This window comes from Neolamprologus brichardi, chromosome 22 (genome assembly GCF_056152115.1).
Source record: "Neolamprologus brichardi isolate AB-2024 chromosome 22, ASM5615211v1, whole genome shotgun sequence".
NCBI lineage: Eukaryota > Metazoa > Chordata > Actinopteri > Cichliformes > Cichlidae > Neolamprologus > Neolamprologus brichardi.
Window position 1 is genome coordinate 20,049,972 of NC_142124.1, and position 116,508 is coordinate 20,166,479.

At 40.7% G+C, this 116,508-nt stretch overlaps 5 protein-coding genes and 1 long non-coding RNA gene across 9 annotated transcripts; all 6 read right to left on the bottom strand.

Moving 5' to 3' along the window:
• Positions 1–24,235: 24,235 nt before the first annotated feature.
• Positions 24,236–25,051, bottom strand: LOC148096759 (progranulin-like). Of its 2 annotated transcripts, none has more exons than XM_087835010.1 (3): positions 24,974–25,051; positions 24,519–24,821; positions 24,236–24,403 (listed from the first exon to the last, which is right to left on the bottom strand). In XM_087835010.1, the coding sequence occupies exons 1-3, from the start codon at positions 25,049–25,051 to the stop codon at positions 24,236–24,238; spliced, it is 549 nt and encodes a 182-aa protein (XP_087691136.1). The 2 variants fall into 2 exon arrangements, with proteins under 2 accessions (XP_087691136.1, XP_087691135.1); XM_087835009.1 differs by having other exon boundaries at positions 24,902–25,051.
• A 7,314-nt stretch (positions 25,052–32,365) lies between these two features.
• Positions 32,366–34,384, bottom strand: LOC148096760 (progranulin-like). Its single transcript, XM_087835013.1, has 5 exons — positions 34,351–34,384; positions 34,071–34,214; positions 33,683–33,985; positions 33,376–33,549; positions 32,366–32,790 (listed from the first exon to the last, which is right to left on the bottom strand). The coding sequence occupies exons 2-4, from the start codon at positions 34,212–34,214 to the stop codon at positions 33,382–33,384; spliced, it is 615 nt and encodes a 204-aa protein (XP_087691139.1). The 5' UTR covers positions 34,351–34,384; the 3' UTR covers positions 32,366–32,790; positions 33,376–33,381.
• Positions 34,385–40,305: 5,921 nt separating this feature from the next.
• LOC102783006 (progranulin-like) lies at positions 40,306–43,520 on the bottom strand. The gene is made up of 5 exons (XM_006787683.3): positions 43,467–43,520; positions 43,076–43,225; positions 42,722–42,943; positions 41,678–41,815; positions 40,306–41,582 (listed from the first exon to the last, which is right to left on the bottom strand). Exons 2-5 carry the CDS (start codon positions 43,223–43,225, stop codon positions 41,493–41,495), a joined length of 600 nt encoding a protein of 199 aa, XP_006787746.3. The 5' UTR covers positions 43,467–43,520; the 3' UTR covers positions 40,306–41,492.
• Positions 43,521–44,941: 1,421 nt separating this feature from the next.
• On the bottom strand, positions 44,942–51,996 carry fam133b (family with sequence similarity 133 member B). 2 transcript variants are annotated; one of them, XM_006787682.3, is made up of 11 exons: positions 51,863–51,996; positions 51,017–51,114; positions 50,619–50,697; positions 49,946–50,032; positions 49,808–49,840; positions 49,558–49,629; positions 47,907–48,005; positions 47,765–47,803; positions 47,547–47,639; positions 46,056–46,106; positions 44,942–45,925 (listed from the first exon to the last, which is right to left on the bottom strand). In XM_006787682.3, exons 1-11 carry the CDS (start codon positions 51,884–51,886, stop codon positions 45,830–45,832), a joined length of 771 nt encoding a protein of 256 aa, XP_006787745.3. In that variant the 5' UTR covers positions 51,887–51,996; the 3' UTR covers positions 44,942–45,829. The 2 variants fall into 2 exon arrangements, with proteins under 2 accessions (XP_006787745.3, XP_006787744.2); XM_006787681.3 differs by having other exon boundaries at positions 47,765–47,806.
• Positions 51,997–53,478: 1,482 nt separating this feature from the next.
• cdk6 (cyclin dependent kinase 6) lies at positions 53,479–95,248 on the bottom strand. 2 transcript variants are annotated; one of them, XM_006787680.3, is made up of 8 exons: positions 94,661–95,248; positions 93,468–93,818; positions 87,895–88,030; positions 82,835–83,002; positions 64,663–64,772; positions 57,590–57,640; positions 57,225–57,360; positions 53,479–56,704 (listed from the first exon to the last, which is right to left on the bottom strand). In XM_006787680.3, exons 2-8 carry the CDS (start codon positions 93,689–93,691, stop codon positions 56,552–56,554), a joined length of 978 nt encoding a protein of 325 aa, XP_006787743.1. In that variant the 5' UTR covers positions 93,692–93,818; positions 94,661–95,248; the 3' UTR covers positions 53,479–56,551. The 2 variants fall into 2 exon arrangements, with proteins under 2 accessions (XP_006787743.1, XP_087691029.1); XM_087834903.1 differs by lacking the exon at positions 94,661–95,248 and having other exon boundaries at positions 93,468–93,935.
• Positions 95,249–104,157: 8,909 nt separating this feature from the next.
• LOC148096761 (uncharacterized) lies at positions 104,158–104,926 on the bottom strand. Its single transcript, XR_015717126.1, has 3 exons — positions 104,858–104,926; positions 104,641–104,736; positions 104,158–104,188 (listed from the first exon to the last, which is right to left on the bottom strand). It is a non-coding gene; the product is annotated as an uncharacterized LOC148096761 (long non-coding RNA).
• Between the last annotated feature and the right edge of the window lie 11,582 nt (positions 104,927–116,508).

Consider the following 116,508-nt stretch of genomic DNA (forward strand, 5'->3'; position numbering starts at 1 on the left):
GTTTATCTCCGACTCTCCATAATGTTTTCATTTAAATATAAAAATACCTCACTGGAGCCGCCCAGAGTGAAATGAGCAGTGTAGGAAATAATGTCACACTGGTGTGTGTTTTGTTGCGACATTAGCAGTTCCCATTGTTTTAGCTCCACACTTGGGGAAAAAAAGTCATAAAATTAAAAATAAATGTATCTCTACTTTCAGCAAAATATTATTGTATATAAAGGCGTTACTAGAATTATGAGGCACTACGACAAATTTTTTTTAGTTACATCAAAATTGGAGCTCATCCAGCTCACATATTACTAAATCACGAAATGTAGGTGAAGAGCTGTTAGGTGACAGGCAGCAGATGCTTTATTGCTTAATTTTGTTACTGCAGAGAAAAGAGCAGAAAACTACAGGTCTTGTGAGTATTGTTTTTTTTTTCCTTTTGTTCTATGCTTACAGGTTTACAGACGCTTGTGTTTACAACTATCACTAGATGTTTTAAAAAAAAACCCTGTTGGTTACTGACAGTTATTTAACATCAGAATGTTTGGCATGCATATATGTGGGTATGTGTGTGTGTACCAAATACTGTATCGTACTTACTTTCAGTTTCTTGTGTTTCTTAAACAAAATATATATTATGTGAATGCTGCTATCTTTAATGGTCTTGAAGATACAATGAAGATAATTATTGACTGGAGCCAAGTTCTTCTTGTCTTCTTCTGGTCGTTGGTAGCTAAACCTGCAGCACTGGTCTTGGCCCCATAAAGACTGAAAACCACAGCACACATCCACAACAATCAAAGTTTACACATAAAAACAAACTGAAATAATCATTCAAATTGGTTATTTATTAATATAAATGATGTTAAAAAAAATCTATCCCTCGGAAGGGCTAGAAAAATATTCTGCATTTTAGCAATTAATTTGACTTTCAATTAATGTACAAGATCGCTAAATTGTGGACTTCAGTCCTATGTTCAGAACTGCAACTTGGTGACTAATAATGTATAAAAAGGACAGAAAGATATGTACTGGTAGTTGCTGGTGCCCAACTTTTGTGGCACTAGCAAGAGATGGTGCCTTGCAAAGAAAATTATAAAATATTCTGCATTTTAGCAATTGATTTGACTTTCAATTAATATACAAGATCGCTTTATCCAAGAAAACTGCTTTTTGAACTGTAACTTGAAATGGGAAATTATAAGGAACATTTCACAGTGAATTTCTTCTTTTTCTCACTGCTTCACTTTTTGTTCTTGGTTTGAGGAAAGAGCACGTCTCTGAAAACCATTTCACAATAATGGAATTTCTATAATCAGCTGCAACAGCAACCAGCAGTCACAAGGTCAAAAATGTACTAAACTGGCTTTAAACATTGCCAAAATTAAATGTATTGTACTGGCCAACGGGAATGTTCTGGCTAACACTGCGGCACAGAACCCATGTATCCATAGTTTCCACGTTACGCTAAAGCTCCTGGGACACGCCGATGTGTCTCGAGTCTATGAACATCTTCAAGTTTAACTTAGCCAAAATGCCAGATAGTTGCTGTGCTATCCGATGCACAAATCAACATTTATTTACACCTGCCGGAATGGTGCAGAGTATGTCAACAAAATGTGAACACACCTCTCCTAACCCTGCCTTACAGTCCAAATCACACCAATCTGACAATTTAATGCTACGAGAACTTTTCTGGCCCTAAGTCGACAAAACATAAGATTATGTTTATTATTTACCCATAAAGACTGAAAATACATGTTGCTGTCTGTACTTTGAAAGCTTTCAAAGCAGCAGTGTAAGGTGAGGGACTTTCAGGGATTTTTTTAAAGCTGCAGACGCAGAATATGGAACACGAGTCCCTCAAATTCATATCTTTGTTTTTCCTCCATGGAAGGATGATCTAAGCAGTCTTGGCTCAAGACAAGTGAAAAAAACAACAACACTCAACTATTGGTCATGACACTGGAGTAATGTTTTGCCCGTCAGGGTGGTGAGTCAGTCACATGACTGAAAACTCTGCCTGGTTGGGATCTCAGTTAAGGAGATCTATAAAATTAAATTACTGTGTTTTAACTTAAATAATTCTTTATTTTAGTCTGATCATGTTGAGCATATTGTTTCCAAGATGGCAAAGGGCATTGCTCTCTTAAGGAAATTCTCTACATATCTTCCCATCTCTGTCCTGAATTGTCCAATAATTTGGTCATGCTAAAAAACATATATAAAAGTTACAGCTTGGGGCAGCTGGAACAGTTCAGCAATTTAAAGGCGCATGTTTAGTTACTCGTGCAATCAGCTATTGTGAAATCTGTGTCATTCTTTTATTTTGCAATTAACTTGTAAGGTGTGGTTTTAGTCGTGATCATATGACACAGCAAGTGACCTCTTGTCCACCAGATTTACCCTGTCCTCAGCTGATTTTAAGAAAGGAGCTGCCAATACATAATTTACAATACAAAAACTAAACCTAATGAATAAACAAGCTTTAAATAAACAAAATTTAACAAATTCTACACAAAAGCTGTTGTCAATAAATCTGACATGACTGCCCTGCACTTCACACAAGGATGCTGACGAACACCCACTTAGCCTAAAAAAAAAAAAAACATTTTAACAAACAACCTGTGTTTACAGTGATTTACTCAATGTCACACTGCAGGATATTACATTTTTATTTTGCCTGTAGTAGTGATGCTGTGCTGGGGGCTACACAACTGTGGATGTTTCTTGGCACATGATAATAAAAAAAGTGCCCAGGGGACAAAAAGGCTGTGGTTTGAAACTGTATTACTCATGCCATGAAAATGAGGAGCAAGGAACTTAGCTAACCTTTCTTTTTTTTAAAGTACTGTTACATCAAGTGGTGCTGGTTAGTTTAGTGTAGCGTTGTGTGCAACATTTCAAGAGATTTGGAGTGCTCTCTTTGAGAAGCCCTTATTCTTTGTTACGGTTCTGGGTCAGTGTTGACCCAGCATTTTGAGTTTCTTATATTTTGGTTTATTTTTGCATGGATTGTTTCCTGATGTTCTGGTGCTTTGTTTATTGTTATTATCATTATAGATCTGTTTCTGTTCTTGGTGAAGGATCAGTTCTTTGGTTTTGGGTTCTCATGTGTATTGCAGTTTCTGTTCAGTGTCTGGTCTGTCTCTCAGTGTCGTGTCTGCATCTTTATTTAGTGGTTTCTGGTTTCCTGTTTTATTGTGAAAGTCTTTGTCTTATGTTAGTGTGTGCAGCTTAGCTCCCCCTGTCTCGTTAGCCCTGATCTCCCCCAGCTGTGTCTCCCTCCTGTTACCCATTCCCTGATTACCACCCTGTGTATATTAGCCCTGTGTCGTCCTCAACCCAGTGTCGCGTCGTACCCTCAGATCCTGCCTGTGTGTTCCAGTTAGTGTTTTCATGTTTGGTTTCTGTTTTGTTGGTGCCAGCAATAAAGCTGTGGTTTTCAGTTATATTTCCGACTCAGAGTCCTGCACTTGGATCCACATCTCCACCTTCCCGCACACAGAGCCCTGACATTCTTATTCTTTGTGTTGAACATAACACCGGCATGCTTTGGTAAAAATGACTTTTAATCAGATAAAGAAAGAAAGACAGACTCGGCCTACAGTGTGAGAGACAGGGCAACTTAAACATCTGGTCAAATACATTTCTTTTTGGTAAAATGAAACTGAGAATTTGGCTTCTGTGGTTTAAAGTGCTACAGCTGTGAATGCCCTCTATATTCTCCGTTGAGGTACAGGAACAAAGAGCATGGGTATAATGTCTTTTCTTCAAATGTGTATTACTGGCTCATGTTCTTTTGAGGCAGCAGGGACAGTTCCCATTGTTCCTTTGGTCACATACTCAAATAGTTATCCAGTTCACAGTGTGTCACAATTCACAGGTTGTCACCTGTGAAATGACAAATATGACACTGCTGTTGATCACAGTTTGGGTGAAGACACATTAGGTCAGCGGTCCCCAACCCCCGGGCCACAGCCCAGTACCGGTCCATGAGTCATTTGGTACTGGGCCACGAGAGTTGATGCTCGGGTGTGAAATTTATGGTTTCCAGGGTTTTCTTTTTGAGGGCCCCGAAAAGCGCCATATAAATGCAATCCATTATTATTAATGGTCCTGGTTTTATTTTGTTGTATTTATCCGCAACACCTTAAAGGCCGGTCCGTGAAAATACTGTCGGACATAAACCCATCTGGACCGCTGCATTAGGTGATCAATGTGTTGAACTCTGCTTAAATTCTCATCTACACTGTAAAAAAAAAACCTGTAGATTTTACGGTAAAACGCTGGCAGCTGTGGTTGCCAGAAATCTACCGTAAAATTACGGGTGAAACATCTTCTTCTTTAACGGTAAGAAGGTATTGTTATTGTTGATTTTACGGTTAAAAATAGTGCTAGAGTCAATATTTTACTGTAGAAGAAAATGTTTTAACTTGAAGAAAAAAATAATGTTTTTCCCTAGAATTAACATGAAAATAACATATAAAATAAAGTTTGTGCCAGAAAACACAACATTTTTTCCCTGTAAAATTAACTATCAAAAAATAATAAAATACAATTTTATTCTGTAACCGTTTTTAGACTAGAGTGCTTTTAAGTGTTCTACTCTGTAAGCTTAATACACAAACCATGATTTTATTCAAATTACTAAATGTAACACAAAAATGTCCACCTTAAATTTCCAAAAAAGTATTTTATTTAACATCTTTTATGTTTTGAACATCAAACATTTACATTTTTACTCAACAAATCACAAATAGCTACTAGTTATCTCCATGACAGTAACAGTGAGGAATCACAGAATTCTTAAAAGTTCTGTTCAAACTGTGCAAAACCAGTGCTGTAAGTTAAGCACACATTATACTTCACATTACCTTTAGCAGACAATTCAGACACCTTTAAGTGTTTTGGTGCTGTTCTCACTACATAAATGTCAGTACACAAAGAATCTTGACTTTTCAAATTATCCAAATACAAATATAGAGAATTAAACATTTTTTCTATAATTGAAAGAAAATCTGAATTGAAGAAATTACAGGAACAAGTTTACACCCACATATTTTGCACACAGAACTGAGCAGTAAAGCTGAAAATGTACATCTTAAAACTGCATCAGGTAACAAACAAAAACTTTACACTTGTTTTGAGAAGTTCAACTGCAAATTTTTGGATAACTACAAAATGCCAGCAATGTACATGCAGCATACTTTTACACTATTGGAATACAAATATCTTTAAAACTGGGAAAATTAAAATCCAAGAAACAAAATCGCAGGTTTACCACATTTTTACCAGATACATTTTTCAGATATAAAACAGTGAATCAAAAGTAGAGCATGTACTTTTACAAATTGTGTCTAGTAAAACTACACATTGTTAAAAACTTCCCCACTCACAATCAGAAATGTAATAATTGTTTTAAAAACAGAACATCTGTAGAGTATGTAACATAGTATACCTTTATCACTTCGTCTCAAACAAGAGGGGTAGGACTAGATCCACTCATGGTCAGCAATGTCTGAGATGAGAGTGAGGACTCTGGGATTGACTGAGAACACTTTTTTCTTCTTGGATTCAACCTTGGTGCCTCTCTCAGGATTTATGGAAAAGAAACACCTTCATGAAAAAAGGGCGAGAGAGATTGAGGAAATTAACAACCTGAGGTGGGATATCAAATGGCCAAGTTTGAAAAGCACAAAAATAAATCCATAATAAAATAAATTTTACCGTTGAAGGAACTCCAGTGTTGATCGTAGTTCTACAGGGTAGTGTACGTTAAAGCAGTAGTAACTGCCAAACATTAGGCAGATAGCAGAGGTGAAGGTTGTGATGCGGTCGTTGACAATCTTCTTGTCAATGCTCAACATGAATGTCTCAGCAGGAGGAACCTGAGAATTAAAACAACAACAACAAATTAAAAACTTTAATAACAAGAGCTTTAATGTCAGTCATATATACAAATACAGAGATACTTGTTACATGGCTCATAGGATGAGTTATGTTACTAGTTGAACTTATATGGTTGTGTTATCCAGTGTATTAGTGTGGAAGCAACAGAACATGAAACTAAACAAGCCAAGAGTACAAAAACGTGGCAGTTACAACAGAAAAAAAAAAGTTGAATTTTGCTCTTTCGGCTTACCGCAAACAATGATGAAGGTTCTTAGTGGGATGTTGAGTAGAGAGAAGTACACAGCCAAAACCTTGTGCTTCTTTTTGGCAGAACCAAGTGGGTTCACTACTTCAAATGCATCCTGGTATAGAACCAGCTTGAGGCAATGTGGATTTTCCTGAAAAAATTTGTTTGACACAAACACGTTACCATCACAACAGTCCCTGAGAACATCTGGTCTTGAAACATTATTAGGATCCACTGATATGAGACCTTGCCAAAAACTTGATTCCAGCATACCCTTCAAAATATTTAGCAGAGGAACATAATAGGCAAATCTCTCCATCCTGTTCTCGTCCCTGCCCAAAAACACTTTTCTGGGTTCAACATACTTGAACACATCTTTAAAGCACTGAACTCTTGAATAAGCAGTTCTCAGGGGCCCCGTGTGACAAGCTGAGAACAAGTCAGATTGTTTTACTGTGTCACAGATTTTTATAATGTCTTCATCTGAAACTGACGTATCTTTTAGAAGTGACCTTAGTCTATTCAATGTATCTGTCCCAATTCATGTACATTTTTTATTTCTTCAACAATGGTTTGAATGGTAGATGCTGGCAGAAGATGCTGTCCCTGTAGTTTAATGTAAAACATACATACATTTCTGAGATACAGGTCACTTAAATTAGACCCATCCATACCAGGGTATTCTATATCTGATACAGTCAAAGGAGCTTGCAAAGAAAAGCGTCTGGACTTCTTTAAGTTACTTGAAGACGTTTCACCTCTCATCCGAGAGGCTTCTTCAGTTCTAAGGTCAAATGGTGGAGAGTCCCAGATATAACCCTAGTGGGAGTGTCCCCCCACAGAGGGACAAAAGGACCCCCTGATGATCCTCTAATCGCATGAGCCAAGGTGTGGAACTGGGTGTGGGTCCCAATCAGCCACTCACTGAACCTGAAAAGAGAGTATTAGCCAAAGGTCTCAATTTTGCCATTTCTCCACAACAGTTGCCCATAGTGGACCTCATCACAGCCACAGAATCTGCCATTCGGATTAATAAATTATCACAGACAGAAGCAGAGCAAATCAGGATGAAAGTCTCAGCCACCCTCTCCAGTGCCAAAGTCCCTCCTTCCAACCTCACAATACAGGAAAAGAAGGCCGTCGCTTCCCTGAGCAAAGACCACAACATCACTGTTTTACCAGCGGATAAGGGAAGATGCACCGTGGTCCTAAACACTACAGATTACCATACAAAGATCACTACTCTCCTCAGTGACAACAATACCTACGAAGCCTTAAAGCGAGACCCCACAAGCAGCTACAAAAAGAAAGTTATAGCTTGCCTTCAAGACTTGGAAAAGGACAAAATCATTGACCGCCTTACTTATCACCGCCTTTACCCAGGGGATGCCATACCCTGCATTTACGGACTTCCAAAAATCCACAAGGAAGCTGTCCCACTCAGACCCATAGTCAGTAGCATAAACTCAGCCACTTATAACATTGCAAAACACCTTGCTACCATCCTTGCTCCTCTCGTGGGGAACACCCCACACCACATCAAGAACTCCACCGATTTCACTGACAAGGTCCAGAAACTTACCCTGGATCCAGATGAAACCATAGTGTCCTTTGATGTAGTCTCTCTCTTCACTTGCATACCCACCACGGAGGCAGTGGAGACTGTCAGAAAACGACTACAAGAAGACATCTCCTTGGAGGACAGGACCAACTTCACACCCGATCAGATTTGCACACTGTTAGACCTCTGCCTCACCACCACATATTTCAAATACAACGAAGGCTATTACAGACAAAAACATGGCTGTGCCATGGGCTCCCCCGTGTCACCTATTGTAGCCAACCTTTACATGGAGGAAGTGGAAAGCAAGGCTCTTGGCTCTTTCAAAGGAAGAGTACCCAGCCACTGGTACAGATATGTAGACGACACCTGGGTCAAAATCAAGACACAAGAAGTGGAATCCTTCACTGCGCACATCAACGCTGTGGATAAAAACATCAAGTTCACCAGGGAAGACACGAAGGACGACTGTTTGCCTTTCCTGGACTGCGCTGTGCACATTGAAGAGAATGGCAACCTCAACATCGAAGTTTACCGGAAGCCCACACACACGGACCAGTACCTCCTGTTTGACTCCCATCACCCTCTGGAACACAAACTTGGAGTAATTAGGACCCTACACCACCGGGCAGAACATGTTCCCTCTAAGCCTGAAGGGAAAAAGAAGGAACACACACATGTAAAGGAAGCACTCAAAACGTGCGGCTATCCTAAATGGGCGTTTTTAAAGTCAGCAAAGAGGCACAGAAAAGAAAATCAGACACCAGCGAGGGAGGATAAGAAGGACAGGCGCAACAACATTGTCATCCCCTATGTAGCCGGTGTATCAGAGAAACTCAGGAGGGTTTTCTCCAAGCATGACATCCCGGTGTACTTCAGACCCAGCAACACACTCAGACAAAAACTGGTTCACCCGAAAGACAAAACGCCAAAACACAGACTTAACAATGTGGTGTATGCCGTACAGTGCAGCGAGGAATGCCCAGACCTCTACATTGGAGAGACCAAACAGCCACTTCACAAGCGCATGGCACAACACAGAAGAGCGACCTCCACAGGACAAGATTCAGCTGTCCATCTGCATCTTAAGGATAAAGGACACTCTTTCGAGGATGCCAATGTTCACATTTTGGACAGAGAGGACAGATGGTTTGAAAGAGGAGTGAAAGAAGCCATCTACAGTGGGGCAAAAAAGTATTTAGTCAGCCACCGATTGTGCAAGTTCCCCCACTTAAAATGATGACAGAGGTCAGTAATTTGCACCAGAGGTACACTTCAACTGTGAGAGACGGAATGTGAAAAAAAAATCCATGAATTCACATGGTAGGATTTGTAAAGAATTTATTCGTAAATCAGGGTGGAAAATAAGTATTTGGTCAATAACAAAAATACAACTCAATACTTTGTAACATAACCTTTGTTGGCAATAACAGAGGTCAAACGTTTACTATAGGTCTTTACCAGGTTTGCACACACAGTAGCTGGTATTTTGGCCCATTCCTCCATGCAGATCTTCTCAAGAGCAGTGATGTTTTGGGGCTGTCGCCGAGCAACACGGACTTTCAACTCCCGCCACAGATTTTCTATGGGGTTGAGGTCTGGAGACTGGCTAGGCCACTCCAGGACTTTCAAATGCTTCTTACGGAGCCACTCCTTTGTTGCCCGGGCGGTGTGTTTTGGATCATTGTCATGTTGGAAGACCCAGCCTCGTTTCATCTTCAAAGTTCTCACTGATGGAAGGAGGTTTTGGCTCAAAATCTCACGATACTTGGCCCCATTCATTCTGTCCTTAACACGGATCAGTCATCCTGTCCCCTTGGCAGAAAAACAGCCCCATAGCATGATGTTTCCACCCCCATGCTTCACAGTAGGTATGGTGTTCTTGGGATGCAACTCAGTACTCTTCTTCCTCCAAACACGACGAGTTGAGTTTATACCAAAAAGTTCTACTTTGGTTTCATCTGACCACATGACATTCTCCCAATCCTCTGCTGTATCATCCATGTGCTCTCTGGCAAACTTCAGACGGGCCTGGACATGCACTGGCTTCAGCAGCGGAACACGTCTGGCACTGCGGGATTTGATTCCCTGTCGTTGTAGTGTGTTACTGATGGTGACCTTTGTTACTTTGGTCCGAGCTCTCTGCAGGTCATTCACCAGGTCCCCCCGTGTGGTTCTGGGATCTTTGCTCACCGTTCTCATGATCATTTTGACCCCACGGGATGAGATCTTGCGTGGAGCCCCAGATCGAGGGAGATTATCAGTGGTCTTGTATGTCTTCCATTTTCTGATGATTGCTCCCACAGTTGATTTTTTCACACCAAGCTGCTTGCCTATTGTAGATTCACTCTTCCCAGTCTGGTGCAGGTCTACAATTCTTTTCCTGGTGTCCTTCGAAAGCTCTTTGGTCTTGGCCATGGCGGAGTTTGGAGTCTGACTGGTTGAGGCTGTGGACAGGTGTCTTTTATACAGATGATGAGGTCAAACAGGTGCCATTCATACAGGTAACGAGTGGGGGACAGAAAAGCTTCTTACAGAAGACGTTACAGGTCTGTGAGAGCCAGGGATTTTCCTTGTTTGAGGTGACCAAATACTTATTTTCCACCCTGATTTACGAATAAATTCTTTACAAATCCTACCATGTGAATTCATGGATTTTTTTTTCACATTCTGTCTCTCACAGTTGAAGTGTACCTCTGGTGCAAATTACTGACCTCTGTCATCATTTTAAGTGGGGGAACTTGCACAATCGGTGGCTGACTAAATACTTTTTTGCCCCACTGTATGTCCACTGTGAGCGACCATCTTTGAACAGAGGCGGTGGTTTACGACACCAACTCTCTGCCATCTATAATCCAGTTTTGAGATCCCTTCCCAGACGCCTTAACGCCCACTCACACCCTGGGCCATCTGACCTCAGGAATTCGCATGATAAGGTGGGGCCAGGTTTCACAATGAACCCACCCGAAACTCTGGCTGATTGGGACCCACACCCAGTTCCACACCTTGGCTCATGCGATTAGAGGATCATCAGGGGGTCCTTTTGTCCCTCTGTGGGGGGACACTCCCACTAGGGTTATATCTGGGACTCTCCACCATTTGACCTTAGAACTGAAGAAGCCTCTCGGATGAGAGGTGAAACGTCTTCAAGTAACTTAAAGAAGTCCAGACGCTTTTCTTTGCAAGCTCCTTTGACTACGATGACCTGGATGACTGAGAACCTTCACAGACATATATCTGATACACTGGCACCTTCCTGTATGGTGGCACTTGTAGATGGACTCTCTGACTGAGTATCTTTGTTTAAACCACAAATCACATTTTCCAAACGTTTGTGTTTTCTAGACACATGGGAGGTAAATGTAGATTTTACAGAGAACACACTGAACCGATTCTCCACATATGCTGCAAAAATACATAGTCGATATGACACAGCTGCGAGGCTAGCTAACTTAAAGCTTCAGCCGGATGTCAAACAAGGCGGGAAAATCCAGGCCGCATTTAGACAAAGCATTCAAATATTGCTATACTAATTAGACAGTTTCCATTAATACACCCGTCTCCAAAACACGTCTCAAAACGCGCACTGCTGGTTTTGCAAGCCTCTTTTCAGCCTAATGTAGCTAACGCTAATGCTAGAAACGAGCTAAAGCTAACGTAAATGTATCATTTGCGCCTTCACTGCCTGCAACACAATGCTGTCGATAAATAAACGAAGTTGGATTATTTTCTTACCGTAGTAACTGAAGACGAGCTGTGGCAGACGTTAAATTAAAAAAAATGAGAAACAAGTCCACGAAAATGAAGATAGCCTGCTGTCATAGTCCAAAGCAAAACTTGTGTGGAGCTGTACAGACGTTATCTGCGGTGGAGCCTGATGCAGTGCGCTGATTGGCCCATTTGAAATCAGGCGCCTTGATGTGAAACGGCGCTCTAAACGTCAGGGAAAAATGCCTAGTTTTGGGAGGAGGTGCTTTTCAAATCTTTTTTCTTCATATGATAATTAACTATGAATAAATAGAACAGACAGATTATTATTTTAACACTTTTGGGATTATATGAATTCACTCAATAATATAGTATGTCTATCATTAGCTGTAGGTCTCTCAAGTTGTTGTTAGCTTTTACATTTTAAACTCATGGTTTATTGAGTTCAACAGAATGTAGATTTAACAGCTACATCCCATATTCTTTACAAAAACTACATCCAAAAATTGCCCTAATACATTTCTAGTATAAAGATCTTGGGACATATGTACCTGTTATATTACAATTTGAGGAAGAATATGCTGTATTAAATGTGCTATGAATCAAGAATGGATTTAATGTAAAGTGCTTTGGGCTTCTTGAAAACCGCTATCTAATCCATTATTATTATTATTATTATTATGTGAAATTAATGCAAAAATCACAAAGTCATATTACAGCATGTATCCTTTACCAGCACAACCATGCTTACAATCAGCAATTAAAACCTGTATTTTTTTCAATAACTAAATGTAAAAAAAATTGTGTTTGCCTGTTCTAAACTTTATTGGAATCTTCTGTTAAAAAAACTATGCAAGAGTGATTTACAGTAGATTTATGTATTTTTTTCAGAGAAAAAATGTACATATTACGGTTTTTCCACATTTCTTTATTTACGGCAATTTCACATCAAATCAACAGTTTTAAACTGTTTTATAGTTAACAGGTTTTTCCTGTCGTATTTTTACTATCTTTCACTGTTAAATATACAGATCTTTTTTACAGTGTACACTGTAGGAAGAGTAGCAATTGAATGTGTGTTTTCCATTGATCTGAGCTAAAAATGAGTCAAATGTTCATCATGGGTGGAAAAATAATATAGTAAGTAATAAGTAGTAATTAAAGTAATAGTAGTATGAGTAGAAAAAAACAGGTTAAAACTAAAAATCCTTTAAATTGATCGCAGATAAGAAAATAGAATGTAATAGCTTTATTGTCAGACCAAACAATAAAACATTAGGAGTGCAACTCTAAAGTGGGGTTTAAAATAAAACATCAAACATAAAAATGCTGAATAACAAATACTATAACTGAGTTATTATACTTAAAAGGAGAGAGTAGCAGCACAAGTTAGTTATCAGTACAGACATTCATTGATGCATTTAAGTATTCGAGACAGAAATGGCCCTTAAAAAGAAGAAGTCTATGAATCTACAGGTGTGTGTTTTGGCTGATCTGTATCTCCCAGAAGGTAACAGTTCAAACAGATGGTGGACAGGCTGAGGGCAGTCCCTAAAACCGTTTATGCTCTTTTGAGGTAGTGAGAGTTGGTGTTTTCCTCCATGGATGGCAGCTGGCAGCCAGTGATTTTTTTTCCGGTGTTCTCACCACTCCTTGCAAAAACCTGTTTTGTCTTCTACAGAACAGCCTGTATACCACACTGGTAAGCAGTATGTTAGACTCAACTGCAGCATGGTAGACAGATATAGGCAGTCTTGAAGCATGAAGTCCAGGTGCTGGTTTTCCAGTGTGTGCGTCTGATGCCCCAAAGCTGACTCAGAACTGTAACACCATCAATGGCTGCAGTATGGAACAGATGTGGGTGTGTCCTCATCTCCCAGAGGAGTCATCAAACAGACATACAGACACAAAAACATGTGAAAATATAAATATAAACAACCAGACTATCTGCAGTGATTTAACTACTTTAAGACCTCTGTGAAAATCATTTACAGTATATATCACAGAATTTAAGGCCTTTAAAAATCACAGAACATACAGAGAAAAGTACTAAACTGAATCAATTTCAGCTTTCATTTTTCATGATGTATATTATATTAATAATTAAATTTAATTATCTGTATCTTTACCACACATTTGCCACACAGGTGTAGATAGTGTAGGTTCAGTGAATGCTTAAATTGCACTGATTAGAATATACTGGACAGTCAAAGCTAAGATTCAGCGCACTGTGTTAGAGGCTGGGATTTGATGAATTCATCATATATACAACCTTTGATCATCATTTATGTCCAGTTGAGAATGAATCTGTGCACTCACATATTAAATGAACTGAAATCAGTAGTGTGATCTCCAGTCTTGATATAAGGAATGAGAGAACTGACAGTTGTTATTTTAATCAGCCTGTCTCAGTTGTGTTAACTCTAAGTATCACAAAGTAATGTGGTAACATCTGGACTGACGAGTTTACTGTCAGCATTTTAATTGCTAGTTTACAGGCTGTAGGCTGCAGCCGTTGCTCTAACACTGTATAAATGTAACGGGCCTCAGTGCTGGTTCTAACAGACTAAGCTGCTTCCAGCTTTATTTGTGAAGAGCACAGCAGCTTACAAAACACGTAGCTAGCTCGTACAGCTGCGACGTAAATTTTTCATATGCTAAGATGCAGTAGCGGTTTTAGATACGGGCGACACGGGCGGTTGCCCGGGGCGGCATCGTGGTGGGGGGTGGCATCACGGGCATCGGCAAAGAAAAATGTAAAAAAAAAAATGCTCGTACTCATGCTGCCCCGACGTCATGCCAGTGCATACTGGGAATGGCATAGGCACCGATCGGTTTTTTATCGCCCATTTGCTGGGAGTAAGTGCGCCCTCCGTTTGCGAGGTGCGCCTGCTGCTTGCGGCACTAGGTGGAGAGGGCGGGGCTGCGGGCTATTCTCTGGCTGGCTGGAGCAGCATCTTATAACCAACTCGCCAAATAAAACAAAATAAAAACAAACCAACAAACAGAAAAACATCAGACATCATGATACAGACTTATAATTTGCGCCGATGTTTTTTCGAAATTCTTAACACGAAAAGTGAGCGCGAGAGCCCTCAGTGCGCCTGCTCGCTGCTGAAGTCAAAGTAAACTTTATTGTCATCTCCGCTTCATACAGTCCAGTATATAGAGAGACGAGACGACGAGGCTCCAGTTACAGCAGTGCAAGTAAACAAACAATAAAAATAAGAAGAGTAAGAAAATAAATATACACTTTAGGACTAGAGGTAAAGGGAGCAATAACAATTTAAAATTTACAGTTTGATGATTTAAAGTCTCACACACAACCTGTCGAAAGGGGGCCGGCTGCTTCCAAATAGAGCACATTTTCATTTATAATGTTGTAAATCCAATTAAAGTGCAATTGGAAAAAGGTTTTTGTATGAAGTTTATTAAATTGGAATTCAAAAATGTTTTTGAAATGAAGTTTTTAAAAAGCATTTTAAAAATCAGTTTATTAAATTGGAATTCAAAAATGAATTTACAAATGGAGAATTTATTCTACAATTCATTATTTCAGCACAGAATTCTTTATTTCGATGCACGTGGCTCTTGTGGTCCTCCATATGTTAACACATAGTGAAAATCATGGAGAAGCTTGCGACTCTGCAATGGGAAATTGATAGATCCCGGGACCAGTGATGGACATTAGATCAACTGCAGAATCGGAATGCAGTTTTTCGCCCTAAACCAAACCAAAACAACCACTATCTTCACGTGGCCTTCCCTCACCAGCTAACATTTCCCGGGCCAAAGCTGGAACAACAAATTCTCCCAGATAATAAGACGGTGTATGACTCTCTACTCTTTCCTCCTACTTCTTCAAGGTTACCTGCGTTGGCTGGTTGACTTTTGCTTAAATCTAGGTGAAAGGGCTCTCTCTCTTGAGTTGGACACAAGATACACACACATACATATGTACTCAGACAGAAATATACAATATACAATATAAATGACTACTTCCACTCGATGCCGCCAGGCGGGTCTGTGTCCAGTGCCGGAATATGGGTGCAGGACCAGATGGCTGTTGTTTCCTGTTCTCAGACTGCTCTCCTCCAGTCAATCAATCAATCAATCAATCAATCAATCAATCAATCAATCAATCAATCAATCAATAAAAAAGATGACTGAAGAAGAAACACTCAATGCATCATGGGAATCCCCCAGCAGCCTATGCCTATTGCAGCATAACTAAGGGAGGATTCAGGGTCCCCTGGTCCAGCCCTAACTATATGCTTTATAGCAAAAAGGAAAGTTTTAAGCCTAATCTTAAAGATAGAGATAGTGTCTGTCTCCCAAATCCAATTTGGAAGCTGGTTCCAAAGAAGAGGGGCCAGAAAGCTGATGGCGCTGCCTCATATTCTTTTAAATACTCTAGGAACAACAAGTAAGCCTGCAGTCCAAGAATGAAGAGCTGAATATGGTACTATAAAGTCAGTCCAGACCTTTCACCCTATCACTGAAAACATTTGGAACATCATGAAGCAGCTGTTGTAGATAAAATATGTGTTTACGAGCTTTGAAAATCATGGTAATCAAACAGTTGTATTGGCAGTTAAAGTCTGTGCAGGCCTACCTTTTACCTGATTAAGCAGCAAGAAGGTAAAAGGTAGGCCTTAATGAAGAACTAGAACTAGTATAAAAATCGGCAAATCGGTATCCATCCCTGCAGCTGGCAGAATCGACAAATGTCCCAGTATTTAGGATTTTACATTCCTATGAGCTGGTATCACATTAATCACCAGCAGTGGGATGGAAGACTAAAATACACTGAATGAATGGTTTTCATGCCAAGGCAGAAATGCACCAACCTGATATTTGGTTTAAATACAATCCTATACTAACTCAAATATCAGTATTGGTCACACCGTGGGCTGACTTATTAGATTCACTGTAATTTTGTTCAGTTATGTTTACAGCATCATGTGTCCTTAGTAGAGGGCTCATTCCTAAATGGAGCATTAGCATAGCATGGGGCAAGCAAACAGATTGGGATGAGCAATTTGGAGATTATTTAAGATGGCAAGACCAACAGGGTTCTTTGTTTGTTTGAACTTTCTGTCTTAACTGCAATCTATGGTTGACTGAATTGTCAGCAGCTGAAAAGTTTCTTGTCAGCGTATCTCTTCTTGTCTGATTAAGTTCATGGAAACACTTCCTGAAAAGATTTAACTGCATATAAGGTAACATAATGATAAGATAACATAAGGTAATTCACAAAGCTTGCTGTGTGGCAGACACAAATGAAAAATTCAGGATGCAGGTGGGGAACATAAAAAAGGATTTTAAAAAATGGATGTTAAAAAAGGTCAAAAGTAATCAAAGAGGTAAGTTCAAACCAGGGAAAACACACATCTATGAAACAGGAACTATGGAATGAGGGAACGTGGAAAAGACGAGCACACATCATTAAGAAGGGACATGACAAAGGCCAAGGGGAGACTCAAACAGTATATACAAAGAAGAATAAGGCTAGGGGAAAACAGCGAGGAAAAATCAAGGATAGCAAACTAAACTCAAAACAAGGTACACAAGACAAGAGACTTTCAAAATAAAACAAGAATTAACTTCCACCGAGGAAAAGACAAACAGACAAACATGCAACAAGGAAAGACAAACAGAGATACAGAAACACAGGGGATGCAGGAATTCCCAGGAACTTGAGAAATAAAAACTTTGAATGGAACTAGATATGTAAATATATGTAAATATATCCTTTCATGGGGCTTCTCTCTGTGTTATAAGGTGTTGAATTTCATTAAAGCCTGATTCACTTCATTTGTGTCTGTCCAGGTGCTCACAAACTACTGCTAACACATAAATGAGTGGAAAGAGACCCCGTCTCATCCAGTTACTACCACAAGGACTCTCGGTTTCATTATTTTCAGTGTTGGCTGTAAAACTGAACCTGTCTTTGTTTCACTTCCCTATTTTCTTTTTACTGTAACTTTACCTCCTCCTTCCTTATCTAAGTGTGTTGCTCCAACAGCTTCTTCATTTCTCAATAACTCTAAATGTCAAGCTGCCCGCAGAAACCCGGCTGTGGCGCCTGACTTGTTCATTTGATCAAACTCAGCATGTCAGTCTTGGACTTCTTTATGCCCAGAGCAGTCTGATCTGGCAACCAGTAACACCAATGGATGGAAACTCACATTACTATCATTTTTATTTGCAAATGTACTTATATTTTTCTTCTCCACACCAAACACTATGACTTGACTAGAGAATAGTATGACCTTTCAGTTTTTGAAAAAATCCAGCCACTGGACATTTTTAAACAGACAACATGACCCAAGTTAAAAAAAAAAAAAACAGCTCCAGGAAATTATGTTCAATTGTGATGGTAAAATCAATATATGCAATATGTGCAACATTCTTCAGCAAATCTTGACTAAACTAATATTAGCTCCAAAATAAATAAATAAATAAATAAAACTGTTACGGTCCAGTTTCAACATTCAACATCGTGTTTCAATATTGTTTGTGTGGCCCCGAGAAATCTCAAGAGTAAGAATTACTGCGCTTCAAGAAGGAAAGCAGTGCTGCCCATCTGCACAACACTGGGCCTGAAATCAGTACAATCAGTACAAGTGTTTGTGTTAGAACAGCTGCTTTTCTAAAATTGTGGTACAAAAATAATCATTTGCTGTTTTCATGCTTTAAACCTGTAAAATCTGTAAAATTTACCTCGAGATCAATGTGCTACTGTTCATAGAGCTCACTTCACATCTAAAACAATCAAAATGTTAATATTTTGAAACTTGAGTATTCAAAATAAACAAATATATTAATATATAAATAAAAAAAATGTGCATACATGTTTCATTAATAGTTGTTTCTAGATCTGGATTTTTGTGAAATTAACTGCTCACAGTTTGTTTATCTTAAGCAGGCTGAACCATATGGGAAGGTTAAGGTTGGGGTAAAGTATCACACTCAGAAACTCGTGTTTTTAAACTCATATTACACACTTTGTGTTACAGGGTTAAACAATTTATGTATAATCCTTACCAGTGGGTGGGGACAGTAGATACCTTGAAGCAAGACATCCCCCCCTGGCAGTAATGTAGAGAATCACAGTGAATGACTTGAGCCTTAGGAGAGCTGGCGCTGTCTTGTGTTAGAGCTGGCTCTGGTGTTTGCAGAAGGGGAAAGAAAGCTAACTATTAGTCTCTGTCTCTTATCCAGAATTAGCTGGAAATGTTAGCTAGAAGTACATGCCTTGCAAAGGAACTTAATACATCAGAGTAAGAATAAAGTGTGAAAAAACATTTTGTCTGCACATTAAGTATGGCAATGTTTTTTTTTCTGATGTGTTATTGCAAGAAATGTGCAGCAAGCTACAGTTTAGAATTAAGAAGTGCTTCTAAATGGTCCAACTCATCAAAATCAGCACTTTCTAAACTGTAGAACAGTTACACTGAAACTCTATGTAGACCTGTCTCTTTAGACTGCACAGAAAACTCATTAAAACATTTTACATCACTACAGCTTCCTCTTTACAGTCAAGACATCCCTGTTTTTTCCCCTCTTTAAAATAAAAAGAAAATAAAAAAGGAGAGAGTCACCAACATTTACATGGAAGCTTGAAATATGCTGAATGGTTTTTTTCAACTTTGTGAGGCACTGATGTAATATTTGGTTCAGATATCAACTCCACACCTACTCAAATATGTATGCTCTGAATGGGTGAGCAGGGGCAGATTTATTCCATTAGCACTGATGTTGTTCTGCATTTTCCACATTAGGTGTCAGCAGAGAGTTTCCAGAAGAGTGAACATAACATGGGAGAAGCTAACGGCAACAGATCTGCAGGAAGCATTTTAAGCTTGCAAGACCAACAAGGATTGTTATTGTTGTTTTGTTTTCTGTCATGATGAAGTTTTTGTCTGCAGAATATTTTCCTGTCTCTCTCTCTCTCGGATTATAGCAGTTGTAAGACTTACTAAAAAGCTTTTACTGCAACACACACTACCGGTCAAAAGTTTTAGAACAACACAGTTTTGCCAGTTATTTATTGCACTTCAATTCCAATGAATAGCTTGTAATGGTACAAAGGTAAGTGGTGAATTGCCAGAGGTTAAAACAAAGGTAAGGTTACCCAAAGCTGATGCAGAGAAAAAGGCAATTAACAATGGACGAGAGACAGACCACATAACAACAACATAACACTTGAGAATGTAGGTCTTTCCTACAGAGAAATTGCAAAGAGAGTCAAGGTGTCAGTGCGTACAGTTTCCTTCACCATCAAAAAGCATTCAGAAACTGGGACAATCTCTGACAGGAAGAGGTCTAGCAGACCCAAAGCCACAACTGAATCAGAGAAGAAGTTTCTGAGAGTTAACAGCTTGCGTGACAGTTTGCTTCAAGCACAGCTTAATAGTGGTCATAGTCAGTGTTGGGACTAACGCGTTATTAAGTAACGCGTTACAGTAACTACGTTATTATTGTGGTAACGAGCACGGTAACTAGTTATTATGCCAAAATCAGGAACGCGTTAATCGTTACTGGGATTTAGATAGGCTCGTTATTCGTTACTTTGTGTGGTGGCTATCGCGGAGCTTCCACAGATTCAGTAACATTAGCAAGTGGTGGAGGCCAGCTGGTGGATGAGGAAAAGGGGAGGCAAGAGGAGGAGAGACCCGAGGCGGCCGCCGGTCCAAATGTCAGGAGAACTGAACTTCAGGTAAGAATAACTTGCAGTCTATCTGGGTCAGATATAAACCAAGTTTAGGTGGAGTTTATTTTCGTTGTGCTGACTTTTTCGTACTGGGTACTAGCTAGCATGACGGAGTTTCTATACAGCTGGGTGGGTGCTATGATGCTGATGTTGAACTTTATTTTATTCATATGGTTAGTTAGTAGAGTTTCCAACCGTCCTGTAAAAAACGGAATCTTCTCGTATTCAGAGAAAATATTACGCGTTTTGTGTTGAGGTGAAAAGGAACACAGTTTGTCCCGGACTTCAGCTACAATGAAAAAGACACAAAGCTGGATTTATTCTGTCTTTGCTGCACAGCTGCCTCTTCTCCTCTCATTCTCTCTCTCTCCTGTTTCTACTTCAATCATGAAACTGATCAATGATCAGCTGATCGGCTTTTCTCTCTTGTTTGTTTATCGCCCACTTTGCACCAGAAAGAGGAAACCAGCGGAGGTTGCGTTACACAACAGCAGTACGTTTAAGCTTGATCAGCTGTTGTTAGAATTTATTTAATATTAATTTCTAGTATCAGTTGATGTTTGCTGGAGCCACAGCTGTAAAAGCTGCTGGTCATGATATCGGTTTGGTTATCTGGTGAGAGGGAAACATGAAGATGAAACCAGGAGATGTTCTTACTGAATCATCAGAGCTGAACAGGTGATGGAGAAACAGGTTTACCTTTTAGGTGACATGAATGAGTTAAAGGGAAGTTATCAACTGTTTCTGAGAGACAAATAACACCAGGATCCTTTTCTAAGTAGCTGACAGCTGGTAACTGTGCAGGGGCGGGTTTAGCAAAGTTTTGCCAGGGGGGCCAGGTAGGGCATTAACAGGGAAAGGGGGGCACAAAGTAAAACTTTTCTTTCTTATTCTCATTTAAAATATCTATATATGCATATATACCATCAGAACAGTGTACATCACTGTCACAACAGCGTTTGTTTTCATTCAAAGGCTTTATGATTTTTCCTATAATGGTGGGCGTCAAAATGCCCGGGCCGATTTTTTGTCCCAGTCCAGCCTTGTAAGCAGCTCATCTGCAGTCTGGTGTTACCTACATCTTCCTATTCAGAAGGCAGAGTTTCCGAGTTCTGAGTACAATCGAAAGCACCACGACTGCAGTTTTTGTGTTGGATGTAAAAAAGCGCACATGACGCTGTGACGTAGGCTAGAATCATGGCGGCGGTCAACAACGGTCCAGGCGTGGGATTTCTCTTGTGGAAATATGCACATTATTTTTTCCTTTCTATTAGTAGGTGGCACAGTGCACTTGTGGCAAGCAACCAAGCTAGAAGACTGGCAATCTTGCTGGGTATCCAGTTACGGAAGCAACACATTAACAAGAGAATTCTGAGTAAAACCAAAGTTACTTTCCCTAGTAACTAGTTACTTTGAAAGTAACAAGTAACTTGAAGTAACTGAGTTACTTTTGATAAAAGTAACTAGTAATGTAACTAAATTACTAATTTAAAGTAACTTACCCAACACTGGTCATAGTAAGCAAGTCTCAGTTTCAACTGTGAAGATAGGACTTTGAGCTGCAGGTATCAGAGGATGCGTTGCAGCAAGAAAGCCATTGCTAAGACATCAGAATAAGACAAAGAGGCTTGCCTGGGCCATGAAATGCTGCCAATGGACTACTGAAGACTGGAAGAAGCTATTATGGACTGATGAACAAAAATTTGAAATATTTGGTTCATCACGCAGGATCTTTGTATGTTGTTGAGTAGGTGAAAGGATGGTTCCACAGTGTGTGGCATCAACTATCAAATATGGGGGAGGAAGTGTAATGGTCTGGGTTTTTGGGTGGTACAGAGTGAGAGGTACCCTGAACCAAAACTGCTACAACAGCATTCTGCAGCGTAATGGAATATCCTCTGGTATGTGCCTAGTTGGTCAGGGGTTCATCCTACAGAAAGATAATGACACAAAACATAAGTGCAAGCCAGGCCAGAACTACCTCAGGAAAAAATAAAAGATGGTAAGCTTGAAAACATGGAGTGTTCAGCACAGTCTCCAGACTTAAACCCCATCGAGCTGGTTTGGGATGAACGGACAGAAGAGTGAAAACAAAGTAACCTACAAGTTCCACACATTTATGGGAACTTCTGCAACAGATATGGGAAAAACTTTCTGAAGAACATTTGATTTCTATTGTAGAAAGAATGTGACCAGTGTTTTCACCGGCTATATCTGCCAACTGTGGCTACATTGATGACACAAAAGTTTAGAATACATTTTCCTCTATAAATTGATTACATGATTTCCTTTTTAACTCCAGCATAATGTAGTTGTTTCTGGCCTGGATGTAGTTTCCACTTCACAATAGTCCTCCTTTTGTGCAATGAAAATAAAAGTAATGTCCATATCCACCGTGTAGACTGCGTCACCATTTTCCTCCTCCAGCACACAAACTAAAATGTGTCTGACCTGTACTATATAGAGCTGTGTGTAGCACCCTCAAGGATTGACGTAGGCATGATGTAGAGTTATAAAACAGGGTTTGTTCTGGTCTTGACAACCTGTGAGAACTGCTCACAGACAAAAACAATAAAATAAAAACATCACATCAAAATGCACTCTTGTACTTAGTGTCAATCAATCTATAGTCCTTAATCACAGAAAATAAAACATTTAAAATATACAAACCTCGTGAGCTGGCATCCAAGAGGGGCTAAATAGTCCTTTATGGCCTTATTATCTTTTTCTCCATCTTCTTTCTCATTTATTTCTTCTCTTTCTCTAACTTTAAACATTACTTTCTCCACGTGAGGAGCTAACCGCAAGCTGCAGCATGCAGACACCATGTGCCTTAGCAAAAGAGTGCAACTGCAACCAACTGTACCCTACACAGTTCACCACCAGAGGGTGCAAAAGAACAAAATCCAGACATAGAGCTTAACAAAACATCAAATGCAAAAGGCTTTTTCACACTGTGTGCAAGTGGAACCAATAACCTGGATCAATAGGCAAACAAACTGAAAATTCCAAGGAGTTGGACTACTGGGAACAAGAACCGGTTCTCAATTGCCATTCCAATCCACCATTATGCATGGTAACATAATTAGTGTCTGTTTGTGTATATTTCTTCATATTTTCATAGGAAAATAGGAAGTAGGTACAGCAATTCTTGTTTTAATACTGGAACGTGCAAACATACATTGATATACAGAGTTTGAAAATCAATATGTGGTTTGTTCAACTTTATTCCTCAAGTAATGCATTATGCTGGACTGGTATTGGGCAGGCTGAGGTGTTCATGGGCACTCAAACTATGAAGTGAAAAGATGATAAATAAATGACTGCATGACACAGCTGGGAAGAAGATGCTATGATTTTTTTTATTGGTGAAGCTAGACAAAAGTATACAAAGGAATGGAAAAAAATCATAAAACAAATCAAAAAATTAGGGATTAGGCATTTTCAACACATGATGACCTCAGTGAAAAGTTTGCTTAGCTGGTCTGTGGAGATGACTGGTGACTCTTTCTCCAGTGGGCCTGAAATTAGTGCAAGTATTTGTGTTAGAACAACATATTATAGTCATCTCACAAAGTTTCTCCCTAAGCCTTTCTATCTAGCCACTCTTCATTTGGCCACTAAGGGGCTGCAGAAACAAGCTGTGATTTCTGGTCCTTGGGCTGCTACATGCTTCACTATGCTTGCAGGCTAGTAGCTGAATTAGCTTGTCTGCTGTTTGTTTTGGGAAGCCAGCATACTTTGGATTTATAGGACTCTTTCAAGGCTGCAAAACTATGCAGAAATACTATGCAGAGCTGAAAGATCCAAATTTGGTAATAATGCTCTATGACCTCATCAGGACAAGAAACAGCTGGTTAGAGCAGGTTCATCATGTCACAGTAGTCTGTCAACATAAATGATCAAACCCACAACTATCAGTACATTTAGCTGTTGTTAAATCCTGGTTGGTGCTCAGGTGTGCATTGGTATCACATGACTTGATAAAACACCAGTAAACAAAAAAGGTCTGTAGCCTTTAAAATTGATCTGAACAGTGAGTCATGCAGTGAATTTATCCCAGGATGTTCTCCACATGTGAAGGTGGTTAGAGTGTGGCGTTTCCTACCTTCTTCTAATTTTCGTCTTCCTCTGAAGTTGGGAAGAGGGAGGCAGGTCCTGAAGGTAGTGCTGGCTTGCGGAGGAAAGGATATGTGAGTTTTTCCCTCACACAGTGCTGGTAGGTGTGGTCACAGTCAAATCCAATTGGACAGCAGTGGTAGCCATCCAGACAACATTTGCCCTGCAAGAAACACTTTTAGTCTCTCAAAAGAATAATTATCATAGCTGCAAACTTGCTTCATCTCAGTGGAAGATAAAGGGAATTTTATTACACAAGAATATTTAGGCTGACTCACAGGAGAGTAGGGACAACAGGTCCAGCCTCCTTGTGGGTGTCTGCAGCAAGTAGTGCCATCAGGACAGTAGGTGTAACTGTCACAGTAGACCACCGAAGTTTTTATTTGATCTGGGACGTGGCTCTCTTTAAGCTCCTGGAGTGGAGTTCCAGGTAGTTCAGGGGGGTCTGGTTTCTCTGCAGCTTCCTTCTTCACCATGGGTATGGTCAGCCACGGCTGGTCTAATTTCTGACATTTCATGGTAACCAGGTTACAGCGATATCCTGACGGGCAGCAGTGGACCCGGTCGGCACAGCACATGGCCTGCAAAGTAAGTAAGACGAGCAGAGCTTTTTAACAACCAACAATCAAGTTACTGCACTGACAGAAAGTTTCTGACTTACATTTGGATATGGGCAGCAGGCAAAGCCAATTTTAGCCTTGCAGCAGGTGGCGGTGTCTGGACAAGTACTCCCATCATGACACATTATAGAGCATGAAGCAAATCCCCACAGAAACACACCGAATGACAAACACAAAGTGATCCTCAACATCTGGAAGACAAAATCAACATGACTTTGCAAATTTTTTCTTTCTGAACTACAAAGGTCAGACTTTGTAACTTTAATGTGACACACTAACGCCCAATGTTACCTTGAAGAAATTCAGCAGCTTCCTGTGATGCCTTTCACACTTTCCCTTCTGCTGTATCACACACAGCTCTATATAGTACAAATCAGACACTCCCACTGAGTAAGAATGAAAGATTAACTTCACGTAACACCCCTCTATCTCATGACTCTCATATTAAGACAGACAGGTTTTGAAAATTTCTGGAATTGCAGAAGTTCAAATCCACTACTTAACTGCTGTAATTACTCAGCTTAATATACAGTCCCCACACGACCTCATATGACATGATTGTATATGCACAATAAAGAAGGAGTGGGTCTGTAAGCCTCACCTATCCATCAACGTGCAACAGAGCTGGCAAACGTACAGACGCTCTTCAATATGTAGGAGTACAGATTGAAGTACTGTTTGAACTAATTTACTGTAAGAAATGCAAACAAGTATATACCTGGAAATTTACTTAATGAATAAAGGGAAAAACTAATACTAATAATAATGACACGTTTTATTTAAAGACTTTCTAAACACTCAAGGACACCTCACACACAATTAAAATTGCTTGTAAAACATAAAAACATAAAGTAGCTTTTCTGCAAATTTTCTGGTGCTAACTGCGCTCTCACTTACCATTTCAATGTAATAATAAAATAATATTAAAACACAGGAATACAAGCTTTATTTCAACTTGCATTGTAATTGTAATGATATACTCAGCTTGAACATTTGCGAACACAAGCAGGGAAAACAACAGCTATATTTGTTGTTGCCTACAGCATAGATGGGTGACTTTGCATCCACAATTAAACAGAAAAATCGATATACTCCGGGGTTAAAGTGAAGTGAGGGGACATTAAGCTTGGTTCTAGTGGTGCAGTGTGAGGAAATAATCAGAATAATTTCTGTTGTGAGCTTGAGTTGATTTTGTGTTCAGGCTGCAATCAGCTGGCCTGTGCTGCTGCTTTTTGGGGATTCACACAACTGAATTCAACAAGACATTAGCTAATGTTACACAAGCTGACATGGCTGATTTATAAAGATAGAATTCAGTGAGTGAATCTAAGCATCATCAGCTTAAATGTAAATTGATGTCTTTTTTTTTCTTTCTTTTTTTTAAACCAAAACACCGCAGCTTCTCTGTGCGGGTTCAATTTTGTGCTTTACTGTAAATTTGACCACATTTATTATAGAGTCCTCAGCATTTGTCAGAAAGGCGGGGAGGTGTGGGAAGCCAGATCGGGCGCCCCCCTTCCGGCTCTCCTCTCTGCTCACTCCTGTCTTATCCCTTTTGTCTTACTTCTCTCTATCACCTTTTCTATCCCTTTGAAGAAGTGACGCTCCATACATCTTAAAAAGGTAAGTATTATTTCTCACTTGCAGTGAATAGACAGAAGAAAATAAGATGTAGAAAACTAAACAGAAGAAAGAAAAGAAATAACAATTTAACATAAACCAGTGGCACACCTGATCAACCCTGGCAGGGTCTCCTTGAATGAGGGTGTCTAGTGATACTGACCGAAACACCCGATGAATCCAAGTAGCACTACTGACGATGTGTCCCAAATCTTAATATGATAATCTAGATCAGATCTCTAATCCCTAAACCTAACCAAGGAAGAAAAAATGGCAGATTAGCTTGGGTAAAAGACCGAAAGTTGAGGCACACAATGATGTGTAAGATTTTCTGCATTTAAAGCAATACATTATCAGGGATTGTAACATCTAGTCCTTTTACTGAATCAAACAAGATCGCTAAATTGTGGACTTCAGTCCTGTGTTCAGAACTGCATCTTGGTGATTAATAATGTATAAAAAGGACAGAAAGATATGTACTGGTAGTTGCTGATTTTAGCAATTGATTTGACTTTCAATTAATATACAAGATCGCTTTATCCAAGAAAACCACTTTGTGGGCTGTAACTTGAAATGGGAAGTTATAACGAATATATCACAGTGAATTTCTTCTTTTTCTCACTGCTTCTCTTTTTGTTCTTGGTTTCAGGAAAGAGCACGTCTCTGAAAACCATTTCACAATAAAGGATTTTCTATAATCAGCTGCAACAGCAACCAGCAGTCACATCAAGTAGTGCTTATCTACGAATATCAATTGGAACATGTCAAAATTAAAGTGATCTGTCCTTTCATCTCAAACAGCTTTCTGTCATATTTACATCTTTCCTTTAAATTACTACCATATGTAGTTGGTTATCATCTCTGGAAGCAGGCTTAACTCCCCTTTACTATATCCATCCATCCATCCATCCGTCCGTCCATCCATTCACTTCTGCTTATCCTTTTCAGGGTCGCGGGGGTGCTGGAGCCTATCCCAGCTGTCATAGGGTGAGAGGCGGGGTACAGCCTGGACAGGTCCCCAGTCTGTCGCAGGGCTAACAGATAGAGACACAGACAACCATTTGCGCTCACATTCACTCACGCATTCTCACCTATGGGCAATTTGGATTAATCAATTAACCTATCCCCACAAGCTGCATGTCTTTGGATGGTGGGAGGAAGCCAGAGTACCCGGAAGGAACCCACACAAACATGGGGAGAACATGCAAACTCCACACAGAAAGACCCCAGCCTGATGGTGGAATTGAACTCAGGACCTTGCTGTGCAGAAACAGTGCTAACCACTGTGCCAGCCTCCCCCCTTTACTATATTTCCACTGAAATCTGTTGTATCTCTGGATTTGATTTCATATCCATGTCCTGACATGTAGAGATGTGGTTTTCAATAAATAAATGGACCAATGGGTCAATTGCTTAATGTGTTCATAAATTTGGTCATACTGGTGAAGCCTATAATAATAATAATAATAATAATAATGGATTGGATTTATATAGCGCTTTTCAACGCACTCAAAGCGCTTTACAATGCTACTATTTATTCACTCTCACATTCACACACTGGTGGAGGCAGCTACAGTTGTAGCCACAGCTGCCCTGGGGCAGACTGACAGACATTTTCTCTCTATTTGACATTTATTTATTGTAGTTTTGACTAAAATGTTTTTTCACCGCTAGTTTAAGCATTTAGTTCATTTCTGGTGGACTATAATAACCCTCGTCCGTGATGACAGCAAAAAACATGATAACTGGTGCTTCTGTCAGTTCTCCTTTCATGGGGCTTCTCTCTGTGTTATGAGCTGTTGCATTTCATTAAAGCCGTTTTACATTATTTTAAGTGTTGACTGTAAAATGGGACCTGTCTTTGATTCACTTCCGTATTTTCTTTTTACCGTAACTTTACCTCCTCCTTCCTTATCTAAGTGTGTTGCTCCAACAGCTTCTTCATTTCTTAATAATTCTAAATGTGCTGCTGCCCGCAGAAACCCGGCTGTGGCGCCTGACTTGTATACTTGATCAAATTCAGCATGAGTTTTATTTATTACTTGATCTGGTCAGCCCTCAGTTATATTTGTATTGGTGACACATAAAGGAGTAAAGAAAGAATAAAACAAAACAAAAAATCTTTCATCTTACAGTCTTGGACTTCTTTATGCCCTGAGCAGTCTGATCTGGCAACCAGTCACACCAATAGATGAAAACTCACATTACATCATTTTTATTTTTTTTCTATTCATTTATCCACTGACTGTCTTCTTGTGATCTGATTCTGTCTCAGATGTTGCAGTATGTGCAATATTCTTCAGCAAATCTTGACTAAACTAATATTAGCTCCAAAAACAAAGAAAACTGTTTCAACATTCAACATCGTGTCTCAATATTGTTTATGTGGCCCCAAGAAATCTCAAGGGTAAGAATTTCTGAGTTTCAAGAAGGAAAGATCACAGTTGTATCCATACTGTTGTGCTGCCTATCTGCACAACACTGGCCCTGAAATCAGTGCAAGTGTTTGAGTTGGAACAGCTGCTTTTATAGGATTGTAAAAAAAAAAAATCATTTGCTCTTTTGTTAAAAAAAGTAATATTTTGAAACTTGAGTGTTCAAATATATATATTAATATATTTGATTTTATATATATATATATATATATATATATATATATATATATATATATTAATGTATAAATAAATAAAAATGTGCACATATCTTTTTAATTAATAGTTGTTTCTAGATCTGGATTTTTTGTGTAATTAACTGCTCACAGTTTGTTTATCTTAAGCAGGCTGAAATATGGGAAGGTTAAGGTTAGGGTAAAGTATCACACTCAGAAACTCGTGTTTTTAAACTCATATTACACACTTTGTGTTACAGGGTTAAACAGTTTATGTATAATCCTTACCAGTGGGTGGGGACAGTAGATACCTTGAAGCAAGACATCCCCCCCTGGCAGTAATGTAGAGAATCACAGTGAATGACTTGAGCCTTAGGAGAGCCGGCGCTGTCTTGTGTTAGAGCTGGCTCTGGTGTTTGCAAAATGGGAAAGAAAGCTAACTATTAGTCTCTGTCTCTTATCCAGAATTAGCTGGAAATGTTAGCTAGAAGTACATGCCTTGCAAAGGAACTTAATACATCAGAGTAAGAATAAAGTGTGAAAAAACATTTTGTCTGCACATTAAGTATGGCAATGTTTTTTTTCTCTGATGTGTTATTGAAAGAAATGTGCAGCAAGCTACAGTTTAGAATTAAGAAGTGCTTCTAAATGGTCCAACTCATCAAAATCAGCACTTTCTAAACTGTAGAACAGTTACACTGAAACTCTATGTAGACCTGTCTCTTTAGACTGCACAGAAAACTCATCAAAAACATTTTACATCACTACAGCTTCCTCTTTACAGTCAAGACATCCCTGTTTTTTTTCCCCCTCTTTAAAGGAAAAAGAAAAGAAAAAAAGGAGAGAGAGAGAGAGAGAGAGAGTCACCAACATTTACATGGAAGCTTGAAATACGCTGAATGGCTTTTTTCAACTTTGTGAGGCACTGATGTAATATTTGGTTCAGATATCAACTCCACACCTACTCAAATATGTATGCTCTGAATGGGTGAGCAGGGGCAGATTTATTCCATTAGCACTGATGTTGTTCTGCATTTTCCACATTAGGTGTCAGCAGAGAGTTTCCAGAAGAGTGAACATAACATGGGAGAAGCTAACGGCAACAGATCTGCAAGAAGCATTTTAAGCTTGCAAGACCAACAAGGATTGTTATTGTTGTTTTGTTTTCTGTCATGATGAAGTTTTTGTCTGCAGAATATTTTCCTGTCTCTCTCTCTCTCTCTCGGATTATAGCAGTTGTAAGACTTACTAAAAAGCTTTTACTGCAACACACACTACCGGTCAAAAGTTTTAGAACAACACAATTTTGCCAGTTATTTATTGCACTTCAATTCCAATGAATAGCTTGTAATGGTACAAAGGTAAGTGGTGAATTGCCAGAGGTTAAAACAAAGGTAAGGTTACCCAAAGCTGATGCAGAGAAAAAGGCAATTAACAATGGACGAGAGACAGACCACATAACAACAACATAACACTTGAGAATGTAGGTCTTTCCTACAGAGAAATTGCTAATAAAGGCAAGGTGTCAGTGCGTACAGTTTCCTTCACCATCAAAAAGCACTCAGAAACTGGGACAATCTCTGACAGGAAGAGGTCTAGCAGACCCAAAGCCACAACTGAATCAGAGGAAAAGTTACTGAGAGTTAACAGCTTGTGTGATAGGTTGCTTCAAGCACAGCTTAATAGTGGTCGTAGTAAGCAAGTCTCAGTTTCAACTGTGAAGACTTTGAACTGCAATGGACTACTGAAGACTGGAAGAAGCTATTATGGACTGATGAACAAAAATTTGAAATCTTTGGTTCATCACGCAGGATCTTTGTGTGCTGTTGAGTAGGTGAAAGGATGGTTCCACAGTGTGTGGCATCAACTATCAAATATGGGGGAGGAAGTGTAATGGTCTGGGTTTTTGGGTGGTACAGAGTGAGAGAAACCCTGAACCAAAACTGCTACAACAGCATTCTGCAGCGTAATGGAATATCCTCTGGTATGCGCCTAGTTGGTCAGGGGTTCATCCTACAGAAAGATAATGACACAAAACCTAAGTGCAAGCCAGGCCAGAACTACCTGAACTACTACCAGAACTACTACTAAAGATGGTAAGCTTGAAAACATGGAGTGTTCAGCACAGTCTCCAGACTTAAACCCTATTGAGCTGGTTTGGGACGAACAGACAAAAGTGAAAACAAAGTAACCTACAAGTTCCACACATTTATGGGAACTTCTGCAACAGATATGCGAAGAACTTTCTGAAGAACATTTGATCTCTATTGTAGAAAGAATGTCTCAGGTGTTTTCAGCTGTTATATCTGCCAACTGTGGCTACATTGATGACACAAAAGTTTAGAATACATTTTCCTCTATAAATTGATTTACTGATTTACTGTGCTTTCATTTCAGAGTGCAGTGAGACATTAAACTGCATAATTTCCAATAAAAACTGGAACAATTGTGGTGTTCTGATCAGATGGGAATTTAAATTAAGAATTTAGCGACTCTGATCCCATTTAGATATCACTTATTGATTTAATTCTTTTTTTATTCTCTTATTAATTCTCAATGGCTTCTCGTTGAGTCACCACCATCACTAAACAATATATCAATAACATTTAATTTTTGCAAATTAATTGTATGCTTTGTTTGTGCATGTTTATATATGTGTAGATTTCCCCTCTTTGTTGTAATCAGTGTTGGAGCCATTACTCAAAAAACATAATGTATTACACATATTGTCAGCTTTAACATCTCTCTGGGTTCTTGGGTAGCTTAACATTAACATGGTATCTGTGCAGGTGCTTACAAAGAGACGAAGTTGTGTTAGGAGCATAATGTAGTTGTTTCTGGCCTGGATGTAGTTTCCACTTCACAATAGTCCTCCTTTTGTGCAATGAAAATAAAAGTAATGTCCATATCCACCGTGTAGACTGCGTCACCATTTTCCTCCTCCAGCACACAAACTAAAATCCACTGTGTGCAAGTGGAACCAATAACCTGGATCAATAGGCAAAGAAACTGAAAATTCCAAGGAGTTGGACTACTGGGAACAAGAACCGGTTCTCAATTGCCATTCCAATCCACCATTATGCATGGTAACATAATTTGTGTCTGCTTGTGTATATTTCTTCATATTTTCATAGGAAAAAAGGAAGTAGGTACAGCAATTCTTATTTTAATACTGGAACGTGCAAACATACATTGATATACAGAGTTTGAAAATCAATATGTGGTTTGTTCAACTTTATTCCTCAAGTAATGCATTATGCTGGACTGGTATTGGGCAGGCTGAGGTGTTCATGGGCACTCAAACTGTGACGTGAAAAGATGATAAATAAATGACTGCATGACACAGCTGGGAAGAAGATGCTATGATTTTTTTTATTGGTGAAGCTAGACAAAAGTATACAAAGGAATGGAAAAAAATCATAAAACAAATCAAAACATTTTCACCTCACCATTGTAACATCATACTTGTCTATATTCACTGACACTCAGTCACATAGGCAGTATAGGAGACTGGAATAGATGAAAAACACATTTTCATTATTTAAAAAACAATCGATAAGATGATTTGAGATTAGCTTGAAATCGTTAATGATTTCCCTATTTCTACAATAGGGATTAGGCATTTTCAACACATGATGACCTCAGTGAAAAGTTTGCTTAGCTGGTCTGTGGAGATGACTGGTGACTCTTTCTCCAGTGGGCCTGAAATTAGTGAAAGTCTTTGTGTTAGAACAACATATTATAGTCATCTCACTAAGTTTCTCCCTAAGTTTTCTATCTAGCCACTCTTCATTTGGCCACTAAGGGGCCGCAGAAACAAGCTGTGATTTCTGGTCCTTGGGCTGCTATATGCTTCACTATGCTTGCAGGCTAGTAGCTGAATTAGCTTGTCTGCTGTTTGTTTTGGGAAGCCAGCATACTTTGGATTTATAGGACTCTTTCAAGGCTGCAAAACTATGCAGAAATACTACACAGAGCTGAAAGATCCAAATTTGGTAATAATACTCTATGACCTCATCAGGACAAGAAACAGCTGGTTAGAGCAGGTTCATCATGTCACAGTAGTCTGTCAACATAAATGATCAAACCCACAACTATCAGTATATTTAGCTGTTGTTAAATCCTGGTTGGTGATCAGATGTGCACGCCATCATTTGATAACACCAGTAAACAAAGAAAGGTCTAAAATGTAGCCTTTAAAATTGATCTGAACAGTGAGTGAAATTATCCCAGGATGTTCTCCACATGTAAAGGTTATAAAAGTGGTTAGAGTGTGGCATTGCCTACCTTCTTCTAATTGTCGTCTTCCTCTGAAGATGGGATGAAGGACGCAGGTCCTGAAGGTAGTGCTGGCTTGCGGAGGAAAGGATATGTGAGTTTTTCCCTCACACAGTGCGTGTAGGTGTGGTCACAGTCAAATCCAATTGGACAGCAGTGGTAGCCATCCAGACAACATTTGCCCTGCAAGAAACACTTTTAGTCTCTCAAAAGAATAATTATCATAGCTGCAAACTTGTTTCATGACAGTGGAAGCTAAAAGGAATTTTATTAAAATCATGTGTCTTATGGCACAAGAATATTTAGCCTGACTCACAGGAGAGTAGGGACAACAGAACCAGCCTCCTTGTGGGTGTCTGCAGCAAGTAGTGCCATCAGGACAGTAGGTGTAACTGTCACAGTAGACCATTGATTTCTTTATTTGATCTGGGACGTGGCTCTCTTTAAGCTCCTGGACTGGAGTTCCAGGTAGTTCAGGGGTGTTTGGTTTCTCTGCAGCTTCCTTCTTCACCATGGGTATGGTCAGCCACGGCTGGTCTAATTTCTCACAATTCATGGTAACCATGTTACAGCGATATCCTGAAGGGCAGCAGTGGACCCGGTCGGCACAGCACATGGCCTGCAAAGTAAGTAAGACCAGCAGAACTTTTAACAACCAACAATCAAGTTACTGCACTGGTGGAAAGTTTCTGACTTTCATGTGCATGAGGACAGCAGCCAAAGCTGATTTTAGCCTTGCAGCAGGTGGCGTTGTTTGGGGAAGTACTCACATCAGGACATGCAATAGAGCATGAAGCAAATCCCCACAGAAACACACCGAATGACAAACACAGAGTAATCTTCAACATCTGGAAGACAGTAGCAAAATGACTCTGTAGATTTTGTCTCTTTGGAGTATCAAGGTCAGACTTTGTACCTTTAATGTAACACTAACACAAAAGCATAAATCACTGTAGAAGAAGTGAACTTTTTTGTAACCTTTACCTTTAGATAGTGAAGAAATTCAACAGCTTCCTGTGATGCCTTTCACTATTTCCCTTCTGTGGTATCAATCACTGCTCTTTATATTAGAGGTCAGACACTCCCACTGCACAAAAATGAAAGTTTCACTTCACGTGACACCCCTGTGTCCTGTGACTGAGACAGGTTTTCAAAACTTCTGGAACTACAATAGCTCAATTCCACTATTAAACTACTGCTCAGTTAAATATACAAACAGTCTCTATACATGTTCTTATGCCATGATTGATTATACCTATTAAAAAAGAACTGGCCTGTAAGCCTCACCTACTGATTAAAGTACAGCAAAGTTTGGAAAGATACAGAGATTCTTCAATATGTACAAGTACAGACTGACGTACTTATTCAACTTATTTACACAAGTAAAAGTGAAAAAGTATACACTTGTAAATGTACTTAAAGTATAAAAGTAAAAATAAATAATAAGAAGAACAGTTTATTTATAGACACCTCGCACTCAATTAAAATTGCTTGCAAAATAATAACAAAATAAAAGTAAGAAGTAGCCCTTCTGCAGGTTATCTTGTTCTAACTGCACTCTCACTTACAATATTAATATTATAATAGTTAATAATTAATATTATTAATACAAGGGAATACAAGCTTTATTTCAACTCACATAATATAGTTAATAATAATAATAATAATATTTTCTCTTGATCTCTAATAGATGGATTCACACAGCTGAATTCAACAATACACAATTAGTATCTGTTATAACACCTGCTGCACATTACTGCAACAGTCATTACAGCATATGGCCACAGTTGCTTTGTTTGGTAGTCACCTACAATTTTGTGCCATGTCTGAATATCATAGTAAGTATGACACCCAACATTATGTCAACAATATGTCTTCATTCAAGTGTACACTCCTGTGGCACATTTCTTCAATGCTACATTTGATCTTCCTGCAAAAACTGAATAAAAAATCATTTAAAGGCCTCATCAAACGCATTAAACTTCCTAATGTCTGTTATTATGTGTTACACTGTCCCAGTATAAACTAGAAGCCCTCTTTGTTTCAGTCCACAAATTTGAATGCAGATGTGTTGTTCTTTGTTGGTTTTGCATTGTTCCTCTTCCTTTGTCTGCAGTTAGCATCGTTATGAGTGAAGCACTTACAAAAATGTTACCATTGTTTCTGTCCTCTGCTCTCACGAGTGCGCTATGTTCTTTTTGGCCACAGTTATAGCAGGTTAGTTCAAAGTCCTCTTTGTCTCTCCTCCATACTGAGACACTCGGCTTCATCACAGTGTTGTTAGTGAACCTGGAATTGAATTGTTCTCTGCTTTTGTAACTTCTTAACTTGATTTTAAACTCTCTAAAAGTTATTATTTAGTTATCATTCTTAATTATGTGTATTGCAAACGGCTGAAATTACTGGGGCAAATCTTTCAGGATCATTGCTATCAATAGCTCATCATGTAAAGTCTCTTCAGCATTACTCAGTGCAGTCAAGCCACACAAAGGTTGGAAACAACATCAGACATTCGACAAAATCAAAGTTTAAACATAAAAAAAATGAAATAATGATCAAAATTGATGATTTTAAAGTTCCATGGGTCAAAAATACGATTATGCTCTATATCAAGCTTGCTTAGCATGGTGATAAAAGAAAAAAAAAGAATGCTTGGGCACTGCTGGCATAATGGACAGGTTTTTTGACGGGATGCCCACACAAACGCAAAGCAGAAGATGCAGCATCGCCAGATATGTTTCCAAACCAACTTCCTTCCAAGCCAACGCCTAGAAAATATGGTGAAGCATATCTTCCCTTTGGCTAAGCCCAGACCCAACAGGTTACTTTCCCCTGTGCCGTGAGCACGCGCTGGGCTCTCCAAATCACAGACAAACAGTCTTGATTTTTAGTTCACAAACACTTCTTATAATGACTAAATACTCCTGACATTTTGGAGATGTTAGCTCTTTATACAGTAAAGTTACTGTGGGATACAAATAACATCCTGCTAGGATGTGTTCCCCTGTCCAAATCACGGACAAACAGTATCCCACCACTGTTTATGTTTTTGAACCCATTTTGCACAGAGAGGCATTTTTTGATTGTATTGATAGCAATGTTGAATATTATTACACAGGAAAAAAACAACTACATGTAAAATAATTACACCGTGACGCCTCTGCCTTTGTAAATGGAGGGACAGTAACTGCGTGTGTGTAAGCGTGTAAAAACTGAGACACTAAGATTAACAGTAACAGTATTTTGTCTCTATCTGCCATTCTGCAATTCATCTCATGTAAACAATAACGTGGCGCACAGCGTGACGTGAAAAAAGGCACATACCTTTGACGTTGCGTGATGAACTCTGTAGTCCTCGTCCACACATAAACGCAAAAACTGAGTTTTAAGACATCTCCGTTTTCGGTGATTTGAAACGTCGTTTACGTGTGGACAAAAGGCCCAAACGCATAGAAACAGCTGTGTTTTCAAAAATACCCGTGTAGGTGTGGACTTATAGCGTAAAAGAGTTAGTAGTTTATTTTATTACTACCTGTAATTTATTGCTGTTTACTTGTATTTGCTTAATTGTTTACTAAATGTTTGAGGTGTGAAATAAACTGCAATGGAGTTTGAAAACAAAAATATGGGTGTGCGTGGTTGGAGGATGTGTTTGTGCGGGGGGGGGGGGGGGGGGGGGGGTGCGCGCTAACATGTTTCTTGTAAAACAAAGGGGGGCCTGGTAAAAGAAGTTTGCGAACCACTGCCCCAGGGTAAGGTGATCTCTCTCCTTTCATTTTAAACAGCTCTATGTCATAAAGGAACATGTTTACAACTTTTCTGCTGACATCTTGTAGATAGTAAAAGGCCTAATTCTCTTTTACTACACTTCCACTGAAACCTGTGGCATCTCTGGATTTGATGTAATGTCTGTGTCCTATTAACAATGGCTTGAGCTTGTCAAGGTGAGAAACCAACAACTGCATGCCTGTTGGGTCTGGGTCTCAATAAATAATTGATTTATACTATCATGCTTAATTGTTTCATGTGTTAAAAAATTTGGCCATATTAGCAAAGTGTAAGATGTTACACTCTCTCTACACACACACACATACACACACACATATATATATCTACACAAAATATAGTTTTTGTTAGCTACTTTTAGTTACTTCCAGTTCTAGCGAACTATATTAACCCTTGCTCACGACCACGACACAAAACATAGTAACTCGTGCTTCAGTTCTCCTTTCATGAGGCTTCTCTTTGTGTTATAAGTTGTTGCATTTCATTAAATCCTGATCCACAGTTTCTGTTCAGGTGCTCGCAAACTACTGCCAACACGTAACTGAGTGCACACAGACCTATAGAGAGAAACGTGCCTCGAAAGTGTTATGAGACTGGTGCGTACAATCCACAAGCGTAAACTAAGATTTACAAATGTGTACAGTGATTTGTGTGTAACTTTTGAGGACAACACACACGAACTTCAAGCTATTCGACCACACGTTAAAAAATAAAATAAAATAAAAAGGATACATTCAAACAAGAACAAATGGTTATTATTTATGCACAATTTTTCAAGTTCAGCTTCACGAATCAGATAGTTTACTCCTTGAAAAACCGTACAAATGTCTAAAACAGGTAAAATCACTCTCACTTCCTCACTTTTTTTGTTTGTTTGTTTTGCTTTCAAAAGTCAGTGCACATCTGCAGATAGAGTGATCACCGTGGTTGTGCATCACTCTCAGTCGTCCTCTGGAGTGAGTGTATGAGTGAGTGTATGCCAACTAATCATACTAGTGTTATCTAGTGTTCTGAATTTATCTAGGGGAGACCGGGGATAGTTGTAACATTTTTGACATTTCTGTCTGTAAATTGGAGCTCTTTTAAGGTAGTGGATTCAAAATGTAATGCAAAGTATTTACATGTCTCTGCTATTAAATAGTGCAGCTATTTTCTCTGCAGCACAATTACCCATTGCATGGTATGGTCTCCAACACAAAGAGTGAAATGTTACAATTAACCCGATAGTCTGGGTTAGTTGTAACATATCCTGGGGTAAAATGTAACACAATGAAATAAGGGTACTAACAAAACATTAACATGTAATCTTTGTTTATTCAACACATGAATGCACTTAGAGCCATTTATGTAGCTATGTGTGTGTGTGTGTGTGTGTGTGACAGAATGCAGAAATCTAGCTTTTGAACATATTCCAACCCCCCAAAAAAGACAAATTATGGAATTTTCTGCAACTGAATATTTCATTAATTTTGGTTGGTCTTCCTTGAGTTTGGCCTCATTGGCTCAGTGGGCATTATAACCTACAACTCTTGCACCAATTTTGAACATAACAATGAAGCTGAAAAAATTTAGTTGTTCACCAGCATCGCAATTCCATTACTTTTTATCATGGCTTACCTTGGTGTGGTTTGCAAAGTGCTTCAGAAAGATGAGGAAATCTGTTTCTTGCACCCATCCTGATTTATTTCCACTACCAGTACTTCCTACTGGTCCATCTCTGACACAGTGGTCTGCATAATGTATGTGTGGGAACACAAACAGTGGAGGAATTGTGTTGCCAATGGCATTAACCGCATATACAAAAGCGACCAGTGAACCTCTCTCTGCTGATGTCGTTGCCCCAACTTGTTTAATATAAGTTAAAGTAATAGTGTGGTAAGTTGTAACATCTGCATTATTGTTACAACTAACCCAGACTCCTATAGCCATGAACTAGCTAACATTACAGCCAACGGCTAAAACATTAGCACTAAAGACCTACGCAGAATATATCCCCATAGACATACAAATAACATAATTTAAATTTGAGTTTAACTGCAAAGCAGATAATGCTATTAGAAATTGAAATAAAGTAGAAAAACTTACTTTTTGGCATACAAATTACATTTTTTCATGTTAAATTGTCTGTGTTTGAAAAAATGTGCTGATTTTTCACATGTGATAGCAGAACTGAATTGGGCATGTACAGGATGAGTCACATCATTTGAAACTTAGCCCTGATTGGAGAAATTGGAAGTGTTACAACTGACCCACGTTACAACTATCCCCGGTCTCCCCTACTGTTTTTTTTAATCGATTTTAAATCATGCTTTTTATTGTTTTTGTTTTTTAATGTCTCTGTAAAGCACTTGGAATCACCTTGTTGTTGAATTGTGCTATATAAATAAACTTGACTTGCCTAATCTCTGTATATTTTAAATATAGATATAATCCATGTAATGTGGAATAAGACGTTAATGCTAATCTTACCATTCTCTGGTAATAGCAGGCTAACACTAATGTTAGCTAATGAGTAATCCTGAATAATAAGTCGTAGCAGTTTATTTAAACCGTATATCCCCTTAGTAGGCTACTGTGTAATGCCTTTAGTTGTTAAATCTATGTTTTCTGTTGGAGAGGTGTCATTCTGTTTTTTAAGATAAACGAAATGCCTACTTTAAAAAAAAAACACATTAAAAGGAGGAGGAAGCTCAGATGTCCCAGTTTTACACTGGGACATGAAGGCAGCCTACGTTTGTGGATCTGTGCAAAGCTGGCAGTCTGAAATTCTGAAAACCAGATGTGGCGATCCATGCGCACATATTTAAGGTTTTGTAAGGCAGCCAGATGAATGTGAGACATTTACACGTACAGAAAGTTTTTGGAAGAGAAAATCCTCAGATTTCTGAAGCTAAACTCTAATTGCTTTGTAAACGTGTGTGCACTGGATTTGGACCATCTATTTTTTGTGCAATTTTATACAAATCATATGGTTGGATTTTCATGCCTGGCTTCAATCAAGTGGGATTCAAATTACCTCATTTACCTTAAATATAATATTGTTTGGTGTGTTTCTGAAGGAAAAGAAAGCCAATTATGGTGTTAATGTTTTATTAATCTTGTGTAAGCAATATATACACAAATGTCATTATTTTAAGACCAAACCAACCCTACTTCACTTAACTTAACTAAGTTTAACTTATATTAAAACTGTGTCTACAGCTAAGCACTGTTTTAATGTCTTCATATTTTAATCCAAGCTCATAATAAAAATCTATGACTCTCTCACAAAAAAAAAATGCACACAAATCACTGCACACTGGAAATCTTAGTTTACACTTTGTAAGACCTTTCTCTCCACATAGACCCAGTCTTTACTGGTTATTGCCACACTTCTTCCTTTTGACATGTTTTTGAGTGTTGGCTGTAAAATGGAGCCTGTCTTTGTTTCACTTCCCTTTTTTTTTTTTTACCATAACTTTACCATTCCTCCTCCGACACTATTGTGTTACTGTCTTTCCTCATCTAACGGTGTTGCACCATCAGCTTCTTCTTGATTTCTCCATAATTCTAAATCTGCTGCCACCTGCAGAAACCCAGCTGTGGTGCTTGATTTGCAGCAAACTCAGCATGTCTCCTGCTATATCCAGTTGGTCAGCAAGTTATATTTGTATTGGAGACAAACAAAGTAAAAAAAAGAATAAAACACACAAAAATAAATACTTTTTTTTTTTTTTTTTAAAAAAGCTTTCACCTTCCAGTCGTTAACTTCTTTATGTGGCAGTGTGACCTTGCAACCAGTCACAACAACACACCAACATTTTGCGGCATGAAAACTCACATTTCTATCATTTTTATTTGGAAATGTTCTCATGTTTTAAACTTTCAATACAAAAATGCCACAATTTGACTTGAAAACAGCAGAAAAGCCTTTTCAGCTTATTAAAAAGAATCCAGACATTAGACATTTTCAACATGACCGCAGTGGAAATAAATGGTTGCAGGAAATCTTGTGAAGCTAATTTGTGAAGTTAAATGGTGAGAAAAAAAAACAGAAGTTAAATCGTGACTGTCCAGTGACGCAGAAGTATCAATTTAAACACAAAACAGCCAACAGATACTTAAAGTAATCTTACGTGGATATAACATCAATTACCCACTCGCGGTCTTCTTGTGAAGGTGATCGGCTTCTATCTCAGATGAGGTGTGTCTAATAATTTTCAGCAAAATCTTGACAAATCTTGAAGTAAAATAGTTTACAAATTAAAATATATATATATATATATAAATCTAAACTGTTACGGTGCAGTTTCAACATTCAGCATCGTGTTTCAACATTATTTGTGCAGCCCCGAGAAATCTCAAGAGTAAGAATTTCTGCATTTCAAGGAGGAGGCCTCACAGGTGTATCCATACTCACAGCAGTGCAGACCATCTGCACAACACTGGCCCTGAAATCAGTCAAAAGTGTTTGTGTTAGAACAAAACACCAACCTTGTTCCAGCAAGAGGTGATGGCATTTCTGGGATTTATGCACAATCCTTACCAGTGGGTAGGGACAGCAGTTCCACTGGCCTGAGGATGCCTGGCAGCAAGACATCCCCCCCTGGCAGTAATGTAGGGAATCACAACGAATGACTTGAGCCTCAGGGGAGCCGACGTGTGTTAGAGCTGGTTCTGGTATCTGCAAAACGGGAAGGACAAGCTAACTATTAGCCTGTTCCTCTTATCCAAAAATTAGTCCATTCATCAATTCTCTTAAATGAGGGATAAAGTCTATCTGAGTTGTCACTCAAAGTACACTTTGTATGTAGGGATGGGAATTGATACAAATTTATTATATATCGTAGCATATCAAAGACATTACATTTGCGAAAACTGACTGCATGCTGTGGGTCAAATATTTGCAGGTGCTTGCAAAGTTGCTTCAGCAGCACGATGCAGTTGTTTCTGTCCTGTATGCACTTTGCACCTTACCATTGCAATCTTGTCATTTTAAGCAATAAAAATAAAAGTAATATCCACGTCCAAGACTGTGCCACTGTTTTCCTCCTCTGACAAGAGGAACCGATAAACAGAGTGTGCAAGCAGACTAACAACTCCAAGGAACTGAACTTTTTCTATGTGTGTATGTGAGCGTGTGTGTGATTTTATCTAAAAGTCCTAAAAAAAACTGGTTTCTTTTTGTATTTAATTAATCAAGTTAAACCAGGATTTTTTTTTTTACTTTACTTGGCCATCTAAGGAGCAGCAGTATTTCTGAAACCCACGAGGAAAACTACACAGAGTTAAAGGATGCAAAGTTAGAAAAAAAATCAGCAACTGTCCAGGTATGCTCTCATCGTGGTGAGAAACAGCTGATGCATGTGCACTTCTTTTCTTGTCACATATAAAATGATTACAGCAGTCTTGCAATATAAGTGAGCAAACCCACAGCTGTCATCACATTCATGTGACTGGTGAACTCATGTGATCCGGTGTTATTGCTTTATTTATTAACTCCTTGATTCTTTGTGTAACATCGCTTCTTTTCAAGAAAGTGAGGAGTTAAAGCGACAGGCAGCCTTTAAATGTTGTAAGTGTGTCCTACCTCATTCATGCTCTGTTTGTCCTCTGACATAGGGATGACAAAGGCAGGTACTGAAGGCAGCGCTGGCTTATAGAGGAAAGGATATGTAAGTTTCTGTGCAGCGTCCTTCTTCACCATGGGAATGGTCAGCCACGGCTGGTCCAGTTTCTCACACAGCTGTGTCACCAGGTTACAGCGATACCCTGACGGACAGCAGTGGGCCATGTCTGCGCAGCACACCGCCTGCAGAGTGAATAAGACTTATTTCCAATCTGACTTCCAAAACCAACAACAAGGAAAACAATAATTAAAAATAAAAAAACAAAGCAACAACACTCATGGAAAGTTATATTTGTGTGAATATAGCTGACTTACTTTTGGATACTGACAGCAGCCATATCCATACTCAGTCTTGCAGCAGGTAGAGATGTCTGAGCAAGTACTCCCATCAGGACACGTGATAGAGCAAGAAGCAAATCCCCAAACAAACACCCCGACTGACAACCACAGAGTGAGCCTCGACATCTGGAGGGAAGAGCATCACAGTGACTTTTTCCTTTAATTCTTTTCAACTGACATCAAGGTGATATTAAAAAGTAGATAAAGTGCATATTTCTTCGCAGCTTACAAGTCAGACTTTTTGATCATATGTACTCCTGCACTTCTTCGAAAACTTCTTGCTCTCAAATTAAACTTACAAAAACAGGATATTAAACCAATAAATTGCCCATAAAAGATTTTAAAATCAAATCTTTGAGTCACATACCTTCAGATAGGGAAGAGATTCAACAGTTTCCTGTCATATATTTCGCACTTCCCCTATCACTGAAACTTGCATGGCTTTTTATAGTGCAGGTAAGACCCGCCCACTGAGGAGCAGCTGAGAGCTTGACTTCACATCACAGCACTTCTGTCCTGTGACAGTCATATAACAGTTTTTAAGGTTAAAGCTTCTATTTTTAAAGGGAAGTGCATTGTTTACTGGGAAACATAAAGATTAAACAAGGCTTTATGAACACACATTAACCTTTCATACTTCGCACTGTTTTGATCACAAGACCTGCCTGTGAAGTCTCACTGAGACACAGTCCTGCCACTGTGATGAGTGGGTAAATGTTCTCAAACTTTTATTTGGCCTTTACACTCACAGTTGGTGAAAGCTTTATATTTTTTTTATTATTGAAATCCCCTAAACCACAAAATGCCAGCACATCTTTGCTCAAAGGAAACGAATCCCCCCCCCCCCACATTAATTCTCAGTTCCCACTTTTATACTTTATGGAAATTACTGCATGCCAATCCAGTGCTAAACGTGTTCTACTCTGCATTTTTCCATCCAGGTATGCTTTTACTGCACTGGCAGCACATTTGGGATCATTGTCATGATAAAAAAAAAAATGAAGCTGTTGCCAATCAGATGATTTCCAGATGGTATTGCATGGTGGTCCAAACTCTGAAAGAACTTTGTTTTCATAATGCCATCAATTTTGACAATATATTTCAGCCACTTGCTAAAATGGCCCCAACCATGACAGAGCCTCCAGCGATCACTGAGACTCATTGTGGTAAATCTCTCCTGTATTTATAGATGGCAATTTGAAGCTAAATTTTCAAAGTTTGTAAGACCTGTTGCTACTGATTTTCTGTCCTGTTCTTGTGTAACTTGACATTCCCCAGCCTTTTCTCCTTGTTTCCTTTCCTTAGGAATGGCCTTTTACCAGCCACCGTCCCTCTGAGACCATTTCTGGTGATCTACCTGCTGTTCACTGAAGCTGAAGGGCCTGATGCACCTCCTAGGTCTTTTTCCCTCTTTCTTAAAGATATGACTTTCAGATGCTGTTCATCTGCCGTGGAACCACTTTGTTGGCATAAAAAATAATTTTATCTGTTAGAGTTATCTTTGCCATTTTTCATAGACTGAAGCCTAGATACAATTTAAAACTGGTTCTGTGTAGACACAAATAGGTTCATCCCTCAGGTTGTAAGGTGCTGTTTTTCATGCTTGAATCATTCACAGGTCAGTTAAGTGGCTTAACAAACAAAAAAAATTGCTTTTAAAAGTGTCAGGTAGAAGCACTGGGCTGAAAGTGTGTGAAAGACTTTCAGAAAGCCTGCAGAACTGTTGCTTGAGACCACTTGAAAAAATACGAGTCTGGCTCCTTAGAGACAAAATATGGAAAAATGAAGGGCAGCTCATAACACTTTCCACAATGGTGTCACACTTTCGGCTCCTGTGGTTTCATCAGTTCATTTTCATCATTCATTTCGCGGCATGACAGATTCAAACACAAAGTCAGACTCATGGTTCAGTAACAGGCATTTAAAGTCTTAGTGAGGCTTACATATTTGTGTTTCTTTTTCCGGTTTCAGAAACAGAATGGAGAAGAACAGGGTCTGAAGAGGCCGAAGCTCCAGCAACCTGGAGACCTGCAACCAACAGCTTTATTACTTAACCAACACTTTCTGGCCTCAGTGTTGTAACTACATAACAGCAGCAAAGGTTAAAACAATACTTTATTATTGAACTCCATTGTTTGTACAATTACACTGCAGTGTAACAACTCATCTAACGAAAACAATTATCCCTTGTATTACTGTATGACTGTGCAGCTCATTTCTTACAACAATGGCCAACTTCAATATGAAGCTGGCGAGACATCTGGTCATCACGTCTACATGCATCACGCAGGCACTAGCATCAACAGCCTCGTGTAGCAATGAAAGATGTCAGGTATGAAGCACAGAGGCTAACTCCTAGAGGGCTAGCATTCTGAAGGTGGTGGGGAGTGCCAGGCACACTCAGATCTCCAGAAAGAGATTGGGGGGGGAGAGAGAAGTGTGGGGAGTACAGTTCAGTCTTTGAGTGAACTTCAGACCAATAATGCAGAAAAATAATGGTGGTAAAACAAACAAACAAACAAAAAAAAAAGATATGCACTATTTGTTTCCACTTGGAGGGACCAGCACTTTCTTCCTAATTTTCACTTCACACATAGAAGCCGAGTATTTAGGCCTGCTGCTTCCCCTGTTTAAGTGGAAATCCCCAAAAATTGGATGCGAGTAGTTTTTGGTAGTCAAAGGCAAAGATGACTCTACTTTTGAGCTGTCAGAAAAATGGAAGACATGTTTTCAGTCGAGGTCCGAGTCCGACTGAGACGCCGTCTTCTTTTTCTTTTTTCTGCCATGTTTTTTGTGCTTCCTTTTCCTCTTCTTCTTGGATTTATCCTGGGAAAAAAAAGTTCTGCATTTTAGCAACTGATTCGTCTTTTGAAAGATGTACAAAGATCTACTGCTCCGCCCACAAAATCTTGTTTGCGGACTGTCTTGAAATAGGAAATGAAGTAAAATGTCTCACTGTGAATTTCTCCTTTTCCTCGCTGCTTCTCTTTTTCTTCTTGGCTTCAACCTGCAGGAGTAGAAAGTTGAAAGGTGACGAAGAATTTAAAAAAGAAAAGAAAATAATTCCCCTAATATTTCACAATAGTGGAAATTTTGCAACAGCTGTAACAGCTGTGTGGTCAATCCAGGATTAAAGATGTTGTCAAACATAAGTCTTCATGACTCCTTTATCTCTCTTCTGAATTATTAAATACAATACATGCAGTACAGATCACTGGTTAGTTAAAGATGGGCTTGTGACCCAGTTTGAGATTATGATTTATTTATTTATTTTATTTATTGCATCTTGTGTTTTGTAATTTGAATATATTTATTTACTTATTTAAATTCTTAAGGCTGTTTTACTCCTATGTTCAGCAGTTGCTATTTTTAAAAGTGCTTTATAAATGAAGCTGGCTTGGCTAAGAACACCATTTAATCGGTTAAAGAAACTTGACACAAAGATGACTTCCCCCTACAGTAAAGAGACACGAGAGCTTGAACATCTGGTTGCATAAACATTTTAGGAAAAATGAAACTGATTTGACTTTTGTTCTGTATCACTACTGTATCCAAGTACGGGGTTTAAAGAGGGACACCAGCGAACGCCCTCTATTTGACAGGGCTGAAATGTAAAAGGCTCCATTGAATAACATGAAAAATGGTTCAGTTTGACTGCTTGAATGATTAAAGTAACTAAGGCTTTGTCCAGATAACTATCAGAATGAAAAGGTAACAATTCAAGACATAAATCCAAGTGGTTCGTATTTCCATCCGATGTCTACATGTGCATCTCAGGGTGAATGCTCAAATAAATAAATAAATAAATAGTGCTCAAAAAGCCAGCAGACAGAAACAAACACGTGATTTATTCAAGTATTTTGGTTGGAGGCTTCTTTTATGTGCAAAACAGGAGGATCACTAATGAGTAACCGACCCCTTTGTGATTACAACAGAAGCCCTCTGAGACACTCAGGTGACATCTGGACCAGAGCCATTACAGGTTTGTATTTGCCAATTAGCTTTTTATTTTCACAAGATTATTTGTGTTAGTTTCAATTTTTCCCCTAAGACATCTAGTTTTCTTATTTTATTTTACCAAAATATTTTTTCAGATCTAATTTTAAGTTCAGTTTTAGTCAGCTATAAAAAGCCTTGGTCTGCACAAACAATCTGTCCGTGTGCAAACAGCAGTGAAGACAGTCTGCCATAAATATCTGACCTGAGAATAAGATCGACTCAGCTCTGACCAAAAAAAATAAAAAATGATCAGGGGAGCAATTACAGTGAGGAGCTATTACATTTAAAAGCCGAGAGGACCAAAGAAGCAAAAGAGGAACAAAGGATGAACAGAGAGTAACGCTCAACTACTTCAAGTCTATTTATTAAGTGAGGCGATGGATACATTAGCAATAAAAAAAAATTAATGACTGCAGAAATGTGTGATAGAGACAGAAATAATACTTACTGCCTCATCATCATCGGAGTCAGCAGACGACTCTGATGATGAGCCTTTATAACTTCTCTCAGCCTTCTTCTTTCTTCTACGGCTCTTTTCATCCTGATGGACACAAGATTTATTTATTTAAGTTGTTTCGGGAGGAAAAAAGCCAGAGGAATGCATTTTAAATCAAGCGTCGCCATCAAAATGACAGATAAGTGAATAACGGAATAAAAGCAAATCACCTTATCTCTGTCACCTTCTTCCTTTATTCTTTTCCTTTTCTTCTTGGAAAAAGAAAAAAGGACAAAAAATTACCACCACAGTCCATTTCTATAAAACTGCAATGAATCGACTACAACTACATGCAGCATTAGAAAGAAAAACCTTGCTTTCAGCATCTGACTCATCCTCTGAGCTGTCCGATGCTCTTCTGGATGACGACTTCTTTCTCTTCCGCTTCTTCTTTACAGTCTTCTTTTCATCCTGCACGTGCAAACAAAAACTACAATCAGGGTTTTGCTGTATGTGAAGGAAAGCAGGAATCCTAAGATCCATTAAAGTCTTTATAAATCTGATCTCTGTATAATGTACAGTTTACTTTTTTTGTTTTTAACTTTTGGGGGCTTTTTAGACAGGACAGTTTAAAACTGGACAAGAAAGGTGAGAGAAGGCAGGGAAAAGACATACAGCATATGAAGTCAACAGCCTTGTGGCACACGGGTTGACTGCTCAAGCCAAAAAACTTGCATCACGTTAGTTTTGATAGTAAACTGTCATCCAGCAGACTCCAGAAATGTCCAAACCCGTTTAATGCTACATGCCGTGCAGCTGTATTGTGTTACACTAGATTAGGTTCAAATGAAGCACATGAGATTAGGGCTGCACAATTAATCGTTAGAAAATCGCGATCTCAATTCATACTTATGTGCGATCTCATTTCCAAATGACAACGATTAAAAAAAAAAAAAGAAGAAGAAGAAGAAAAAAAGAAGACGACGATTGTACTGCATTTTAATCCGGGACATAATGGTAAATGGCCTGCATTTGTATAGCGCTTTACTCAGTCCCTAAGGACCCCAAAGCGCTTTACACTACATCCAGTCATCCACACATTCACACACACATTCACACACTGGCAATGGCAAGCTACATTGTAGCCACAGCTGCCCTGGGGCGCACTGACAGAGGCGAGGCTGCCGGACACTGGCGCCACCGGGCCCTCTGACCACCACCAGTAGGCAAACACGGGGTTAGTATCTTGCCCAAGGATATTTGGCATGCAGCCAGGAGGCAGCCTGGGATCGAACCACCGACCTTCTGATTAGTGGCTGCTCTGCCGCCTGAGCTACAGCCACCCATAATCTGCATGAAAACAAGCGCTCACTCTTCCTGCTCAACAAATGACAAGGGCGGAGCCTTATACCACGTGATACAGAAGCGAGCTGGCAGGGAAAAAACAACGGAGAGCATGTGAGAGATGATGAAGCTGTAAAGGCCAAGAAAGTGACAGGAGAAAATCCATCCCGGTCAACCACCCAAACATCAATAACGGGAACTTTATACAGCGCTTCCCTATACACGTCGAACTCCCGCAGGGACAAAGAAATTACGGAGGCTATCACTTATCACCTGGCTAAATATATGGCTCCCATCAACACTGAGCAAAACAAGGGATTTAGGAAAATGATGAACACCCTAGACAAATGCTACACAGTGCCGTCCCGCAACTATTTTTCAAATGTTGCACTACCTGCTCTATACACGCAGTGTCGAGCAACGGTGGAGGCGGAATTACAAGCAGTACAACATTTTGCGGCAACAACAAAATGTGAGACATTTATTGTTTTTATGTTCAGTCTCAACTGTTACGAAGTTGATGTGCAGTTAATAAGCGCAATAAATATTTATATTGGAAAAGAAAATCATGAGAGAATTGTGATCTCAATTCTAAGCAAAAAAAATCGTGATTCTCATTTTATGCAAAATCGTGCAGCCCTACATGAGATGTAAAATCAATCGTAAAAAAGGACCTTACCTCGTCATCTGACTCTGAGGAAGAGCTGCTGGAGGAATCATAACTCGATGAGGAGGAGGAAGATGAAGAATGCTTGACCAAAACACAGTGGAAGCAGGGTTCATTAGATATGAGGTTATTCGATTGTTTGAAAAAACAAACTGCATTTACAGGCTTGAATAAGAGACGAGTTTAGAAAACATGCACTCTGTGTGTATGTATCAGTAACATGGCACAGCTGTCAATCAAAATACTGGAGGTCTCTCCTCACCCTGCTGGATTTCTTCTTCTCCTTCTTCTTTTTCTAAACACAAATGCCAAGCAAATGAAGCACAGAGAAACAAAAAGTGAGTAAAGGTGAGAAATAAAAATAATACTTCATGACTCTGATACAGGATTCATATCATACCTCTTTTTTGTCTTTCTTCTCCTCCTTGTCCTTTTCACTTCCGCCTAACATTTTCTCTCTGTTTTTGGCAAGTTCTTTCCTCCATCTCTTAAAAAACAAGAAACAATGTTACCAAAATAGTATGTGGTGTTTATCCGGTAACTGTTTCAATAAGGTGCAATATTTTCATCTAATATGAATTACAATGTGGCTACAGTGAGAAACGGTGATGACGCTTCAGATGCTCTACACACAAAAATAAATTTAAAAAGCTCTCAAGCTCTCACAGTACGGGCATGCTTCCATTGCAAACACAGATTTCCCCTAAGAAGGTAAAAGATGCGGTACACCTGCACCCAAGCTCCGAGTCCATTGTATCAAACATTCTCACACTTGTACATAAACAGCCAATTAATAATAACCAACTAACCAAACAAACACATCTTTGGACTGTGGGAGGAAGCCAGAGTACCAGGAGGCACAGAAAGGCTCCAGCTGACCAGGATGTTTGAACAAGTGCACCCCTGTGCCACCCAAAAATTAAATAACTTTAAGATTTCATTTGTCTTTTTAACTTATAGACAAGTAAGGCCGCCATGGAGTATTAAAAGTAAGCTAACTCCAGAGGAAAACTGCGTTGATTAACAGCCCAGCTCATGCCTGTTCAAATACTCTGTATATAATGCAAACGTACCTCATTCATTTTGTCCTCAAAGTCAGCCAGGGCTCGAGAGCCCTTTTTCTTCTTCTCCAGCTGTTCCTTTAGCTCCTCCCTGATAAACACAATAAATAATTTTTTAAAAACGGATTTAATTCCAAAACTGTCACCTTTTGGGAAAGACTGGATTCTTCTAGTTAAAGGTGAGGTTAGTATTCTTATTTAGGAATCACTAATAGCTTTATTTACTTAATACTGTTCATACGCTTTGGAGTTTTGAATTTATTAAAACCCCTTAACAAAGATTGTGCTGCCAGATATGTGCACCTTGACTCCTTTGGCTCTTTAATAGTACACCAAAAATGTTCTTGTGGTGATGATAAAGTGAGGACACCACTTTACACCACTAAGCTGCAGATCTGCCCTTTACTTACCATGTTGGTCGAGGTCTGCTTAAATAATCCTGAATGGTTGGCCCAGAGCCCTGTACCGGCCCCCTGGCTCGTGCAGCAGCAATGGGGTTAATGTAAGCCTGAAACACAGACAAAAGCATTAATTTCCATCCTTCTAATAGAGGGACACTTAAAATATGGCATAATGCATTGCAATTCACCAGTACTACATGCTGGATCGCTAAAATAGCTGTGAAACAGGGCAAACAGAGCCTGGGCATGGGGTTTACAGCAGGACTCTGCTACTGTGTAAGATTTGTGTGTACCTGGAGCCTCCCGAGGCTATTGAGAGAGCAATATCCTTGGCTAACATTAAAGGGGGAGACACTTGGAAAACGCTCAAAAGTAACACCAATATTAACATTAGCAGGCACAGCGCATTTAAACATTTAAACAACATTTAAAACAGGGACTGGAGTACACAAATTACAGTAGTAATCAGTAATAAAGTAGTTGCTGTATTTGCTGCCAATCAACGACGGTCAAGGCAGTGCGCCTAAGAACCTGAACTACTCCCAAATTTAGGATTACCTTCTGATGCACTAAGATAACGTTAGCTTTGCGTCAATCAAGCCTGGATCAAGCTGTTTGAAAGCCTAAAGATTAAAGAAACCAATCTACACTGTTGCATTTCCAAGCTAAGTGTGTATATGCGCGGCTAAACTAACCACCGTACACAGCAGGCCTAGCATCACAAAACCTAGTGGACACGTACGTAAGCTAACCAATGCTAACTGCAGCGCTAGCCCGTTTATTTTTATCTTGTTTACTAAATGTCACGCGGTACATATGCAAATAATTTTAATCAAATTATGCGGCACCACTCACCACTCGATTGTCTCTCTTGCCCATGTCGAGTCAGCAATGGGAAACAATATCCAAGAGAAAGAACAACCATTTGTGTCACCTTGCTAACATTTACGTAGCCACTTCGAGTTGATAAAAGCTCGACTGATTCTTCTTCTTCGGCTGCACAATAGGCGGCTGCCGTCGCAAATACTACACTACTGCCCCCTTCTGGAAAAGAGCAGGATTTTGTGTCAGAATCCAAGTAGTGTGCGACATTGCGAAATAAGCCAGAAATTAATGCTATTACTAATACTTTTATTTTACTTCTTCTTCTGGCCGCTCCGTTTAGAGGTCACCATAGCTGATCCTCTTTCCCCCATCTCACCCTATCGCAAGCATCCTCCTCTGTCACACCAACTCTCTGCATGTCTTCCTTTTTTCTTCTTGCCTTGCAGCTCCATCTTCAACATCCTTTGTCCACTATATCCACTATGCCTCTACTGTACAGGTCCAAACCATCTCAGCCTCGCCTCTCTAACTCTAACTCCTGAACCTGAGCTGTCCGTCTGATATACTAATTTTTAATCATGTCCATTCTGCTCACTACCAGGTTGACATCTTCACCTCCACCTCCCGTCTTTTTGTCACTCATACATCATAGCAGGTTTCATTATCATCTTGTAAACCTTCTCTTTACTCTTGAGGTTATTCTTCTGTCACAAATGATCCCTATGACATTCTCCTCCCTGCCTAACCCCCTTTTTCGCCTCTCTTGTGCACTGCCTGTTGCTTCGCATGGTTGACCCCAGGCATTTAAACTCATCTACCCTCACTATCTCTGCTCTTTGCTGTTTCACTGTTACACCTGTTTCCCTCTCATTCATACACATTGTGAGAAAGTATTAAAGCAGGTGGCATGTTTCAGTTCCCCTATGATATGCAGAGATAAGGAGTAGGTTGTAAAGAATAGAAAAGCAGGAAACTATAAAGGAACAGTTGGGGAGTGTACCTTACTATGTGAACGTTAGGGGGTGTGGCCTTGAATGTCCTTGATAAGGAAACAACATATTCTTTGTATGACTCGGTTTGCTGACTGTAGTGGGCGTAGGGTGGGCTCACCTGTAGCCCCCATGTCTAATCATGTGATTTAAAGGTTGCAAAATGCTTGTGGGACTACTAGATAAATATAGGGCAAGTCCCTTAAGGGAGCGCACAGAGCCTTTATAATGAACAGATTGAGGAATTACTCCTCAGATCCACTTGGTGCTTGCTGTGGCTGCATGTAGTGTGATCTCCCAACGCGCATTGGTAATGAAGCTTTGATGAACGAAAACGTCAGCTTCATCTGACTCTTCTTCTCCAGCTGGGATATCAAACGGATCGGTGAGGTCGAGAAGTGAACCTGAACAACATGTATTCTGTTATGTTTCAGTACTTTCTCTAGTCCCACAAAGACAGTGCATTTCCTGACCTTCTCCATCAGCACTGAAAGCAAACATAAGATTCATAGCGCTCTTTCTCAGCATGCAGCCATACTCCTGCTCACCAATCGCCTCTTTCCCATTTCTTCATGTACGCCTCATGAGCATTATCCCTCTGTATTTACTCCAACCCTGACGAATAAGTCCAAACAACATTAATAAAAAGCTGCTTTTTATTCAGCTGGTGCAACATAATAATAAGACACCGATGCATTCATACACAAGTACAATGCCAATCTGAGTGATGGATGAAGCGACGTTCAAAAATAGTGACACTGCTTAGAGTTCAGCAGTGGATTTCAGTTGTTATGAGACTGAAGAGCATTACAGATCGGTTAAATCATAAGAAAGCACACAGTGACTGTATTAACTGTAATGAGATTAAAGCAGTCAATATTTTAAATGTAAACCTCCGTGTCTAACGCATTTGTAGCTTTCATTGCATTGTAGATGCCACTTACACCAGAAATGAGTCGTTATCAAATAGAAAAAAAAAAGAAAAAATTTAAATCACACAGTGTTAAGCAGACATGTATTTCTGTCATGTTTGCCACCTGGCCATTAGTTTGTGGCAAGAACAGTTTATACAGGCAGTTATCTTCAGACAGTAAGAACTACAGTAACATATATTCGATAAATAGTAAAGACAGTAGATTGTGATCAATGATACGATCCTTAGACAGCTTGACAGAGAACCTGAAGAAGTTGTATTGTAGTCATTCAGTAACCCAGAGATGTGCAAACTGTGCCCGAAAGGTTTCGGACGTCCGTGGAGAGAACCTGAGAAAGTCAGAGATTGAGTCTGTGTGTGTCTGTGTCTGTGTGCTAAAAGCACTACCTGTTACGAAACCCAAAAACAAAAACCAGTGTTACAAAGTTACTGTTCTGCAAGAACTACTAAATACAAAAATACAACTCTGGAAAAACTTGCTTTTACCTCGCGGGTCAAAACTTAGCTTGGATAGAACGGCACGCCAAGGTAAAATAAAGCAGAAACTGTACACAAAATATTGTGCATCACAACGTCATCAAAACTACTGGAAAATCCGTAGTAGTTCTCAACACATGGTAAAAGAAATCCATCGGAACAACCCACCCCACGCAAATAAATCAGAAAACAAAGAAACCCCTCTTGCCATGCGACATTCTGCAGACCCTCGCTACTCTACGTCTATCCGTTTTAACGACATGTCTATGTGCTGACAAATGCACATATCAAAAGGTTTCTATTGTTACAGCTTGTACTTTAGAACTAGCACAATTTACTGTACAGTACCAATGCTTTTCCTTTATACATTCCTTACAACGTCAAACTATTCTTACACGGACTCTACAATCCTTTAATGAGTTGGCATCACTGGTGTAAGAACACTGTATACCCCAGCATTAAAAAAATTAAAAAAAAAAAAAATCAAGTTACAAGTATATAAGACTCGTCAATAAAATTAAAATTAAATACAGAATATTAGTGACACAAAAGTGTGCCAAAATTCTACCATGTTGAATGAATAGTGCTTGTGGGTCTCTCTTTGACACTTCCTGCAGGTCTGTCTGTGCATTACGGTATGATTTGGAAAGAAATAATTGGATTTCACAATAATTATAAAACAAAGAGTTCACGATGGTACAGCTAAAAGTCATTAAAAAGTCAAAGTCTATGTAAGTGGTAAGAACAACTCCAAGATGTCTCATTGTCTCAGCACGGATATCAGCCCCGTTATGAGTTCCTCGATGTGTGCAGAAACCATTAGAATCCTGCTACTGGTCTGCAGTTACTCTAGACTTCCACAAGGTGGCACCATTATTATAGGTAAAACTGGAATGATAATGGACATGGCAGTGGGTGGCTGGTTTGTGATGCCTAACAATGTCTGAGTGAGTACATGGGTACATGAGCGTGCTTATGTCAGCGGCAGTGGGGACAATAAATGTGCGTGTGAAACGTTCGTCTTCTCACTGCACACACCAGCAGTAAGCAAGCTATTTATAAAAACAAACAAACAAACAAGACAACAGAACAACAAAAATAAAGAGGCAGGTGAGATCCATCCAGGCTCTGGTCTGGTCCTCTCTCTCTCTCTCCCCTGCAGTCCAGAGTCTTTTTTTTTTCCATTGATAAGGATAAACACTGGGCATAAGGAGGTTTCCGCTCTTCGGACTCTACAGTCCCAACTCCAAATCCATATGAGAATTGGGTCACTTTGCATTGTTACACAACATTTCACATCCTGAAAGCAGCATTTACAATCCATCAGTTCGTGGAAGGATGACAGCTTGTGTGTGCAGGGTTCTGGGGGGCATTTGGTGCCATCCCTTTGACGCCATCTTCACCCGCTCCCTGCTCCCCAGAGCGTTTTATACGCCCCAGGGGGGAAAGTATTTGCCCACTGTAGTCTGTTTTAGGCTTCGTTTTATAAGCAACTTAAACCAACATTAATGATGCTTTTTTTGACACTGATTATCAGAAAAAAGTCATAAAGACAAAACATTTAACGAAGTTACCGCTCTAAACTGTGTCACACTTTGCATCAGCTGATACAACTCATTGCTTATCAGGTTTCTGGTATCAAGGGTCTCTACCTTTCAAAATAAAGCATCTCCAGGTGACTGCTGTTGTGATTTGGCCTTTATCTTTCTGGAATAAATAAAACTGAATTGAACTAATGTGGCTGAGCGCTGCTGATGGAGACCCAGATGTGCTGTTGTTTAGTTAAGATCACGCCTGCAGGGCCCAACAGCTGGAAAATCTCATTACTTGTCAGCCTGTATTTGGCACGTAGGACAAACATTAAAACACAGCTCGGCAATCGCCCCTCAATTAAAGCTTTCTGACCAATAACTAAGTGCTATAGGTTGGTGGTGACGCGTCTTTGCAGGAGGCCACTGAGGACTTGAGGAGAGAGATCAATAAAGCAAAGAATAGATTTTGAAATTCACAATGTAAACCTCATCACAGAATGGCGTCATCATGATGGAGAAAAGCTGCAGTACTCAAACACTGATGCCTTTTCTGGACTTAAATATTTTCTTGAGATGGTGAACTCTCCTGTAACCAGCTGTTTTGTTTTTACTTGATTTGAGTGTTTGAGATTTTTCTTGTAATCAGTGCCAAAAAAAACTTCATTAATGTACTTTGATTTAACGCTGAAATAAAACATGACAAACTTTTTAGGAACGGTACGGTAAGTACTACTTATAGCCAGGGGAACGTGGGGGGGGCGGTTAAAGGGGAAAAAAAAGAGGACTTTCAGGCACTCCTCTCCTCCATCGTGGACTTGTTGCTGGGTATGGGCTGGGCTGCGTACACACTTCTGCTGTGGCTGTCCACGCTTTGAAAGTAGGGGTGACTCAACGCAGTGAAGGCCGATATTCTCCTGGACGGGTTGAAGGTGAAGAATTGCTGCGGGGAGGGAGAGGAAAAGAAGATAAAGAGAGACCACCAAGTATAGATGCTTGTTTACATTTTTAGGTTGAATAAAATATTGCGTGCAGCTCGGTTCCCACGCTGTTTTTAAAATCAAAATCGATGCTCCAAAATGCAATAATCCTGATGAATGATCGATTATATTTCTGCTTTTATAAACAAGCCGAACTACAAGTTGGGTATAAATCTGATCGACGGTGAAGTAAGCGCTTTGCTTTATGCATTTATTTTCCACACATGAGGATTTCAGGCTCCATGTTCAGAAAAAACAAGGAGTTAGAAGATATAAAATGTATAAAAAAAAAACCCCAATAAAATGGTACAAGGTCGTCAAGGTTACTGACAGAAGTTGTTTTGTTAGCTTAGCTCCTTTAGCGCTTTGGCCCATAAATAAATGTGCACGATGCCATAAAGGTGACAGTGATGAGCAAGTGAAAGCTTTAAAAACATTTTCCATGCAATCTTTTGGGACACACATGAGAGTTACACTACAAACCATTAACAAGGCCCGTCCCTGCTCGTCCATGTCTGGAACTAGGTCTTCTATTGGTTTCGGGGGCCGGGGTGTGAAGGCACTCTGTGGCAGGGCTACTTCCTGGGGCCAGTCTTCTGCCGAGGGTACCCCGACAACACTGTGGAATCATACAGATCATCAGTGTCTTCATCATCGGCAATGGGAAGCATTCACCACTTTTTTCATTGGGTTGGGTTTTCATTAATTAGAAAAACAGTAGATGAGTGCATGTTCTGTCCTTAATGTTTAGGCAAAGGTTTGACTGAATCTTCCAAAATTCCACTGAGTTGAAAGAAAATATAACCGAGCCTGAGGAGAAATGGAAAACAAGAGTAGTCATTACTTACTCAAAAATCTTTCCAAGCTGATCAACATCCGAGTTTCCTCTAAACAGCGGCCTAGAAAACAGAAATTATAAAAAAGGTTAGTTTAGTTTCTACATATTATGTTGCAAAAACAAAACAAAACCCAAAAATGCAGAAAAAGTAAAATGTAAAGATTCAGTTCTCTCTTTTGTAACCTGCTTTAGATAGGAGTCATTTTCCCATGGTACGCTGTAAGACCAACAGCCCTAACATATAAGCTTTTGGCTTGGGGAATGTGGGACTCCGATGTGAACGTTTTGAAGTAGCCACACGCTCGCAGCTCCATCCCAGAGAACAGGGATTGTGGAGCAGTGTTGGTGGTGCTGCTGAGGATGGGGAGGGAAGGAAACGGGGGATGAAAGGAGGGAGGAGAGCGGCAGCAGGGCTGCTGGTGGTTCCTGTGGCTTTGGGCCGTCTTCGGGTGCCCGTGCTTGGCATGGGATCAGCACAGATTCCAGTAGTCATCATCAGCACAAGCCTGGCAGTCGCCACACGGGACAGAAAAAGCCTTTTTATCCCCCGTGTGTGTGTGTGTGAGAGAGTGCAAATGTCTGCTTTTGCTCTTGCTGACTGAATGCGTGGAGGAAATTGGGAGGAAAAGGCGTTTGAAAGAAAAGTTGGATTATCCTAACAGAGAAAGAGGTATAGGAGCTGGAGCTTCCTGTCAAAGTTCCTCTGAGGGGAAATAAGGAGGTCCTGTTGTCACAAGAGGGGACTTGTTTAACATTGCACACACCACCACTTTTAGGCTAAACGAGATTAATATTTCTAAGTGTTCCTCACAAAACGAACACACAAGGCTCAGAAGTGGAAACAGCTCTCTCTCTCTTTCTTTTTTAAAAATACATTCCACTTCTTTACTGTGTTTGCTCACCAGCAGATGTCAATGTAGTGCCAGGGTATCATCATATAGATGTGCCTTTATGCATGCCTGTCTGCATTTTGTATCCAGGCCTTAGTACACCTCGAGTGCACCCCACTTAACTGAACTCAACAGAGACTGGTTTAGCCACCATGTGCTCCTTGTGCTTTCCCACTTGCAGGAAGCTTTGCATAGCTTACACCTTACACCCACACTTTGAACTTTGAAAGGCATGTAAGATCAGACCAAACCAGTTTCTGACTGTTGCAAATGAAAAAAGAGAGAAAAAAAAATCACCTACAGCAAAGTTATCATGCCAAAACAAGTAGGGCTGATAATTCCGAGAGGTCCATTTTTAAACCTGGAGTGGTTTGTTGGTTTGTTGAAGGGGGATAACTGGATTCACACAGAGCTGGCCGCTGGCATGCACACACAGTCAGCAGTTGAGTGCGAGTGCTCGCGCTCTGGCATCATTTCCCACCCTGAGATTTGCACGTACAAATCCCAATGCCCATGCACAACGCCACACAAGTGGCTGCAGTGAAAAGGCCGAGACCGAGTTGGGACAGGCAGCTGAGTCACGCATCCTTTAGTGCCAGCACGGCGTCGTCCCACATTCCTTTGAGAGAACCTCTGGAATGCGCGTGTGAATTCGCATGTTTGCACGTGAGCGTCTCGAACTATCTAAGTGGGAGCTGGAAAGAAATGAGGTGTGTGCGTTGGACTGCGGACTTTTCACGCAGAGTATCCCGCGCTGTACTGCATGCATGCACGCGTGCATGCAAGGGTGTGCTTTTGAGAATTTATCAATCGAGTTCCAAACTGTGAGAAAGTCAACACGGATGTGGGGCCTCTCCCGGGCCGTTAACGAACCACGTTCAACCTTTTTAGTTAAGGGAATGTCAACAAGCACAAGCTCTCTCCAAAATTCATTCGAACTGTGACTCACCCAACACCATCCCAGCCATGCAGATGCAGACTTGTATAATATTTGCTCAAATTCCTTTGAGAGCAACTATTCTCACTACAGTACATAGTCATTAAAAACACTTTTAATGACCATGTACTCTAATAGCATGTTTGGTGGTAAAAGTGAAGAAGAATGTGCTTATGAGTCATGAAACCTTTGAAGTCTCATGATTCAAAGAAAGACTTCACATGTTTCTGGCCTGAGACGCGACGTGGTGTGTCAAAAATGGGGGTCATGGCTGCTTGTGGGGAGTTTCAGGCTTACTTTCAAAATTACATCTAACCTATGAACCGACTGTTTCTTCTTCACTCAGCCTTTTTCACTCTGTGCTTATAAACGACTCTGCATTTAAATCATTAGTTATGAATCTCTGGTGTTCTTCCACAGGGCATCTTAACCAGTCGAGTCAGATGGCTGGCCCTCTCTGAGACAGTTTGTGTTGGAGGTTTCTTCCTGTTAAAAGGGAGTTTTTCCTTGCCACTTTCTCTAGGTGCTTGCTCATAGAGGTTGATTGTTGGGGTTTTCCTCTGATATTGCAAAGTCAAGATGCTACAATAATGCAAAGTCCAACCTGACATCTTGCAAACCAAACAAAATCGAAGTAAGCGACAGAAAACAGGAGACCAATTATTTTTCTTTTGTTTTCTATCATATATGTACAGACGGTTTAGTCCTGCAGTGTAGATGCTCACAGTGGTGAGTATAAACCAAAAGATCAGGGTTAACAGCTCAAAATGCTTCAGCTAATCTTTTTTACTACTCTTGATTCTATGATGTCAGAGCTCTTTATATCGTCACTTATAGTCTTTATATAGTCGCTTTACCTGACTGCTGTACCAACTATCTGTTTCCGAGGGGCACCCAATCAGAAGAAAGCTGACTTAAAGGTTGATGGACGAATGAAGGGGGCTCCAACAAGTTCTAGTATAAGACAAATTTGACTTTCAATCATGCAAAGATTTTCTCTAGTGGAGCAAGGAATAAAAATGTGAAGCTAGAAATGAGCATAACAGATCTCCTTTAAAAGTGGTAAACAATTATTCTGAAAAACAGCTTAATTGTGAGCATAGAGGTCTGCTTTCGTGCCCCTGAGCTGTCAGCATTTCTAATCTCAATTTCAATAAAACTGCAAAACTAACAAACACTGCTCTCTCTCTCTCAATATCTTGCTTTCTTTCTCTTCTCCCAGGTGCCCTTTAATCTCTGACAGGTGGCCTTTTAAAAGCCATCTTAATCACCCGCTGAGACTGAGCAGAGAAGTGCATGTGCGTGTTTGTGGCCATCAAAGAGCTTTGCCTTACCTTCTACCTTAAAGCAAAGTTGGGCAGATGCCAGATTTTGAAAATGAACTACACAAACCAACACACTTCAAAGTTTATTGCGTCAGGGTGCGAGGAGATGTACTGCATTCAACTGCTCCCTCGGATCAGGGCTGCAGACAGAACCAGACTGTGCTTTTAAATGAGCACCATATAACACAAGGACAGACCTTTGGTACACAGATTAAGCGCACATTGTTTCTACTATTTGACTTAAAAATGTTTGATTACAGATCAAGATCAGTTTTTTCACGACTGTAAAAGACGCATTGATGGGAAATAAACTTTGCTTTGTTCTCTTCATTTAAAGCCTGACCTTCAATAAAATTTTCCAGCTTGACCTTGCCACAAGTATGGAAAGTACCATACATCACTGACAATGAATGGAGTAGTTACGAGCATGACTGTGAATACATTACCTCTAAAACTTATTCGAAATTCACCCATAAACCGCTGAAAATATTTGAAATGCGGTGCACAGATACAATTTCTGAACGCCAATAACGAGGATAACGTTTTATACTTGGCGCCACAAACTGAAAACCTGTAAATGCTTCACCTGCTTTGCATGATTCGAAATTTGAAATAATCCTGCTTATTTTTGGACTGCGGCCCCCTTTAATTCATCACCGGTCTCCGTTCCCCCACCCTTCAAGGCCGACTATGAGAAACTTTTGACAGCAGAGGGGGACTTCTGTGACCACAGCTGTGTCATTCAGATGACCATACAAGGGATCTCTGCTCTCACCGAAACCTCTGCATACGCTGACCTCATATGAAACTTTGGCCATGTTTCACAATTACACATCATTATGAAAGTGCACGTATGGCGTGTGTATGTGTTTTGTTTTTTGATAAATATATGAACAACAGGAAAATAAGGAAACTTGAAAAAAGTTTGAAAGATGTCAAATGACGTGGGAACGTAAGTTCGAAGAGAAGCTATACTGTGAAGTGGCCTCGATTTAAATGTTGCAAACTAAGAGAATGAAACCTTAATCCTAATTATAAAACTAAGTATCAAAGCAGTCTCTAACAGTCCCAAAAGACCCATCTTTTTGTCCTATGCGTGAAAACTTGTAAAGCATCATTAAAATACGGTCACCGGCCAAGATTTAAATAGCTTGATCAAACAACTCTTAGATCAAGCTTCATCACGGCACCGTTTGTCAACAAGATACTCCGAAAGTGCCTCCGCATGTTTTTGTGCAGCACGACTAGATGTTAGCCTTGGGTAACCTTTTGATAGAGGAACCTATACATTCCCATCAGGTCCCAAGTACAGAGCGTGGGTTGCTGTGTGCGGCTGTGCATGCTGGGGTAAGGAGTCGTTTGGGGACGGAAGCAGGGCTGCTTCTCTTGGCACTTAGCCCTACCTCAGAAAGACTGTTATTATCTACTGTAGAACACACCACTTCAGCCTGGCGCGTCCTCTCTACTGTCAATTAAAGCATACATTTTATACATACTATAGCACTTTAAAAACATTAAATCAACGTCGTCTTAATTTGACGAGGATAAAACTGCATCTTTTTGCCCCCGTCTTTTCTTTCTTCCAAAAGACCAAAAACAGGCAGGTTTTTTTTGGGTGAAAACTGTCCGTTATTAGCTTGGCTCGCCAGCATGAAGTTCGTTAGACCACAAACTGACAAATACCTACACCAAGTAGAAGTAGAAGTAGAATCTAGACTTGCATGCTGCAACCACAGCAGACAGCAGTGTTACTGTAATGGCTTGATAAGCCAACCGAAATGTGATTCCTCGCTGCTCACAACGCATCTGACAGGTGTCATTTGAGGAAAAGATGACTACAGTAAGAAACTCCCAAATAACCGATTGTGCCGAGTGATTTCAGTTCGTGTTTTTCAAGTAAAATTAGAGCAATGATACAAAGAACGCCCGTCGCCCTCTTCGTCGAGCTGCTCCTTTGTGAGCGATCGTAAATACAACAGTCAAAGAAAAGCTTTTTCATCTGTTCACATGGGAACATTTTTATGAGTATTGACACAAGGGGTAAAAATCAAACTTGGGTCACAGATAATAACTGGATTTTTGAATTTTTTTTTTTAAACAGTAAATGTGGTCAACCCACCAGTAAAGAAGACGTTTTGATGTCTTATACTGCCCCAAAAATGTATCTATTATATTATTTAATTATTACTATTACTGCAACTTATATGATAAAATGAACAGTCAGATAATTTATGAGGGGGGCTACAGAGACATCTTTTTTTTGCCTCCGTGACTCAGTTATCAGATTTTATTGTAAACAAGTATGAAGGCATATTTAATATTAATGACACAATGACTTGGTTCCAGTCCCCCATATCACTTCTCATGTCGGTAACCTCCCCAAGTGATTCGGTTAAAGTGCTGTGCTCACTGAGGAATGTCATCATTACTCAATCATTACTTAACAACACAGTAAAGGGACTTTGGTGGGTATTTTCCCTTCCACACTGCTTTGGCGTAACCCAAATAAGAGAAATTACAATAGCTATCAAGAGTTTGTTGGAACAGAAATAAAACTTCATTAGTCTTGGGTTGGACACCCTTTTTCCTTCAGAAATTGCTTGTGGCACAGATTCAGCAAGTGGCTCTAAAAATTCCTCAGAGTTTTTGCTCCACGTTGACATTACAGAGTCATTCAGTTGGTGCAGATTTGTCGGCTGCACACCCACGAGGTTAATCTTCCGCTGCACCACATGCCAAAATGCTGCATTGGATTGATATCTGGTGTCTGTGGAGGCCATTTGAGTAAAGTGAAATCATTGTTATGACGATATGAGCTTTGTAACATAGCACTTTATCTGCCATCAGAAGATGGGTACTCTGTGGTCTGTGGTCATAATATTCAGGTAGGCTGTGGCATTTCAACTATACTTATTTGGCATTGAGCATAATTTTAAAATGGCACAAAAATATCCCACACACCGTCACACCATAACCAGCAGACTAAACCTTTGATATTAGGCAGGATGGATTTATGCTTTCATGTTCACACCAAATTATGACGCTAACATCCGAATGCTGCAGCAGAAATAGAGACTCATCAGATCGAGCAACATTTTTCCAATTATCTGTTGTTTAAACTTGGTGAACTTGTGTAAACTACAGCCTCAGTTTCCTTTTTTTTGGCTGACTAGATGGTCTTCTGTTATTAAAGCCCATCTGCTTTAAGATTGGACATGTTGATCTGGTCGTCTTGACCGTGTCAACACGTCTAAAAGCACAGATTCGCTGCTATGTGATCGGCTAATTCGTATAAACAAGAAATTAAGCAGGTATACCCAATATAGTGGCTAGAAGTCTCTATACCATGCAACGTCACATCTTAGCAACAGGAAAGTGGGTCATCTATAAGGTCTACATGGCCTTAAGCACAACCCCGAATCCCAAATTGCCTCTTATATAACCATTAGCCTAAGTGTGTATATCACAGATAAAGACTTACAGTGCATTGAATAAGGTGTTGCACAGATGTGTGTGCAAATAGGTGATGTGGTTAGTAAGACCCAGCAAAGTGCTATTAAAAAAAGATACCAGTGAAAACAATCAAGACAATATGACGCTCACAAAGAGTCTGAATATGAAGACCAAAGTCTAACGTGTGTTTAGACTTTACCGCCAAGGTGCGTCAACACTAAACCTCTGAATGAAATGTGATCGTGTGACTCGGGAGAACCTCGACAGAATCCTTCCACGTTTATGTTTATTGTATGGTACACTGCTTCCTGATTAATAAGAGTGATCAGCAGGCATGCGAACAGTAAAAGTACCAGAATCAACATTAGTGAAAGAAACAAAGGAATAAGAGAAATGCTTAGAGACTTTAACTGAAGTTCGAAGTCAGTCCAGATTTAAACAAGTATGAAGCCCAGATAGCTTTGCCCACAGGCCTCACCTTCTCCTGAACATCTCAGCGAAGATACAGCCGACACTCCACAGGTCCACCGGTGTAGCGTAACTTGACTGGAGCAGCACTTCTGGGGCTCTGTACCACAGCGTCACCACCTGTAACACAGCAGAAAACCAGTCAGGTTTTACTGCGCAAAATACACACACAGACACACAACTAATGCACAGGGTTAATGCTTCTCTGCCCCCATCTTGAGCTTACGTAAGACATGAAATCATATCTGGCAGGACAGGCCTCCCTGTTCCCATTCTGGTGTACCCACTTCACACAATCTTTCCACATCAATCCACCGGGGAAACTCAGAACTGTACTTTTATTTACAATTGCAGCGTGAACGTCAGTACGGAGGAGCACCTATTACAAAGACGCACAATACATGTCTCAAACCTGGCAGACAACATGTGCATGGGAAATGAAAAGGGGGTGATTAACTGATATCAACCGCCCCACTCTACTCCTCCTTCCTCTCAAAATAGAGAGAGCGAGGAAAAAAAACACTTCCTGTCTTTTATCAGACTACCCTACATCCACCTGAAGCATCAACAGCAGCCATTTTGTGCTACTTCAAACTAAGCATGTTTTCCAAATTTGTCCCTGTAACTCTTTTGGGACCTCGCAGTTTGTGTGTGTGGAGCCATGAGCCTGCAGGAAAGCAGCAGCATTGTTAACAGCTACAGTAGGGAAAGCCTCCAGACAAAACTCAGTGACCCCTAGTAAGAGAGTGGACGGGTTCCAGGTGCTTTCCTAAACTCCAGATTTTTCCTACAGCTTTTGGCTGCAGTTCCCCCTCCAGGCACTGCAGGCTGCTTATCTGGATCTTCAAGTCAGGGACGAATGTATGTAAGCAAAGAGGATGCACTGTCACGTAGATATATTTATAGACTTGGCTGGCTCTGCACAAGTATGAAGGAACAATCATTGGATCCCCCCTCTTTTCTTATAAGATCTTATTCAGTCTTAAAATATGCTTGAATAGGTCATTTGAGAGGAATGATCTTCAAAAGAAGCACGCAGTTAAATATAAACTATTAGTGAATGAACTGGGTCATTGTTTATGTGACCGGCACAAGTTGCTTGTGTGTTTCTGACTTGCAGGATTGTGGTGAAAGGAAACTCATGTTGGGTCTGATGCTCCACACTTTGCTTTCAGTATTTTTCAAAAACTGCTCTAAAACTTTCAGACACTCACAGCAACCAGGTGACACTTCCACAGACTCTGATTTGGATGATGATGGTTTATTACTGGAAAGCTAATGAAATCCTCATAAGTCCCAGGTGGGCTTTCGGTTGATTGCCAACTAGCCTAAATTACATCCAAAAACTCCACAAAACATGCTACAATTAATCAGCATTAGTTTAAAGTACTGCAGTGACTAAAGGGTATATGGTTTCTGGGCTGGTGTCTATTTGCATAGATCTTTACCTGCACAGAAAAGAAGGATTGTGGAAGTGTAATCAAAGCAGAGACACTTTTTGTGCACGTTCAAGATTAAAAATGCATGCATTATAAGCAGCAACAATGGCTGCAGAGGACAGTTTTCATTGTTTTCAAGCACTCGGTTTCACTTCAATATTTAAACTTCTTTCTCTGTTATGTCTTCTCCACAACAGGGAGGGCCGGGGGTGGTAGCTAAAGGGACCAACAATAGCACAAACACAAACAAACACAGGTAGCCCAGATTACAGTTTGCTCTACATATGTGACAATGCCATCGGGTGCACATACACAGCTACCAACTACGAAGATAAGGGTCTGCAAAGATCTGCAGAACACGTGTGTAGGGGTTTCCTTGTGCAGTGCTGCGTCAGGAGTCGCAGGTAGTGTACAACTGGATTTAAATACATCACTGGCAGCCTAAATAAATATTCTAGGCCAATCGATTACCAGGTCATCCGGCCGTGGAATAGGAATTTCACGGAAATCACTTTATATATGACAGTGGCACGAGAGGTTGTCCTGGATATGTGAGGTGAACTGAGCAAGTGAGCAAATCTCCAAGCCGACAAGTGAGATTGATAAGAGGAATAAGAAGCTGAGCCGCATTTTTTCTAAACTGAATGAGACTATTAATAGAGCCAGGGGCCGCATTTTGCAGATGTGTGATACTTTCTCATCTCTACTTCCTGCTTCAGTGGAAATAGGGCGGAAGTTGAGGCCAGTTGGCTGAGATCCGTCGGGCGAGTCACGTGACCAGAAATGAGACACGCATCTGCCAAGTGAGCACACTAAGTGTTAGGGTCATTGACGAATTTTAGAACAGTGAAACCTCAAAGAAAATCATGAATGGAAGTCACACAGCTTCCCATAGAGCCGGGCTACCTACTTTCATTTTAATCAAGGACAGGACTCAACACCGCATTGCTATATTTTTGTTGGAATTTTTAAAAATATTTTTTTAAAAACTTTAAGTTAAGTTTGCAGCAAAGTACTGAGCTCAATCTTCAGTTACAGCATATCTGCATCTGGCGCCTATGGAGATATTGCCATGAGACGTTTAAATGCAGGTCGCCATTTTTAAACATGGATAGATGCTTAACCGACAAATGGCCCGCTCCACGTCTTCCTCTTACGCTTGCAGTTGCAGGCTCAAATGCATATGACCTCAGTCTATGGCATGGATTTGTCACCCTGCAAAGTCAAAAGTCAGGACTCCAATATACACGTATGCACGCACATGCACGCACGCACACACGCACACAAACTCACACTCTCACAAAGCCTTCTAGGAAGAACCACAGACCTAGAGCTCGGGGTATATCCGCCTCAGTGAAATGCAGTTATTCGAAAACCCAGCCACAACTGCAGATTAAGGCATATACATAACACATGCATGCACTTGCAGACACACCGGAAGATAGCTGTATTAAGCTTTATTTCAAATATGAAATTACACCCCAGCCACTTGCAAAATACTAAACCATTTTTGTAGCCGTGTATTTATGGCCTTGCGTGCCTGCACTGAAGGATAAGCCAGCAGTTATTCTAGATTTGTGTTTTTTGTCAATGGTCATCATAAAGGAAACTAAAACCAACAGCAGATGATTTTTCACTTTCCAATTCCCCTTACTCCATCTTTGACACTTAAATTTATTCCTGCTCAAGACACAAAAAAGTCACATATTTAAAAACATATTTATAGATCATTTTCATCCATATTCTTTGCACTAGACAGTGTTTAGAGCACCAGCTCCCTTTTCTCCATACATCCTCCCTCATCTCTATAAAAAAGCCCATTTCTCTGTTTCTGTAAGTCTATAAAACACACGTGTCTAAAATGAGGTACAGCCCAGACTTAAGTTGGAGAACCTACTGTGTGCATGAGTGGGTTTAGATCACACACAGTTTGACACTATGCAGGGAATGCTCAAGCCTGTTGCATCCAACCCCTTGAAAGAAATAAAAAACAACAACTCATCCCTACAATGCTTTGAGTCGAGGCCTAAACACACAACCAAATAACTGTTTTCACAGAGATGATTATAACAACACGTGTCTGCTACAAAATGAAAAAAGGACATTCCACACTTGTAATGTTCCCTTTTGCCCCCCCCCCCCCCCCCCCCCCAATCTTCTTCCGACCACGTTTGCATTCCTCCTTCCTTAGTCTCGCTTTCTCACCCTTCTTATTCTCTGTTCTGCTTCACAAATACCCTCATTATACACTCCTGCTCTCCTTTTTCTGCACGGGCTACATGAACACACACAAACTCATGCACGCAGTATGACGGAAAGTCAAAAAAATGGGTCGGTCGTTGTGCATTTTCAATCTGCTTGCCTCCATCTGACACCCTTCTTCGCCTATGGCACGGAAACAGAAAACCCAGGAGGTGGTCAGATAAAGCCAAATGAGAAAAAAGACAGAGCAAGCTAAGAGCAATACAGTGAGAGAGAGAGATGTAGTGAGTGCACGAGGCTGACTCCAGATTAAAGGACAACATTCTCGGAATTCCTTTCTGCTGAGACCATCGTCCTCAGCCCTGCCTGCTGCTCTTTCCTCCCGGCTCCTCATCAGGGAGGAAATGGCTTCTCCTACCCCCGAGGACCTCCAGACCTCCTAGGTCAGACCTCCAAGCCCGTCCGCCTTGCAACATCCGTTTCGGTGCAGCCAGTGCATGCTGCATGCACGGGGGGCTTGTATGACAATAAGGTGCATGCACGTGAGCAAGGGTGGGGTTGGGAGTAGGGGCATTTGGTTTGAGCTCTGTGTGAGTATTTGCATGCGACTTAGAGAGCACCTGCTTTAGCTTGGATGAGTATGCTTCAGTGCCTAGAACCTTCTTGTGCTACAGTGTGTAACTGCAAATGTATGCAAGTCATCTGCAGCATGTGTTTGATGTTTAAGGGATAAGTCCGTTTATTACAGCCTGGGCTTTATTTTTCCCAGATTAGTCCATCTTTGATTAGTCCGTGTGTTTACCAGTTAACTGAAGCAACATTTCGAAATGGCAACTTTCCATCGTATCAGAAATATATAACATCTGAGTAACAATTATGAACAATGAACTCTGGGACAGGCCATCACCCCCGGCGCCATCACGGTGCCGAAAATTCAATCCGGAGTTTATCGAGGTAGCTTTCAGAATAAGGTCAAAGTGACTTTTTGGTAAACAACAGCAACTCTTATCTGAAGTAAATCTACTGCAGAATGGCTTGAAATGGGGTGCGGGGCAATCTCAATCTTAATCCAAAAAGAGATGCGGTGAAATGTCCTCATGGAAGCTGCTCATACCACACGTCACAATATCGCTGAGCTGAAGGATGTCTTTAAAAGTATGTTCCAAAAGTCGGCCAGAATATTGTGCAGGGTCTGCACTTTTGTTAAGCACGTGTGAAACCTACGCTCGCCTCTTTGCCAATGTCGTTAGAATCCTAAATATTGGCTGCGGTTGCACAAAGTAACAACATAAGCAATAAACACTATAGCTCGGCTAGAAAAACAGGACCTACACTGTAATAACCAGAGTCAGTCATTCTTTCAGAACATTTTTTTGAACTATTGGAGACCACGTGCTTCATTCCTCATCCCCTTCTTCTTCAAATCTCCAGACGTATTCCTGTCAGTCAGAGTGACCTGATGTCATAAGGGGCTGCAGCGCCAGAGGCGAGGAGGCTGATGGCGCTTGGCTCGGGGCCCATGTTTACATTCCCTGTCACTGAGGAAGCCTAGGATGAAAGAGCACCACTGCACAGTGATACACGCCCTCCACACACACACACACACACACACACACGTAATCGAAAAGAGCAGGATTGTCAAAAGTCGAAATTTTCAGTTGCTGAATCAACCGGAATAGAGTGGAGCTTGAGTACATTCTTGAAAACAATCCACAACAAGTTGAAGTCTTCCTAAGAGAACCTCAGAGGAAAACATATAAAGACTCCGGTGTATGTAGGCTGGCCAACATTTGGGTGAAGCAGAGCGGATGTCATAATAATAAGCATTAAACAGCATTGTGTCTCCAGAGAGGCTCCGTTCGAAACTTCAGCAGTCAGCCATCTTGTAAACACCATTATTTCATTCCTCCTTCACTTTTCCTCTCGCTCCCTTTTTTTTGTTCTGCACAAAAAAAAAACCAAAAAAAAAAAAAACAATTCACAGCCTCCGATAATCGCTCTGCCCAGACCAGGAAAGAAAATAAAGGAGAAGATTTAAAAGAAAAATGAGGTGGGGGGAGAAAAGGTTCATGGAGACAGAGACGCCTGTGGGATGGACTGAGAGAGAGCGAGAGAACTACAGGGGCACAAAAAAGAAAAGTGCAAGAGCAGCACACAAACTGTATACAGTAAAACGAGGGGCAGTGAGACTGCTGCCAAAGTATGCACAGCGTACAGGAATGCAGCACGGGGCCCTCGGCACACAAAACAAAGACAGCACAGTCAGTGGCTCTCTCTCCCCAGTGCTACCACATCCGCACATCATTAAGTGGAAAATTCCTGATATATGCTGTAATTCCCCCCCCCCCCCCCCCTCCTATTCCTCTTGCTGCTGCTGGTACAGACTAGGCTTTAAAATCCAGGTGACTGGTGCATGTGCACATGTGATTCACACGCACCAGTCAGTAGCCCTCTTTTCCGCACCTGCAGGGTTGCCAAGACATCGGCAACAATTAATACAGCAATGTGCAGAAGTACGAAAGTGTGTGTGTTTGCATGTGTGTGTGTGTGTGTGCACATGTGTGTGTGTGTGTGTGCGTGTGAGGGGGGGGGGGGATCTCTAATCATATATGTATGTGTGTGTCAGTGTGTGTGTGAAACCCTGCGAGTGTTTGCTTATGTCAAACTGAGGCCAACCCCTTTGCTCCAGCCGGCTGCAGTCAAAGCATAGAGGATGACTTTTCCTTTTTTCCCATGTGGAGCCGTTTGAGGAGATATCTAAACATTCCCACATTCAGTGCTGCACGTGCTCTCCTGCGTGCACTGCGAAGATTTTTTTCCCCTCCCTCCCTCGCCCAGCCTGCTTGCCTCTGTCTCTCTCTCTCATTTCTTGCCTGTCCAGAGCAGAAACACATTGTTTGGCACGAGGACAAATTCACAGACATGACGATCCGCTTCATACTTTGTCATCGCCGAGTTGTTTCATTTTTCGCCCGTATGTTTCTGAGCTCTGCTGCATTAAACAGTGGCGGTGCACAGCTGATGTCTGACATAGTTGGACGATTGCATCGGCCCCTACAGCATGTTTTGGAAAGAGGCTTTTTTTTTGGTTTTTTAAACATTGCATTTGGTTTAGGGGGGGGGGGCACGACACACCTTATTTGCATGATCATCACTATCTTCTAAGAACATCATGACATTTTCCCGCCAACAGATTTTAACTGATATTTGTAGTCAAACGAGCGTGCAGAGGTGGGAGACACTTTCATAATGAAAATGCAAATGCAGACTGAATACAGTCAGACTGCTCTTCAAAGTCTTGTAGAGTTAAAAGCACGTCTGCCGTTTGAGCACGGGCAGGAAATCTGGTTTCAATTTGTTTAATGTCGTCTGAGATACGGGTGTCTAATTCTGGTACGGGTAGTGGGAGGGCTGCGAGAGGGAACCGGGGGGGAAGAAGTGGGAAAACACCTTTGATCAGGTAACAGTTACAGTCCCCTGCATGTCACCAACCAACATTTTACGGGAAGTGGTGGCTGTTGACGTGCAGATTGTTTGACACGAGTCTATTCAAAATTATGCAAATCAGAAAAGCAGCAATGAGTAAAAAACAGTGTTTGTATTCAAAACAAGTAAGCCTCAATTTAGCCAGGACATAAAATTCCCTTCGGCTCCCATGTCACTCAACACACTGATGTAAGATAAGATCAGAGGCAAGACAAAAAACATTTGCACCACTAATAAGCTTATCTTGTCATTCCCAGTAAATGATGGCTGCGCGCTCCATTTCTTTTCAGTTAAAGCTAGAAAAACACAAGAGCTCAACAGATACCGCTCGCATCAAAGTCTGCTGGCATTCCCCTTCAGTTCTCCAAATTCAATTTGAGTGGCAACGACATGCGCGTGACAGGCATAAGAGCGGAAAGCAATGGGCATCATGGGATCATCCTGTCGAGCCTTGTATGACGATGATTATCAATGTGTGGATGGCAACAGTGGAAAGACCCCTATGGTCAGGTTACAGGAAGTTATTTATTGGAAGCTTCACCTAACTTGACCTGCATGAGTCACATGAAGCTGAGGGGATTCCCTTATCTTACCGTTAGGAATTTTCTTAAAAACACTGAGCTGGATTTGCAGAGTTGCTGATTTGTTACTGAGCCCTGAGCTGGATAAGCAGGAGAGGATCGATTAATGCTCAGATGATGGAGGCAGATGTAAAAGGACTTTTCTGCTAGAATGGCTCCATTTCCCAGAACTTTAGTGGGAGTGTTAACGAAAAGTGTAAGAGTTTAGTGTAGGAGATGAAGTTATACCAACATCCTGTTGATCCTAAGTGGGCAGAGCAGATGCTGTGGTGTGTTTGAAGGGAAAAAAAAGAGATTCACTCAGATGCATAATCAACAATAACCAGCCCCAAAAATAGTTATTTCCCAAACATTCAAAATTCATCCACCCACAGCTATTACAAGACACCATAAAGTGTGTTTTCATTGTTACTAGGCTACCTGTTGCCTTTTTTGGTAGTTATTTTAATGGTTAGAGTTCATATCCTGTGAGACTGAAATGGAAAATTCTCCATAATAAAACTCTTGAAATGACAGGAAAAAAAGATTTCTGCCTTTATTAAAATAGATCAGAGTCTTACTAACATCCAGCAGTTATAGTGCTCTCTATCAAATAATTTACACACTGCAAACTGTGACTGTCAACTAAAGGCATGCGTGCTCTTTTTTGTGTGCTCCGATGTTTATGGCCTAGTGTTGGTGCTGACATGTGGAAACTGTCTGATGTGCAGACTCTTGTGTGCAGAGAAAGCCTCTTTAAGCTGTATTTGTTCAGAGAAACACTTTGCACATCTGTTTCAAAACACTGCTGTGTCTCCTGAAATACATAGTTTGTATTTCATGATATTTTATTTGAATCTGTTGCATGTGCTTTTCGTTGCAACTGCCTCTCGAGGTCTTAAAGATTTATTTATATTTACCTACTTGAAGTTATAACCTTTGCCAAGGAGGTTGTGTTTAGCATTTGCATGATTTCCCATCTGTTAACATAATAGGTCGAAAGGTTTTGAATGAATCCTGATAAAACTTTGTAGGGGGTGTAGAGTGGGGTCATGCTAACAATCCATTAAAATGTGGCCTACATCCAGTGAAGGTCTTCCACGCCAACTTCATGGTTTGTTACAAAAATTGGCGAAAAGACTTAGATGTGATGTGTATTGTCAAACTGTAGAAAGTACTGTACAAAGATCTAAAATATGTCACAACAATTAATACATGTCACATGTGATATTTAAAACAGTTTCTCATGGGCTCTGCAACACGAAGGACGTGATACCGGTATGTGGGGTGTCACATTTGACGTCTCACCTCACTTTTACATTTCACGTCCCTTTCTTTCAAGTTGACCTTAAAATCTGCTATATCTTTAAAGTTATGACAAGAGAAAGAGCTAGTTAAATGTACTGCAGTATAATATAAGATCATAAGATCAAGTTATTCATGCCCAGTTACAAATAAATACCAATCATCTATAGGGATGGGTACCGGTATAAACGGTAGTAACCAGTAACCTTTATTTCGGTGCTTTTTTTTTCCTGAGATGTCATACACTTTGAATTCCAGCCAATCATTTTACCTTTGCAAGCATAGTAGGTGGGCCCAGGTACGTACGTTCTTTTAGAGCAGAGCTACAGATTAAAAATGCCCAAGGCGAAGCGGTCAAAAGTCTGGCTGTACTTCACAGCAAAAGATGCAAACTCAGCAGCCTGCAACAAGTGCTTTAAGGTGATACTGTGATACTGTCAAAGGAGGTAACACCTCGAATCTGATTAAACACCTGGCGACGCAAGCCAAGAAATGCACCGTATTTGATAGCTTGCTGCGAGACCTCACACCGTGCACATCTACTGCGGGTGGGTTGCCTGTTATCAGACCTGGAGTTTGCAACATCCCCCAAAAACCCGAAGAGGAGAGTCCTGGCCCCTAGCCCTGCCAGTGTAGCAGAAATGATGACGGATGATGATGGCAGCAGCAGCTGTCCTTCTCTGGGTCAGTAGCTTAATGTTGTTTGTGTGTAATTTATGTTGAGTAGGCTAACCACGTTATTACATTAATGCACGTAAGGTGAACTAGCAAACACTGTCGTAGTTACATGCGGCTGTCTTCTTGTTTGATGGCAGATACTCCCTTCACCCTGGCAAAAAAGGCTAAAATGACCAAAGAAAAAGTGGGAAACAGTTAAACATGAGAAGTTTGTTTTTTCCATTGATTAAGCACTGCTTCCAGCCAAGAGTGATACCATAAATCCCCTATAGCTGCAGAAAAGGCTAACATTGTTATCTTTTTACAAAAACACAGCTGAACATGAGAGGTTTTTGGACAAAGTGTGTGTTCTCCATTCTTTAAGCACCGGTTCGAGCACTGTTTAAGCACCGGGACCGTTTCAAAAGTACCGGTTTGGTACTGGTATCGGAAAAAACCTAAACGATACCCATCCCTAATCATCTACTACCTACTCCTACAAAATGTTTGTGTATTGAAAGTAAACGTGTTATGCCATGTGTTGGCACTCTTTTAGTGCTTTTTGGTGAATTTATTATAGATTCTTCTTTATGTTTTCTGTTCACTCACTGTACTGGTGATGCAAATGATTCCTAGAAGGTTCACTGACACGCGTCACCTGCAGGGTTTAGGACGCTGTCACACTGGAAGCCGGTCAGGCCTTTAAGAACTCGAGTATTCATTTTAGATGTTGAATGAAATGAACGTTGTGCACATTTATGACAGATTCTCTGAGAGTGTATTGCATGTTTTCTACCCCCACCTTAATGAAACTTTGCATGAACATTGCCTTGGGCACTGTAAGCGCTAACATCTATAAAGTAGAATATAGTATAAATTTCTACTTTTGACAGCTCAACTGAACTCTGAGTGGAATGAATTTTAAGAATGTCACAGTTTTTACATTTACAGCCACTCCCTGTTTAACGTGGTTTCTCTTTTTCTCAAAACCCACTAGCCCGAAGGGCCGACACTGAAAAGTCACAAATTACTGCATCTCTGCAAGCTAGACTATGTGCAAAGTCTTTTAGTTTTACAAATTAAACAACAGTTATCCCAAAGCATTTCATATTCTGAGATAAAGACCCTACCAGTGTTTTAAACGTCTTGATGCATTCTCAATCATCCAGGTAAGTAAATCTCCAAAAGTTGATTCTGTTCATCTGGATGTAGCGTTTTCCTGCAGGTTTCCCCAATCTGTTTATAAGACTGGGGAAACCTGCAGTCAGCTGAGACTGAAGAAGTCACTTGGATGACTGACGAAACGTTTCTCCCACGGAAAACGCTACGTCCAGATGAACAGAATCAACTTTTGGAGAACCCTACCAGTGTTGTCATCCTGCTAACAAACATTTAGGATGCAAGAAAAGGTTAAAGCGTTGTGTTACTCTGTGAGTTGGTTTGTTTTGTATTAAAATGATGTGACACTTCTTCCCATTTCCAAAAAGATTTTGCTTCAAGTGCTTTGGCAGAAGGAGGATCTTAAAGAGCCCTCTGCACTCTTTCCTGTTATGTCAGATTAACCCATCAGCTTTTCCCATCTGCCTGTCACTCAAGGCAGTACAATGAGGCTGTAGCCAAACTAGGGTCATAAAAAAAAAACATCAACAAAGCAATGGTCCCTCAGGGACTGCCGGGGGGGGCACCCTAATCTGGACCCCCACACCAACCCTTTGGGTGGTCTCCCTCCCCTCTCCCTCTTTTTACTCTCCACCTCCTTTCTACGAGAAGCCGATTTGGTTGGGTTGGGGGGGCAATCACTCATATTCATTCATGCATGCACCCGGACTCCATGACCCATTTTTAATGCACGTGTATTAGCAAGCCACCATGTTGCTATGTGAGGCAGCAAATTCATCACAAAAAGAGAAGTTCGGGCAATGCTGGTAAATCATCAGCAGAAAGTACAGCAGTGCTACTTTCAGTTAGCAACACTGGAAAAAAAACCCCATAAAAGTGAGTGAGGGACTCTTTGACAACTTCATGCAAATGTTCATTTCAGTCATCGTGTCATTCTAGAAGTGCTAAATGAATCACTTTGAAAGTGAGAGAGAACAGTCTCATTCGCTTAAGCAACAGCAGTTCTCTAAAGCCCATCTGTCTACCAGTAACGGTGGCATTAGGTGACTAAATATGTAACTGTTGGTCTGTTGGGCAAAGGGGAAGATCCTCTTAAACACTGTGTGTGTGTGTGTGTGTGTGTGTGTGTGTGTGTGTGTGTGTGTGTGTGTGTGTGTGTGTGTGCGTGTCTTGCATACAGTGTAGATTGTGCGCTTTATTATTAGCAAGAGGAAACAATGAATGGATGAATGGAGATTGTGTATGTGTGCGCGTTTGTTTGTGTGTGTGTTGGGCTGATAGGGGGATTCCAGACGCAGGAACATTCATCTGGAACCGAAGACCCTGTCCTCGCAGCTCCACACCAGCGCGTGCATGTGCTAAGACACACCACACATACACACCCCATCTCGTTTTGTGGCCCAATCTAACCGAGGAAGGAAATGAGTGCTCGAGTGTGACTGCAAACAGATTAACATGTTATGTGCTGCTCTGTGTGTGCGCGCGAGTAGTTTTGGGGACTTCATAACTGCTGCTCGTATGTGAAGGTGAATCCCCTGGCAAGTATTCTTTCCTCGACAAAAATGCCCCCGTCTAGTCATAAAAAAAGAAAAGAAACTATCACACCTACTTGAGACAAATCCTCAGTACAACCACATACACACTAAACATTGTGTAACACTATGCAAATTCTATGGTTAATCATGTCTTCATCTACTATGAATAATCATCAGTCAGGATGATAGATAACTGAGGAAATACTTATCTTAATCTAAAAAACTTACCCTGTATGATAATACTGAGAAATTATATGTTTATGGCGTGGCCTACGATCATTACTCAAACTGAATTTCTTTCCTCTTAAAGACTAACCCAGTTAAAAGCAGCTATCAGGTGTAACCTTTGGAACCGTAACTCATCTGTACTTTCCAATAACTGTTGCCTTAATAATAAAAGTGCAAGTTCACATCAGTGTTTCCAAGACAAAGACTTTACCTGCCATTTCGCCCACGTATGTGAATGCCTCCCAGGGTATTTGTTGAGTAATCTTAGCATTTAATTTAATTATTAACTTAAAATTGAACAACAATGCCATCCGCAGTGGATCTACCAACAGACACGCCCTCCATTCTTATTTATTAAAGTCGCCACTAACACTTAGCTGACCAGAGCGCATTTTATACTCCTCTATTAGGAGCAAGTCCAAGCTCATGTACATGCCTGACATTATTGCCAACAGGAGTCTGAAACTGATGACTGAAAATATCACATCTGGACTTTAAGAAGACAACGTACACAAAGGTCACTGGGGCATGCATGCTGGGATGGTCAGCTTACTTGACATTTTTAATGGGTTTGGGTTTTTTTTTTTAATCTGGTGATTTGTTTCATGCCGGGGGCATGAAACAAAGTTTGTTTCGACTCCGGAGGCAGACAGGTATCGACAGGCCAAGCGGAATGCGGCTCAGGCAGTGTCTGAAGCAAAAACTCGGGTGTGGGAGGAGTTCGGAGAGGCCATGGAAAAAGACTTTCGGACTGCCTCGAAGAGGTTCTGGCAAACCGTCAGGCGTCTCAGGAGGGGAAAGCGGTGCTCTACCTGCACTGTGTATAGTGCTGGCGGAGCGCTGCTGACGTCGACTGAGAAAATTCTCAGGCGGTGGAAGGAATACTTCGAGGACCTCCTTAATCCCACTGACGCGTCTTCCGAGGAGGAAGCAGAGTCTGGGGATGAGGGGAATGACCCGCCAATTTCCGGGGGCAAGGTCACTGAGGCAGTTAAACAACTCCTTGGTGGCAGAGCCCCTGGTGTTGATGAGGTCCGCCCCGAGTTCCTGAAGGCTCTGGACGTTGTAGGGCTGTCCTGGTTGACACGCCTCTGCAATGTTGCGTGGAGATCAGGGGCAGTACCCGTGGACTGGCAGACCGGGGTGGTGGTCCCCATCTTTAAGAAGGGGGACCGGAGGGTGTGTTCCAACTACAGAGGGATCACACTCCTCAGCCTCCCCGGGAAAGTCTATGCCAGGGTGCTGGAAAGGAGAGTTCGTCCGCTAGTCGAACCTCGGATACAGGAGGAACAATGCGGTTTTCATCCTGGTCGTGGAACACTGGACCAGCTCTTCATCCTCTCGAGGATACTTGAGGGTGCATGGGAGTTTGCCCAACCAGTCTACATGTGTTTTGTGGACTTGGAGAAGGCATTCGACCGTGTCCCTCGGGGTGTCCTGTGGGAGGTGTTGCGGGAGTGTGGGGTGTCTGGCCCATTGCTACGGGCCATTCGATCCCTATACAACCGTTGCAAGAGCTTGGTTCGCATTGCCGGCAATAAGTCGGACTCGTTCCCGGTGGGTGATGGGCTCCGCCAGGGCTGCCCTTTGTCACCGGTTCTGTTCATAATTTTTATGGACAGGATTTCCAGGCACAGCCATGTGGCGGAGGGCTTACGCTTTGGTGGCCTCAGAATCTCATCTCTGATTTTTGCGGATGATGTGGTTCTGCTGGCTTCATCGGGTGAGGGCCTCCAGCTCGCACTGGAGCGGTTCGCAGCCGAGTGTGAAGCAGCGGGAATGAGGATCAGCACCTCCAAATCTGAGGCCATGGTTCTCAGCCGGAAAAGGGTGGAGTGCCCACTCCGGGTCGGGGATGAGTTCCTGCCCCAAGTGAAGGAGTGCAAGTATCTCGGGGTCTTGTTCGCGAGTGATGGGAGAAGGGAGCCGGAGATCGACAGACAGATTGGGGCTGCAGCTGCAGTAATGCAGACGCTGCACCGGTCCGTCGTGGTGAAGAGGGAGCTGAGTGTAAAAGCGAAGCTTTCGATTTACTGGTCGATCTACGTCCCTACCCTCACCTATGGCCACGAGCTGTGGGTAGTGACCGAAAGAACGAGATCGCGGATACAAGCGGCGGAAATGAGCTTCCTCCGAAGGGTGGCTGGCCTCTCCCTTAGAGATAGGGTGAGAAGTTCGGCCATCCGGGAGGGGCTCAGAGTAAAGCCGCTGCTGCTCCACATCGAAAGGAGCCAGTAGAGGTGGTTTGGGCATCTGACAAGGATGCCCCTTGGGCGCCTCCTGGGTGAGGTGTTCCAGGCATGTCCCACCGGGAGGAGGCCCCGGGGCAGACCCAGGACACGCTGGAGAGATTATATCTCTCGGCTGGCCTGGGAACGCCTTGGTGTTCCCCCGGATAAGCTGGAGGAGGTGGCTGGGGAGAGGGAGGTCTGGGCCTCTTTGCTTAGGCTGCTGCCCCCGCGACCCGGCCTCGGATAAAGCGGATGAAGATGGATGGATGGATGGATGGATTTGTTTCATTAAACTGCCTTTAAAACCATCAGAAATGGTATTTCTCCATAAAATTGCCTACAGAGCACCAGAAGTTGTTACTGTGCAGTAGATGTAAGCATGTCAGCTTTGGCTGTCACACAGAGAAGAGCACCAATGATAATGCCACAGACGAGCAGAATCAATGCTTGTCCTCTATCAGCTCAGCTTTCTCGACATTTATGTCACCTGGACCCAGGTGGATTATGGTGGATGCAGAAAAGTACAACACCAGCCTATCCAGGTGCATGCACTTTTTCCTTCTGACATATTTCTGCCAAAAGAAAAAATAAATTAGGTTTTTGCCCTACTCGCATGAGCCTTCAACAAGCCTTAACATAAGGTAATGACACTATCCCAATGGACTCAACAAGTCCAGACACATTACTGATGAAATTTCCTAAAAGGTGGGCAGATCAGAAAAGCTTTGAATAAAAGTTTTTTTTTTAAAAAAAGGAAAAAGAAACCCAAAGTACTGAGCTACTGTTGCTGCCTACCTTGATCTTGAAAGTCTCATCTCTCCTCATTTTAAACTCTTCCAAAGACTCTTTTCAGTCCCTCTCTATATATATTATCTGGTCATCAGAGCCCAGAGCTCAGCAGTTAGGCATCAAAGTCCCGACAGCAGGACGGGAGGGGTGTCTGTCTCTCCTTGCCTGTTCCATCCCTGTCTGCGACAGCCACTGAGGGATTCCTGAGGCAGGCCACGGGGCCCCTTGGCTCTCAATTTACACAGAGAAATCCTATCATTTGGCGCTGTTCTGCCGAGCTACCCGCTGATGCCCTGTAAGTGCCCGCTACAACACATTAGACGCTTTTCATCCAACTCTCAGGGGATGGGAGGAAAGTTCAAGGCAGTGTGTCTTGTGTTGGGCTTTGGGGTCAGGAGTGGGATCCACCAAAAAGCCTTGAAGACAACGTCAGCATGAGTTTGAAGTATCCACACACACATTTTATGAAGATCCTACTACAAAGTGCATGTTCGAGGATGGTTGGTACAAATGAATAAAAGACAACACACACACACACACACACAGTTATTAAGTGAAACCCTGTAGAAAAGAAAAGAAAAGAAAAAGGTTTTGAGTCCGTTTTTGAATGTAGTTACAGCTGTAACTGACTTCAGGTCAGCAGGCAGGTTGTTTCCAAACAGCATCACAGTAACTGAAAGAACCTCAGGAAACTTAGGATCTAATTCTGGAAACAGTTAAAAGACCTGCACCTAATGACCTAAGAGGTCTGACTGGGTTATAGGCACTGAACCAGTCAAAGGATTTTAAAGGTAATTCTCTGTTAAACTGGGAACCAATGAAATGCCTTCAGTACTGGAATAATATGTTCAAGTTTGCATGTACATGTAAGGACTGTAGCTGGTGCAGTGAGTTTAAGTCATTCTACTGATGATTCTAATAGTCAGTATTAAATGAATAAATAAATAAAGCCTTACAGCAGTCTAACCTGCTAGAAATGAATGCATGGATCAATTACTCAAAGTCAGTTTGAGAGAAGGATTTTCAATTTTGTTTTTATCAATTTAGGTGGATGTAAACAGTCCTCGTAACTTTATTAACATGACTGAGATGACTGTCCAAAATAATGCCAATGTTTTAACCTGCTGACTGTGTTTGAGAAAAAGTGGTGATAAATATGAACAGATTTTCTCTCCTAATTTTAGAACAACAAATATTTCCATCTCGTTTCTGTTCAATTCAGAAGCGTTTATGACTTCCAGCAAATAATGTCATCAGGGGATCTTATTCATTTGTGATCACTATAACGCAGTTCACCTTTCGCAGCCTCGGTGTTTCGGGGAATTTTTTTTTTTTGTGCAATTTTGAATGCTTTGGGTTTTTTTACACTGTCAATCTCGTGCGAAGTCTCCTGTCCAGTACAGAATACGTTCACCTTGTCAAATTTACATAGATCCTCGATCGCTAGCAGTGTTACTCAGAAGTGCTGTACTGTAAGTTTTCTCCCCAACAAACACAACACTGTCGACGAAGCATTTTGCACCGTCAAAGGCACCTGCGGTAGCACCCGAAAGGCAGAGGAAGATGCTAACCATCGCACAAAAAGTTGGGACTTCTGGACACAATCAGATAAGTCAAACTTTACTCAACTCATTCTTCTTGCTTCCTCTACTTCTGTACCATTGATTCATTAATGTTGAATTCTCTGGCAGCTGCTCTATTCCTATGTTCTGGACCTGAAAACAGGGTTTGATCTTTGGTTTCATTCTATAATACTGGCCTTATTTTTCTACAAAGGTTTGAACTTTGTGGGCGTTTAAACAAGAGAGAAAAGTGTGAAAATGTTCATCCCTGTCTGAGACAAGTGTATAGAGTATGTAGTGAGGGGGATTACAGCCTTAAAACATCTATAATAATTGTAAAAAGTAAAGCTGACCACTTCATCGGGGGTTATTTTTTGAACGTAACTCCCACGAAAAACGAGGGAACACTGTACCAAGCAGGAGTATGTGAAGGTTAAAGAGTGATGGACCAAAGAAGGACCCTTGAGGAACTTCCAATGAAATTTTCATTGTGCAGATCTAAAACTGCTAATTGAAACATGAAAACTTGTATCCATTAGGTAGGATGGCAACCAGCTGACACGTTAAAACCAATTAAATCGCAAAGCTGTTTAATTAAATCATTACAATCAAGAGCCACAAAGTCAACAATAGCATCAAGCGCAACAAAGAAACTCTCTGTGGATCACTGTTGATCTTCAGGTCACTGATGACTTTAATAAAGGCAGTTTCTGTGCTTCTATTGGTTCTGAGACCTGATTCAGTTCAGGTGCTTCAGTTGTTTAGTTAAAAAAAAAAGTAAAAAATGAAACTATGAAATATTTTGCTTTGAAAGATAAGATCAGAAGTAGGTCTATAATTATTAATTGCCAATAAATCCAGGTATTTTTCTTCAGTAGTAGTGTGATTGCAACTCAAAAGAAGAAGAAAATAAATTTAAAAAACAAAAATCACCATATTTCATGGTGAGAAGTCTTGACGCGTTCATTCAGTCGGGATCCCATGCGCTTACAGTTTTGCGAGTATTCGTTTTGAAGGCCTCCACTGGATGAGACCAACAGCGTTTAAAAATATGACGACCATAACTCACCACTGACGTTAGCGCCATCTGGAAGCTGTAGATGCGAGCTAGACCAAAGTCGGCCAGTTTGATCTGTCCTCCGCTGGTGACCAGGATGTTTTGGGGTTTTAGGTCACGGTGAACCACGCGGTGCGAGTGCAGGAAGTCTAACCCCTGGAGCAGCTGGTACATCATATCCTGTAAAAGAGCCAAAGAGGGAAACAGAGGGGCAGCAAGGACATAAACTTAATGTGAAGTTTAAAAATGGATGGTTTAATTATGAGACTAGTACAGCAACGGCACTACTGAACGCATACGGGGCAAAAAGGGATGAGTGGATGGTCGTGGATGTTGATTACATTTGCAATATGATTACGTCTGACCTTTTGGATCGTCACTTCCAAAACAGTTTATGCTAACTGTCTACACAAAGTCTAGGCTGCAAAACCTTGCACAACTACAAAGATTTGAATCCATTTCTCCTTTGCCCTGAGCAACGAAAGGCCAGAGTGACAACAGCCTGCAGTGAAAAGCATTGTGGTACGGAGGGAGTTAACTAGAGGAGGCCTGCGTCTTTTCTCGTCGACTGTGGCAGATGTTTGATAACTGACACACACACACACTCGATAGAGGCAGAAAGAGGCCCCTGCTTTGTACAAGCACAGATCTCTGTTACTCAGCAGCTGTCCTGCTAGATTTAATTGGCACTCGCTCGTTTTTTTTTCCCCTCTTTTTTTTTTCAATGCCCCAAAGCTGACCTCAGAAAATAGCCATAGGCACCGCATTGCCCACGACACAAAGGGGAAGGTAAACTGGCATGAGCAGGAATGAACAAAGACTTGTTCTTTTCAAATAGGAATACTCTCAAACAGGTGCCACACCTGTAAACAAAAAACCAAGTCATTCCAAGGGATTGTGATCAGGTAGTTTTGGCAAAGACTGTTTGAGTAAATAAAAGTCGAGGGAGTGGTATTTCCTAATACCAACTTAAAAGTGTGTGTGCGCGTTTCTTTTTTTAGCCTCGCTTACATGTAGCACACAGCAGAAGAGCTTCAGGCACCTTCTCTGCTGAAAATACTTCATTTGGTTTAGGTGAGACGGGGGCAACACCTGAGTAGACCCATTTGTTCTGGACAATTACCTGGTCCGTGCTCAAGCGGGCATTAAGCAGACTTCGTATAAGGGGAGCTGCAAGTTCAAGTCTGTTTAGCGAAAAGACAGAACGATCCCCACAGTTGTGCTCTTGGATCTCCGATCGGGTACCCTCTAGAAATAGCCAAGGTTTGCGATCCGTGTTTGAACACCCCTTTCTACAGCACCCATACTCCCTCCTACTCACAAGACACACACCCCCAAAAAACAACCTAAAAAGCCCTCCGCCAAGACCTCACAAGTGACATGGACCTGAGCCCGCAGCTCTATTCAGTGGCCGACCAGCTGGTGAGTGAGTCAAAGGGGTCTGCACACTGAAGCAGAAAACATTAGCGAGCAGTGTGGGGCTGGCTGCTGTGCGGGCCACAGAGGAGGAGACAGGGCACCCTGCTCACAATACTGTGCAGATGGGGAGTGATGTGAGTGTGTGTGTTTGTATACACAAACTAACAATGTTCCCCCTGGCTTGGTGCAAGTATGAGCGCATCCATTTCCAAATCTCTGTGTGTGTGTGTGTGTGTGTGCACCTCGGTCTGTGTGAGGGTGCATCAGTGTGTGGGTGCCCTCTGACCAAGGACAGGCAGGATGTATAAACAGACCTTCCTTTCTACATCTCCATTGAGCCATGACCTCCCGAGGAGGGCAGCAGACAGACAGGACCATAGGACAGAGGCAGGCAGTTGGTTATTTTGTGTCCGTGTGTGTATATACAGGGTGGGGGGGGGGGGCTGACACAATAGCACGGCCCCCCACCCATCAGTTCCTCTGTGCTTTAAATAGCCATTTCACCATGCTTCCTTTCAACAGCATTTCCTAGTAAATACTAATTATCTCACAAGTGTGACCTTTGGACAAACACATAAACAGTCTTGGCCTCCGCGGCCTGAGTGTCATCTTCTCTGCACTATCAGGTAGAGTCACAGCTGAGTAATGCAAAATATTTCAGCTACGTTCAACATGGTCACTATAACCACTGACAGCAGGCAAACATTAAGTTTATGCATACAAAAATATAGTTAATAACTTCTTAAAAGTATAAAGGCCACTTGTGGCACAAAGCGATCCACCTCCTTCAAAGCTGATTCCAGCTGCAGAGAGAGAAAAGTGGCTCACACAACTGTCTTCAGCTGGCAACGCTTCAAACTAAAAAGCTCCACAAACAACTTGGCCAGGAGGAAATAAAAAAATAAAAAAAAAAATTAATAAATCACACAAAAAAAAGCAACAGATCTGACCCTGAAAAAAAGAAAAAAAAAGAAGAAGAGGTCCAGGGAGGGAGGGGAAAAAAAGTAGTCAGCCCATGCAAAAAGCAGTCAAAACATGGCTTTCTGAGTGCGCCTCCTTTTCTAATGCAAATGTAGCAGAGGCAGCCATATTGTTTATTGTAGCCAGGCACAATATGGGACATCTGCCGGTTAGCGTTAGTGTAATTCCCTCCCCATGCTTCATTAACCTCTCTTCTCCCCCTCCTTCGTGGACCCACAGAATAGAGTTGTGGAAGCTTGGATGGTGGTGGCGGAGGAGGGTGGGCGAGCCCCAAGCGGTGGCCCGGCTGACGAGCGCTGAGGTTGGGGCAACCTGGCTGCTTGATGTCCTTCCAGCTCATTTGATTCCTGGAGGAGGGCCCCTTGCATCAATGACCATGTGGTGGGTCTCGAGCCTGAGTGGGTGGTGTTGGGCGGAGGGCTGAAGTGGACAGGCTAGGTCAGGGTGGTGTGCTTCGTGCTGCGGTAAGACCGACTTTGAGAAAAACTATGCCTCTCCTTTCGGAGTTTAGGGCCAGTGGTTGAAGGTAAATGTTTTTTCACGGTTAAAGGTGGACACGTTCACACACTCAAGGGTAACTGCCATTTAATCAGATGGGCACACGTCTGGACCGGGATTCAAAATCTGGAGTTTTTTTCGGGGGAGGGGATCCCCTTCGAGTTACTGTGGAGTGTCCACTGTCCCAGCAATAACAGGGGATGGTGCCTGGCTGCCTCTGTAGCATTGTCGCTGTCCTTTTGTTCCTTGAGGCCTCAGCTGTTAGGAGAAAGCAGAGCCTGGGAGGGGGCTTAAGGGGTGGCCACATTGTTCAGAGCCCCAAAACGCCTCCTCAAACTTTTCCAACGTCAGATATGTCCAAGCACGGATAGTGTGGATGGTTGGACAGGTTGACATCTTATAAAACTGACAATCCCACAAGTAAGCCTACTTCATGTATTGTCAGGCCAGGTTTGCAGAGTTAAGAAAGCTGGCCGAAATGTAACTTCTCTGTCTTCTTTCCTTTCCAGTACAAACCACTTCCTCATCTTTTCTTGAATACTGAGCACAACAACACAGGCTTCTTAGTGGAGGTATGTACCAGTGTCCAGATGTTTCAACACGGCTTCAAATGTGAACAGACCGTTGACACATCTTCACACGTGGTCTGAGACTAAAAGAGGGGAGCGCTTGTTCATTACAGTCGTATTCAGTGCAGTAGCCTCTACACCGCCACAGAAAGAATCTGAGTCATTCGGGGTTTATGATCAGTCCTTTCGTTGATTAATTTGTTGAGTCCTATGAGACAAGTGGTCAGAGATCTGCAACCATTGGTTCGGCCATTTAACAAGACAAATAAGCAACAATCTTTTGATAAAACTGCACATTTTTACTCCATCCACTGGCACTACAATTATTAATGAGTTGTTTTTAAATTAAATTAGCTAAATTCTAACTCTTCTGTAAAATCAAACCGAGAAAAGGACCTTTCTTCCCACCCTTTACTTCCATTAAATCCCCTTGGGCTACGTCCTTATTTTCAGTTTATTAAAAAAAAATGAAATAAAATTAGTTAATACAGCTTCATGGGACTCAAAACAACTGACTAGCTAATAAGGATTAACCTTCTGCTGAAACAGACTCAAAAACTGAAAGTAGCTATACATAATGATTGTGAAAATTTCTGAAGCGTCGAGTTTCCAGAAAAACGGTGCAGTATTCTAATATCTGCAGCCAGACGTGATCGGCGCACACATCACAGAAACCACAGTCCCACAGTCTGTATCAATTTCGGCAAAAGTCATGGGAAACCCTCAGGTGTGATCTACCCGACTCGTCTACGCTTGCACTGCATCCCGCTGACGGCGCGGCTCGACACAAAGCCTTCACAAGCGAACCCAGGCCCGGGGTGATGATCAGCGGTTGCCGTAGCACCCGAACTTCTCCGTTTCAAATTTGACACTTCAAACTCTTGAGGCTCCTCTGTCTAAAAAAAAGAGATATACCTTTCCAATATTATTCATGACACATCAACTGACCTTGGGGTGAAACCCGATAAAGATCTTTTTTTTTATTTTTAAATGTTTCCCACACGAACTCCACTTTTTTTTTTTTTTTAAAGAGACCATAACAGAGGAAAGGAGCTACTTCCGACCTTTTGGCAAAGTGTAACTAGATACTCAGTGGATTTATTTAACAAATTTCCCTATTCAACAACTTTTAGCACACAACTTAGAGGGCTCTGTTTCCAAAGACACACATGGAAGATTTTTAAAACTGGCTCTGTGTCTGTAATATTGTGTAAAGTTGGAGAGAAGGGTGAAAATAGAGAAGGCAGGAATCCTTTAATTTGGAGCCCATCTGCCACATGTGCTGCCCCTCAGAGTGCCCCAGTAACTCTGATGTTGGAGGGAACTGCTCTGCCTTCTGGGTCTCTGGCCAAGAAAACCCACTCAGAACCATAGAAACATGGCTGTGTTCAACCATTGCTTCAGCCGCAAGAGATTACCAGGCGCTTCCTATATACTTCAAACAGAAATAATATTTAAAATAAGCCTCCTTGGGTTTTTTTTTTCTTGGAATATTGTGTAATAGGCAAGCACACACACATTTATAGTGATCATTAAAATGGAAAAAAACAAAACAAACTGCATTTACATTCCACTGTAAACCTAAATTACAACGACAGCGGTTACCTTGATGGTCTCAGGCGGTACTCCAGGGTCAGGAGCCTTTTCCAGGTAGGTGGTCAGGTCCTGATCTACATGCTCAAAGACCAGAGTGAGTTTGGTTTCTCGGTCAGTCCGAGAGACTGTGCACACATCAAACAACCTAGGATAGGAGAACAGATGGACCAGATCAATACAACTGATTGAACGGGGGTGCACTAGGCTAAGCTCACTGCTGCTACACAAGGTAAGAGTACATCTACACAACATCCAATATTGCCCACAGGCTCTTATTACTATATAGACTATAATTAATCACCTTTCAGCTTCTATAACAGACTGTAATTTAAGATTTCAGATTCTTATGCCCCATCAGTAAAGTAGGTAGGGTACTGCATTTGTTTTAGAGTATGAACACAACAATATATTATTAATATAGTAATATAGTCTTTTAAATAAGAAGTTTATGATACCAAACAACGGTGTAATTAAAGATATTATCAGCAGTGTTGGGGAGTAAGGGAATACATGTAACTCCTCTCTCTGTCTCTCGCTAGAAAGTTGACCCAGACAACAAAGTAAAGCTAGTTTTTGGCTACGAGCCCGACACTGACCCGACGTATTAGCCAGACGTCCCTTTACTACGGTTTGAAGCCACGGACCTGTTTTATATACGCGGGAAACAGTTTTCTATACAAGATGGCTGCAAAAAATGCAGCTTTACCTAATGTCCACCCTACTGTTACTCATTTATATTAAGATTTAAAAATCTAGTTGGTATTGGTATGGCGAGTATCCTTCAGTAATGGTAATAAATCACACAGCAATAGTACATTCATGTAGTTGTAAAAAGCATGATAATATATTAAGTAATCCAAAGTATTCAGAATACGTTACTCTCATTGAGTAACGTAACGGAATAAGTTACAAAATGCTTTTTGGGGCATGTATTCTGTAATCTGTAGTGGAATACATTTTAAAAGTAACCTTCCCAACACTTACTGGTCAGGGTCATTATGATAGCCAAATGTCAGTGTGTTTCCTGCTATGACAAGTGCTAATGCAAAAGCACAACCAGTTTTCTTAAATAGATAAAAAGATAATAATTCAAATGTACAACAACCTACCTTTGAATAAAAATGTTCCTCATATTAAAACTAAGAAATGAATCTGTATCTACCACCATCGCCAAGTTTCAAAGGACGGGACTGCTCATGTTTTCCACTGTGTTTCATGACCTTTTCTTTTAACAACACTCAGTTGTTTTACTTTTGAAATTAAAAGGTTTTTTCCATTCTCGCTCGATGCAGAAATTGGCCTGATCAACACTTCCAGGTGTTTTTTGTCATATTTATTTCACTCAATAATGTGCCAGATGTTTTAAGTGGGTGACAGGTCTGGGCTGCATGGAAGCCAGTTTAGCACCTGGTCTCTTTCACTGAGCCACGCTGTTGTAATACGCGTAGAATGTGGTTTGTCATCATCTTGCTGAAATCAGTAGGGGTGTAACAATACTTCAAAACCACAGGTTGGTTCATGCCTTGTCATTTTTGTGCCTTAAGACACAGGATCGTCCTGCTTTTGTCTTTTGAGATGGTTTAAACACCCCTATGAAAAAAACCCTCCAATAAAACCATCATAAAAGCTGGGATATGAACTCATAAATCTGGACCAACGGTTTATCCTATGGGACGATAACAACATCTCCAGCTACGGCCACTGCTTTTTTGCAAGCCTTTTAAAACTTTAAGACTATTGAGCCTTAAACACGAGCGCCTTGGTTTCCCAAGGCGACCAACTAAGGCCAAGCATCCAGATTATGTCAGTAGACCTGCCAAGGAAGGCTTTGATGAAAAGCTGGAAAGAAAAAAAAATCTATCCAATGTGTCCTCTTCAAAGAGCACGGGACTACAAGCAGCATTCCTCAACCAGCACTATGACAACTCCTGACACGCTATGGGACGTCTAGTGGAGCCTGCCTGCAAAGGCAGCATCTTTCATCGTGACAACACAGAAGACGAAAAGCGCCTTGATGGATCTCCACCGAGCACATGTTGCATTGTCATTAAGGGGGTTAATATATGCAAGAGAGCAAAAACTAAACCACTATTTTCTTTCTCTTCTTCAGTCTACGATATAGTTTTTTTTAGCCAAAAAAAATGTTTAAATTAACAGGTTAAAGTTAAATTTTAAGTGTTGCTCGTTTTAAAAATACAAGTTTGAATATTAGGATAACTCAAAATATCTTTTAGAGTTTATTTTAACTTTGAGTTGTCCTAATGGACAAGTATAAAATTATTACAAGCCCTAATTAAACTCAAAGTTTGGAAGTTTACATTAGTTATGAAGACGGAAACTAAAAAGTAAACATTTTCCTCAAAAACGAATTTAGTCCTGCGGAGGAAAAAGTTTTGACTTAAGCTGCCAAAAAACTGGAGATAAAAAAAAAATGAAATAAGAAAACCTCACTGGCTTCATTCATGATCGTTGCTGTACTCGTTATATTCATGAGGTACCGTATTAATCCAGTGTGACAACATCTTACACTTTAATGCAGGCACTCATTTAACTTACCTACAGTTATAAAAGCACAAAAAAGAAATAACTAAATCTCCCTGGAAACTTGTTTACTCCTCAGAGAGGCATCATTTGTCCTTGCCAACAACCTGGTAATCAATGGGTTCGGTCATGCTGGAGTCAGAGGAGTGAGTGAGAGGCGATTCATTCAAGGTATTAGTACTGTGCATGATGTCAGAGAATAGAAGGCGCCCTCCTTCTGAAGCACTGGGGTTAAACGCCCCTCACAGCTCGATTGTTGGCCTACAATGGAGGCTTTTAGCAGACACTGAACATATGGAATGAATAATGGGCCTCATTACAAACATCCAGGGGTTGCCTGGAGTCACACAGAAGGCCCACAATGCACTTTTCCTGGCCCTGTGCTGCTTGGCTATGCTAGTTGGCTAAACTCAAGGGTAGAGGAGTTTCTCCGACGCTTTAAAGAGCTGCTGGTTTACATGCTTTAACAAACAAATGCTGCTGCATAATATGGAAAGTGTCTAGTGAAGCAAAGTGTATCCATCCATAAATATAACTGACCAAAGATCGTTTTAATACTTGCTTACATGTCCGTCTTCCAGTAAGGACAAACCCCCACTGTGGACCCATTAAGAGAAAGCCACAACCATTATCCTCCATTATTCATTGATACGTTGGGGAATTATTGTTAGAGTCACAAGGGCACAAGCCATGCCTCTAAAACATCCATTTAGAGCTTCCCCTTCAATCCCAAAGCACTCGATATTCAGACTAAAACAAGCACAAGGTCAGACCTTGGCTTGTGCCAGCATGTGACGCAGTATCAGAGTCCTGCTCTCTCAGTGAAAAGTCATTACAAAAACCAAAAGAAAATGGCATCTGTGTGCAAAACAGTCAGAAGGAAAACTAGAAAAAAAATAGCTTCTTTTGTTTTTAAATATCATGCAGTATTGCCAACTGGCATTGATAGTGCCAAGTGTCATACTGGAGGCCATTTGGATAGGATAGAACAGTGCTGATGGGCACATGAGTTTAACTACAGAGACAGTTATGGAAACGCCAGCACATGATCTCACTAACTCAACATGGGAACAGCTTTAATGTGTGTTCACATTGATCCTACAAGTCTTAGAAACTGTACTGGGGGGATGGACACCATTCTTCTGAAAGACCTGGTGTTGTGATGATGATGATTATGAAGACCAGGAAAAAATCTCTAAAAGATGTTTAGTTGGGCGAAAAACCCAAACCCTTGGTGATCCCTGGAACCCTGCAGACAAGGGGCATCCTGGAAGGGATCACAGCCATGCCACAGAAATCACACCGAGAGAAAGTGGATCTTTAAGGTTGATTTGTGGTCAAATTTCACTCCAAGAAGCCATGTCTGACTTATCAAATACAAACCAGTGGCTGTGGATAAATCGATTTAACGAAGGATTTATACTCTGCTGTTTAAGTAATCAGTAATAGACCGTTTGTGCTTAGTCACCTAAGGAAGAGTGGCTCATCGTTTTTTCCTGGCATATCACATCGCATGCATAATTCATTAAATGTGCAATGTAGACCACAATTTCCAACCCTATTAACTGCTGTTCTTCTAGATTTAAATGCAGGCTTGCCAACTGAGGAGTCTTTCTGATGTGCTTGTAATCAGTAGCCCTACAATGAAATCTTTCAAAGTCGCTTAGATCTTTTTATCTTTTTATGCCATCTTGATGCAGAATGATAATCAGCATTTTCATGCATGCCAGAACAAGGCGGGATGTTTATTTGATTGTTAACTGTAAAATTCAAAACATTTGCTCTTAAACTTTTTATTTATTTCATGCTTTTATTTTGTTTGTCACATTTCTGTAGGCTCTCTAGATCAAATGTATCTCGCTGGTTGGAAAATCATGTATACCCATTTAAAAAAAAACAAAAAAAAAACTGAGTACATACCACATAGCACAGACCATTTTAAAGACTTCGTCCAATAAAAATCGTTACATGCACACGTGTTAACATGTGATTATGGTGTTGTTGACTACGCCCCTTTCGTCATGAGTGCATAAGCAGTCAACGGCATGGCTGCGCAGGCTTGCCAGTTTCAAACACGTGGATTCAGATTGCCAGGGTTTCACATACCTAACAGAGTCATCTTAAATGGGAAAATTAAGCATTTCTGTTTAGCTTCTGTTGTAACAGTTAAAGAAAAAAAAAGGTAACTGCTGGTTAAGCAAAACAATTAACATGACTGAGAAATGTTACAACAATCCTCATCTAGTAGGCAACGTAATGTCACGTGGTTTCACTGAATGCAACGTCTTGTATCAAGTAATCCTGGGATGAGAAATATTTTGAGTGTTTATAAGCGTCTGGATTTCTAAGCAGGTAATTTCAGTTTTGTTTTGTCTTTTTGAAGATATCAGTATTTTTATAAATATTCCAAAATGTGAAAGGAGGTCTGAATGTTGAACGGCTACATTGTATGTTCGATGGAACCTCACGTCTTCACCATTCCTAATATCAAAGGGATCTTGACCAAGCACCCCTAAACACATAAGCATGCAGGTCTCGCTTCATTCTGCAAGTCAGCGATAATAGAGGCTAGGGTAGTGGAAAACCACCGCTTCCGAAGGATGCTGCTGCATCTTATCTATAGATGAAGATTTGCACACATGAAATATGCATGAGGTGACAAATGTGACTGGTGCCAACCAATCAAGATAAACCGGGGCGGGCTTTTGAACTAAACAGGAAGTTGAGAATGCACAGGTGTGCGCCTAAAACCTGCTGATAGTGACAGCCTCCAGTGTGTTGTTGTGGAGCCTGTGTTGCCTGCAGGAAACTAAAAGGGCCACCAGCTTCAGACAAGTCTGCAAGCAGGCCTTGCCACCAAAGGTCATATGAGCCATCACAGTTGCCACAAGAGACCATCAAAAAGGAAGTAATGTATACTTAGTCTCATATGCATATTTCTTTCACCACCACCACGATCCCCCCACCCCTGCCCTCCATCCTGTCTCTTAAACATAAAGCAGGTTGGCTCCCCACCTCCGCCCACCCCACCCCTCACTTACCTGACAACATTGGGGTGCTCAAAGGCTTCAAGCTGCCTCAGCACCGCCACCTCGCGGATGGTGGAGAGCGGCATGCCTTCTTCCTCCGTCTGGACACGAACTCTTTTTAGGGCAACAAAGCGTCCCCCGTTCTTCAAATCTCTCGCCTTGTACACTTTCCCGTAGGCGCCTTCTCCAATCTCGGCCACAGGCTCATACTGAGTACCAACACTTTCTTTGTCCATTTTTGCAGAATTTCCCCCCCCTTCTTCTTCTCTTGTTGAAAATATTGCGGGGAATCCCGGGCGAGGATGACGAGCCAGACTCTCTTACAAAGGCATTTTCAGAGAAAAAAGTTGGCACATGCAATGCCTAGATGACAGGGAGACACAGATGGGGGGAGACACCATCTTTGTCAGATTTGGTCAAAGAGTGCTCTAGGTAGGCAATAAAAGGACTGTCATGATGTTTTATTCCGACTATCAAAATGAAAAAAAAGAAAGAACCGCTGCGTCCCAAGTTCCACTCCTCCTCCTATTACGCACTGCAGCTCATGTCCTCCTACCTCTAACATAAAACTAATGTGAAAAATAATTAAAATTAATCCCAGTTAACCCCTTTCAAGGTTTGCTTTGCATCCAATAATTTGTCTCGTGCAATCAATAATTCACCCCGCATGCGGTGTTGCTCATGTAATCTTCGCACGAGCTGTCTTAAATGATTTTTTTTAAATTATTTGTTATCGCAACATGCAAAAATGACCATATATTTCACCCGCTTCTTCGTTTTACGCCAGCAACAAGATCAAACTAGCAGCCCTCCCTGTGCTGGTTTGTCAAAGTTTCTCTTTGAGGACACCCAAACTTGCGAGCACGTGGCTGCATTGTCTGAACTTCCTACAGCAACAATCCATTTAAAACCCCTTAAATATCGCTTTCCGAGCCCGAAACAGTTCGAAATGTGTGAAACGACACCGCATCCGAGTTTCAAGTGTGTTTTCATTAGCCTGGGTGGCTTTCCCGAATTTTTTTCCAATTTATTTTGTGCGTGGACGCAAAGTGTGCCAAATAATGGCTTACATTCTAATAAATCGGGGAATTGATCATGTCACCGTTTAAAACCTCATTGGGTTGCAAAGCAAGCATTGTCAGGCTCACAAAGACACTTTGTTTTGCACAAATATCTGCATAAATATGCCCACTTTCAGCGTTTACCTTGTTTTATGTTGTCAATACAACGTCGTAACGTCGGCATGCCCGGTATAACGCTGAGGACGCTTTCGTGTGTCGGATAAAAACTGCTCCGTCAAATGCATCCCTGTCCACTTTCCTCCATGCCGGGGCCACACAGGTAGTTGACGGTGCAGGCTCTAACCCCCCATCCCCTCAGACTACAGCAGCCCAGGCAGACACCAAAATCGAGCACAGGCGGAGGAGGAGGTGGCGGCGGTGGTGGTGGGCCGTACGCAAACTTGCGCGCACACACTCTCACTTCAAGTTTGTGTGTGGAGGGGAGGGGGTGTATGATTGGGAAGGGGGGTCATAGGACAAAGGCAAACGCGTGATATAGCCCTCCAGAACCACGCTCTTCTTTGGATTTTCTCCTTTCTTTCTTTCTTTCTTCGTTTTTTTTTCTTCCATATATCCGCGGATAGGCCTATGCAACTGCAGCCTCGCTCGCCTTGTGTGAGCTCCGTCTCTGCCTGGCTTTCCCACGCCGGCTGAATGTGGCCTGACCCCCTTCAGAGAGGTTTGACACGGAGCGGGGACATTTCCGCATTCCTCCCCGACTACAAAGGCACACCGCCTCCTTTTGCTCTCCCTCGGCCTCCTCGGTGCTTTACCATTCATAGTCCTCTCCGCGGGTTTTGTCTCCTGTGTCAAAACCGGGAGCACGCAGAGATCGGGGAGGGGAGAGAGGAGGTTTGTTAGATGGACGGCCACACTATCTCCCTCAAAACTATTGAGGAGCTCCTGCGGCAACAATGCACCAGCAGGAATGCAATGTGACAAGCTCGCCCTAGATGAGCCGGAGGGGTCAGGTTCAAGGCCCGGTGGCTTGATCTGTGGCAGGGGAAACCCCCCTCTGCTCCGGTGGTCGTTTGCAAGGCATAACTAATGAACCTGTTTGTTTATTTATTTTAGAAGTTGGACATTTCTACAGAGTATCAGCTTCATCTTCACATCAGGATGAACCTCTGATTTATTTCACCGAAGAAGAGACGTTAAGAACAATCTACAAATCCGTTTTTATGCATTAAAAGTATTATTATTAAGTTTTTTCTGATCTTAAAATTGTACCAGCATCTTCAGAAAGATTTGTAAGTCAATCAGCAAATTGTAGAATTTATCATTAGTTACTGCTTTATATGAGATTCATGTTAGTCCCCATTTTTTTCTGAAATCTGAATATTTTCTTAAAAAATAAATAAAAATACATCTGTACAGATAAATGTATATATTTATCTTTTATAATTAAATATTAGTAGAACTAAGTTTATTTTCATCTTCATAACTTATTTACAGTGAATACATATAAATCAAGAATATTAAGAAAATTTAAAGAAACCACTAAAAACAATTTTTAGAAAACAAGAAGTAGTTTCAAGCTTTAAATGCTATAAATTTGACAATTATTATGGTAAATTTCCCCCTTTTTAACTCTTGTGCTTAAATATTTAAATATGTTTCAAATTCCAACAATTTCATGTAAATGATCAAATTTCACTTTTTTGTATGAAAGAGTCAAAAATGTATTGTTTTGCTTTTTTCCTTCTACTTCTGGACAAAGTTTAGATGTGACAGCACTTGATGTCAGATTGTCCCAATGAATAGCCAATTACAGGCGTGTAAGTAAGCCCCCCTATGATCATGCTTTCATTGGAAGCCATGTTTTCAGAGAGTCATAGATGATCACAAGAAGGTCATTATCCTGGTGCTATGATTTTCACGCAAACTTGTCTTCCATGCTGTTTGCAGAGTTCCCCGATTCCCTGTGAAAAGGTAAAACTTTGGGGGGGATAATGACATGGAAGTATCTATGTCAATCTCCCTCCGCCCAGCCTTGTACGCAACCCCACATTTAAATAATTTGCATCACAAAAAACGCACAGTGCAGACAGAGTGTCCCAGACCAATTACTGTAAATGGGGACGTTTACATTTTTTCATCATCATTGTTCGTGTGAAATCAGCTCTGAGAGCCATCGCCCAGATTGAATACATTAGCAAACATACTTCTGATCTGGCTGGAAAACAAACCAACTAGATATGCAGTATAGAGATGAGAGAGTGACACAAACCTCAAACGTTCACACAAACACACTTTCTGAAACTGTAACTCCACGACTTCTACAAATTACTCAATAGCTAATTCATAAAGTTCCCAAGCTTGTTTTGTTTTTGTTTTTTTCTCATGCAGGAACTGTCAATGACAGGATGGTCCAATTAAGAACATCCTGCTTTGGGACTAGCACGATCGGAATTTGATCTGATTCGATGTTTAATGCATGTATGAATACACGTACTTTTTCATAAAAATAAGAAATTGGAAAAAAGATCGGCCAAGGATTTCATTTATGCTACCTTTCGCCGCACTCAGTTTAGCTTCTCTTATATAGAGACATCTTTAAACACTCTAATTTTCTGAATTTATTATTAAGATTTTATTATGAAAAAATTTAATTTCCCCCCCTTTTTCAAAATAAAACCAGTGGCAGTGTACAGGACTATGACACACGCTTGCTAATCTTAATTTACAGAAAACAATGTGGATGATACTCATTTTTAAAAAAATTTCCAATTTCTCATTTTTAATAGTTTTTTTTAAATAAAGGCGTTCATGCTGTGTTAATCAGAATAACCACAGTTTCCTTCAGAAAAACTAGGAAACTCAAATAGGATTATTTTTCACTATAAGTAAATGTTCTGCATTCAAAATTCTACTTTAATTTAAAGTTTAGTAGTTGCAACACTAAATTGCACTCAAATATTTGTAGTTATGTAGTAAAATGATATTCTGTAACAAAAGAAAAAATACCTATAAGGGTCTTATTCTGTATGAAAATATTAGGCATTTAACAATATTTGGCTGTTGTTATTTTCTATGATGAGCCTACATTCGGCATCATAGGGTTGCAGATTGTTTTGAACTTCCCTATTTTATGAAATATTAGATAATTTAGGGAAGTTAACTAGGAAGTTTTGGGGGATGTTGCTAACACTCACAAGAAAACCAGACAAAAGGCAGCATGCATTTGCTGTAAAGGATTTTTTTAAGACAAAAAGCCTGAAACCACCAGTTTCATCTCTGAGAATGTGTAACTATTAAGAAACTGAGTTTATGCTGAAGCAAAGCCAAACACCCCAGCTTGCTTTTCATTTCAATTTTCCTGAGAATTTACATTTGGCATTCATATCGTGGAGGAATGTTTCTTAACAGAGCCACTCCTTTCATGTTCTTGAAAACAAAAACAACAAAAAAAAGTTTGGGGATTTAGCAAGTAAAATTCCTTATTACCGTACCATTGTGCGACCCTATTTATTGACAGGTTCGCGCAATGGTTACGAAAGGTTGTCGGGACATTTCCTCAGGTATGAACAGCTGGCAGCTTTGTCTGTCTGTGATAACACAGTGTGAGGGGTTTGGGGCAGGACTGCTGAATCAGGAAAAGGTGAAACCAAATAAGGAATCAAGTATCAGGCAGGCTCTGTTAAACTTTCTAATAACTCCTGGTAAATTATCTATAAAGGTATATGCCTTTTCCCCCTCTTAAACTCATTAAAGGGTTCAACTAAAATGAGAAAGAATAAATGAGGAAATGTACAGGACATTAAAAAAAGCTTAAAGGCTTAAGTCAGCAAAACACTCCAGTGGGTCCCCCTGTAGGTTAATCACTGCAAGCAGGTGCTTTTATATTACTTTTATTAAAAAAAAAGATAGATTAAAAATATATGTATTTAAAATCTGTATTAGTTACATTTGGATTAAGAGAAAAAAAAGAGAAAACGTCAGAAGAGAAGACAAATCATTTATTAACTGTCACAGCTTAAAAGAAACCCAGAACACGGCCTTAATTGAAACCAGTTCACACTGCAATTTGAAGTCGATTTGAAATAGTCATACCAAACTGCTGCTTTAAGCGCCCCAACAAGGCCATTTCTATCTTTCACTCTGACTCTAAAATGTAAAAGAGAATGCAGTATGTTTGTGTGTGTGCGTGTGTGTGTGTGTGTATGTGTGTGTGTGTCCGCACGGCAGCTGCTGATCAGCCTGGCCAAGAGAGAATTACGGCCCTCCCGTGGGGGAAGAGAGAGGGGCCAACAAGGGACAGGTGACTCCCAGTCTCTCCCAGATCTCCTTACACCCACCCATCCACACACACACACACACACACACACACACACACACACACACACACACACAGGGAGAGATTGATTGTGGGCTGGTCTACCATGTCCCACTATAACAGAGGGGGATGTCCATATCACAAGGCAGAGGGTACAGTAAAATTAAGCCTTTAGGCAAACAGCTGTCACACCTGGGGAGAAAGCTGATATGATGTGTGATATCGGATGCCTTTCTAAGCCCTCAGTCCCATTGTTGGGATTTACAAGCATCACTTAGTCTGCAGTTTTGAACCAGCCGTCAGCAGCTTGATATTTAAGTGACATTTTGAGCGTGAAGACAGAGGCCAGCGTGATGCGAGCAGACAATTCGACTCTGTTCTGCGTCTCTGACTTGATTTCCTTTCTCTCGTCCAACCAGTGTTAAGTCCAGAGTGTTTGGTAGAACTAAAGCTCCTTCTCTCTTCTTCCCCTGTCCTCCTCTTCTCCCCGCCACCGGCCCCCAGACACAAGCCTCTTTCTGTTGGGGCATCCCCATGGCAACCAAGCCACTAACTTGAGGAGACGACATAAAAACCTGCTCTTTTAGGGGACACAGGGACACCTGCTACCTCCGCCGTTGGGGAGGGCCTGGGCCTGGACGCAGAGCCACGTGCAGACACAATCACATACAAATTCATGTGGTCACAAACGCGCACACATTTCCGCACAAACATAAACAGAGGGTCAGTGTGACATTCAAATGAGGCCTCAAGCTAACATCTGCTCCCCTTTGGACGCTAATCTATCTTCCAATAACATTTCAGGTTGTTTTGGTGGCTTTTATATGTTATGGTAAAAGGAAAAAAAGAAAGAGTTCAATGGAAACAAAAGGCTGATTGTTAGTTTTAGTCTACAAATTTTTTTAATGTCTCAATCTTTGTAAGCTTCTATCTTTTTAGACAACAGTAGTTTCTCTAGCAAACCAAAAAAAGGTTCTAAGGGACTGGCATGCACCTGCTCTGCTCACCGTCAAGGTTTTCTATACAATATCCATCGAAATACTGAATTTCTATGTAACAGTTCACCTCATCAACCCCAGCAAACATTTCAGCATTGAATAACTCTCACCCGAAAGTCCAGTCTTGAAAAATACACTTCGTTGGGCACAACTCCCCAACTGCTCATTAATGCAAAAATCTAAACAGCCAAACATATACCAGCAACCCAAAGTGTTTAGGCATGTAGTGATGGTCAAGTCGACCTGCTGAAGATCAAAGTGAGGATCACAATAAGGAAGAAAGCTGATTTAAGTGATCTTGAACATACCAGAGAGCGGTAGCTCTCTGAGTGAAAATGCTTTGTTAATGCCAGAGGTCAGTAGAGAATGGCCATACTGTTTCAAGCTGATAGGGCAACAGTAACTTGTTACAGTCAAAGTATGCAGAAGAACATTTCTGTAGGTGCTGATCCTTGAAGAAGATGGGCTACAGCAGCAGAAGACCACACTCCTGCCAGCTCAAAACAAGAAACTGAGGCTACAGTTCGAATGGGCTACCCCAAAATTTGATAATTGTGGATTGGAAAAACATTACTTGGTCTGTCCCCAAAGTTTTATTCTGTTTATCTGGATGTAGTGTTTTCAGTGGGAGAAACGTTTCGTCACTCATCCAAGTGACTTCTTCAGTCTCCGCTGACTGCAGGTTTTCCCAATCTTATAAATAGTGCCTTTGCATAATGACTGAAACTAGTTTATAAGATTAGGGAAACGTGCAGTCAGCTGAGACTGAAGAAGTCACTTGTATGAGTGACGAAACGTTTCTCCCACTGAAAACGCTACATCCAGATGAACAGAATCAAACTTTAGGGATTTATTTACCTGGATGATTGAGCATGCATCAAGACATTACTTGGTCTGATGAGTCTCGATATCTGCTGCAGCATTCAGATGGTAGGGTCAGAATTTAATGTAAACAACATGAAAGCATGGCTCTAGTTCACTGCACTCAAACTGCTTCCACAATCATCAGATCTCAGTCCAATAAAGCACCTTTGGGATGTCGTGGAAGAGCAGATTCACATTATGGACATGCAGATGATAAATCTGGAGCAGCTGTACGATGCTATCATACCAATATAGAACAAAATCTCCGAGGAATGTTTTCAGCACCTTGTTGAATTCGTGCCATGAAGAATTAAGGCAGCACTGAAGCCAAAAAGAGATTCAAACTGGCACCAGCAAGTTGGCTAATGAATGTGGCTCCAAAATGAAAGCGTCCCAGACTTTCTTCCTTGTCTGCCCAGCAAAAGGAAGTTTATATCAGGCCATATTATATTTTTATCAGTTAGAACAAAATTAAACAAAACTAATCTGTTATTAAATATACACACGTCATAAACCTGCAAATTTGTACTATTTTGCACTATCTATCTATTGATCTCGTACTTGCAGTTATAGTAGTATATTAACGTGAAGGTTGTGTGCCTGACTGATTAATGTTTCAAAACGTGTATTATGATTATGTGTAATATATGTGTATATATGTTATGAGCACTAAATGGCACTTAATTGTATAGGATTCAATGTCAGTATCAGTTTTCTATGATGCACTTTTCACATTCTGCAACTAGCTTCAGCTGGGGACATAATGTAAAATTTAAAAAGTTTCTGAGAGTTAGTTACTGGGGATTTATGCTTCATTACGAAATCTATGCCGTCATTTATACTGTAACTGAACAAACCCCTCTGAACCCTACGCCATGATGCAACCTATGGGAATAGTCTGACATCCACCTCCCTAGAAATGCAACTAGACATTATGTCAACACAGCCTGCAGCTATTATTATTAGAAGTCATAGCATACACTTTCATTACTATTCGGACACCCAGTTTTATCTAACCATGAAACCAGATAACACACATCAATTAGTTGAACTGCAGAATGTCTTAAAGATGTAAACACCTGGATGACCTCTAACTTTCTGCTTCTAAATTCAGATAAAACTGAAGTTATTATGCTTGATATTAAAAATTGTAGCAATATTGTATCGAACCGGATTCTTTCTCTGGATGGCATTACCTCTGTCTCCAGTAACTCTGTGAGGAATCTTTGACCAGTTATTTTTGACCAGGATATGTTCTTGAATGCACATATTATACAATCATCAATCAGAATCAGAATACTTTATTAATCCCGAAATATGTAGGACTGCTTTCTTTGCGCAATATCTCTCAAGTTAAAAACATCCTGTTTCAGGGATGACGCTGAAAAACTAGTACATGCATTTATTACTTCTAGGGTGGACTGCTATAATTCATTATTATCAGGCTGTCCTAAAAACTCCCTGAAAAATCTTCAGCGGAGCAAGAGTACTTGCAGTTCCTAATATATTTAAAAATAGAATTGGAGGTAGCGCCTTCAGCTTTCAGGCCAGCTCCCGGTTAGGATTCAGACACCCTCTCTTTTAACATTAGGCTTAAAACTTACCTTTTTGATAATGCTTATACAGTTGTAGTTAGGGCTGGATCAGGAGACCCTGAATACTCACTCAGTTATGTTGCAGTAGGCTTAGACTGCTGGAGGCTTCCCATGATCCACTGTTTCTTCTTCAGTTGCCTTGGTTCAGTCGTTATATGTAAAAAGAACCTGAGTATTTAAAATTAATGCACCACATACAAGCATCAATGCAAGCAACGATGTTGGCCACTTACCGTATTTTCCGCACTATAAGGCGCACTTCAAATCCTTTAATTTTCTCAAAAATCGACAGTGCACCTTATGATCCGGTGCGCCTTTTGTATGAATTCTGGTTGTGCTTACTGACCTTGAACTGATTTTATGTGGTACATGGCACTCAAAAATCTGTCAAAAACTGTTTTAGTACACTGTAAAACCCAATAAGTTAATTTAACTCAAAACTTTTGGTGAAACTGATTACATAAAATATTTTAAGTAACTAAAACTTAAAAATAAAAGTTAAATAAACACACTTTATTTATTAGCTTTAGATAAATATTTTTAAGTACCATTGATAAATGTTTTTATGTTATATCCACATTTTTGGTTTAGTACTCTGTACTTGATATTTTGAGTTTCAAGTACAAATCTAGCTCAAGTAACTATTAGGAATTAATATTTAGTTTCAAAATGTTAACCATTTTAAGCTAATACAACTCAAAAATTTAAAATACAAATGCTTGTAATATCGAAATCTACTGTGTTTTGAATTTGATATTAAAAAAAAGTGCCCAAAATAATTACACTTGTAAAAACATAAGACAGAAAATATAAATTCAAGTTACAAATTTATTGAGTGTTACTTTAACACATAGCATTTCTAACAAAAAGCCCAAAGACATAAATCCACCACATTTTATAGGGAATAATGTCAGAAATGTCCAGTTTTGGCACAAGGTTACAATATTAGAAATAAAGAATTTCACAACATGTTTTAAGAGTATTCAGATTTGATTAACACATGAGTATGGCCTTTTATTTAAAAAAAACAAACAAAAGGAAAAGAAAATCCTGCATTATTAGGTGGGAAAACCAAATGAAAGTAATAGTATAGTATAGTGCAGCTAATACACTGAAATATAATTGGTAACCTTTTTAATATGCCAATACTGTGGTTATGCAAAATGCACATTTGTAGAGTGCAATCACAGTCTCAACAACAAAGCAATAAAACATTAAATAGAAAAATACTTCTTTAGAGACATAAAACAAAGTGTTATAAACCTCCTTAGCGCCTTATGTCAGTTATGAGCAGTTCAGGAGGAACGTTCCTTAAGTGACATTCAAGATCCCACCTAGAAGCCAGAAATGCAGTGAGATTGTCCTTCATTTTCTCTATGGATTTACAGTTATCTGACTAAAAACACAATCAAAATCAACTAAAACACAAGTGATGATGGGGGAAAAAAATAAAATAAAATCACCCCTTTTACTTTGGATGTGAATTTAAGATAATGAAGTATGAAACGGAGTCTGCAAAGATTTATTTATTCTATTCTCTTTTTTAAAAAAACTTATCCAGACTCGGAAACATGATAAACTGAATTACCTGCTTTAACAGGCACTTGAGGGCTGTGTAGGAATCCTGGACATTATTCTGTTGCCAAAAGATCATTTTTAAGACTCAGCACTTTGGGCTTCAACTTCCCACCCTCCAGACCCATCAAAACGTTCTGAATAAAGTCAAAAATGTTGGCCAAACATGTTGGGTAGCTTAGGTGCAGGGTGTAGGTCAGTCCAAATATTACTAGAAATGCATCAGCCAGGGTGTTGAAAACAATGATCATGTTACCCTCGACCAAAACTGCAGTCTTCTCAATGTTGCATCGCTGGAATTGGCTCTGATGAGGAGGAGTCCAAGTGGCAATTCACTAATATCTGGTCTATCAGAATGCATCATCTACAGAAAACAAAATTACTACATGTTAGTGCATTCCTATTTCTCTTAGTTTCATCTATACAAGTCACATTTCTGGATTATTACTAGCTCAGAAATCAATTGTTTGAACAACAAAAAAGCCACAACACACCAAAGATTTGAGAAAACAAACTGACACAAATAGTACTTTTAGTAAAGCAAAGTCATACCTCTTCGTAGCAATAACAACAGAAAGTCAATAGGAGTTATATATTTTTTTCCATTTGTACAGTGATGTATGGTTGGGCTAGGAACATTATAGAAGGTCTACACACATTAAAAACATGTAGTATTTCCATTATGTGACATGGACACTGTTGTAGACAGATCCAAGCATGGAGATGCTTCTCAAACTGTCAAAGTGTCATAATGTTTTGAGAAATCTAAACAAGGATGCTACTAAGATATTGTTCACAACTTTGTCCAAAACTTACATCCCACGTTTTGATGAAGGTAGAGGTGTCTTGGTACAAATAGGCAGGGAGGGCATGAAGCACACCAGCACGTTGGGCATGGATATCAGCTTGTTCCTACATCACAAGAAAAATTTTTATTTTAAATTATTGGCTAACCTAGTCAAGAATGGTAGTTAAAATTGAAAAATTGATCAAATTAAATAAAGCTCAAAAAACAAGACAAAAACCCACTAACCTGGAGATTATAGCTTCTGAAGAGCTGAGACAGGACATCAGACACGTTCCCTGTGCAAACAGCTTTCTTTCTGAATAATCTCTGGAGCATGTTGGTCCAACACACCATAAAAGTGGTTCTTCAGGTGGAGGTTTGTAATCCTGTGCAATTCTGCACAGATCTGAACACACACGATAAATTTATGTTTACAAGTTTCAATTAGTTCAATTCAATTCAATTCAATTTTATTTATATAGCGCCAAATCACAACAAATGTCGCCTCAAGGCGCTTCATAGATACAGAGAAAAGCCCAACAATCATATGACCCCCTATGAGCAAGCACTTTGGCGACAGTGGGAAGGAAAAACTCCCTTTTAACAGGAAGAAACCTCCAGCAGAACCAGGCTCAGGGAGGGGCGGCCATCTGCTGCGACCGGTTGGGGTGAGAGAAGGAAGACAGGATAAAAGATATGCTGTGGAAGAGAGACAGAGATTAATAACAGATATGATTCAATACAGAGAGGTCTGTTAATACATAGTGAGTGAGAAAGGTGACTGGAAAGGAAAAACTCAATGCATCATGGGAATCCCCGGCAGCCTACATCTATTGCAGCATAACTAAGGGAGGATTCAGGGTCACCTGGTCCAGCCCTAACTATATGCTTTAGCAAAAAGGAAAGTTTTAAGCCTAATCTTAAAAGTAGAGATAGTGTCTGTCTCCCGAATACAGACTGGAAGCTGGTTCCACAGAAGAGGGGCCTGAAAACTGAAGGCTCTCCCTCCCATTCTACTTTTAAATACTCTAGGAACAACAAGTAGGCCTGCAGAGTGGGAGCGAAGTGCTCTAATAGGGTAATATGGTACTACAAGGTCATTAAGATAAGATGGGGCCTGATTATTTAAGACCTTGTATGCGAGGAGCAGGATTTTGAATTCAATTCTGGATTTAACAGGAAGCCAATGAAGGGAAGCCAAAACAGGAGAAATATGCTCTCTCTTTCTAGTCCCTGTCAGTACTCTTGCTGCAGCATTTTGGATTAACTGAAGGCTTTTCAGTGAGTTTTTTGGACATCCTGATAATAATGAATTGCAGTAGTCCAGCCTGGAAGTAATAAATGCATGAACTAGTTTTTCAGCGTCACTCTGAGACATGATATTTCTAAATTTAGAGATGTTGCGCAAATGGAAGAACGCAGTCTTACATATTTGTTTAATATGTGCGTTGAAGGACATATCCTGGTCAAAAATGACTCCAAGGTTCCTCACAGTGTTACTGGAGGCCAAGGTAATGCCATCCAGAGTAAGAATCTGGTTAGATACCATATTTCTAAGCTTTTCAGCGCCGAGTACAATGACCTCAGTTTTATCTAAATTAAGAAGCAGCAAGTTAGTGGCCATCCAAGTCTTTATGTCTTTAAGACATTCCTGCAGTTTAACTAATTGGTGTGTGTTATCTGGCTTTATGGACAGATAGAGCTGGGTGTCATCTGCATAGCAGTGAAAATGTATGCTATGTCTTCTAATGATGCTGCCTAGGGGAAGCATGTATAATGTAAACAGAATTGGTCCTAGCACTGAACCCTGTGGAACTCCATAATTAACCTCAGTGTGTGAAGAGGACTCTCCATTTACATGCACAAACTGGAGTCTATTAGATAGATATGATACAAACCACTGCAGTGCAATACCTGTAATACCTACAGCATGCTCTAATCGCTCTAACAGGATATTATGGTCAACAGTATCGAATGCTGCACTAAGGTCAAGAAGGACAAGCACAGAGATGAGTCCACTGTCAGAGGCCATAAGAAGATCATTTGTAACCTTCACTAAAGCTGTTTCTGTGCTGTGATGAACTCTGAAACCTGACTGAAACTCTTCAAATAAACCATTCCTCTGCAGATGATCTGTTAGCTGTTTGACAACTACTCTTTCAAGGATTTTTGATATGAAAGGAAGGTTGGAGATTGGCCTATAATTAGCTAAGACTGCTGGGTCTAGAGATGGCTTTTTGAGTAAAGGTTTAACTGCAGCCACCTTGAAGGCCTGTGGTACATAGCCGATTATTAGAGATAGGTTGATCATATATAAGATCGAAGAATTAATCAATGGCAGGACTTCTTTGAGCAGTTTTGTAGGAATGGGGTCTAAAAGACACGTTGATGGTTTGGAGGAAGTAATTATTGAAGTTAACTCAGAAAGATCGATTGGAGAAAAAGAGTCTAACTTAACATCAATGGTACTAAGAGTAGCTGTAGATAATATTACATCTGTGGGATGATTATTGGTAATTTTTTCTCTAATGATAAAACTTTTATTTGTGAAGAAGTTCATGAAGTCATCACTAGTTAACGTTAAAGGGATGGTTGGCTCAAAAGAGCTCTGACTTTTTGTCAGCCTGGCTACAGTGCTGAAGAGAAACCTGGGGTTGTTCTTATTTTCTTCAATCAGTGATGAGTAGTAAGCTGTTCTGGCTTTGCGGAGGGCTTTCTTATAAAGCAACAAACTATTTCTCCAGGCTAAATGATGATCCTCTAAATTTGTGACACGCCATTTCCTCTGCAGATTACGAGTCATCTGCTTTAGGGTACGTGTTTGAGAATTATACCACGGGGTCAGGTACTTCTGATTAGAGACCTTAGTTTTCACCGGAGCTACAGTATCCAGAGTTGTACGTAGTGAGGAGGTGAAATTATTAACAAGATAATCGACCTCTGTTGGGGTAGCGTTCAGATAGCTGCTCTGCTCTGTGTTGGTACAGGGCATTGACGATGATAACAGTGGCTGGATTATATTCTTAAACTTAGTTACAGCGCTTTCAGAAAGACATCTACTTTGATAAAGTCCACTCTCCACTGCTGCGTAATCAATTATTGTAAATGTAAATGTTATCAAGAAATGATCAGACAGGAGAGGGTTTTCAGGAAACACTGTTAAATGTTCAGTTTCTATGCCATATGTTAAAACAAGATCTAGAGTGTGATTAAAGTGGTGGGTGGGTTCTTTTACATTTTGAGAGAAACCAATTGAGTCTAACAACAGATTAAATGCCATGTTGAGGCTGTCATTTTTAGCATCAACATGGATGTTAAAATCACCCACAATAATTATTTTATCTGAGCTCAGAACTAAATTAGATATAAAGTCTGAGAAATCAGACAGAAACTCTGTGTAAGGCCCAGGTGGACGATAGATGATAACAAGTAAGACTGGTTTCTGAGTTTCACAGCTGGGGTGGACAATGTTAAGCATCAGGCTTTCAAATGAATTAAAAGTCTGTCTTGGTCTGTCATTAATTAATAGACTGGTGTGAAAAATTGCTGCCACACCGCCCCCTCGACCTGTGCTTCGAGATTTCTAGTAGTTAGAATGACTCGGGGGTGTTGATTCATTTAAACTAACATAATCATCCTGCTGCAACCAGGTTTCTGTAAGGCAGAGTAAATCAATTTGTTGATCAATTATTAAGTCATGTACTAACAGAGACTTGGAGGAGAGAGACCTAATATTTAATAATCCACATTTCACTGTTTTACTCTTTGGTTCAGATGTGGATACTGTATTGTTCTTTCTTTGTAAATGTTTAAGTTGTTTGTTGCTGGTTTTTAGTTTGTTTTTTGTCTTTTTGGAAGCAGACACAGTCTCTATGGAGATGGGTTTTTGGGGGGGGGGTAGCAGGAGGAGAGAAGCTGCAGAGAGGCGTGTAAGACTGCAACTCTGCTTCCTGGTCCCAACTCTGGATAGTCATGTTTTGAGGGGTTTAATAAATTTGTCGATATTTCTAGAAATGAGAGCTGCTCCATCCAAAGTGGGATGGATGCCATCTCTCCTAACAAGACCAGGTTTCCTCCAGAAGGTTTGCCAATTATCTATGAAGCCCACATTGTTTCTGGGACACCACTCAGACAGCCAGCAATTTAAGGAGAACATGCGGCTAAACATGTCACTCCTGGTCTGATTGGGGAGGGGACCAGAGAAAACTACAGAGTCCGACATTGTTTTGGCAAAGTTGCACACCGATTCAATATTGATTAGTCTAATTAGTCTATAAATCTTTGCAAAATACATCAAAATCCTTCCACTCCAAAGGCATAATTTGTTCAAACAGGCCAGATAACAGGAGTTGATATAAAATACATCTTGTTAGATACATCTATATACATTCTTACCTGGGACTGGGATTTCAGAGTAGGCCAGCAATCCAGGATCTGACCTACTGGTAGGTCATCATTGATGATCTCTTTGCATCGCAAGGCCAAAGTTGTGTGCATCAGCTTTGTAATCAGGATTCTTTTCACTTTTCTCGACTTCATCTACAATCTGTAGTCTTAGCTGGTCAAGGTAAACAGCATCTTCACCCCGGAAAATTTACTTCTGCCCTGGCATGGACATAACAGTAAAACACAGAAGACAAGACAGACTACACAGAGAACAGAAAAGACACATAACCAAGGAGACACAGATGAAACATAACTAGCCCAGAACTCAACTAAACCTTAACTAATAATAACAACAATACAAGAACTTCACCTCATTTCAATATAACATAAGAAAGCAAAAATACAAAATAAACTCAAAATGCTGGGTCACAGACCCAGCCCCTGACAGAAAAAAAAACTAAGTCTTTCACTAATGAACACTGGGCATCAGAATAAAATAAAAGGAAAAAAATAACTGTCTGGTAAATATATTATTGATGGATTCACCCTTAAGCTAACCTAAAATAGACCAGGCACAACAATTTTACAGTTCAGAAGCTTCTACATTTCAACTTAGTATACATAACTATTTGCAATGTAAACCAAGTTCTACCGCCTAATTATGTAATGATTAATCACTGCTTTTGTAAGTATATCCTGTGCCTACAATTTTCCTGCCCCAGTTTTAATATGTACAACTCCAGAGAACGTAAGTTTCAAGTTCCACCAGTTAGCAAATGGGTTAGCCAAAGTCAATATCCATGTATGCGCTAAGTGTGAAGCAGCCTCTGCTGGGACTAATAATGTGTTATACTAAATATGAGCTTATTAGCATAATTCATGCAAAACATGGACATGCGACATGGATAAAACGACGCATGCATGTAATTCTTAAATGCCTACTAGAGTTGTACATTTATGACGATAAAAACCCATATTATAACGGAGAACTATAGTTTCAGAAAAAATAAAACTTACCACAAAAGCCCTCCTGAAGATGCTGTAAAGGCGGTAAATGCAGCTAGCCAAGTGCAGAGCGTTAGCTGTTCCAGTTCAAAAGTCCGTAACATACCATAGCACGTCCTCCTTTATCCAGCGTCAAAGGCAATGCCGCAAAAAAAAAACCCTTCACAAATGTTTTTATTTCTGTTCGGATATTAACGTTCCACAAGTTTCTTTCGGAGTAATGAGCAGGCATTCGCACTCGAAGCGAGGAATCCAAGATGGTTGCCAGCACTTCATAAAGAAACAGGTGGCGGACGTAAGTACGTAGGCACGTAAGTGACGTCAGTGTTAAAACTCAAATTACTTAAGGGCAATGTCAGAAACTAATCAATATATTCAAGTACTGATAACTTGAAAAAACAAACTTGTTCAAACTACTCAAAAAAATAAAGGTGTATGAACTTATAACAGGTTTTTAAGTAGTTGGAACTCATTTCATTTATCGAACTATTACTATTCGGTCTTACAGTGTATGACTTTGGTAAGCTACGAAGCCGTACCGCTTGATTCTTGGAGCATTACGGCTACCGTAGTCAGGAGCCTCGCTGAGTAATCTGGGTCCAAACTATAGCTGTGTCCTAAAGTCAAACAAACACTTCAGCATCATTGAGAGTTAAAAACTGTCTAAATTAAGTTTAACATCCTGGCATCCATGAAAACTTAAAATTATGATGTACAGCTCTGCTACCACTTCCAACATAAATGAAGACAGAAACTAAACAGCAGTGACGTTTGTAGGGTTACTGAAGTTGGACTAGCTGGTATATATAATTATGTGCTACGTGATCGCTAGTGACACAGCTATGTTAGCATAACATAAGTGAAGCTAGAGGATGCATGCTAACTTTTTTCGATTCAAGAAAAGTTAATGTAAGGGTTCCCGGTGGTTAAGGACAAATGCAATCGCATGGCAGGATGCTGTAAACAGACCAAACTTCAGCCAGGAGAACAACTGAGATAATCCATCCACAATACGAGGTTAGTTATTAATATACTGCAACAACATGGGAATAGACCAGCTGCGAGAGAATTCAACATTAATGAATCAATGGTACAGAAGTGGAGGAAGCAAGAAGAATGAGTTGAGTAAAATTTGACTTATCTGACTGTTTTGTTTCACTTAATGCACCTTATAATCTGGTCCACCTTATGTATGAAAACAGACCCGTTCATCGACAGTGCGCCTTATATGTGTGCCTTAAGGTACGAAAAATACGGTACATAGACTAAGTTATAGGATCTAGATCGGGCTTATTTAAACTTGTAATTTTCATATTGTTAAAAAAATCTCATTAAATTGCAGTTCAATAGATCCAAAATGCTGCTACTAGAAGAAGACATTATATTTTTCCTATGTTAGCTTCTCCAGAAGTCCGGATTTGCCATGAATTGATTTTGAAATCTGGGTCTAGCACAACTTACAGACTTTTGGTGTCCTATTATCCCACCAGAGTTCCAACATCAACAGTATCCCAACATTTCCTTCTAAAAGTACAACGGGACGCAGAACCTTCAGTTATCAGACTCCTCTCTATTAAATGTGCATAAACAGCCTTTTCTGGAAACCCCCACCTTTTTAACACGACTTTCTTATCCTTCAGGGCAAATCACAAGTGTCAGTTTCGTGGCAACCAGATGCACTTTGAGAAGAAGACAATATAGGCCTAAATCCCACTTTCCAACATTATAATACATCAAGTCATTCTGTTGTCATTCTGCTCATGGCCAATGGGTGAAATCTCATCAAACAGACAGCAATTTAAAGCTCCAGCAGACCCATCAAAGGACCCAATTAACAAGTGTCAGTTTGGGGTCACCCTCCAAGCCGAGGCTTCCTGCGTCCTCCTGTTGCCGGCGGAATATTCTGGAGAGACTGCTGAGTGAACCTCTGGTGCCTGGCTGCTGTTATTTAAGAGTATTAATGATTAACTGAGAGTGCTATTGTCCCCTCAGGCCCAGCTGTCCCTCCTCTGCCGTTGATCCACTCCGATGCCTCCGGGCCACTAAACTGGCTCCATTCATGTGCTAAAGTGACAGCTGCTCTTCACATTCCACAAAAAATTAACCGCAGAGACCGGAAAACAAGCCGGGAAAAGATAAATAAAATTTGACAGGTTTCTTTTGTCTTTTAAAAGGACGGCTGGTGATTAAAGGGTGGATCAGAGGGATTATTTCAAGTCTGCGCCTTTTTACAGTTAAGTAAGCGGAAGACAGAAGAACAGATAAATTTAGCTGTGTTGGCCCTTAGTCATTCAGGGGATGTGAAGCAAATGAACTCAGCAATTTTACTGTTAAACTGAAAGACGCCAAACAATGTCCGAACACGTGGCCGATTAGAGGTGAAATCAGTTAAAGAAAATGTATGATTGGGGTTATACGCGATGAGCAAAAGTCTGCTGTGTGTGGGAGTTTATCATCCATATCAAAGCCTTTATTGCCATGCCGTGTCCTTTTATTGTGTTGGGCTGTATTCAACAAATTTTTGGTTAGCGTGTTTTACCTGGGAAAAACCTGCGGACTGACTCTTCTGATGAAATAGCTGGAGCCAAGAAAGAAGAGTTTATAACTGCTATTTAATGTGCAATTTAAAGTGGCATTTGGAGTAAATGTACAAGATATGAATCTTGGCTTTACTCCTGTGGGAAAATGAGACATAATCCTAATTAACCTGCATAAAGAAACAACAGAATAAAGAGAAAAGAAAAGAAAATGCAAATTATCTGCATGCAATCGCACCATGCATTCTGTTGAATGTCTAAATCCTTTTCTGCCTTCTTACTCTGGAATCACTCACTGCAAAAGCAAAAGTACAGTAATCACTATCAGTAATTCAAACCTGTATCATCCTTACAGCTATATTGTTTTACAGCATCGGTCTTTAAAGAAATCTTTAAGCTTCATCTTACCGCGTACGGCACTTTAACAAGGTCTTTCAAAAGCACCGCTGGTGTTTCATTAGCATTTGCAGCTCTTTCAGTGTATTGTGAAGAACTGTTATTCTGTCACATGGAAACGGTTATCTCGCCTTATCTGTAATCAGCTGAGTGGTCACAGATACTGTTTGTGCCTGCTGTGTGAGCACAGGTTACTGAGGGTCATGTGCCCTTTACTGCTGTGCTTCTTGGACACAGGTGGGATCTAATTACTGGTAACGTGGTGGATTCTTTCCAGATCACTTTCAATTAAAGGGTCTTGCCAAACCCCTTGCTCTCTTTTTTCTTTTTCCGCACACGTAAACACATATTTTACATCCCAGCTTTTGATTTCTAGTGTGCATGCAAAGATGGATGCAACCACAGTACCATCTTGCAAAGCATATTAACAGCCTTGGCGCTCATACCTGCAGGGTAAGCCTTATAATAATGAGTTTTCGTTAAGCCTGAGAGTGGTTACTTTTGAGACTGTAGTGAACAAAGTAATTCCCCTCATACCATACGTGGGTGATGGTTGAGCATAGTTCCTCTTTGCTTTTGCACTTTTGCAGTGCATCAACACAAATTTTTGAGTTTTTCCTCCAGTAGCATTGCAACCATTCTAGGTTTTTAAAAGCTGACACACCACAAGCGACTTCAACCGCCCCACTGCCTTGTCAAAAACTCATTGGCTGATGTTCGAATAGGCGTGTACTGGTTACTGGCTCAGTGTATGTGTGGCTCATTTTGAGCCTGCAGTTTTAGTTTTTTGATTTACAATAGTGGTAGTGCAGGGAGTCCTCCTAAAAAAAAGATACAAATAAGTAGCAGATGTTCATAACTCTGCAGTTTACTTTGCTAGAATTTAATAACAGGAAAAGGTTAACACAGTGAGAAATACCCCTTTTTGCATTGTGAAATACCTCTTTTTGCTTTCTGTTAGAGTGAGAGATCCTCATACGTGTCCGTTAAAGCTACTGCCAGCAGGTGGTTACGTTAGCACAGACTTGGTAAATTCTGTTCAAAGGTGAAAAAAAGTTTACAGATTAACATATCACATCCTGTTTCATCACTTTTAAACTGTCCCAGATATTTATTTATTTATTATTTTTAGCCTAAAAGAGTCCAAAAATCTTTGGATTTTAAGACTTTGCCTTTGATTAGCCATATGTGTTTGCCTGTACATATACTAGGAAAGCTAAGGTTATTTATGGCGGGGAAAAAAGCATGTCATAAGTGTGCTGAGAGAGCTAGCTTCAGGATCATCTAGCCTCCACTTGACATATTGGAAAGTGGCTGTAAAAGTGTCTCTTTGTGGATTAAAAATAACTCATCATTGCCACTGAAACTCAAATCACCAGAGCTTGTTTTACTTCCCACTTCTTGCCCCACTGTAGGGTGTCCTATGGAAGTACCCTTAAAAAACATCATCAAGTCATTATTTCCTTCCATTCATTTTCTTCTGCTTATCTGGGGCTTGGTCGCGGGAGCAGCAGCCGAAGCAGAGAAGCCCAGACTTCCCTCTCCCTGGCCACCTTCTCCAGCTTGTCCGGGAGAACACCAAGGCATTCCCAGGCCAGCCAAGAGCTATAATCGCTCCAGAGTGTCCTGGGTCTGATCCTAGACCTCTTCCCAGTGGGACATACCCGGAATACCTCACCGGGGAGGCGCCCAGGAGGCATCCTTGTCAAAGCCCCGAACCACCTCAACTGGTTCTTTTCGATGTGGAGGACTAGCGGCTCTACTCTGAGCCCCTTCTGTATGGCCACTCCTCACCCGATCTCTAAGAGAGAGGCCATTCACTCTTTGGAGAAAGCTCATTTCTGCTGCTTGTATCCACAATACAAGCTGCCATTATTTCCACATATGGAAAAGGACTGGTGCTAATTTCTACTCTTATTGAGTACACAACGCGGTTTCTAAAAGCCAAACCCAGTCACACACATGTATTCATGCAAGTGCTTTTTTCTATGCCTGTACACACACGGATCCATCAAGAGCAACTGAGTGTTTAGTATCTTGTTCAAGGATACTTCATCATGCATAGTGGAGAAACTGGAAATCAAACCTCCGACCTTCTGATTGGTGGATGACCCAGTCTACCTTCGGTCATGGAGAACATTTTCTGCCTGATACCTCCAGGAAGAAAACCCCGGCTCCTCAGTTTCTCAACAGGAGTGACTATCCATCACACCATCCATTCTTCCACTTATTTAGTTGTTCCCATAGGGGGAGAGGTAGAAACATTCCCACCAAACAACAAAAAAGTCTCAGTCTGATAGTTCAAATACCTGCCTGTGCTACCAGCGGCGGTGTAAAAACAGTTCTGGTGGCCAACCTGGCAGGTGGTGACACTGGCGAGATCCTTCCGGATGGCCAGCCATGGGTCTGGCAGCAACAGCGAGACAGCTCTGGTGGCTGGCACGGTGGGCGGCAACTGTGGCAAAACAGTTCAGTTGGCCTGCCACGGACCTGGTAGTGGTGACATAGCAGCTCTGGTGGGTGGATCTGGTGGCCAGTGTTGGTCAAGTTACTTGAAAAAAGTAATCAGTAACTAACTACTGATTGCTTCCCCCCAAAAAGTAATCCTGTTACTTTACTGATTACTTATTTTCAAAAGTAATTAGTTACTTAGTTACTTTTTAAAAACATGATTTACAACCTGAATAGGTAATAAAGCGATAGATCTTTCAGCCCAATTCTACTTTTTCTGCATAATCCATCATAACAAACTGTAATCAAATGAAAAAGTCTCTTTTTAAAACTTGTTTTATTAGTTTTAATCTTTTAACTTTATGCATCAAGCAAAAATTAAATGATATGCATCATTCTCTGTCTGGAAGAAATTTGTTGAACATTTAAACCTATTTTCTGCACATTCCAGCACATAAAATAAAATAGTTTTTTGTGTTTACACTCAGTCTTTCAAACAAATGCAAGTGAAACACAGCAGAAAATAAATAAAATCAAAGACTCAGCGGTCCTGTTGTCTAATTTTCACCTGTATTGCAGGAGTGGGGCAGGCAGAGGTTTGCCCTGGTGCAGGTGTGCCGCAGCAGGCAGTGTAAAAATCCACGAGTTTCTCTGTGAATTTCCCATTTCGTGGCAGCGCACTCGGTGCTTGCTCGGAAGTTTAGGGGTTTTTTTCACTGTAAAAATAAGTTTTCTTCCCACGCACTGCACAGCAGACGCTAATGTTTTTGTCACTTTTTGCAGAATTAAACTCAAAGTAAGGTCAGTACTTCCACGCTTTAAACGCTGCGCGGTCATACTCTCTCCCGTACTCGATATTGTTGATTGTTGATTGGGGATTGTTGACATTGTTGATCTGCACACAGCTGTTGCCACGAACGTCGCACTCGCTTACGTCATTGTCATGAGATGCTCTCGCAAAAAAATCACGGTTTTAGTAATGCAGTAACGCAGTGTGCTTACGGGAAAGTAACAGTAATCTAATTACCTTTTTTGCAATACTTTACTCGTTTACCCTTACTTTACTCATTACTTGAAAAAAGTAATCGGATTACAGTAATGCGTTACTGCCCATCTCTGCTG

Coding starts and splice junctions, on each gene's coding strand:
- cdk6 (XM_006787680.3), bottom strand. CDS start 93,691: ATGGACAAAGAAAGTGTTGGTACTCAGTATGAGCCTGTGGCCGAGATT. Junction 57,641..64,662: donor GCTGAGATGTTCAGGAGAAG/GTGAGGCCTGTG, acceptor TCTGTTTTCTAG/GCCGCTGTTTAGAGGAAACT. Junction 57,361..57,589: donor CAGCTTGGAAAGATTTTTGA/GTAAGTAATGAC, acceptor ATGATTCCACAG/TGTTGTCGGGGTACCCTCGG.
- LOC148096760 (XM_087835013.1), bottom strand. CDS start 34,214: ATGTTGAAGATTACTCTGTGTTTGTCATTCGGTGTGTTTCTGTGGGGA. Junction 33,986..34,070: donor GCTTTGGCTGCTGTCCTCAT/GCACATGAAAGT, acceptor CTTACTTTGCAG/GCCATGTGCTGTGCCGACCG. Junction 33,550..33,682: donor TCTGTTGTCCCTACTCTCCT/GTGAGTCAGGCT, acceptor TGTTTCTTGCAG/GGCAAATGTTGTCTGGATGG.
- LOC148096759 (XM_087835009.1), bottom strand. CDS start 25,051: ATGTTGAGGATCACTTTGTGTTTGTCATTCGGTGTGTTTCTGTGGGGA. Junction 24,822..24,901: donor CCTGCTGCCCATATCCAAAT/GTAAGTCAGAAA, acceptor CTTACTTTGCAG/GCCATGTGCTGTGCCGACCG. Junction 24,404..24,518: donor CCTGTTGTCCCTACTCTCCT/GTGAGTCAGCCT, acceptor TGTTTCTTGCAG/GGCAAATGTTGTCTGGATGG.
- fam133b (XM_006787681.3), bottom strand. CDS start 51,886: ATGGGCAAGAGAGACAATCGAGTG. Junction 50,033..50,618: donor TTGAGGACAAAATGAATGAG/GTACGTTTGCAT, acceptor TTGTTTTTTAAG/AGATGGAGGAAAGAACTTGC. Junction 46,107..47,546: donor ACTCCGATGATGATGAGGCA/GTAAGTATTATT, acceptor CTACTCCTGCAG/GTTGAAGCCAAGAAGAAAAA.
- LOC102783006 (XM_006787683.3), bottom strand. CDS start 43,225: ATGTCGAGGCTCACTCTGTGGTTGTCAGTCGGGGTGTTTGTTTGGGGA. Junction 42,944..43,075: donor GCTGCTGTCAGTATCCAAAA/GTAAGTCAGCTA, acceptor TTCACTCTGCAG/GCGGTGTGCTGCGCAGACAT. Junction 41,816..42,721: donor ACAAACAGAGCATGAATGAG/GTAGGACACACT, acceptor CCCGTTTTGCAG/ATACCAGAACCAGCTCTAAC.